Source organism: Syngnathoides biaculeatus, chromosome 19, assembly GCF_019802595.1.
Source record: "Syngnathoides biaculeatus isolate LvHL_M chromosome 19, ASM1980259v1, whole genome shotgun sequence".
Classification (NCBI taxonomy): domain Eukaryota; kingdom Metazoa; phylum Chordata; class Actinopteri; order Syngnathiformes; family Syngnathidae; genus Syngnathoides; species Syngnathoides biaculeatus.
The window spans coordinates 14,773,469-14,910,000 of record NC_084658.1 but is presented as its reverse complement, the minus strand read 5'-3'; the positions used below and the strand labels follow the sequence as shown (position 1 = coordinate 14,910,000).

General features: G+C 44.4%; 5 protein-coding genes and 1 long non-coding RNA gene across 8 annotated transcripts in view; 3 read left to right on the top strand and 3 right to left on the bottom strand.

Moving 5' to 3' along the window:
• The window catches only part of sox17 (SRY-box transcription factor 17), a 3,685-nt gene extending 2,895 nt beyond the window's left edge, over positions 1–790 (top strand). The window contains exon 2 of the mRNA XM_061805870.1: positions 1–790. This exon is cut by the window's left edge and continues 206 nt beyond it. Within this exon, the coding sequence (XP_061661854.1) occupies positions 1–573 (573 nt within the window). The 3' untranslated portion in view covers positions 574–790.
• A 5,970-nt stretch (positions 791–6,760) lies between these two features.
• LOC133493072 (uncharacterized) lies at positions 6,761–23,847 on the bottom strand. The gene is made up of 3 exons (XR_009792837.1): positions 23,727–23,847; positions 15,650–15,682; positions 6,761–7,425 (listed from the first exon to the last, which is right to left on the bottom strand). It is a non-coding gene; the product is annotated as an uncharacterized LOC133493072 (long non-coding RNA).
• On the top strand, positions 15,925–22,292 carry LOC133492768 (oxygen-regulated protein 1-like). The gene is made up of 4 exons (XM_061805414.1): positions 15,925–16,554; positions 16,882–17,038; positions 17,305–17,863; positions 20,141–22,292. Exons 1-4 carry the CDS (start codon positions 15,925–15,927, stop codon positions 22,290–22,292), a joined length of 3,498 nt encoding a protein of 1,165 aa, XP_061661398.1.
• Positions 23,848–23,911: 64 nt separating the features above from the next.
• LOC133493060 (uncharacterized) lies at positions 23,912–35,787 on the bottom strand. 2 transcript variants are annotated; one of them, XM_061805997.1, is made up of 10 exons: positions 28,907–35,787; positions 28,736–28,841; positions 28,586–28,655; positions 28,407–28,515; positions 28,198–28,329; positions 28,009–28,098; positions 26,892–27,035; positions 26,626–26,810; positions 25,489–25,672; positions 23,912–25,376 (listed from the first exon to the last, which is right to left on the bottom strand). In XM_061805997.1, exons 1-9 carry the CDS (start codon positions 35,765–35,767, stop codon positions 25,504–25,506), a joined length of 7,866 nt encoding a protein of 2,621 aa, XP_061661981.1. In that variant the 5' UTR covers positions 35,768–35,787; the 3' UTR covers positions 23,912–25,376; positions 25,489–25,503. The 2 variants fall into 2 exon arrangements, with proteins under 2 accessions (XP_061661981.1, XP_061661980.1); XM_061805996.1 differs by lacking the exon at positions 23,912–25,376 and having other exon boundaries at positions 25,388–25,672.
• Positions 35,788–42,017: 6,230 nt separating this feature from the next.
• Positions 42,018–61,251, bottom strand: vps41 (VPS41 subunit of HOPS complex). 2 transcript variants are annotated; one of them, XM_061806007.1, is made up of 28 exons: positions 60,945–61,251; positions 59,558–59,640; positions 58,745–58,783; positions 55,850–55,957; positions 53,836–53,913; positions 53,100–53,174; positions 52,446–52,508; positions 50,945–51,010; positions 49,508–49,627; positions 49,283–49,429; positions 49,150–49,216; positions 47,949–48,046; positions 47,752–47,881; positions 47,432–47,666; positions 46,922–47,003; positions 46,743–46,835; positions 46,534–46,661; positions 45,178–45,322; positions 45,066–45,107; positions 44,936–44,986; positions 44,360–44,497; positions 43,874–43,928; positions 43,663–43,803; positions 43,446–43,582; positions 42,779–42,878; positions 42,643–42,687; positions 42,319–42,398; positions 42,018–42,233 (listed from the first exon to the last, which is right to left on the bottom strand). In XM_061806007.1, the coding sequence occupies exons 2-28, from the start codon at positions 59,576–59,578 to the stop codon at positions 42,153–42,155; spliced, it is 2,565 nt and encodes an 854-aa protein (XP_061661991.1). In that variant the 5' UTR covers positions 59,579–59,640; positions 60,945–61,251; the 3' UTR covers positions 42,018–42,152. The 2 variants fall into 2 exon arrangements, with proteins under 2 accessions (XP_061661991.1, XP_061661990.1); XM_061806006.1 differs by lacking the exon at positions 60,945–61,251 and having other exon boundaries at positions 59,558–59,761.
• On the top strand, positions 59,915–136,001 carry pou6f2 (POU class 6 homeobox 2). Its single transcript, XM_061806008.1, has 11 exons — positions 59,915–60,188; positions 60,625–60,746; positions 68,170–68,370; positions 85,838–85,938; positions 92,383–92,602; positions 110,039–110,343; positions 122,033–122,179; positions 126,471–126,680; positions 128,105–128,273; positions 129,936–130,104; positions 131,465–136,001. The coding sequence occupies exons 3-11, from the start codon at positions 68,187–68,189 to the stop codon at positions 131,997–131,999; spliced, it is 2,040 nt and encodes a 679-aa protein (XP_061661992.1). The 5' UTR covers positions 59,915–60,188; positions 60,625–60,746; positions 68,170–68,186; the 3' UTR covers positions 132,000–136,001.
• Positions 136,002–136,532: the final 531 nt, after the last annotated feature.

Sequence of the window (136,532 nt, the reverse complement as noted above, 5' to 3'; positions counted from 1 at the left end):
GGGGGGCTGGGCTATCACGAGCACGCCGGCTTCCCTCAGATGCCTCAACAGCAGCAGCAGCAGCAGCAGGCGCTCGGTCACTACCGGTCAGACCCCCTCGGGGGCCCCTCGTACGAGAGCTACAGCCTCCCCACGCCCGACACGTCGCCCCTGGACGCGGTGGATGCCGACTCCATGTTCTTCCCCGCCCAGGAGGACTGCCACATGATGTACGCCTACCACCCGCAGGGCCCCGAGTACCAGCAACCGGAGCCCCTCCACCACCAAGGCTCCTACATGGGGCACCCCAACCCTTTGCCGCTGTACTACGCTCACCCCAAGCGGCACCCGGGGGCGGGGCAGCCGTCACCGCCGCCCGACTGCCACCAGCACGGCGCCGCCGCCGACAACGCCGAGCTGCTGTCCGAGGTGGACCGCAGCGAGTTCGAGCAGTACCTGAGCTCCTCGGCGTCGAACTCGTTGGCGTACGGGGCCCCTCTCGAGGGCGGCGCGCAGGGACCCGACGGCCTCATATCGTCGGTGCTGTCGGACGCCAGCACCGCCGTGTACTACTGCAGCTACAACAACTCGTAAAACCTCCGCCCCGTACCGAATACTTTGTGTATCTACTGAACCGCAAGGGCAGACTACTGAAAGACATTTTTTAAAACATTTTTTTTTTTTTTAATTCTAGTTTCTCTCTTGCAGGGATATTAAGTCATTTTTGTACAGTCACTATTTTAATCTGTATATATACACACAAGGTGGCTTTTTTTTTTATACTTTTGCACTTTTGATTAATAAATTTTGTAAACAAATCAATGCTCATTTGAATTTTTGAAAAAATGAATCAAAAAATCAGCAAAGAAGAAAAATGTTGAATGTGTCAAGGCGAAAACTCCTGAAGAAAAACAGTTTTGATAACCGTTTGGCTAGCAGGGTTGCTGAAATATTTACGCATATTTTTTTGTCGGGAAAACGCGATAAATAGTAGCGAGGGGTCATATGAAAAATCACTGGCAGGGGTGTGAAACTCATTTTTCTCACGGGCGACACTGCGGTTCCGGTTTCCCTCAGAGGGGTGTTACGACTGCGAAACGACACAAATATTTAATCATCCCATCGTGTTTACATCATCGATTTACGATCTATTTTTGGAATTAGAAATCATTTTTCAACGATTCATGTTTGGTCACACAAAAACGCTTGTAATATTTCCACTTGATCATTTATGATGCATGGCAATTTTGAAAGTTGACTCCAGATTTCTACGAGAATAATCAAAATTGACACTCTTCCTGGGGCTTCGCCGCCCACACAAAATTACGCGGCGGGCCGGTCCTGGCCCCCGGGCCGTGAGTTTGACACCCGCGGATAAAGGTACGCGTCGGCGGAATCCGCAAGGCTACGGAAAAAGCGCCGGACGTTTCGTCGCGGTGTGTTGCAAATCGATTGCAAAACTTTTGATAAATATTTTCCACGAGCACTTCCCGCGCCTCATATTTTCCCACATTCTCCGGTTTTACTCTTCTTTGTCCCCCCCCCCCCCCCAATCCCGCTTTCCCGGCATCTCGCGGAGTCAGCCTCTCACCTGGAAGCCCGGGGCAGGGGGTGCGGGGCGGGGGATTCGTGACCCGGCTTCCTGGCCCAGATTTTTTTTTTTTTTTTTCCTCGAGGTAATCTGTGCGAGCGCGAGTCGCACACGGCGACTTGTTTTCACAGTTTACGCGGCGGACATCCTGTCTGTGCGCGATGTAGTCATTCACGCTTGTAGCTCATCAACATCCACGCTGGCGTTGAAACAAATAACGTGCGGAGTCGAACGCGTTAATTCGACGGTGCGGGACTGAGAATGGCAAGATTATATGATATCAGAACGACATTTTTAATTGCGTCTCGGACTTGCTATAATATGATTTTATTTGCTAACCCACGTGCTAGCATATGCTAGCCCTCAATTTTTTTGCTTTGTTTAAGATGACTTCTTTGTTTTTAAATCAACAACCATAATATTAACACTTTTTCAACATTTACATTTCATCTATCCATCCATTTCTTTGCCGCTTATCCTCATGAGGGTGGCAGGGAGTGCTGGAGCCTATCCCAGCCGTCAACGGGCAGGAGGCTGGGTACACCCTGAACTGGTCGCCGGCCAATCGCCGGGCACGTCGAGACAAACAGCCGTGCTCACAATCACACCTTGGGGCAATTTAGAGTGTTAATAATTAATGTTGCACGTTTTTGGGATGTGGGAGGAAAGCGGAGTGCCCACCCGGAGAAAACCCACGCAGGCACGGGGAGATCATGCAAACTCCAGACAGGCGGGTCCGGGATCGGACCTGGGACCTCAGAACTGCTTTCCAGCTCATCCACCGTGCCGTCCATTTACGGTACATTTCATCGTCACTGATGGCGTAGCGGTACGCACGCCTGCCTTTGTTGCAGGCAGCACGGGATCAATTCCCGCTCACCAACGGTGTCGATGTATGCCCTGCGACTGAGTGGCGACCGGTTCAGGGTGTAAATCCGCACTTTCGCGCGAAGCTAGCTGGCATAGGCTCCCTCCAGCAACCCTTGTGAGGATAAGCGGCTTGGATGACATCACTACATTTATTTTTTTAAAGCATTACTGTCGTCATCTTGTTTGTTGTATTTTGTACTGCATCGCGGGTTGTATTGAATACCAGAATTTGGATGAAAAAATGCAAAATTTAGTTTTGTTTTTTTTTACCCCAAAAACTACAATAATGACAATCCAATATTATTATGCAACAATAATTTAAAACATGACGTGATCCTCTGTTAAAAAAAAAAAAATATATATATATATCTTTTTTTTTTCCACCTTTTTACAAGAATACATATTTTTATATATATATATATATATATATTTTTTTTTTTGGGGGTGGGAGAAGCAACTCTTGTACTGGATGCGAGGCAGCAGATAATTTGGTGTATTAATAGCCGGCAAAGTCCCATTTTATTAATAGCTTTTTCTCCTCTTTTGAAAGGAAGGGGGTTCTTCTCCGAGAGGTCCGTCGGCCTGACCCGGCGCACCCATTTTAGCTCTTCAGAGGAAGCGCGCGTCAGCGCTCGGTTGACCGATCTCCGCTTCCTGACCTACTGTTTTCGCCCTCGGGCCAGGCGGGAGAATCCCGTCTAATCGCCCTGAGTGCGTTTCGATTGGGTCCGCGGCTAGCGGCTGCGTAACGAGAGGCTCAAGGCCCTGATCCTGATCCGGGCGGGGGGCGGGGGGGGGTGGGGAGGGGTCACGACAACGTGGGTGGCGGTCACCTGCGTACGGAACCAGAGACGTGATGTCATCTGGCGGCTGAATGGTTGGGGGGCTAATCTCGGAGCTCGTCGTTGAAAATCATTGGCGGGTCAAAATATTAACCAAAAAAAAAAGTTGACTAAAATTCTCTCTAAAATAATTAAAGTTATTTCTATTCTCGACAATGTGAAATTTAATTTGACTTGTAAAGTTAGCCCCCCAAAAATGTGTTTTTTTTTTCTCCGTTTCATCAAGTGATTGTTTTATTTTAAGTTGAATTTGTTTTGAATAATCAAATTCACAGGTGTTAAAGTCAAGGCCCGGGGGACAAGTTCCAGCCCGCCACGTGATTTTATGTGGCCCGTGAAGGGAAATCTTGTGTGTGTTAACTTCCACCATTCCGATGGAAAATCTGTGCCAAACATTTTTGTCATATATTATTATTTGTTTGTATTTGTATATTTTGTCATATCATAAATCACGGGTGTCAAACTCATGGCCCACGGGGGCCAGAACCAGTCCGCCACATGATTTTATGTGGCCCGCGAAGCCCTACCAAGAGTGTCAATTTCAATTATTCTTGTAAAAAGGTGGAAAAAAATTTCAAATTGTCATGCAACATAAACGACAAAGCTGGGATATTACAAGCATTTTTTGTTTCCAAACATGAATAGTGGAAAAATGATTTCGGATTTCAAAAGTAGATCAGAAATTGATGATGTAAATACAATTAAATATTTGTATCATTCCACGGGGAAACCGGAACCACAACGCGGCCCGCGAGAAAAATGAGTTTGACACCCCTGCTCTCATTCAAATGTTTTTTAATTCACTTTTAATCATTTATATTTGAACTTAAAAGAATGCTCTAATAATTGTGAACTATATTTGGACATCTAATGGTGTTTATTTTTATTCTTTTATGCTTCTGCACCCTTAAAAAAAAATCCTTTGATACTTATGAATTCGGATAAACCTTTTAATGAAAAACATATTTCAACATTTTTTTAATTTGAAATTGTTTATATTTTGCTCATAAAATAAAATGATTTTTTTTTTTTACTTTTTTGGGGTGCATGTGGGGAGGAGAAGGGGCGCACCAAGTCAACGTGTTGAAGGAGAAAAGGAGGCGTAATTTACAACTCACGAGACTGACAGGAAGTGAAAATAATGTCATTTAAGTTTAAATTATGTTAATTTTTTTTAAGGGTGTGTGCGGGCGTGAGGAGGTGCGCCAACTCTGTTGGAATACGGAAGGGGTGTGTGATTCTTAAAGTATGCGTCTTACAGAAAGTTAGAACGGTTGAAGATGGAAACGAAATATGAAAATTGGGAGTGGTTCTGACTATTTTTAGGGATCCTGTTGGGGGTGCATTAACAACGTTTGGTTTCTGGAGGGGGGGGGGGTAAAAAAATACCCAAAACAGATTATAGCTGGAATGGGAAAAAAAAAAAAAAAAAAAGCAGTTTGGACTTATTTTTAAGGGTGTTTCAGGGAGAAGGGTTGCGCCGACGCTAAAGTTGGAGAAAGGGGTGCGCGACTTGAAAGGTAAAGGGGGAATTTTTGGGTTTTTTTTTTTTTTTCAAGATGTGCACAAACTAGCCAAGCAAAATATTCTCTATTCTGTGCCGCTTAGTTTGAAAAGGTTCTAACCAATGGGAATTTAAAAACAGAACCATAAAAATGACTTTTTATTCGGGTGCGTGCAGGGGACAAGGGGGTGCGCGGACTTTGTTCAACTCTATTCACCGATGCAAACGTGGGGGGGGGGGGGGGGGGGAAAGAATGCTAATCTGGGATGGAAAATGTTTTAGTGTAAAGGCGAGTGAGTTAAAAGTTGGTCTGGGACGTTGGGGGTGCGCGGGATTTTGCAGCTGATTAAGTCATTGATAGTCGATTGCGCAAGCAGGCTGCGGGACAGCTGCAGCAGAGGGTGCGTCCAAAGGGTCCTGGCTAATCCGCACGCATGCCGCACCAATGATCGCTTTTATGGAGTCGGCCGAGCACCGGCGTACCACTTGTGATGCGCGCTAAATTTAGTCTCACACACACACACACACACACGGGCACTGACTCCATCGTTTATTTTCCTGCCGATTCCATCACGCAAGCACGGGCGTTAAAAATATCGTGCGGCCCATGCGTGCGGTTCTAAATCAAACAGGTAGCGGGCGCTATTTTTATTTTATTCCAGCTACTGGAACTTTCAACGCACACCTGACTTTTGGAATGAAGTTTCTGGTGACCCCGTAAGCGCACCCCCTTTCCAACGTTACCAGCTTGGCGCATCACCTTCGATCCGCCCAAGCGTGCCGGCAAAAAAGTCTTGAACTGGTTATCGGAGCCATACGTCTGCGCACCCGGCGCACCCCATTTAACGAGCAAACACCCTAAAAATAAGTCAAAACAGCTTTTTTTCTCACTTGTGATGTTATTTTTTTTTCATGATTTCACAGTTTTTCTACACCCGTTTCAGCATCCCGACTTGGTCCACCCCGTCGCCCCTTCACAAGTAAATCAGATGATTATGATGATCACTATCATTTGTTCATCTAACAACAACAAAAATGTTCACGTTTTTCTTTCTCACTGCAGAAGACGGTCAGAACAATTTTTGTTCTCCGCGTCGTCGACTCAGGGAGCTTTCCCGGATGGCCCGGCGGGGCGATCGGCTCCCGAATGACTCGGGAGAATTTTTACCCGGCATCGCGCCCCCCCCCCCCCCCCCCCCCCCCCGTCCGCTAAGCGAAGTGAGTAAGTAAGTAAGCGGCCGAGGTGACCGCGTCGTCCGGCTTCCTCTGTATCCCCGGCGCTCTACCTACCGCCCAGCTGCTTGTCGGGACCCCCGGCGCCCCACCTTCCCTTTTGAAGCCGCCGTGACTAAAACAATGGGCGTGACTCAGTCGGGTCCGAAGGAGGAAAAAGGAAAACAATCGCTCGGGAGTGAATCAGGAGTCAAGGACGCCGCGGGCGTGACGTGTTACGCCGACGATGATTACTCAACCCAACGCCGCTAGCCGTTCGGGGGCAAAAGTTCACTCGTTAAAAATGACAGGAAAAGTCGTTATTAACGATTTTGTCGGGTCCGCGAGTATTTCGACGATTCGGTTAGGTCAAAAGGCCTCACGATGACACGGTCGTGTTGTATGAATTGTTTAAAAAAATATGCCAAAAATCTCATAAATGTACCTAAAGTGTTACGGTGGAACATTCCGGTAAATTACATTGAAACAGCAAATGCAGATATTACATAAATTTGATTCCTTATATACACACAGATATATATATATATATATATATATATATATATATATATATATATATATATATATATACACACACACACACACACACACACACACACACACACACATATATACGCATTCAAAAAAAAGTGTATTCAATGTGTAATTAATATGTAATTAACATAACACACATTTGATTTCTAATTAACTTTGTGTAAATTTGGAATTCATATTAATGTGTCGTAAACAATGTGATCCCTTGTGTATTTAATGAAATATGTAACACATAGCTCTGTAAAGTTTAATACGTTTCTTTAAAAAGTATATTTACGCATACATTTTTATATTTACGATGTAATTAAAATTCAATTAATGGAGGGGTGATTGCATTAACATGCATCTGTTTTGTATTTAATGTAATTATTAAAACAAACGTGCATAGTGTGTGGAATTGGCACTATATTTAAGTAACATCAATTGTGTCTGACGTGATGTATAACATAATTAAAATATAGCAGAGTAAAAAAAACATACAATGAAGGTAAAATTGATTTCCTTTTGGAAAAAGACTGCATCTTTTTTTTTTGGGGGGGGGGGGGCTCCATGCAATAAAATAAAACGTGATAAAAGGGTAAACATTTCGCTTTGATTTAAGAGGTATGACTAAAACGTGTGTGTGTGTGTGGGGGGGGGGGGTGTCCCATGCACAGTAAATATAAATATGACGATTTGTGTACTATTGTCAGTGTTTTTCTGAAACCGCCATATGTTGTGTCGCACCTGTCTCCACTTCCACTCCAGGTCCATGAAAGATGGTCTGGGAACATCCTGTCATCGTCTTTGTCCGACAGGAAGTGCTGCTCTGTGAAATTCGCACCCCATTTTTTTTTCCCCGTTTGTGCTTTGATGGCCGGTAGCACGTCCGCCTGAGAGGGAAAAAAAAAAAAAAGGGCTCATAAGATGATGGTCGAAATAAAGTACGATTATTAATATTCGAAACACATGGATTACTTAAAAAGAGAAAAATGTAAAAAGGTCAGAAAAAAAATATAAAAAGTTGTATTCTGCATACTCCGGCAAATGTGCCATGGTTGAAATTTCGAATATACAAAAACTGTACATCTAGTTTAAACAATGCAACTATTTTTTTTTAAATAATAAACTGTGTAAACAATGATCAACGTGCAGCAATGTACAGAAAACATTTAGAGATTTTAAAGTGTTCAGAAAATAAATACAACTAAAATGAATGACAGGGACTAAAAATGTAAAGAAATAGAAAAATAATACAAATGAAGTACTGTACACAAAATATATTTAGATGAAAATAAAATCATAAAATCCAGACAGGTCTAGACACACCCAAGGAAATGTGTTCATGTTTTTGCCTTATAAATTTAGAAAAAAAGAAAAAGACGGCAAACAGTTCCCACCCAGCTGTCAAAAAAGATTTTTGTACGCTCATTTTTGGGCATTTTGTTTTGTTGTTGTAGTGCCAACCGCAGCCGCTAGGGGTCAGCTGAGCTACATCAAGTGTGTGGCGTTCAAGATGAGGTGAAATTCATTTTCATGTACTGCCAAATCATACATTGCAATCGTAATTGCTTTCCAAGTTGCAACAAGAGCTACATTCCATGCTTTTATTATTAGATTTATTTACTTTAAATTAAACTGGTGAACTTATACTTTGCACTTTGTGAGTTCTCGGAGTAAAAAAAAAAAAAAAAAGCACTATATTGTAAACATAAATGACATATTAAAAAAAAAGTAGTACTGCATTATTGAGAATAATCTTTTGGGAAAAAAACAATGCATCACCATTAACATCACACTTCCATGGAAAAACGGGATTTTCCCATATGGGATTCCACTAATCCTGCAAAGAGCGCTGCAGTTGTCACGCACATCCTGCCTTGTTTTTTTTTTTTTTTTTTAAACCCCGACTATAAACACGTGTTAATACACACGTCACTTACGCACGGGCTTCGTATGACAACACGTCCACCTCAAAACGCACGCCGCAAAAATAGTCAAAACAACTCCACATTCATTCCATTTTCACTAAGTGAAGGTTGCATTGTTTTGAAGTTACCTCACACCCTGCTTCAGTATCCTGACTTGGCACCCCCCCCCCCCCCGCCCCCTGCCCCCATCTCCAACACACCAAACAAAAACTCAAAACAACTCATTGTCACTTCCTGCAGGTCCCATACTTGTTTTTTTAAAAAGCCATTTAACCTTTTCAACATCCCAACTTGGAATGCTGATGCATAAAAAAAACAAAACAAGTAAAATTTTTTTATATTTTTGCTACCTGTCGATTCGATCAGTTTCCCGCATTTTCTGTCGAGGCGGCACGGTGGAAAAGTGTTGGCCAATTCTGAGAACCCGGGTTCAACCCCGGCCCCGCCTGTGTGGAGTTTGCATGTTCTCCCCGTGCCTGCGTGGGTTTCCTGCGGGTGGGCACTCCGGTTTCCTTCCACATCCCAAAAACATGCAATATTAATTATTAACACTTTAAATTGCCCCGAGGTGTGATTGTGAGTTCAACTCTTTGTCTCCATGTGCCCTGCGATTGGCCGGCAACCGGTTCAGGGTGTACCCAGTTTCCTGCCCGTTGACAGCCGGGACAGGCTCCGGCACTCCCCGTGACCCTTGTGAGGATAAGCGGCTAAGAACATGGATGGATGGATTGTCTGTCGATCCTACAATTTGAAAGAAACGCACCCTTCTTTTTGCACCCACACACCCTTCAAAAAGTCAAAAGGAGTTCTCTTATATTTGTGCAACTTCTTGGTTCAGTCCACTATTTTCAATTGCGCACCAAGCTGAACATAACCAAGCGCACCCCTGCAATTTCCCTTCTTGTGTCTGCTATACTTGAAAGATAATCCCCCTACTCAAGATCCAAACTTGGCGCACTCCCTCTACCCCAAACACACCCAGCAAAAAAAAAAAAAAAAAAACGGGTCCTACACCCCACAAATGTCTTTAGATTTTGACAACTTTTTGGTTCCGTCCATTTGAAATCACACACCGCCTGTCCACAAATCCAAATGAGCAAAGTCGCGCACCTCCGCGTGTGTGCAAGGACGCTGCTGACTAAGGGGAAGTCGGCACTCCTGTCAGACCTTTTTTTGTTGTGGGGTTGAGGGAATGTCAAGACCGCGGCGATAAGTGCGTGTCAGAGCGCCCGCCAAACACTACGCGATCCGGTGTTGTGTTACGCGTGTATAGGTAGCGCGCTTTAGAGGATGCCGACGCGCAGGACGCCTGTCTCGCCGCAATCAAGAGGAAGGCCGACACGGACGGATAAATCACTCCTCGCCCCGGCGGTCGCTGTCGGCCGTCGGCGGAGCTAACAGACGGAGAGGCTGCCGCATTCTGCGCATGTCGCTGTATTTATCGCAGCCCGGGACGCTTTGATGATGTGTGCACGCCGACGCCGCGCTCGTTTTAACAGACCTTATGGTTCCATAAATCTCCACAACTTTTATGGAATAATGTATTTGTAATAATATACATATGCTAATGACATGCGTTTGAGGAAAAGCACAAAAACAAATATTCAGATGAAGTAATCATTGAATGAATGCCATTTACTGTCATTGTGCGAGTCCACGCATACATAAGATTAATATAAAAATTGCCGTATAAATCAGAGATAAATTACCCCAGATTTTTTTTCAGACATAAAACGTTATACTCCTGTAAAATGACAAAAAAAAGTGTGATTATCGGTGACTCCAGAATGTGTAATTAACATGTAACAAAGCATAACACAGCTAGATCCCCAGTTATGAGGGTGTGCACACTTGCGCAAACTTATGATCTCACTTGTTTATTTTTACTCCCCCATCGTATAACTATGTATGTCACTCACTCACTCTCTTTGTGATTATGTTTTTGTCGGCGTCATAAATTTCAAGAGCGTGGAAATCACTCAAAGGGAGGAAATAAAACGAGGTGCGGACAAGTTTAAAGCGTGTGAAGGGGAAAGGTCGCCGAAATGAATAAAGGAGCTGTCGTCAGGGGAGTGGCGATTGATACAAAAAAAAAAAAACATTTGCCACAGCTGACATCTCAAAATTAAATTTTTAATAATCAAAATTCCGGCTTAGAGGCGAGCAAGAAGGCGGCGGCGACAACGCGACAGATGCTAGCCGGCGTGTTACGGTAGCGCCCGCGTTAATTTAATAGTAGCACCCATGCTAACGGTCGCTGCGACAAGACGGCGGGCGCAGCTATGCGGCGGCAGCTGCACGCCGCCGCGACCGATTTAGCCCCGAGCACATTTTTTTCCCGTTAACGGTCGAGGTTTTGAAGGTCGCGTGGCGCCAATTAGCCGGGGGCGTAAAAATAGCGGGCTAGCGGGGGTCGAGAATCGACACGTGGGCGGACGTGACCGGTTCACGTGCAATCACGTCACGGGGAAAAAAAGATAAAAAATAAAATCGTAAAAATAAGGGCGCTCACGCTCACATCACCAGCTGGCTTATTATAACTTTGAGGTCAAGCTAACTTGGCCTTGTTACCTCCACCAGGGAAAGCAGGGAAGCCCTGTTGTAGCCCGACATACACGATCAAGGAATTATTATTATTATTTTTTTAAAAATTATAAACCAGGGGTTGTGGGTTCGTATCCCACTGGGGCCTCCACTCCCTGAGAAGGGTTGCGTTAGGAAGGGCATCCGGCGTAAAAATTGTGCCAAACATATGTGCGTTCATCTGAGATGACACACGCTGTGGCGACCCCGAAAGGGACAAGCCGAAAGAAACTTACTTATAATATCCTTAATTGTTTGGCAACAGGATTACAGAAAATTAGCTCCATCTTTTTGGGAGATATTTTTCCCTAATTTAATTCTCTAGCAGAACATTTAAATTTAAATTAAGTAAAATTAAATATCTTAGCGATGGAGAGTGGTGGGGAACGTTGGGGGGGGGGGGGGGGGGCACATGTTTGTCAGGATATATCTGTTGCCCGCTGTCTTATCTTTGCACATGTGGAATGAGGGGCATGCAGGCTCGGTCGGGCCTACCTGTTTACTCTGGGGGGGGGGGGGCTTCCTCCATTGTCCGCCCACTCCCCACTACCCCCCTCCCCGCAACTTCCCGTCTTGGAACTTTTGGCATTTTTGCGCGAGCTGTTGTTTTGGGAACGAGGCCACAAGCTCAGCATTCCTCGACTCTTTTCCAGTAGCACCTGGGAGTCGTTGCCTTATCTTTTATGTGTGTTTTCCTGCATCGAAGGTGCTCGATGGGGTGGGGGGCAGTGGACCGTTGTGGGGGGGGGGGTAACTTTTGTGCTCAAGGGCGACATTGAATTTTTTTTTTTTTAAACGGACATATGGACCATGTCATTTGTAGATGCATACACAGTAATATATTTTTAAATGTGTACAACATGGAAAGACATGTCAGATAGTTAATTCTAATAACATAATTCAGGATCAGTTTCATTGTATTATTAATTAATTGAATCAACTTAACCAATTAGTTCAACAACCAGTTCTAAAATATATATATATATATATATACAAATATAGATATATATCTAATCACCCATGCAAACATGGGGAAAAAAAAATGCAAATCTGGTATGGAAAATATTATAGTGTAAAGATGAGTGAGTTAAAAGTTGGTCTGGGGTGTTGGGGGTGCGCGGGATTGGGGGGGGGTTTGTAGCTGATTAAATCATTGATTGTAAATTGATAGTAAATTGCACAAGCATGCATATATTTTTTTTGGGGGGGGGGGGAACCAACCCCAAAAACACTAATTAGTGGTGCATCCCTGCTTTTTCAAACAATTTGGGGGGTTAAAAAAAAAAAGTTTAGGTAAATGAAATATTGAGGAAATTTTAGGAAACAGCAAACACGGCATGCTTCTTGATGTCATTTTCAAAACAAGAGCGGGTCTTATATGGGCGGAGAGGAGCCAGAGTGGGGGTGCCCGCCCCGATCGACTTGGTACGTTCCATTGTTCGTGGCACGAGGCCGCGGCTCTCCCGGCACAAATAGCGCGTCTCATTTTTGGCCCGGCCGGCGTTACGCAACGCGCGATAATTGAGCAACTTAAGCGTACGGCTGAGTGGCGAAAAGCCTCACAGTTGGGAGCCCGTTTTGAATTGTCCTGGGAGATTCCCCCCCCCCATAAAAAAAAAAAAAACAACTCCGGCCAGGTTTATTTGGAGACACGCTAATTTTATCGCTATTATTGCCCGATTGGCACAAAACTAACATGAAGTGAAACAAATTTTAGCGCAAATATTGCTGTTCAAACAGACATTTTTCCAAAGTATTATTTATGCAATCATCAACATACCGACACACTTGTTCCTTTCCTTTATTTCATCCCATCCTTGCCCTTCCTCGCACCTACTGATTCTTCCTACTTCCTCTTTCCATCCATCCGTGACTCCTCCCTTTCACTCGTCCATCCCGACTTCCACTCATCCTTCACTTCATCCTGTTCCTAAATTTTGACTTCCTTCTCTCATCCTTCATTCCAAAGCGCTCCTAAAAAATCGTTCCCCTCTTTTTAGTTTGACACATCCTTCATAGTCATCCTCCTTTCCCTCTTTCTTCCCACGCGTCCTTTCAAACCTCCAAGATGCATCATTAATCCCTTCATTCTTCTTCCTTCCATCTTTCCACCATCTCATCCTTTCTCAATTAAGTCAATTCAAACGAGTGTTTTGGGATGAAAGTTTGGGTTAAAACTATGAATGTTGGTCGCGATTCTAAACATTTTTGAAGGGGGGGGGGGAGTGAATTCCTCACTGATTTTCCTATTGGTGTCGGGGCGTGGCCGAATAGCGAGGCCTCATTTTAGTCGCAGAAGGTCTTGCGAGTGAAGAACTCTTTAATCCTGATCACCGTAAAAGCTTCTCAATGGGATTAAACCCGCCCGGCACCAGTAAAACCACACACACACAAACTCTTGTTAGCAATGTTAGCATCCACAGAACCTGTCGACGCTTTTTTTTTTTTTTTTTTAAATGGTGCTACTGGAAAATTACGAACAAAAAGACTCGCACAACTAAGTTGACCGTCCACACGGGTTAACGGGTGAAATCTACGATCTAAACACACGAAGACGACCGCTCGGCGTGTGTCGCGCTAGCGTCGGGGGATTAGCCCCCGCGCAAAGATTAAGCAAATGAGCTGCGATGGTGTCGTCCGAAATAAACAGTTACCGTGGGAGCGACCGGTGAAGTCGTCGGGATGTAGAGCGCGGGGATTTTTACGGCCTCAAAAAGAAGGAAATAACCGCTTGGGAGTTGCAGCATGAGCACTTAGGTGAGTTTCGGATTGATTTTTACGTTATTCAAAATCCATACAGAATCATTGGCAGAATCTTTTAAATCCTTAAAATATCATCAGAAAAGTCAAAATAATTACAAATAGCTTTGATTGAACAAGATGGTAACCATCAAATACAATTTAGAATACACAATGCACAAGAAAAGCAATCTTTTTTTTTTTGAAATGGTAAAATTATCCATGAATTTTCAGACATGCCGTTTAGGTTAATATACCAGTTTGTACGTTTTTCCCACCGAAATATTTATAAAATGTTGTAATTGATATGAATTGTCCAATATACGTTAGAAAACAAAAATAAAATAAAAATAGTACCAGCTGATGATTTATATTAAATTCAATTTACTTGCATCCTTAAACTCCCCCATTTCTGTTCAAAACGGTAAATTAAGAATGCACATTTAAGCACTTGCCAGGTGGTCTAATTCTTTTGCTAAGCACAGCGTGTATATTTAGCTTCAACGCTAAAGTCAATTAAAGCCGCGAGCGGTGACAAAAGAGCCCTCGCGGCCCATTTTTTAATCATCAGTCCATATCCGATGGCCTTGGGGGAAAAATATTTCACACCAAACTGATCGTGTCTAACTTTCAATGGCCCTTTTTCATGGAATCCAACCTCAAATGTCTGCTTCAAAACAAAATGCGTGATTGGTGTTCAATTCCGTCCTTGAGACGTTTTCGTGAATCGCGTTACGATGGACACGTCGGGCCAACGTCATGCCGACGAGTAAAAATGAGTCGCTAGTGAGTAAGATGAGAGGGGTTGGATTTGGTTGTTTACTTTCACCGGGTGTAAACTTGATTTACAAAATTGAGGAGTTTTAAAGGAATAGTGAGCCCCCACTCCATCCATCCATTATCTTTGCCGCTTATCCTCACGAGGGAGCCGATCCCAGCTGTCAACGGGCAGGAGACGGGGTACACCCTGAACTGGTCGGCAGCCAATCGCAGGGCACGTCGGGACAAACAGCCGCACTCACAAATCACACCTTGGGGCAATTTAGAGTGTCCAATTAATGTTGATTGTGTTTTTGGGATGTGGGAGGAAACCGGCGTACCCGGAGAAAACCCACGCAGGCATGGAGAGAACCTGCAAACTCCACACAGGTGAAGAACTGTGAGGCAAGTACTTTACCAGCTGAGCCACGGTGCTTCTGGGTTTTATTTCCATCCCAGAATCCTGCTGGGTTAGTAACCAGTAAGAAAAAAAAAAAAAAAAAAAAAAAAAATCACATTTGCGTTGGCGTCTTTCCCAGAAGTCCGATCACGTTGTCACTTGACTGCTGTGACTCTAAAGTCAACAACATATGTTGGCTTGATGCAAGCCACGTGCCTGCGCGTCACTAAGTTCTTAAGTTTGTTGACCTATTTGGAGGCGTTGATCAACCGTTAAATATTATTTTGAGGATAAAACTGTGCTGACCCAATATATATTAATATATTCACAGGTATTTAACCCTGTGGAAAGTCCAACGCTCACTCAGTATGGAGGTACAAAATATGGAGTATAGTATAAAGTAAATGGCAAAAATATGGTGTCACATAACTAATAAACTTCACGGTAGACACTTTTGGGAGTAATATCAATTCCTCAGGTCAAAACGACCCAGGAACATTAATAATCTTGACAAATGAACTGAACAAGTAGGGTTGAAATGTTATTTCACATCTTGTGTCACAAAATAAAAAGATGAAAACTCATCCAAAGAACACGTCAAGGCAACTGTTAGCACTTTAACGTCTAAATATTAAGGACATTTTAACCCATGAAGAAAGGAGAAACTATGAAATATAGATCGGGAACATAACATGAACAACTCACCGAAGGTGATCCATCTTCACGCTAATTTTCAACCTGGTTTTATGGAAAAAAACAAAAAGAGGGTGAACAAAATAGTACAGAGCAGAAAACATTTGTAGGAACTACAAATACATTTTTTTTTTTATTACATCCTGGGTCAAACTGACCCATGAATGTTATCGTAGTTCCTGAGAAGCTATAATGTAATACATGGTAGAAACCATTTTGAAAAACTCAAATAATGCCACTACTGAATATCAAACTGTCTTTTCCCCTCTCGCAGCAAATCATCAGCGATGAACGAGTTGGACCTCCGCAGGGTCCCCCCTGACCAGTCATCAGGGAGCCTGCGGACCGTCGGCACCCTCCGCCACGCCAGCGTCACCGACCCAATTCCGTCCAAGCGGGTGTGCTTCTACAAGAGCGGCGATCCTCAGTTCGGCGGCCTGCGCATGGTCGTCAACAACCGCACCTTCAAAACGTTCGATGCCCTCCTGGACAGCCTGTCCAAGAAGGTGCCCCTGGCATTCGGGGTGAGGAACATCACCACCCCCCGCGGGGTTCATGCCATTAACACACTGGATGAGCTCGAGGATGGAAAGTCCTACATCTGCTCCGACAGCAGGAAGGTAAAACCCATCAACCTGGCACTGGCTAGGAAGAAGCTGGCACCCTGGTACCATGCCAGGCCTGCGAGCTCCCGCCGCCGGACCTTGCACCGGCCCGGGGCCTTCTCCGGGCGGCAGGAACCCGTGCTTGTGCACACGCCAAAGAGACTGGCGGTCTTTCGGAATGGAGACCCCTCCGTCAAACACACGGTTGTGCTCCAAAAGAGAAGTGCGACGACTTTTGAGTGGATTCTGGAATATATTTCAGAGATGATGCAGTTCCACGTGGTCAAGCTGCACACGGTTGACGGCAGACGCGTAAGTGCATCCATAACATTTCAACGTTTCCCCTTTGGGCTTGCAGGACGACTGACCCATATAGGATTTATCGCTGCACTGTTAATGGCCGGTCCATGTTGGGAAAGTCTTAAACATCTTTAGCGCCCACAGTAATCCCTCGCACTGCATTCTGGGATAGTGCCATGTAAGGCTACTCGTCCGGGATCTGCTTTCAACTGAGAAGCTCCCAGTGACATGCAGAACAGTGATATTTTCAGTCATGCATCCAGGGGAAACTTGTCAATGAAATCGGTCTTGCTGTTTTATATTTCCTGAAAGTGAGATTTTTGTTTTGTTTTGCCGAAGGTGGAAGGGCTCTCGAGCTTGATCTTGTGCTCTGGCATGGTGGTGGCGGCCGGCAAAGAGCCATTCAGACCAGCAAACTACGCCAACCAGAAGTCATCAGGGTCCACGATGCCATCCGGTAACCAGATGAGCGTCAGGAGACTGAAGACTCTGAACCGTAAGCCCGGTTCACTTCAATCCAGGGGGGGGCCTTGAGTCATGTGACCCATGTAATCCACCTAGTATCTCAGGATAAAGCCTGAGAAAGTGCTGATGTGATGATATCATGTATAAGACTGTAGATGACCTACATCAGATGTCTGCTCGGCTCACTACTCATCTTTCTAATTGGTCTTCTGTCTTCTTCCTTCATATACTCCTCGTCCTCCGCTGCTGCTGCTGCATGAAATATTTGGACCTTATTTCCACCACTTCTTGGCTGAGAAGGCAAAAAGAAGTCACGATCCCATGGGTCCAAGTCAAGAAACTTCTCCACGTCATCAGAGCGCTATATTGTGAACAAGATTCACAACTCCCTCATGGAAAGCTCGTGTGACCTGCCAAGCCAGCCCTCCAACTCCTTGGAGTATGAATCTGGACATGTACTCGCCGAAACGGAGGGCGAAGAGCAGGACTGCATGCTGCCTGACGAGGATGACATTGAAAAGTCCTTTCGGGTGAACCAGGATGGCAGCATGACAGTGGAGATGAGGGTGCGCTTGACCGTCAAGGAGGAGGAGACGCTCCATTGGACGACCACCCTGACCCGCTCCAGCGTGGCCAATCATCTTAACATGGCCTGTTTGCCTGAACCAGAGTCAGACCAGGATGTCTGTGCCACAGCACCAGATTTAGAAGACCCCGTTTCCTTCAGCGACATCATTAACAAGAATGAATCGAAAGACGACCACGACCAGGAGCCGCCATCGCTGGGCAATGGGGTTTTAAGTCAAAGCAGCTACGAAGAGGATGCTGTTAAAATCCAGGCGACGTCTCCTAGGAGGTCACCAACCCCAGTCCATGAACATATCAGAAATAAGCAAGCGTCAATAGAGAGCATTAGATCCATTGGATCTTATTCTTACAGAGAAGAGACGGAAAATAGAGCCGTGATAGAGGACTATTGTGTGGTCAAGCAGAGCAGCACTAGACCGATTCCCAAACCCAGAAGGCTCAACTCTATGGACACTAACAGCATGAGCACCACAAATGGGTCATCGTCTAGATCAGCTGAAATCATGCATAGGGAAGCCAGCGTGGAGGAGATCACTGAAACCATTTTGCATATCTATGAACAGCAAATTTGCCAGGATAATTACAATGCAAATGTGGGTTCGTTTTATATGCCTGCCAGTTCAGACACGGGACATCTATGCACAAATGATGAATTTGAACATGAATCCTGGGGACCCCCGACAGGCTCCGAGTCTGTTAGCATTTGGAAGGCAGCAGACTTCCATTCTCCGAAGCATGGGAGAGTAAAAACGAGGCAACGGAGAGCCAAGCCCAGAATAGGCAAAGAAAATCAACCTCGACCTAAGTCCAGAAGGAACGCCAAAGTAAGCAATAAAGGCATTAGACGTCTGATGTCACCTGGTGAAAGGCAGAGAGAAAATAAACCACCAGACGTGAAGAAACGCAAGAAAGTAACAACATTCTCCAGTGCCGGGTTCATCAGGAGGATTTACGGAAGTAAATTAAAACCTGCAAAAAGTCCAACTAAGCTCAAAAGGAGGATAACCAAGAGAACGGTAGGGAGTGCTACAAATCTACCACATAAAAAACAACAAAGAACATTACAGAATCCAAAAGTAAGTGAGAGACAGGGAGCTCTGAACCGGCATAAGTCAGTGAATAGAGAAAAGCCTCATGTTAGCGAGCACATGTCCCTGCCTGGTTTTGACTCCTCCACCTCTGTCGCTAACGAATATGTCCAGAACTGGCTGAAGAAATCACATATTAACCAACCTGTTGAACGCCAAAGAAAAACTGACAGGATAGAAAATCAGGGACCTATCCTTGCCACTGATGGAGAGAATGTCAGAGAATTAACCATGCAAAAATCACCTGAAGATGTGCGGGGGACTTCTGTGAAATACAGAATCCAGTCCTTGGAGAACAGGATGGCTCCATCATACCAACTGACGAATAGAGACGGAATAAACAATCACCTCCAAACCAACAAAAATACACCACCTGGCAGTGAAATAGAAAAAAACCAAGCAAAACGTCAAGAACTGTTTCATATTCTTTCAAGAGATCTATCCCTATCCCCTCCACCTGAAGATAAAATGCTGGAAGAATGCAATCCTGAATATCGCGTGGCCAATAACCCAAGGTGCGTGCAGCCAACAGGGAACAGTCAAACATCAGATAATCACCTGCCATCTGTCCAGGCCTTGCCGCACGCCCAGTATGTCATGAGAATGACTCAACTGCTGGAGGCTGAGGTTCCAAAGGAGGAAGAAACATTATCAAGATCCAGGTCTATCAAAAGGGCACCTTTGGTCAGTAATGTGTCTCTGGAAAGAAAAATGTCCCTCAGAAAGTCTTGTATGGACAAATTTACCGTATGTAACAAGGAAGAGAAAGAGCAATTATTCTTCGATCCAAAAAGTAACTCTTGTATGTCTGAAAATAGTCTACTCTTAGAAGAGAGGCTGTCCTCAGTCAGTATGTCATCAAGTGAGGGTCCAACATCTTCGAATCCCTCATTGCCAAGCCCAAAGGTGTTATCATCACCAAAACACATCAGGAGTCCAAAATTACAATCCAACAATTTGGCTTCTGCGCTTCCCAAGAGGTCCCAATCTTTACAGCGCCATCCTGGAGAGAAGAAAATGTCTCCAAACGTTACTCCCTTACCAAAAAAAAGGCAGACGATATCCAAGTCTAAGCAAAGCATACAGACCACATATTCCCAATCAATGGACCTGGCATCACCTCCGGTCAGACATAAGTTTGAAGGAAAAATGCTCTCCGGGAACGATTCGTCAGATTCAGGGTCTCCCGATATAAGAAAAACACCACCCCAAAGAAAGCGACTGAACAGTCTCCAGGCCTTGAAAGAGCCAGTAGGTACAGATGAAAATCCTAATCAGACCGATGAGATCCAAAACCAAGAGCAGGAGAAACCTATGACTGACACAAAAATACATGAACAGCCGCTAAACATCGTCAACGAAGCAAACATGCAACTTTTTGAAAATGTTTGCTCCTGCATCAAGTCCATCCGACAAATCAGTAAAGGCAAACGTCAATCGTGCTTGGAAAAGTCCAGAGCGTCAGACTTCTCGTCCCAAGTGGCCTCGACATTTGGCTCCTCGTCCAAAGTCCTCCTGGCGTTCTTGTCTATTGTGGCCTTGAAGGACAGCATCGCGATCCTGAATGTGGATCAGGTGAAGGCGAATGACGTGAGCTGTGATGAGGCTTTGAAAATGATCGAGTCTCTGAGGGAAATTGCGAGCATGGAGGATCCCCACCGGTTGGAAGAAAGTGTGTCGGCGTTACAGGAGTCCACATCAAGCCAGCTCCTAGACAGCTGGAGCAGTTTCCAGGAAATCGGGGGGACATATCAGGTCCTTCATGATATAATTGAAGCATTTGACGTACCCAATACAATTAAAGAAGAACTCATGTCTCTCTTGGCTGCACCTGTCAGTGAGAGTTACAAGAAGCTGATGGCTGATTCTGAGGGAAGCAGTTCTGGGATGGAGGAACAGAATGATGAGTTGGCTCATGATGATGAAGTCGAGCAGAAAATGAACTCTTACCATGTTTTGCATTCTGCTGAGGTTCAAATCTCAGAAGAGGAAAGGGAGGACAAGCCTCAAGGAGAAGACTGCTATGTGGAACTTAATCCCAGTAGGAAGGAGAGTCCAGATAAAGAGCAATCAGGGACTGATGATAAAGTGCAGGGACTGGATAAACCTCAGCCAGTTCAAGAGAAAGGATTGAACCTTGTTGAAGAGGAAAGTCAATGTAGCTCAGACAAAGAGAATGAGGAAGAAATTATCAACGAGATGCTGGACAATTTGGAGGATGATAGACTAATTAGTGACTCCAATCCAGAGAGCAGCCATGCTCAGGATCCAAGCATAAATGACAGTGGCGATGACCAGAGCGGTTGTGACGAGCACACAGAGGCTTCAATGCTTGAATGCGAGCAAACTCGAAGCTCCACTGAGGAAGAGTTGAGCTTCCATGAGAAAGTATCGCACTCAGAGGAGGAACACGGCTATTTTACAGAATGTCAAGTCCCCGTGACAGAAACAAAATGCGACAAAGTGGCAGTTGCCAAAGATCTGTCAGACGAAGAAATGTCACAGCCTGTTGCGGTCAGAGTGAGTCTTCTGGAAAAGCAAGTTGCTGATGCCCAGAAGACAAGGTATAACAAACACGCCAAAAACATCTCGCTTGTATCTGAAGACTCCATGGAAACATTTCAGCAGTGCAGCCGATCCGCCCCACAGTCCTCGCTATCCTTCAGCTATGATTCCAGCGGTGTGGTAACCGTGGAGCCTGAAGGCAACAGGGTCAAGTCTATCCGGGAAATGTTTCTGGCAAAGAGTTCCGCAGATAGTGGAAAGCGGAGCCAGAGCACAGAGTCACAATCTGATAGGTCGGGGAGCGGGGGATACCAATCCCGAATGTCAAGCGAGCAGTCGAGTGGTGAAGAAGATCCGGTGCGGAAGTCCATCAGCAAAGGCTTTGTAAGGAGAACCATTGAAAGGCTTTACGGGAAGAGCAATGTCATCGAGAGGCTTCCTCAGGCACCCAGAAAGAAAAAGAAGCACCCCAACATTTTCTCGCCCTTTCACACAGCCCGATGCAAAGCTGCGTCCGAGTTGTCTTACTTCAACTCAACCAATGCTCTCGACACCCTGACTGAGGCAACCCGCTGCATTGCTTTCAATGCACAAGTTGGGCCTCGTGACAGCGTTCCTATCGACGAGGGACGATGGCTCATCAGAGAGAACACGCTGATCCGGAAATCCATTTCCGACCCGACTGGTATCAACAAAAGCCTGGTCACCTCCGGGCAAGATGAAGACAACTGCGAGGACACACAAGAGGACACGCCTTACTCCCTTTTCAGCACCACATCCGAGCCGGAAGACCATAAAAAGTCCAAAAGATGCACCTATTTCTCTTTGCCCCACACCAGCGACTCAGAGGTGTGTCAGGACGAACAGAGTCTCCCAGAAGCAAACGCGGAGAGCGCCGCTAAAACGAAACCCGAGAAAAACGGCTCTGCTGTCGGGATGCCTGACAACAAGGTGCACCCGTTGGTGGAGATTCCAGTGGACGGTGAGGCGGTGGTGGTGGCGCAGCCCAAGAAAGGACACGGCGTCGTGAGCCAAAGCCTCCAAGAGCCTGACGTGTTAGATCTGTTATACAACTTTTGTGGCGAAAACTGTCCCATCTTGTGAAGAGATTACCCAAGAATATCATATCATCTTTGGTGCCTATGTTTTTCCTTTTTAAAATGTTGCCATAGCCTTGGCATGAAAAATGACTTCACCTTCCAATTTTAAGTTGGTGTACTAAGCGTGTAATGGTACGTGCATTCAGATTTTATCGTGCGATATACAGTTCCCAGAAGGAGCATACCAGGTATGGGATGGGAAGAGTCATTCGCCACGTAAACAAACATGTAACTGAGCCTCTGGCTTGTGGAAATCATGGCTTAGCGATATAATTTTGGCACAAAAAATTTTAACTGTTCAAACTCTCACACTTGTCATTCCTTTCTTAAAAAGCACTACTGATGTTGCACTGTCCATAGAAGAAAATATTTAATAATCTATTTTTTTTTTTTGCCCATCTTGTTTATTGCAAACACTCCATTTTTTTTATATATATAATTTGAAATGACTTCCTGTTTACGCAGACTGTAAACATTTGTTGACTTACTGTACAAAATGTGAACATAATTGTTACACCCCCATTGTCAACATTCAGAGCTTCCAGTGGAACTCGTGTAAATGTGTTTTGCTTCTGTTCACGGTTTTTGCCTGTCGACAGGAAAGAAGCTCGAAGAAGAATTAGCATAATCTGGTTCTAAAGCTCTTAGGAGAGATCAAGTCCCAGCAGATGTCAGGTGAGAAGGTGCAGCTATCATTTGACCCGCGGTTCGGGTCAAAATGTACAGTATGTTTTCGTACGTCATACTTTGTTTAAAAAAAAAAAAAAAAAAAAAAAAAAAAAAAAAGGAGCACACACGTCGATTTTTCACATCTTAAAACATTTTAAAAATGGGAGACTCACCAAGTGTGTACTTAGCGGTTTTATCTGCTGCGTCGTCCTCAGGATAACCGAGACGGCAAATCGCACACAAGAACACGTCCCGCGTGGCTCCTAATTGGCTCAGGGAGTCGGCGTTGACCGCATGCATAAGGACTACCGTAGTAAATAATGAAGATGTTTAACATCTATAAATACCGGCTTTGATGGTTTTCTGCGTTGATCGGGGAGGAAAAATGTATTTTAATCCACCCTAAGGCTACGGATAATCAGTCCAGATAATCGTTCAGACACATCCAAGAGTTGACTTTTGATCACAAGGGAAGGATAATCCTCAAATTTGGCCTGATCATCAGTGTGTGTGTATACCTTGTGTTATTGTTCTTAGACAATCAGATTGTATATTGCTAAAAATTGTGTTCTCAAAGAGCAATTTCAATAGTTGAAAACGTGGCAGCTGTGACAACGTTGTGTCTTTTAACTCTTGTGGAGAAATTAAAACAAAAAAGGGGATTTCCAAATTTCTGCTCGTGTGTCATTTACCACGCGTCAACACCACCGTCACTACTTTTACACGGAAATAATCAAGACGTGCCAGAGTGCTTGTCCTGAAGGGATACCTTGGTTGTTTCTCATCCTGACAAGATCGCTATCGCCTCTCCCGGCTTGAGGAAGCGTTTTTTTTTTTCCGGGGTTGTTGTTCCAAGCTTGTTTTCGCGACCATCAAGCCGGCCTGTGTTGTGACAGGAGCGTCGAAGAATGCACTAAAAGAAGAAAAAAAATAAACATGCCAGTTATGCGGAACACTTAATATACTTAAAATAAATATTTACACCACCGACTGCGAGGTGTCGTTTCTGATCAAGGACTTCTTCTTGGCGTCCCTGCGAAAAGAAAATCAGCAGGCACAAGCAAACAATATTTACTGTTTATTATTCAAATAAATATTTACAACTTTTTGTATAAATCAAATGTATGTGCAGTCATAAGAGGGTGATGGGGGAGAAAAAAAAAAAAAGAGCCTTTCAGACCTTCCACATCATTTATTATAAATGTTATAGTACGCATTTATCTACACGGCCGTTTGATATAGTACAGTGTAAGTTATTAAGGAATACAAAGATGATAACGGTTCACTATGTAACAAAAAAAAAAATTAATTCACACTGTTAATTAAGTTCAGGCACAAAATCAAATAAGAATGGCCAGCCTGGGTGAAATAAACTGGAAAAATAAAAAATGTGGGAGAGGTTACAATGCCCTGCCGCTTGGACAGCAAACAGTACACGGCTCAGCAAAATATGTGAGCCCCAGAAAAGATTTTTTTTAAAAATGCCCACGCTACAGTTCTAAACATTTCTTCTTCAAGATAAATCCTCACGTGGTTAGTTTGAAATGTCGCGACAAAACATGACGGGAGGGGAGTAAAAAATGGTTTCAAAAGTGAGCAGCTATTGAGCGGGGAAAACACCATGAACCTTACCTGCCTGTTAATAAAATACATCAGTCAAAAAAACAGACATGATTCGTGTCTTACGAAGAAGTACGAGGGCCACGTCGGAAGGGAAAAAAAAAAAAAAAAAAGTATTTTACAGATAAAAGTCTTAATATTAGGAGAATAAGATTGCGTGCATTCGACATTGAAATAATTTTAAAACAAAATTGGATGATTTCAAGTCACTTCAAGCAATTTGAATTTAAGATACACTGGTGCATTATTCAGATCTAAATTGTAACATTATGAGAATAAATATTTATACACCAGTTATTTTCTGGATTAAAAATCACATAAGAATTTTTCTAATGTTTTTACATTAATCATCTTGTGACAAAGTTGTATATAGCCTTATTATATTTAATCCCAATATTATGAAGTTGTGTATTCTTAAGAAGTCGTTACATATTTCAACATAAAAAAAAAAAATCTGATTTTTCCCCAATTCAAGTGATGTCAATGAAGTTTTATGTTATTGACAAAAAAAAGTAAATTTGAGTTGTGAAAGTCATACTTATATAAGAATAGCCATGTTTTTCTGAAGTGTAGATTTTTAATATCAAAACAGATCTTTTCTTTGGTTTATCTTAAAAAAAAAAAAAAGATCCCAATGTATTCTCCTAAAATAATAGCTTTAATCCCACAATTCATTTTTTTTTTCCGGGTGGCCCCAATTTTCATTGGTAGTTTCCACTGAATGTCGCTTTAAAAGAAAATCTGTTTTGTGTGCGGGTGAATTTGTTCATCCTGAGATTGGAACCATGGTGTCCCCGTTCTGGAGGGGTGGGGGGGGCGGGGGGGGGGGGGGGGGGGAGAAAAAAAAAAAAAACTGAGGTCTGTCAGATGTCTTTTGGCGAGGGGGTGACCACTCTCGGCGTCACCCTCACCTCTGTGCCCGACCGTCATACCGAGTCAGTTTTGGGCTGTCGGGAGTGCGTCCCACTGACAAAGTTGTACACCAAAAACTGTGAGGTGCCGAAGTAGTGCGTGGCGAAAAGCTTCCCGTCCGGTGTCGGGTCCGAGAAGGCGATCTCGTCTTTGCTCAGGTAGGAACCGTAGATGAAGTTGTTTCTGTGCAGAGGGGGGGGAAAAAAAAAAAAAAAAAAAAAAAAAAAAAAAAAAAAAGATTGACATTCATTGACTTGCTTGAAAAATTTGAATTCCAGAAAAATGCTCTTTAAAATGTCAAAACCCATTTTGATAAATCGAACAAGCTTGAGGACAAATAAGTGAGTGATGCTGTTTTACTTCTCCTTTCCAGTGCGTGCCTCCATCTTTCTAATTGTTCCTCCGCCTGCTCCCTGCTTTCATGCAGATCACAATATCATCTGCAAACATCACAGTCCGAGGGGATTCCAGTCTAACCTCGTCTGTTAGCCCATCCGTTATTACCGCAAACAGGAAGGGGTTCAGCGCGGACCCCTGATGCACTCCCACCTCCACCTTAAATTTTTCTGACACACCTACGCCACATGTCACCGCAGTTCCGCCGCCCTCATACATATCCTGTGCTATTCTGACATATTTCTTCGCCACACCAGACTTGCACATGCAGTACCAAGTTCCTCTCTTGGTACTCTGTCATAGGCTTTCTCCAGGTCTACAAAGATACAATGTAGCTCTTTCTGGCCTTCTCTGTACTTTTCCGCAAACATCCTTGAGACTAATAATCCATCTGTGACTTGATGGATGTTGTGAGGGAGGACATGAGGATAGTGGGTGTTAAGAGAAGAGGATGCACGAGATAGGCTTAGATGGAAAAGGATAACATGCTGTGGTGACCCCGAACGGGACAAGCCGAAAGAAAAAGACGACTGTAGTCGAACCACTGTATATTGAGTGAATATACTTGAGTCACAGTGACCCGTGCAGTTTTTGGAAACTATTTTTAAACTTGAACATTTTTGGGAAAGAAACAAATGATTGAATGATTCTCATTGATGCACAAAATACTGATGGCAAAGTTAAAACGGCTCAATTTGAATGGCGACTTTAGTGTTAGGCGGTGACGAGGTGGCACTGACCTGAGGCACTCGAGCAAACGTGAGGCGATAGCTTGCCGTCTCATCACGCTCACCACCCATATGCGGCTGATCCCGCACAGCGCCGGCTCGGCCGTGGTGGAGCAGCACCACGCCCTCTGACGCTCAAACATCACCTTCTCCCCTTCCGAGCCCTCGGGTTCAGGCTCCTCGATGACTCGGTAGCCCTGCGGAAAGCGTCAAAGTCATCCGGTTGGTGTCGGCGTGCTGAGCGTAGAACCTTCTCCAAATTCCCCCGGTGGGCTTACCTCATTGATGTGTTCTGCGATGAGGCATCCCGCCACTTTCTTGTCGTTGGTGATGAAGAGAAAGGTTTTTGTAAGGGAGGGACACTTTGTCCCCACCTGCTGGAAGCCAAGGTCACTGTCCACCATCTCCCGTATTTCTTCAACCTGAGTCGCAACAAACTCCAGTCATTAGTACTTTTTAAAAATAAAAAAATATATATTTATTTTCTTTGCACTGTGTAAGTGACAGAAAACAGTACTGTACTGCCGCACCCTCAAGACACATCTTGACTCGGTAAACAAATACAGCGCAGCTCTGCCTCTGGTCATTGAACAATTTAGATAGCAAAACAGGGCTCAAAATGTTTTTTTTTTTAAACAGATATTTCTACAGCGCTGTTAATACTATTAAAAAAACTAATAAAGTTGATTTGACTCCTGAAATAAATGAACTTTCCTACCATATTCTAATTGATTAAGTTGTACCAGTACAAAATACTGCAAAATACTGTGCCAAATTTAAGACCCTACCACCGACTTCTCCCACATAGTTACGTTAAAATCAAATATCTGTATGCATTATGCAAGTATTTCATGTCATCTAATTACACCCACTTCACTTGCCCTTCTGCAATGGCTGCGATGCGGCCATTTTGTAGGATCTCTATTTGAAAGCAGCTACCGTAATTTCCGGCCTATAAACTGCGTCTAATTTGTGCATTTTTTTCCTAACGGCCGCAAAGGGCCACCCGAGCAGAAAAGGTAGGAGTGAGACCGGTGGAATATATGTGCCGAGGAAGTGACTTTTACCGGTCCGGCCCTTTTAGCGCTGTTACTCCTGTGTCTCAGTGATTTTTACCAGTATGTTTTTTTTTTTAACCAGCCCTGTTAGCGCGGCGGTGCTAGCGTTCACGTTAGTGCGGCGGCGCTAGCGTTAAACTCTCTGTGTACCGTCTTTTTTTGTAAATATTTCATTTTTCAATATCGATTTCAACGTGGGCACTTGCAGCTTTGTCACGGCTGCGGCCTTTGTATGTACCAAATGGTATTTCCTTTACAAATGTACTGGGTGAGGCTTATAACCAGGTGCGCTCTGTAGGCCGGGAATTACGGTAATCAAAAAAATTGTTTTCTGTACCTTCTTGAGAGCGTATTTGGGATCATCAGGCAGGACTAGGATGATTTTACCATCAGGAAATTCTCCGAGTATCCTCTCCTTTTTCCAGCCCTGGTAATAACAACATAGTAAATGATAACATAAAACATGAAAAGTTTCTCAACATATTATGAGACAGCCCACGTTATGCTAGAAGCTGATTCCTCTCACCACATATTTTACGGCACTGATAAACTGGTTGTGGAAGAGCAAATGCTGCGATTCGTCCTCGGGGTTGGCGGCAGAGTACAGCATCCCGCACACGCTGCAGGCCACGGCTCCAAAGTGCTTCTGTCCTGCATCCTGCGGTACAAAGATAACGGAAAGGTAAGACCCCAGTAAACTGAATCGAGAAGACCGTTTCCCATCAATCTACTAACAATGACAGTTTGGCTGTCATCTTTGTCGGCCTCCTTTAGTTTCTTGACTTCTCTTTGAAGACATGCATCAGAGAGAGGACACTGTAATGCTTGCTGCTTCACTGCAGTGCTGCAAAAAGAAAAAAAAAATACATAATGAACATAATTACACTCGTTATAAAGAAAGCAGGAGGACTTACTCTTGAGAGGATGTATCTGATGTATCCTGCGCTGTCCTGGTGGTGTCGCTCTTTTGGCACTGATCAGCACCTGGAAGCAAAGCAAATCATTATTGTAAACCGCAAACGTTTTCAAAAAGCAACACAGAAGAAAAAATAAATAAATCTGACTGGCAGGCTTTTCTTCGCGTTGTGGTGAATCAGACAGATTAGAGCTCTCTTTTGATGGAGGCGGACTTTTTGGGGGTGGACTTGATGAACTTGAAGCAGCAGTATCCTAGAAATAGAACCACAGGTTAAATAAGGTAGCATCTAAAATGTTTGACATCTCCAAATTGTTACCTTGCTTTCCGTGGATGTTGTTGCCTGAAGTTGGTGGGCTTTGACAGGACTTGGATCTCCCTCTGCCTGAGACGTGTTTGAAGTCGCTGGCTGCGTGGTCTGAGCTGGGGTAACGTCAGCAGTTTTTAGTAGGGGCGAAACAGATGGTGCCTGCTGCGATTGAGTTGCAGTCAAAGCAGGTTTTGATTGAGGAACTGCAGCGGGAGGAGATGACTTGGCGGGAGTAGGTGTGACGGAGGCTTTTGAGAGAGGGGTTGTGGCGGTGGCATGTTGTTGACTGGGAGAACAAGCGGGTTTGGACTTAGCGCCGGTTGACATGGCAAGTTTTGACTGAGCTGGGATATGTCCAGCAGAAGTGGTTAAGGGTTTGGGTTTTGCCTGGCTGGCGGGCTGAGGCGTGGTTTTCAATTGGACTTGGGAACTAGATTGACTTTGGGACTGGTTCGGCCTGGGCAGAGGACCAGACCTTTTTGGAGGTGCTGGTAACGGATCATCGTCAAGTTCAAAATCATCTGGTGAATACCTGGGCCTTGGTTTGTATGGCTTGTACTCGACAGGCTGAGGTTTTGATGCCTTAAGTCCATTGGGCATGGGCGGGGGTACAGCCGGCAGAGATCTCTTGGTGGACGATCTGGTGACTTTTGGGGTGGAGGCCGTAGGAGGGGTCACCTTTGGGGCCTGAGACTTACTACTTTGCCTTGTTATTCTTGTGTTTTCGACTTTTGTGGGTTCAGTCGGGAGTATTTCTGTTTTAGCAGGTTCAGTGTTGACTTGTGGTTCAGTCTTGGAGCTGTCCACTTTAAGTGGTTCTGTTTTAGTAGCTTCAATATTGAGAGTCTCAACCACAGGAGCTTCTGGCTTCGGTGATGTTGGTTTGACACTAAAGGCAGGACTTGGAGGCAGGGATGAACTGGCTTTTGGTGCAGGGTCAGTTGTCGTGACATTAGTGGAAAAAAGAGCAGGCGTAAACATTGACGCTTGCCAGTCCATATCGGAGAACATTTGATTTGCCTGGTCAGACTTCATTTTCTTCATGCGGGCCCATGACATTTTCTCCCTTTGGAGTTCGACCTGTCTTAGCTTTTGATATCGAGTTAGTTTCTTCTTCTCGTGGGCCTTCAGAGGTACGGAAACTTGTGAGACAAAGAAACGCCTCTTTGGCGGGTCATCTGCCTGCTTCGATTCAGCACTGAGAGGCTGCACCACAGGGGGTTCCTCAGCAAGGGGCACCGGCGCTAAGGAGCTTTCGCTTTCATCGGGAGGTTTGACGTCAATGGTGGCTACTTCTTGCACTCTCACAGGTGGATTTTCTTTCTTGGCGGCCTCACTTTTAGCCGCCGCTTGTTTTTCCTCCTCAATCCTCTTTAACAGCATGCTGTCTGTGGCAATGTCCTCAGCAATTTCCTGACACAAGGCTAAAAGGTTGAGCTGGTGCTTGTTGGCTGTTCTTTTCATGGCGGCAGCTTTCTGCTCTGCCAGAGCAGCCAGACGCGCTTTAGTTCTCGCTTGGGTGTTCATTTCTTGCTTCTTGGGCTTCTCAAGGTTTATATTGCTGTTAATGTCTGGCTTTAAAGATGCGTTGTTCGTCTTTAAAATAGGTTCATTTTCAGTCTTTTCCAAAGCCTTTTGAAAAGAAGGTCCTTGTGGTGGAGGTTTCGCTACGATCATAATGTCGCTGTCTTCTTCGTTGCTGACCTCCACAACAACAATCTCATGACCGATCTCCATGTCTTCCAGAATATGCAACTCTTGTAGAGCCAAGTCACCCCCAGCGTCCTCTGTTGCCTCAAATTTCACACTGGGAGTTTGAGAATCAGCTGTTTCTACTGTGATGGATGATGGTTCAAGGGAACAGTCTGGAGTTAGCGCAATAGGTTCTTCTGAAGGTGATGCATTTATACCTTCTGCCTCTTCACCTAAAGGAGTCACAGCATTATCTTTGACCTTGTCAGGCTGCTCTTCAGTCTTCAAAAGGGAGGTCTGTTGGGGTCCGTTTGTAGCTGTAAAAATGCAGTTTGGATCCACCTGGTTCACTAAACAGGGGTTGGACAAACCTGATGCGGCAGCGGCTTGAGAGACAATATCTAAGTGAATTTCGCCCTCTGTGACCGGCTCTAGAATAACATATTCATCAGATCTACCTTCTGGTAGCTCTCCAGCAGGGACGGCTGCAGGTGCCGTTGCGAGGGGGTCCAACTCCAGCTGTTCAGAAGCCTCTGCTACAACCACAGAATCCGTAGGCACAACTTTTTCTTCACAAGCAAAATCAGTTGGTTCATTGATGACTGGAGATGACGTGAAACTCTTTGGAACTGTGGTGGTCTGTTGCAGCTCCATCACTTCAACTACTGCTTCTCCATCTGTCTTTTCAAAGTTGGAAGGTTCCTCACCTTCAAGTTGCAAGTCTTCCTTTGTGTCTTGGGCATGTGGCAAATCCTCTAAAGACAACAACGATTGCAGCTCTAAAGCCAAAGCAGCATCTCCAGCTTTGCTACTCTCTGGGCTAGTCTCTGGAAGTGTGGTTGTCTGTTCTACCTCCATTTCAACTACTGCTTGGACGTCTGTACATTCTTTAGCAGTTTTTCCATTTTCCAGGTCCAAACAACTAGCCCCCACACTTTCATTAATAGATAAGCCCTCCTTCTTTTCCCGAGTACTTGATACAACCTCCATTTCAACTGCAGCTTGGCCAGTTGTCGATTCTTCTTTGCCACTTTCATCATTTTCCAGTTGCAAATGACTAGCCTCCACACTTTCATTAATAGACATGTCCTCTTTTCTGTTGTTAGCACTTGGTAACTTTTCTAAAGACACCAAGTCTTGCTTCTCCAAATAAGTAGCTGTTTCACGATGGCTCTCTGGAACTGTTGTGGTCTGTTGTAATTTCTCCAGTTCAACAGCTGATTGGTTGTGTGTCAATTCTTGTTTAGCTGATTTGTTATTTTGAAGGAGCAAATGACTAGCGTCCACACATTCATTAGTTGACAAGTTCACAATTTCTTGTATACTGGGTACACCCTCTAAAGAAACCAAATCTTTCTCCTCGGAACCTACACCGGCATCTGCATCTCCATCTCTGTTCCTCTCTGGAGGATTCTCTGGAACTGTTGTGGTCTGTTGTAATTTCTCCAGTTCAACAGCTGATTGGTTGTGTGTCAATTCTTGTTTAGCTGATTTGTTATTTTCCAGGAGCAAATGACTAGCGTCCACACATTCATTAGTTGACAAGTTCACAATTTCTTGTGTACTGGGTACACCCTCTAAAGAAACCAAATCTTTCTCCTCGGAACCTACACCGGCATCTGCATCTCCATCTCTGTTCCTCTCTGGAGGATTCTCTGGAACTGTTGTGGTCTGTTGTAATTTCTCCAGTTCAACAGCTGATTGGTTGTGTGTCAATTCTTGTTTAGCTGATTTGTTATTTTCCAGGAGCAAATGACTAGCGTCCACACATTCATTAGTTGACAAGTTCACAATTTCTTGTATACTGGGTACACCCTCTAAAGAAACCAAATCTTTCTCCTCGGAACCTACACCGGCATCTGCATCTCCATCTCTGTTCCTCTCTGGAGGATTCTCTGGAACTGTTGTGGTCTGTTGTAATTTCTCCAGTTCAACAGCTGATTGGTTGTGTGTCAATTCTTGTTTAGCTGATTTGTTATTTTCCAGGAGCAAATGACTAGCGTCCACACATTCATTAGTTGACAAGTTCACAATTTCTTGTGTACTGGGTACACCCTCTAAAGAAACCAAATCTTTCTCCTCGGAACCTACACCGGCATCTGCATCTCCATCTCTGTTCCTCTCTGGAGGATTCTCTGGAACTGTGGTGGTCTGTTGTAATTTCTCCAGTTCAACAGCTGATTGGTTGTGTGTCAATTCTTGTTTAGCTGATTTGTTATTTTCCAGGAGCAAATGACTAGCGTCCACACATTCATTAGTTGACAAGTCCGCAATTTCTCGTGTACTTGGTACATCGTCGAAAGAAACCAAATCTTTCTCATTGGAAGCCACATCAGCATCTGGATCTCCATCTCTGTTCCTCTCTGGAACTGTAGTGGTCTGTTGTACCTCCATTTGAACTACTGCTTGGCCAGCTGTCAGTTCTTCTTCGGGCCTTTCATCGGCTTCCAGCTGCAAGTCATCCTTTGTGTTTTGGAGATTTGGTAAATCTTCTAAAGACATATCTTGGCTCTCTAAAACCACAGGGACATCGCCAGCTCTGCTACTCTCTGGAACTATAGTTGTCTGTTCTACCTCCATTTCAACTACTGCTCGGACGTCTGGACATTCTTCAGTCATTTTCACATTTTCCACTTGCAAACAACTAGCGCCCACACTTTCATTAATACACAAGTTCTCTTTTTCCCGAGTACTTGGTACATCCTCCATTTCAAGTGCTGCTTTGTCATTTATCAGTTCTTCTTTGGCACTATCAGCATTTTCCAGTTGCAAATGACTAGCCTCCAGACTTTCATTCGTCGGCATGTCCTCTTTTATATTGTCAGCACTTGGTATTTTTTCCAAAGACCCCAAATCTTTATTCCCCAAATAAGTAGCTGCATCTCCATTACTCTCTGGAACTGTGGTGGTCTGTTGTGATTCCTCCCATTCAATGGCCGCTTGGTTGTGTGTCAGCTCTTGTTTGGAAGTGTTTTTTTCCAGGTGCAAATTATTACCTTCCATACTTTCATTAGTAGACAAGTCCTCAAGTTGTTGTGTACTTGATAGGTCCTCTAAAGAAACCAAATCTATCTTTTCCAAAATCACACCAGCATCTGCATCTCCATCTCTGTTCCCCTCTGGACTACTCTCTGGAAGTGTGGTGGTCCGTTGTACTGCCATTTCAATGACTGCTTGGCCATCTGTCTGTTCTTTGTTGGCACTTTCATTACTTTCCTGCTGCAAATTACTTGCCCACGTGCTTGCATGAGCAGACCTGTTGTCCTCTGTTCCTTGAGCACTTTGCACTCTCTCTAAAGACGCTGAATCTCGCTTCTCAAAAAGAGTAGCAGCATCTCTATGTTCATTACACTCTGGAATAGTGGTGGTCTGTTTTAATTCCTCCATTACAATTGATGCTTGGTCGTTTGTCAGCTCTTGTTTATCAGTTTGATTACACTCTACATGCAAATGAACAGCTTCCAAAATAGTACTAGTACAAAAGTCACTCTTCATTTCTCGTGTGTTGGGTAAATCCTCCAAAGAAACAAAATCTTTCTTCTCCAAAGCCACAATAGCATGCCCATCTCTGGTTCTCTCTGAAAGAGTGGTGGTCTGTTGTACCTCCATGTTAACTGCTGTAGGGCCATGTGTCTGTTCCTCTTTGGTTCTTTCATCATTTTCCAGTTGCAAATGACTAACCTCTGCACTTTCATTAAAAGGGCAGTCCTCCTTTGTATCTTGAGTACTTGGAAGTTTCTCCAAAGACACCAAATCTTTCTTCTCCAAATTAGTAGTGGCATCTCTATTATCCTCTGGAACTGTGGTGGTCTGTTGTAATTCCTCCATTTCAACTGATGTTTGGTCATCTGCGTTTTTATTAACAGTTTTGTTATTTTCTAGGTGGAAATGACAAGGCTCCTTGCTTTCATTAGTAGACAAGTCCTCCTTTATGTTTTGAGAGTGCAATACATCCACTGTAGACACCAAATATTGATTCACCAAACCCACAAGAGCATCTCCACCTATGTTATTCTCTGGACTACACTCTGGAACAGTGGTAGTCTGCTGTACCTCCATTTCAACTGCGATCTGGCCATCTGTCTGTTCTTTTTTTCTCCCGTCATCATTTTCCAATTGCAAATTACTTTCCTTTGCACGTTCATGACCAAGCAGGTTCTTCATTGTGTCTTGAGTACTTGTTACTTCCACGGAAGACACCAACGCTTGCTTCTCCAAAACAGCAGCGTCATCTCCATTACTCTCTGAAAGTGTGGTGGTCTCCCAAACCGCCTTCATTTCAACTGCTGCTTGGTCCTCTATAAGTTGTTCTTTAGTACTTTTTTTATTTTCTAGTTTGAAACGATGAGCCTCCATGCTTTCATCAGTCGACAAGTCCTCCATGTCTTCAGTACTTGGTATGTACTCTGAAGACAAACCTTGCTTCTTCGTGGGAGTTGTAGCTTTTCCATCTGCATTAGTCTCAGAAAAAGTGGTGGTTGGTTGTAGCGTCATTATTTCAACTACTGCTTGTCCACCTGCCTGTTCTTCTTTAGTAGGTTCCTCATTTACCAGTTGCAAAATACTATCCTCCGTGCATTCATTTCTAGACAAGGTCTCCACTGTGTCTTGAATACTTGGTATGTACTTTAAAGCCATCAAACCTTGATTCTCCAAATCCATAGCAGCATCTGGATCTCCACTACTCTCTGGACTACTAATGGGCTCATACACAATCTGGTTTTCAATTTGTGACTGGCTGACTGCCCCACTCTGCTCTTCTGAAGACTGGGGTACAGTGGCAGTGTCTGCCGGTTGGGCCAAAACAAGAACTTGGACATCACACTCAGAATCTCTTATTACAGCGTCACAATTACGGAACATCTTCACAGTAGCGTCTTCATGTTTCCAACTAGTCTCCTGTTCTAATGTTGAATGAACAGATTCTCTCAAAACATCCATATGATCAAGACTATCAAATCCAGAATCAACAAGAGCCAAAGTACCAGTAACTTTCTCCACCTCTTCGACTTGCAGAAATGAAGTAGTTCCCGTATTACAAGGGACCTCTGTTTCCACAAAAGTGTTATTGAGATGAACCTCTGGAATAGCACATGGATTGTCTTCATTCTGCATTTGTATTACTTCAGTAGAAGCTGAAATCTTTGAGACGGACTCCAGTGCTAATGGGATGTCCATCTCTGCTTTGTCCACAGCATCCTTCGAACTCCTGTTGATGACGTCCTCATTTTCCAAGATTGAAACAAGTGCACATTCGCTGGCCTCCTTGCGCATTTCCTCTCCTTCTACTATTGTCCTTAAGTCCATTTCTACTTCTGTGACATACTGTGCGGTACCCTTGTTTTCCTTTGCAATAAGGTCTGGAGCTGTTTGAACATCACATATGCCCGCTGAACAATATCTGACTTCGAGCTTTTCATTTCTTCCCGCTAGGTCAGAGTCCCCTGGTGGTGATTTTGCTTGCGGAATTTGGATCAAAGGCGCATGGTTAAGGTTTATTGCATCATCTTTACTTAAAGAATGGTCTGTCATGACATCTTCGCAAACCTCACGAAGCAGCTCACTTTCATGATGCATTTCCAAGTGAGAGGTTGCCCAAGTTTGACCTTCTAGGTTTTGCGTGTTGTAAGAAATCTCAGATGCTGACGTAGTAAGATTCTCCTGAGCGACGGAATCTTGATGCACCATGGACATTTCTGCCTGACTATCAGGATCATCAGGAAATGTTGCCTCTTCCTGGCTTTTTTCTATTAGTGCTTCAGAAGTTGGATGCCGGTCCATTTCTGCTTGGCTTATTTGATTTTTGGATTCCTCCACAAGGTTCACAAAGCCTTCACTGCTCTGCATTTGGAGGTCAGCTGGGCTCACAGGTCTTTCCACAGGGATGGAATTCATATTCTTTTCATATTCACAGACGTTGTGGCTGTTTTGACTTATCTCCATCTCTTCGCCATCTTGAGTTTTTTCCTCTTTCTCCAAAATAGCAACATGTTCTTCACTTCCGCTGCTTTTGACATTTGTAGGTGCTAAATCTTTCTGTATAACAGCAGATACATTCGTGACGTGATTGCTAATTTCTGGGCTGTTCTGGAATTCAACATCTTGTATTTTCTCTGAATTAGAACTTATTGACTGTTCAGGAATGTATTCCAATTTCACTTTGTCTTCATTTTCAGAAGATTCTGTAAGTCCAAGATTAACCTCTCTGTGACTGCTTGGTTCATTGTTATTGCAAGGTTCTATTTCCAGTGAATAGGGAGGATGCTCCACATTCTTGGTGGCAGCCGAAGTGCTGATGCTCATTTTATTCACGAGTGCTGTTGAGTCTTCAAAATGCAGGTTTTTCTTTTCCAAAATTGAGAAATTTCCACTCATCTTAGGCGTGTTACCAATATCATCAAAATTTTGCTCGGGGTGAACACTGACTTCCTCCTGAAGTAAGACAGTGGTAAATCTCCCCTCCGATGGCATTTCCACATCTGTCTGATGCTGCGAGACAGCGACATGTTCATGTGGCATCTCCATTGTGCTGTTTTGGTTGCCGGCCGCCTCACTGTCTGGTGTCAACACTTTGGCTGTTTTAGTGAGGCTGTGAAGTGAGCCTACTGCTTGCTCCTGCTTTTCTTCGGAGAAATTCTCATCGATGCCACTCTCAGACCTCATATGCTTCTCCTCAACCAGGCTTTCTGTATTAAAGCAGTCTTTAAGAGCCTCTTGTGACGTGACTTCCATTTGCGTTGTCATATTTTCTTCGGTCTTTCTAATTGAGTTCTTTATTGGTACATTTTCTTCAACTTGACTCTGTGAGTTTTTATCAAACGCCCCTGGATTTTCCTCGACTTGACTCCCAGCAATGGGACGTCCTACAAGGACCTCTTGTGCGATGTGTTCAGTTCCCTTTAAAAGTAAAGGATCCACTGATTCCATTGATGTTAGATTTTCTTCAAATTGACAGTCAATGTGTTGGTCAGACTCCAGTTCACACTCTGAATTGTGGCTTCCTAAAAGGATCTCCTGTGCCATGGGTTCAGTTTCTTGTGCAAGATCTTGATGGCTCTCTGGGCTTTTAACAGACTCCATTGCGGTTTCATTTTCTGCCTTGTTATTTGACTCCATTTGATATTCCACTTCATTCAAACTGTCCACATGGATCTCTTGTGATGTGGGTTCTCCTTCTTCTGAAAATGAAAGACCAACTTGACTTGCTACGTTTTTACCAGCATCTACTTCCTTTTGATTCTCTGAGTCACGAGAAGGCACCATTTGATGTTCTTTAACTTGACTCCCTCCATTAAAACTGTCGCCAAGCACCACTTGTGGTGAGTGATTTTCAGTTACTTGTGAAAGTGAAAGACTTGCTAATTCATTTTCTTCATCAGGGGTTACTGGATTTCCATCAGACTCCACTGATATTGGTTTTATTTCTTCTGTTTGATGTAGTAGCCTTTCTGAAACGTCTTCAAGTTGACTCTCTGCCGTAAAATGGTTTACCAGGACATCTTGTGGTGTTGGTTCCATTGAAAATGACAGATTTTCAGGTACATTTTCTGACTGACTATAGCACTCCACAGTTGGATTTTCTTGAGGAGGATTCTCTATGTGAGGTTTTTCACTTAATGCATTAAGACTTCCAATGAGGTTCTCTTGAGACGTGGCGACCATTTTCTCCAAAATGGACAAATCTTCTTTTGATGATGTTTGAGTCGGTCGTATTTCTGTAAGATTTTCATCAGTTGGACTTTGACTTGACTCGGTTTGACCATCTGCATTATAACTTTCAACGAGGACCTGTTCCGATGAAGGAACAGTTTTCTTAAAAATCAAGAAATCTTTGGCCGAACTGTCTTGGTATTCAGCGGACTCTGCCGCAGTTACGTTTGTATCAAGTTGACTCGCTGGATTTACAGAAGATTCCATTGCTTCTTCAGTTTCTTTAGGTGGATCCATATGAATTTCCTGCCCTGGACTCTCGGCATTGTGAATTCCAACGAGGACTAACTCATCTGCACTCTCTGGGGTTCCATCGGTCTCTAATTCAATTTGGCATGCTGTTTTTCTATCAGGATCCACTGATATCACATTTTCTTTGATTTCACTTCCTTGATCCCTCTCTAGGTTTCTCTCTGAAGCAATTATTAAATTATCTTCAAGCTTACTTGCAGAATTTCTACTGAACTGGTTTGTTATTTCAATTTTACTATCCCGGTTGCTAACAGTGTCCGCAATAGTTGGGTTTTCTTCAGTCCGATTCTCAAAGGCTGACGTTAATTTTTCAAACTGACTCTCTCGGTTTTGGTCAGATTTGATTTCTGGTGCCTGAGTATCTGGGCTTCTATTCAACTCAGGTGTATGATTTCCTTCACTGCTAGACTCAGGGTTAAAACTTTCTACAACAATTTCCTCAGATGTGGCAGTGGGGGGAGTCTGATCTTCTCTGGATATATCATACAGACTCATCATGACATTATCTGCCTTCAATTCATGCCTCCGCTGCTCTTTATTTGGTGTCAAATCCCACTTTTTAACACTTGAAACATTCTCTGTACATTCACTGCTACAATTGGTTTCATGGATTAACCTTTTGAGATTTACATCCCCGTTTCTGGAACAAAAGGCTCCGACCGACTGGCCTCTGATGGTGGCATCACCCTCTGAATTTGATTCCATCACAGATGACTGTAGGGGATTATTAGCTTTGAGACAATGGCCCTCTGAAATTTTTCTGTCCGTGTTTTCAGCAGAAAATTCGATATTCGCTGCCGTACCTTCAAATCTGGAACTTTCCCCTGTGGTGTTTTCCATCGCGTCGGCTGTACTGGAAAGACTGGAGTCAGATGTTCTACCATAGCTGTGCTCATTTTGTAAAAATTCTGTCGCCGCCGGTGCTAATGCGTCACTCGCTTCCACTAGGTCACAACCAGAGTGGGTTCGTACTCGGTTTGAGTATTTCTTGACACAATTTGACTTGTCGCTTTCGGAGAAAAGCCCATGGTTCCGACTGTCACCGGGTGTGGTGTCGCCACCGGACTGTGCTTTAACACTGTCTGATGGAGCTTCTAGACACGTGGCACTTATGTGTTTTACGATGGATGGACCTAAAATACATCGGATGGGGGAACTCTGTCGGCATGACTTGGCTGGGTTCCCTCCCACTTCCTCTTCTTCATTATCTGACAGCTTCCTCTTAGTCTGAGGTGTAACAGAATCTATTTGTTCTTGCATATGGATTTCTTTGAGGGACCTGACGTTGGTTGCTGGTGTGGTTTCGATCCGGAGCCCTTCGCTGTCATTATCCAACCGCCTCGTTTTGGCTTGAGGATCAAGGGGCTCCTCGGTTCCCCGCTTTGAGGCTGGCATTCTGTCAAAAATAAAAAACAATCGTGGGGTATCTGGTTTAAGCGGGATATACATACAATGATGGTAAACATACAGTGGTAATAAGGCCAAATCTGGGCATGTAAGCATTCTGTATTTCTCTGAAGATTATTCTGTGTTGCAGGATATCATTTTTTAAATCTCCTTGATCTGCTTGGAAAACAGTTGGGACCTGACAATCATCAACTGTCAAAATCACACAAACAGACAATAGGGAAAAATTTGGTAGTTTCACAGTTGTCGTTTAAGTAAAAGGCGCAATTATTGAATGTCTCGAAAATATATCATTACTGATTATCCCATGGTATGGGCTGTATTAAGAATAAGGCCGCAGCTATCATTTTATTTTAGACTTGATGACTGTATAGAGACTATTCCATTGATTAATAAAATATTAAAAAAAATAATTTTAAAGTACACAGCAAATGTTTCCTATATTAACATTTTAATATTAAGTGCTTGTTAAATATTTTTAAACTCAAATAAGATATCAGTGAGAGGAATGTACCCACCAATTTTTTTTTTTTAAACTGAAAGCTACTTCCTGGGTATTGATTAATGCAACGGGATATGAGTTTGATACATCTGAGACTGCTTTAGGTTCAATGACATCTCAGTTAATAACTTATCCATAGTATAGCTCCAAAGAACGACTATTTCCATAATATTTATTTAAAAAAAAAAAAAAAAAAAAATCGGTAATGATTCTGAAGCAAAAGCAGACATTTTCAAGACCAATTCCGATTCAAACACAAAGATAATTAGGCTGTTTGATGGACTACAGAAGCCAGGCACTATTTACTGCTGAGAGAATGAAATCAAAGGACGTGGAAAATTTTAAGTTAAACAATGCCTCTCCATGATTAATCAGAATTGTTGTCAAGTCCATACTCTGGTTGTCCATTTTCAACACACCTGTTATTTTGAGTGAATTTTCCAACCCGGTCAACTGTCCAAAACATGTGAGTGCTGACAACCACAATCATTACACTTGTTCAATATTTATGATGGGAAATCCTTATCTGTAACTGGAATGTGAAACACGACAATAGCCCATTAGAAAATTATTTATTCTTCTAGTTCTTCTGTGAAAGTCAGTCTTGGTGCAGTGCGTGTGCTGGTGTACTGTGTTGGGGTACACCACACACCCTAAGAAGCTTTTTTTTTGTTTTCAAACCTCATATGTGGGGTGTCACATTTTGTAACTCAGCTAAGAAGTTGAAGATCTGTTTTTTTGCCCCATTCTTTGGCCATTTAACTGCAGTTACACGTTGGATGCACCCATGCATTTAAGAACTGTAGAACACACGAGAATGTGTCCAAAATGTTGAATACAAACATGCAACATGGTTTGTGGGTGACGTACACCCGAACGTAAACACTTGCCAAATGGATACATAACAACACGGGTATCCATCGCGTCATCAGCATCACGAATTACGCTCGCACGCAAATCGGCCTCTCGATATAACATTTTCATGTTCCATCGAGGCAACAGTGCAGCAGTACTAACAGCAGACAAGACAGCTAATTAGCAAATCTTGGCTACATGTTAGCTAAAAGTGGAAAGCGGTGGTGGAGGCTAAAGCTAGCAACTCGGCAACAAATCGCCGCTCGCGTCTAAAATAAACAAAGCAGCAGCTCCGCACGTCAAGCTGAGGTTTGACCAAACGTCACCCGTGATAATGATGTCAGGAAAAGAGGGAGGAATCGACGTGGAAACTCACTTTGATGGTTTCTTTTTTTTTTTTCGTACACCAGCTGTTTTTTTTCCTTGGGAATAAAAATTGACTGTACTTCCGGAGACGATCGTCGGATGTGACGTTTCGCTCAACGTCACCTTGCTTGATTTTAAAACGATTTACGGAATAAACTAATCTCCGGTTAAAACGTCCTAAAAAAAAAGTGTTAAAACAAATATCCAAAAGCAGGCAGAAAAACTACATGGAGTTATTTCTAATCTATCAATGTCCATCCATTTGACCCTATCACACTCGCAAATGGTGACAAAAGTGCATGATTATTAGCACACACAAAACCAAATTCCCCAAACTATTTTATCAGATTTTATTTGATTATTTTAAGGCCGTAAAATCACAGCCAAGCAGAACGGGTACAGTAGTCTGAGTATGTTTACATAGATTTAAATAACATTTATTTTTTTTCGTGCGTTAGTATAAAGAAATTATTATTTTTTCATCTCCAAGATGCCACTTCCTGGCCCACGCCTCTTGGCGCTGCAGATGTTGCAAAACTGCACAGCAGGAATCTGACGAGGGAAGGAAAACAAAAAAAAAAAAGAATGCCAGGTAAATTTGAATATTCATGTTAAATTGTTCGAATGTTTTTCTTACCGTTCCCATGGAGGGTAAACATTCCTTGTGAAACATGTGTCTGCAGTGGAACACCACTACGCTAAAAGCTTTAGCCATGTCTGAAACACACAAGTATGCAGTGGATATGATAAGTCTACACACCCCTTTTCAAATGGCGGGTGTTTGTGATAAAGGGAGGGGGGGGGGGTAAGAGCAAGATAAATCATTTCTAAACTGCTCACCGGAACTGTATTTAACCCTAACTTGTCCCCAGTTATAAGAGGGTGTGTACACTTGTGCAACCACATTATCTCAGTTGTTAATCTTTACTTGGGTTCTCGGAGAGATTTCCGTGTGATGTACCTGATGGTAATATCGTCACGTGACATGATTCACAAATGTTCTCCTCTGCAAAATAAGATAAAGCCCACATTAGTGTTAGTGTGAGTTTTAATGGAAAAAAAAAAAAAAAAAAAAAAGCCCAAAACGGTGTACCAACCGTCCACCATGATGCCTCTGCTCTGCGTGCGATGCATTTTCTGAAGCAGGGACAGCGAATCTGCCACCAGAATCTTCTTACATCCTTCCCGTAGCATAATCTGTTGATTCGGAAGAAACATGTTGAAACAAGTTTTTAATGTAAATTTTATACCAAATTTAAAACAATCTCAAATATTTCAGATTTTTAGTGCTATTAACCACATGAGAAGTTGTGTAGGAATCAAAAACACACTGCATATACTGTACATTGTATAACTTTGATGTTTAAATATTTAAAAATCTGTATTTATAGCTGCGATTGGGTGGCAACCAGTTCAGGGTGGACTCCGCCTCCTGCCCGATGACAGCTATCCGTGTGAGGATAAGCGGGTCAGAAAATGGATGGATGGATATAAATATAGGTATTAATAAATGATATATTTTTTAACGGCATTTCATTGTTTTGTCTTTCTTTATTTTAGCCCAAAATTGTTCAGGAATCACATACTATTTCGGCAGACTAAAAATATTAACACATCATTTCATACATTTTTAAATACTATTTTGTTTCATAAAAATTTTAAAAATTGCAATATTACACCCCCAATCTGACAGTTTTACTCATCCATAAGGGGCCAAAAAAGAAAAGCAAAACAAGACTGACACATGCAAAAATGAGCACGAACCTGCAGGTTATAGTCATGGAGAATCTTGACCAGGGAATCGCGGAGGTCGGGGATCTCCATGCCCTCCTTGATGCGATGGATCAGCAGGATGGGATCCACGTGCGTGCCGATGTTGTTCAGGAGGCCTGTGATGAACGCTGCAGAAAAAAAGAAAAGCCAAGAAAACGGTGAAATTTGTCAGGGCCGTCGCGGGGAGGAGGACGGTGGGACTTCTCACGCGGCTTGTCGATGGAGTAGGTGATGAGGTCTTCCCACAGTTCGGCGTCATCCTGCTCTTTGGCAAACTCGATGGCCTTGTCCACGTCCTCCAGCTCCTTCATGATCATCTGCAGCGCTCGCCTGCAGTTCCCCATCCGGCCTGTGGAGGCCCTCGCATTAATACGATTGCCACAAGGACAGCGGAAATGAATTATCTAATTCGTTCTCACTGAGCAGGAAGACCGTCTCTTCCACAAAGTGTCTCTGCTGGCAAACCTCGAGAGCCTGCAAACAATTGTGGGCACCTGGTTATAAGCCTCGCCCAGTAAATTTATAGAGGAAATACCATTTGGTACATACAAAGGCCGTAGATATTTACAAACTAAGACAGTACACAGAGTTTAACGCGAGCGCCGTGCTAATGCTAGCACCACCGCACTCACGGAAATGCTAACGCCAGCGGCGGTAAAAAAAAAAAAAAAAAAAGATACTGGTAAAAATTACTGAGAGACAGCAGTAACAGGCTAGCGCAGCGCTAACAGAGCCGGACCGGTAAAAGTCACTTCCTCGGCACATATGTTCCACCGGTCTCCCCTTGAGTGCCCCCTAGCGCCCGTTAGAAAATATGCACAAATTAGCTGCATCGCCGCATAAACCGCAGGGTTGAAAGCGTGTGGAAAAAAAGTCGCAGCTTGATAGGCCGGAAATTAGGGTACCTTCTCCAGCGGGCAGTGGGTGCTGTCCCTCAGGAAGGGCAGGAGATTGGGCCGGTCGAACTCGGCATACAGGCCGATCTGCTTCTCGTGGTACTTCTGGCCTTTGTGGTGGTCCCGCTTGAACAGTTTGTGGAGGTACTGCGCGGTGACGACGGCAGAGATGCACACGGTGGAATCAGGAGAAACGTTAAAGGACATTTGGAGTCAGCAGCAGAAGAAAAAGAACACAGGAAGTAATGTGAAGAAAAGCAGTAATAAACTCCTGGTGCTGTCCCAATAATTCTGTCTGCGTCGTCACAGTTTGTGCTTAACTTCATTTTTAAGTGTCCAAAAAAAAAAGTAACAAAACAATGTCAGACTCCATTTTGAACATTGCGGCAAGTGTAAAAAGAAGATCACCACCAGCAAAACAACAGCAGACTCAACCTTCAACAATAACACGCCAGAACATTCCATTCCATGTGTTTGGATGAATTTGGAGAAGTAATATTTTCATTGCCCTTGTTTCCTATGGAGTTGATCCTTTTTTTTTTAAAAAAAAAAAAAAAAAAAATGCATTCTGGGATATCAACTCACCACGTGGAGAAGCTCAGGTCTGTCCGACAGCTCCTCCACCACCCTGTCAATCTTGAGGAAAAAGGGAGAGGAAAAAAAAAAACTAGGGATTGTAATCATCGTTAAATAAAAATGATGATGTCGGACTCACTGATATTTTGTCTTCGTTGTCCAGAAGCATGTCCACAGCTTTCTGCAAACACGCACACGTCGATGAAAATGGATGCGGCGGTCGCCGTGGCGACGCAGGATGCGAGCCAAACCTCTTTGTCAAAGTCCATGAGGAGCACGATCTTGTCCTCGATGGAGGAGAAGAGGTTGTGCTTGTGGATCAGCTGGTAAACATCCCGGTGGCGCAGACGCAGGTAGATCTCCAGCGCTCGGTCGTAACGTTGGTCGTATGTGTAGCTGTCCAAATAAATACATAAATATTATATTTCGTCGTCATAATTTGGCGAACAGGAAAAAGATAACACTTCAGTCGCATTAATTCCTCTGAATTAAAATTGGATCCTTGTTTATGCAAGATCTTTTACCACATTTTCCATCCCTAGGTCTCATAATAATAATAATAATAATAATAATAATAATAATACACATGCAGGTAAACTAAATTTAATTTGCCTGGTAAATGTGAAACAAAATGTTTAAAACCTTCCATCATATTCCCATGAATTGCTGTAGAGTCCCATAATTTTGGAGGGGAAAAAAAATAGGTAACAAAAGAAAAGCAAATAAATGAAAATAGAACAAAAAGAAAGAAGGGATGCAGCAAAGAAAAACAAAGAAAAAGGAAAAGAATCTAGCAATATATTTTATTCTACTATCATAAACAGGTGAACTATGTTTTGGTTGTTTTCACCAAAATAACACCAATATTTCAACATATTTAGAATGTAGTTAATTCTCATACATTTTGACACATACCGTTGAAGCCATAAATTTACAAACATTTCATTTTTTGCCTCCCTGTCTGAAGTCACATCAGATGACCGTAATTTTTTGAAAATAATGCGCAAATTTTTCCAAAACTATTTTCAAAAAGTTAATCGAGCGCATTATATTTAGGTATGGATTAAAAATAAAAAATACAAATCAAATTGTATAGTTGTATACAGGTACATAGAGTGAGGTATACATACTGTGTACATTTCAATATGATATTCGATGTCTTATGTTACACATTTAAATTTATCACTGTATTGTGCGCCCCCAATTTTAACTCTATGACCTCCTCGGGGAGTTTGCATTTTATGATCGTTAGCATGTTTGTTGCTACCGCACCAAATTTCAGAAACGATTGCCCGTGAGTTTGTTTGAACTTAAACCAAAACAAGAAAATTCCCAATATTTTGAGCATATGGGTGGCAGAAAATTGGTGGTGCGCGTTGTACATTGGTAGAAGGGGTTTCCTGATTTTTTTGGGGGGTCAACTTTGGGCGTGCGCGTTATACTCCAGGACGCTTTATACTCGGGAAATTACGGTAAACCTCTCATGTTTCGGGTCAGTCAGGATCACCAATGGTATTTAATTAACGGGGAGAGAAATTCTTTGAGAATTTGATATCCAAACTGTATGTAAACTTCTGGCTTCGCATTTCTAGAAGACGCCGACTCACAGCTCAGCCAGCGTGGTCAGCAGGGTGCCGTTCATGGGGTTCTTGGTCAGGTGGTCGGTGACGGCCTGCACAATGGCCATGTTGTTGTACAGCTCTCCCGGCCACTCTCGGATCAGCGTGGCGAAACCCTGATCGAGGGGGAGAAAATTCAGTTTTGAGGTCTTAATCTGATTAAATGACAAAACATTTACTGACTGAACCCAAATGACCTCGTAGTCGGTTTGGAGAAACTCGTGCAGGATCATTTCGTAGATGGCGGGGCGAAGACGCAGGTCCCCCCTGGGTAAATACTGACTGATGGCCTACAATTGATAAGTTAAAAAGAAAAAAGTTCATTTTGAAAATAATTTAATGACAGCAACAATACATTCATCTGATTGAGCCCTACCTTTAGCTGTCCGATGGTCTTGAACCGGTACACCTCGTTTTCCCACAGTTCCATATTTTTCCCGAGAATCTTTTGACACTTCCTGCACGACAAGTCTTCATATAATATGCAAATATACACGACGCACGCAATGAATGCTTAACAAATATTACAGAAATTACATGACAATGACAACTTCTTCAATTTTTAAGGTGAGACTCTCAATTGTCAAATTCCTGACAAAAAAAAAAGTGAAAAATAGGAAAACTGAAAAGGAAAAAAATAGTCCAAGCACTTAATATAAAGATAAAATATTGCTATGGTACGCAATGGTGAAAAGACACTCCATTAGGTACATCTGAAAAATGTAATCTTGTACACCAGCCCTCGTCATGCCTTCCTTCCGTTGTTGTGCGTCAATAAAGTTAGATTCAAAATGCCAAACGAAGGCCGATTTGATCTTATTTGAGTGTTCAGGTGTACCTAACGGTTTGTCCAGGTATTAAAGGCATAGTATTATAATAAAGCAACCTAGCGGCGCTGTCGTAGTCACCCTTCTCCACCAGGTGGTTGATGTAGGCCATGCCGATCTTCTGGACGTCGTGTCTCTTGATGGTTTTGAAGCTGATCTCGGCGGCCATCAGGGCCTCCTCGTACTTCTTCTTCTCCAGCAGCCAGTCGATGTGGTCGTCCTGGTCCCGCTCCTTGGCCACCACGATGTCTTTCGGGCTGATGATGTAGAACAGCGACTCGCCCTCAGAATGCTCTGTTCGCGCCGACAGGTGTGATTAAGAGCTCATCGAAAACATGACCAAAAAAAAAAGCGAGATATGTTGCGATTGCAGCGTCACCGAGACGGTAGTCGCGACACTCGTTCTCCTGGTAGTTCCGCACGGTCAGCGCGTCCGAGGAGATCTCTTCGCAGGTCTCGGGGAGAGGCTGGATGATGTCCAGACGAGGCCGGGCCAGGAACTCCTCATCCTGTCCCCAAATAAATGTCAGAACTATCAAATGTTCTTTTCATTGCCATGTCACCTGGTTTCTCTACCATGTTCTCAGGGTTCTCCTTCACAAAGAACAAGGTGACCAGCTGATCTGCTAGCGGTGCCAGTCCACTGATGAAGAACTCTGTCTCGAAGGCTGAAACTGCAAAGCACAAATAGAATTTCATTTAAAAAAAGCAATAAAAATAAAAGCTAACAAGTTGTTGTTGTTGTAGCCAGGCAGTCGCATTGCTCAGTCGACTTCTAGTTCCAGGAAGGCAGCCACTTCCTTCGGGCGTTTCCGCAGGCTCATTACGGTCAGCGTAGTGGGAGGCGCTGCGCAGTTAAAGATGTGCTGCGTGTCGTGAGGGCCCTCTCCGCATTTTGGGCAGAGGCTGACGACAGTTTAGCCGACACGAGCCATATAGTCATTGAGCACGCGTCTTCGTCTGGAACGGATTTGCGATAGTTTGGATCGTGTGACGCGCGGAAGATCTATTTTGGTTTTGTCCACCTCAGGAGTAGGGTAGCCACCAAGGATGACTACCGGTTTGAAGCCGGCCACTGTGTCTTCAACCGCCATTCGACGGAGCCTACGTAGCTCGGTTCGTCAAGCATCATGTCGGTGGAGATGTCTTCGTCGATGTCTTGATGGTATTTACAGATGCCGTGAGGAAGTAAGCGCGGTTGAGGTGGCTCGTTTGAAAGAACAAGATCCGGGCGGCCGAAATGAGTTTCCTCCGCAGGGTGTCCGGGTTCTCCCTTAGAGATAGTGTGAGAAGCTCGGTCATCCGGGAGGGGCTCAGTGTCGAGCCGCTACTCCTCCGCATTGAGAGGAGCCAGATGAGGTGGCTGGGGCATCTGATTCGGATGCCTCCTTGGACGTCTCCCTGGTGAGGTGTTCAGGGCATGTCCCACCGGGAAGGGGACCCCGAGGACGAACCAGGGCACGCTGGAGAGACCATGTCTCTCGGCTGGCTTGGGAACACCTCGGGATCCCTCCGGAGGAGCTAGAAGAAGTGGCTGGGGAAAGGGAAGTCTGGGTATCCCTGCCGAAGCTACTTCCCCCGCGACCCGACCTGGAAAAGCGGTAGATAATGGATGGATGGGCTCATCGTGCCAGAACCGTCCTGTGCCAACCTGGCCCAGCCAAAGATCGTCGAACCCTTCAAGCGATCGCTACTAGTCAGCCAAGCTGACAAGTCTTTTAAGGTTGCATTTTATAAAAACGAAAAGAATCCCTTTCATATTGCACGCTTTTCATACCTATTTCCACGTAACGACTGGGCAGGTCTCTCATTTCCGTGGGGTTTCGCTCTTTCACCACACAAATCTAGGGAGAAAGATGTCAAATGACCAAGAATTCATCTAATAAAGATGACATGACATCAAGACAAACCTTGATGGAGGTCCCCCAGCCCACGATCAGGGTAGTATTGTCTTTCCAACACAGGCTGCATGGGTACATGTCGGGCCTCAGGCTGACATTGTCCCGCAATACATTTGTGATACGTTGCTTTGTGCTAATGTCGTAGATTTTGACACCCTGCCGGAAACAAATCCCATTGAGTCCCAATCAGACGTGCCGTAATCATCAAAGTTGTACTCCAGGAGGGGCGCGTACCACATTGTTGGCCCAAGCAATGAGGTTGGCTTTCCACTGGACGTTTGTGATGGTGCCCTCGCCCTCGTGCAGGAGGGACATCTTCCAGCGATTCATCCAGTTGCGCTCGTACAAGAGAAGCTTCAAGAAAAAAAAAAAAACGTGAAAGGAAAACATCAGTGCCGCCGTGCAATCAATAGAGGGCAGTGTATGAACGGTAGATTGGCAGAGAGTCCTTGCTATCTGCGGCAACGGACATGTCTGCTTTATGAATATTTGATCAAAAGCCTCGTGAACAACAAACACTTTAAGGGCGAACATGGTCAAGTAAAAGTGGATTTTAACTTAGTTTTCTCATTTTGTAACATTTTTAAAAATCAAAAAATCATTTTACTGATGTTCAATTAAAATGTCATTTTGTTCATTTTTATTTTTGTAACCCCCCCCTTCCCATCATAACTTTCAGTGCCTTCAAATAGAAACACCTAAATGTGAGTTTATTTTAAACACATTAAAAATGCGAATATATTTACTTGGACGAGATATAGTGATTGAGAGATTAAAGCTAATAAACGGCCTTTTTTCAGGTTGCCGTTTCCCTTATTTTAACGTAGCAATTGTTGGGATGTTATAATTATTTTAGCAGTTGTCATGAGAAATGGCACCTGAAAGTCATCAGTCGGCCACAGCCCTTGTATTGTATTGTATTAGCAGTCAGTAATCTATCATTTCTCATTTTTACCGGCTTCCGACACCCCACGCTGTAACTTATACTAACTAACGTGTATTTTTTATCCACATACGGCAATCCACAAGCTACAAAATATCAGCCAGGCGTCCGGGAACTGGCCGGTAATAAAATCTCCGCCCCACAAAGACACAACGCGACAAAAGAACGGCGGAGGCGAACATTGAATTTTTCCTTCATACGGCAGCGGTCCCCCGTCGAGGCGCATTGATTTCCAGGGAAGGCGCCTCGCCGAGGCCTTCAGCCAGAGGAAATGGCGGCAATTCAAAGGAAATGGCAAAGCGCCGTCCTAACAATGACGGCGAAAGAAATGTTCCTTGTTGTATAAATGTCAGTGTGCTTGATCTAAAAATACTCAACGGCATTATCAAATGTATACTCAACGGCCGCGACATTCGGTACGCTGACCGGCAAAGATTTTAAAACTTCAAAATTCATAAATTGGGGCACTCGTAAGTCAGGGTACTTGTGTCACATCTCAATAATGATCCGTCCTCTTGAGCGGCAATGTCTTGTATTGCTGGCCAGCACTTTGTGAAAATGGGCCGCTCTTTAAAGAGGAAGAAAGACTTTTTGGTTCACGGTGGGCAGACAAAGAAAGACTTGTTTTTTAACCTCGAGCAAGCAATGACCATAAATGATAGATTTGGGAATACAGCGGGGGGGAGTGAAAGGGTGAATAATGTGTTAAAAATCCTATTCAAACCTACCTTGTTCCCACCAGTGACAAACTGCTTGTAGTTGGATCTGGAGAATTGGGGGTGTAATGCCACCACCTAGCAGGACAGATGACACTATTAGGATTTGGGAAAGTGGAATGGGATTGATGTTTTGCAATATTCCAGTTAGGGAAATACATCCTATGAATAAAAAGTATTGGGATGCTTGCACATGACACACACGCACACAAAGAGAGTGAAAATAGAAGACGATATGAAGTTGATAGTCAATTTTGAAGATTCTTGAAATAATGATTTCCATTCCATTCAGCAATTCGCGCAGAACCTAGTGAAGGCGTTATGTGTGCGATTTTTCCGCACAGCCGCCACGGACGGAATCCCGCAATCAGACAGTTCGATGAGTGATGGCGGCTTTGACAGGCAGCGTGAAAGGGGTGTCAAACGGCTAAAAACTGCACACCTGTTCCAGATATCTACTGTTCCCTTTCAAAACTAATTTTGCATGATCAAACATTCTACTGTAGTATCAGTGCCTTTAACTGCTCATGGATTTAGAAGACAGGTCCTGGCCTGGTGAATGCCACGGGTGTGATTCAATGAGTGAGGGACGACCAGTTGTTACATCCAATGGCACAATTCACATGTGTACTAGAAAAAAATGAAAAGAAGAAGCCACTGGTTTCTTTTAGGCACCACACGGAAAAGACATACACTCATAATTACAAATGTTACAGTACTTATGCAGTCCATCAGTGTGTTTTACAATGACAGCGTCCACCACCGCTGCTTTAGTTAGCAACACAGTCTGGGCAACGTAGAGCAAAGACGAGCTAGACATGCTGCTTATGTTTACTTTCGATATCAATGGAGAAAGTTAAAAAAGAAATGGTGCTGTTCTAAGATGCAATGACTGTCGTAGTATGCGAATAATCGAAGAAAAAGTGGTTGAACTGGATGAGATTTCCTCTTTTCTGAGTGGGAAAGGTCTGGTCTGAAGCCAAAGTAGAAAGTGCAGGATGAGATGGTGTGTCATTTTAAAATTCCACCTTGGCACAGACAATACAATGCACAAAAAGCTAATTCAGTATTTAAAATATAGGAGGCAACATAACATTAACCTTAAAACGGTTTAGGAGCATCATCACCCCCTGTCGTCGGTAGCTCACGAGAGGCTGGCTGCTTGAAAAGTAGATCTTGGGGTAAAGTAGTCCGGGCACCCCTGATGTGCAGTATTACCTTGCGTTGGTGATAGCAACCCAGCAATTTCTCGGCTTCGGAGGGAACAAATCTAGGAAGTCTTAGCACCTGTCTGACACCCCTTTCACATGGCCCGTCAACACTATCTTTTATCCTCTGTGGTTTTCCTGTGACCGGAACCAACGCAGAATGGACCCGGCGATTTCGCCATCTTGGGAGTTAGCATGAGCGGCGTTACAGAGACCAGATAGCATTTGGATAAAAGGGAAATTTGGCTGCAAAGTGAAAGAGAAGGGGCTTACAACTTTTGTCTGCGAGCGCATCTGTTACTCACTTTTACAGGGCAATCAAAATTCTCGTGGAAGCCTTCTCTGGTGTAGAGGCCAAACACTTGCACCTGGAGAAAGAGCGGGGGGAAAGGTGAATAACAACACTTTTGCTTTAATTGCCCTCTCTGCAAAAATCCCAGACTTTTGAGGGGGGGAAAAAAAAACGACAGATTTGTTCCACGGGGTCACCAATTAGTGGACATCTTGATTCCATGGGGGAGGGAAAAAACCCTTCAGGCTTTGGAAGTTTGCTAATCTCTGACTCTGCGGCCACCTCTCGTGTGCTGTAAGAGGGCCGCTGAGTTGCCATTAGTGCATCATACCCAACTGGGGGGGGTAAATAACACCATATCCTGATGGTATTTATATTTCGTCGGCAATTAAGGATTAAGTTAGATTTGTAGGGATTATAAGAGCCCCCTTAAATCAAGTGTGAGAGCATCTTGACTGGCAAGCCCTTGGAGGATGCCGCTAATGATGATAACCATCCATAGAAGATCATTTTCAGAGATTAAACAGCAGGTTAACACCGGCGGCGTTAAACCTGCTGTATATTTCAATCGGGTGTTATTTGCGTTAAGTTTCGCCGCAGATAAGGGATGCCGATGGAAAATGGCGATGTGCTCCTTCTCCGCTCATTACGATGGGCGATCTCACACCTTGCCATCCTCAGAGCAGATGCCAACGTGCTCGCCGCTCTCATCCAAGCTGATCTGGTTGATCTTCACCGAACTCTACGGGGACAGAAAAAGCAGGGATATTTTTCAATTGTGCATACTGGGGTGTATATATACTTTTTTTTTTTTATGTTAAAAAATACAAATGTGACTGACATTTAAACGGAGCGTGGTAAAATCCTAAAATTCTTTAAAATTCAGCAATATGAAGCATTTAGTTAGAACTTAGCATGGTCTATACTTGATTCATTGAGAATTAGCTAGCAAGCTAGCTAATGTACTACATATATAAGTCACGTGTTTTATTTACAATAAAAAAAAAAGATTAAACCAGACTTATTACTTTTATGTACTATTCAATTACAATTTAGGTATCTACAGTGATTAGAAATGAGGAAAAACGAGAAATTGATGACACTCCCACCTATTTTTTTAAATACAATTACCAAAATTAATCGTACAAACTGGAAATATACCCCAAACGATGACCCGCACTGCTATTACTTCAAACTGATCTTAAAACGTTACCCATAAAGATGGCTAACATATGATTTCATCTTGGAAAGATGAAGGTCAAGTGAGCCATGTGGCAAAAAAATCAAAAAGAAACTTCCACTAACAACACAGGCTAAACTTAGTCATTTATTTACAGAAAGGTAAACAAAAAAAATAATCAAAATCTATATCATTTATTCAGCAAAACTGTACTCATACTTACAATTTCAAACTTCTGGGTGACGTTTCCTTGAATGTCCAACAGGAAGACTTTTCCAAAATGTGTCCCCAGGGCAAGAAACTGTAACAAACAAATAAAAGCAATAATAAAGTAGCATGAATTCAGCCATAGAAATGTAAGATTTTTGACTTATAAAATGAAAACTGTGTGTGTGTGTGTAGGTGAAAGGGATTAAAAAAAAAAAAGAGAGAGAGAGAAAGGGTGCAGATTGGGAGTGCTTGGGAGCAAAAGTGTGAAATTGCCACTGGTCTTTATTAAGTCAGGCAGTGTGAAATGGCATTTCTTCTTCTTAAATTAAAATGCTTCAGCATAATAAATGCACCGTACATGTGACTTGTCTTCACCCTCTCGCCGCTAAACTAAACTAAGCACAGGGCTATTATTTTATTTCAAGGCTCTTTTTTTTTTTTTCTGGGGTGGTTTTTGCTTTGGCGGGGCGTGGGTGTCCACGAAGAAAAAAAAAAAGTCTAAAAAAAAATTAAAAAAAGAAGAGAAAGTGTGGCTTTAAGTGTGTGTTCTTGCAGCCCAGCCTAATCCCCCACCCGCCCCTGCGTACCCCCACCCCGCCCCCTCTCCGGCGGCATGTGGCCCAGCACCATGCTTGAGTGCAGCCTATAATGAAATGCTTATATTTACAGGCACAGCTGAGCGTGTCACACGGCGCCCGCTGCAATCTTCCCAAATAAAATAAGCAGGAAATACAAAATAAAAAATAAAAAAAGAAAAAATAAATAAAAGGGTTGCGAGGATGCGTGGTGCAGCGACTTTTATAAGGGATTTATCAGGATGGGGGATTGTTCAAACGGAAATCCCCATTCAGACGCTTAAAATATGAGGCCGCATGCGCACGTTCATGGTGGTAAGCAGTATGAGGGGGAATTTTGGGGGAGGGGGGGGGGCGCGGGGGGAGACGCAGGCGAGTGTGACCGCACTGGCCTTAAAAAAAAAAAAAAATGTACAATGGGACTCTTTTGACTCTGTGAATTAGTGAAAAAAAAGTTGGGGACTCAAGTTGTCAAAGTAAAGAAATGTGGAAAAAAAATATATATATGTAAGGAATAATAATTAAAAAATAAAAATAAAATGTACAAAATACAAAAATTGTAAGAAATTTAAAAACAAAAGAAAATAAGCGGATAAAAAAAAATATAATATCAATATGATAACATCCACCCATTTTCTTTTCCGCTCATCCTCACAAGGGTCACAGGGAGTGATGGAGCCTACCCCAGCTGTCAACGGGCAAGAGGGGCGGGGTACACCCTGAACTGGTCGCCAGCCAATCGCAGGGCACACGGAGACAAACAATAGCCGCACTCACAATCACACCTACGGGCAATTTGGACTGTCCGATTCATGTTGCATGTTTATGGGATGTGGGAGGAAACCGGAGTGCACACCCGGAGAAAACCCACGCAGGCACGGGGAGAACACGCAAACTCCACACAGGTGGGGCCGGGATCGAGCCCCCTAATATGACAACATAATTAATGTAAAGATATTTGAAATAAACAACAAAAGCAAAGCTATCAAGAAGGACAACAAAAAATTTAATAACAGAAACAATTATACAAATGTACGGGAACATAAAAAAATATTTTTAATCAAATACATTTAAATGGAATATATAAATGAACAGTATAAAAAATAAAATGGTCAAAAAGTAACAAAATAACCCTCCCTCGTGCAGGTAATCAGGGTCTGATTTGTTTGTTTGCTGTCATGATGATTCGTCAGCTTGCTTCTAAAAATAAAAAAAAAAATAAAAAAATACCCTCATGGCAGGTGAGCCTTGGCAACTTGTCATGAGCGGGAAAAAAAAGGGGAAACGACGATGGCGTCCGGCGCGTGTCGCAGGGCGGAAAGCCCAACCGTGCAGGAATTGGGGGGAGGGGGGGGGGGGCAACGGCCCCACCGGACCGACTTTTGAGGAGGACACGGCAACAACGTGCGAGCCAAAGCACGTCGTGTGTGTGTGTTCTGGTCCCTTCTCTACCTTGTCATGGACGGTCATACAGCTGGCCGCGTCGCCCTGGAGGATTTCTGTCACGCTGTTGGACAGCCGTTCGTATTTCAGCTTGGGCTCCTCCTCGCTGTCCTCCTCCTGGGTATCAAAGTAGACCGCTGAGATTATCGGTTAGGGTAAACATTCCTGAAAACCATTAAAAGTTGCCAGCAATGTTCTGAACATTAAAAAAAAGAAATCCATCATGGACAAGCTACAGCTCTCATCTGCTATTTGCTGAAAAACTCCCGTCTTCGTAAGGGGTTGAATTGATTAGTCGACGATACTACGCCACGTTGACGTTTCACACTTAAAGTTGATGAATACCGTTTTGAAATCTCGTCTTCGAACTGGCCAATTGACAAAAGGACTTTCCCTCGTCTGCTGCCGTCAACGGACTACGAAGCTCGAAATATCTGGGCAACAAGGCGGCAGTCTTTTTTTTCAGCTGGCACAGGTTCAAGAGTACTAAATTATTTGCTTGTGGATGGGAACAGCAGCTAGGCCGTCTAGGTTTTATCCATTTTCTTAGCCGCTCATCCTCACGACGCTGAACTGGGCGCACGCCAATCGCAGGGCACACCTACGAGCAATTTAGAGTGTCCAATTAATGCTGCATGTTTTTGGGAAGTGGGAGGAAGCTGAAGTGCCCAGAGAAAACCCACGCAGGCACAGGGAGAACGTGCAAACTCCGCACAGGCGGGTCCGGGATCGAACCCGGGTCCTCTGAACTGCGAGGCCAACGGTTTCCAGCTGAGCCACCGTGGCGCTGTATAGGTAAAATAAAATAAAAATAAAACCTACATTTTCATAGCAGCGGCACCATGGAACTGGCGGCAATGATTGAGAGATTCTACTGATATGTACGGAGCTCTTAAAGGGACATTGGTTTCTCATTGTAATGAGAAACTCTCTCATTGTAATAGGTTTCTCATTGTGATGAGTAACTAGCCCATTGCATGTGTGCATGTATAAAAGACTCTTATTCCTTATTCAGGAAGCTAGCTCTGGCAGGTAAATAAGCTACGACTAGCTGAACACAGGAAGCTACCGCTAGCAGGTAAATAAGATACGACTACCTGAACGCAGTAAGCTACCGCTAGCAGGTAAATAAACTATGACCCATAGGTAGCCGTTTTTCAACACTCTCATTGTAATGAGTAAGTTACTCATGAGTAACTTACTCATTACAATGAGAAAGTTACTCATTACAATGAGAAACCAGTTAGTTGTTTCTTTTCAATGTCCCTTTAGGGGCGCCGTAGGTATGTGCTAAAAGGAAAAAAAAAAATCTCAATCTCATCAATTGTAGTTGATTACAAAAAAAAAAAATGTCATTCGACGCAAACTATTTGTTTTTGTGCTCAGGCCACAGCCGTGTCTAATGTTAACTTTGTTTTGGCTCCATCTTGTGGGCATCTCCACGCCAAGTAATTTGGCTAATTGGATCACATAGCAAGCTCACGCAGCAATACTGTAGATGGCAAAAAGTTTGAAAGTGGGTACGGAGTTTTTCCTACAAGGGGGAAACAGTTTGGCTTTTTTCTTGTTTGATACGGCTGCGGAGCCCGTGACAAATGCCCTCGCATCAAAGCGCTCACCGCCATAATACACGGGAAATAGCCTAGATATGGCATTGTTGAGTGGGATAGGATTGTTTTTGAAAATAACACTTTTTCCACGGTCCACGTCAGCCCCCCCCCCGTCGACTTAACGGGACAAACCGGCGCACAAAGTGTTTTGAGTTGAAGCGCGCCACCAATTGTGAGTAATATTCAGCCCGTGACCCGCCGGCTCTGCGAGGGTTGCTACGTTCTGGCAGAAGACTTTAAGTTTGTTTTGTGAAAAGACCAATTGTGTGGATTTTAGCTGGGGATGAAGTTTCCTCGTGAGAAAATGAAAATGACAGCGGCACATTTCACGCAAGATGATGGAAATGTGCTCTTGTGCTGCTCTCCTGCGCATTTTCCAAATAAGAGGACCCCGGGACACGTGCAAGCTCGCTCATTAATATCACGAGTTTACATTTCCAAATACTCGTAAACAGTCGTTCTTTTTATTTTGTGCTTAAAACACAGTTGCTATACAAAACAGCAACAAGTACAGAGCCAAGTAAATAATCTGTTGGATGGATTAAGGTTTCGCTGCCACAAATGAATAATTTTAGAATTATTTGGAACAAAATTGCAAAATTATTTTTTTGCCTTGTATTATTGTTTTCAATGACAGTTGTTTTGAAGATGCATAACAGCCCATTTTAATATTTCCAATCTTTATTAACAACTGAATTAAATGTCTTAAATTAGCGAGCTAGCGAAGAGAAGTGGTGATATAATCACCTTATGCCCAAACTCACAATTTATCCTTATTAACATTTTATTTTACAGATTAGGTAATGTTAGTCAATTTAGTCGTATATCCAAAATGTGGCTAGCTTGATTGTGAGGCTAACTGGCTGCCTTTTTACATTTGATTTTGCTCTTTGCACTCAAATTATCGCAAATACCGTTAAAAAAAAAAGTAAAACTATTTTGTTTATCTTCCGGATCCAGCCCTTCCTGCCAGCTTGATGCGTGAACCTATAATTTATTTAGTCTTCCCGTGACTCTCAGGGAAAGAGCAAAGCGCTGAAAGTCACTCATAATATTGACAAATTTGGTAAAAACATTTGCGCTGCGTGAAGACGCGTTTTGACAACGCTGACAAAGACCCAATCGAGACTGGATGTGCATTGTGGAGTTTTATTGGACTTGAAGCATCACCGGCGCTTGACTGATCTGTGCACAAACTCGACTTTGCTGTTGACAGTACAAGAAATAACAGTGCGATGGACAAAAACTACTCATTCATAACAGAGGGAGCAGTGGTCATATATATTGATCTCACCTCAGATTCATCTGTAAATTCCTCACTTGATTTTCTGCTCTGTTTTGGAACACACATATTAGATTATATTCAACAATAATCTCATAACATGTCACAAGTACAAGGCACCAAAATGCAGATAGCAATCAAGCAGAAGTGCAGAATGTTAGCCTTATAGCAGAATTGCCTTTTTCATTTTTTTAACATTTTCAGAACATAAGAAGCGAGTAATGTCTATTTCCCTTGATTCAAGCTTTGCATATTTTTTATGCACTTTCATACACCCGGAAAATGACAACCAAATGCGCCATCTCAATTTTTTTTTTATTTTTAAGGGTACTGTAGAAAATGTCTTTGAAATGATATTTAACTGTTTTAGTATCATATTTTGGGGTAATTAAAAAAAACTACCGATTGTCAAGCAATGCATTAATTTGTATATTATTATTTTCATTGATTGAATGAAAAATGTTTTTAATTTCAATCCCTGTATTCTACCCAGGGCTTTATTTCAAATTGTTTTTTTTCCATAGTGAAAGTATACACTTGGGAATTGTTTATTTTGATAAGATACAAAAGGATAATACAGCCTGCTTCCATGGAGGACTGTTTTAGTGATTATTCGTTCTCATTACAGGTGAATAATGTTGACATTTTGCATTTATGGCTTTGTCCTGACTTTAGGGATACCGTGTAGTACGTGACATTAGAGTGGATCCATGTACACATATATACAGGAGAAAATACAAGAAATACGTTTGACGAATAATTTGATAGCATACAAATGACAGTAGCATCACAATTAGCAGGACAACGTTAGCATGCTAGTCTTACCTCTTCCAGCACTTCCGCCATCGTTTCGCCGCAACCCGTCCCGCAGTACACCTCATCCGCGTTTGAAACCCACTTAGAGGTCCCTAAAATCACGGTTATGGTCCCAACATGACACAAAATATATATTCACCACATAGCAAGATTGATGCTTGTTGGCCACAGACTACACCCCTGCCTCCAACTCGAGTGATCACATGATAGAAACACTCTCGCGGGGGATTGTGGGTATCGAAGTTCTTTTGGGTTGGAGCTTTGCAGCGGGAAACCGGCCATATCAATCGTGACGATTAATGACGAGAAACTATCAATACAGGTGAGGAACGGGATGTTTTTGTCTTTGTAAAAAACGTTTTTTTTTTTTTTTTTTTTACATCGTTTGAGTTTATTTTCGCTGAAATGAAGTAGTTCAGCCGGAAAAGAAATGTTAAACAGTGAAAACAGTCATCAATCAATCAAGGCCGTCGATTGAAAACCGCAAACAGTAGCTTTCGTTTTTTTTTTTGTTTTTTTTTTTTAAAAAAACGCAATTTAATACCTCAGTTAACAGATAGATATTCGTGTGCTGTTATTTAATACAGTTTTAAATATTGTAGGTATCATCTGGAAGAGTGATTGAAATCAAACAAAATGAGTAAGTGTTTATTATGTGTAGCTTATGTATGTAGCTTGCTAACGTACTGGAAAAGTACAACCTACTGTACAACATGTGGAAAATTTGTATTATCTGCGTTTAAACGTTGTATATATTAGTGGTGGGGACCTATTTTAACATCATTTTTTAGGACGTTTGTCGCTCTGTGAAGTCCTTCAATGGCCAAACTGAATGTTTGGCTTTTTAAGGGTAATGTAAAATGAGTTTGAAAATATGAGAAAACGACCTGGTGTGATTTAAATTTGTAACTATTATCTGTTTTTTTTTTAAATTTTATTTATATGGTGATGAAATTCCTTAATTGACAAAAATGACTCCACTAGAAAAAAAAAAACATTGTCACAAACTTAAACGAATCAGTAAAATGATCAATTGCTCAGCTTTACGTCATAACTTTTTCTGTGCATTTTTTTAGAATTCCGGCCACCGTTCGTGCGGGCGCCAGGACTCGAAAGGGTGCACGAATCCATTCCGCAGCCTTGCCCCTTCTTTTGAGAAGCTTCTTCGCTGTTGCCAACATCCACTTGAATACCAACGGTATGATTTACTTCGTCTTTATTGAGATTGTCTCACGCTACCATTTTCCTCGGGAGAATCTTAATGCAGCGATACCAAGAGGGGGATTTTCCCCCACATCCCCTCTTTACAATCTACTTAGCAATGATTTATTGATTGAGGTTTCCACCCTCCAAGAGAATTACCAATCCCTTTTTGGGGGAAATCAGATTTTCACACCTTTTGGTGAGCACGCCGGAGGTCCCCGGAGACGGCGCCGCGAGCTTTGAGTGGCAGCGAGTCCTCTGTAGTGTCACTCCGGCGCAGTGCCCGCTGTACAGCGTGCCATTCTCTGTAGGCTATTACATTATTTATGGCTTGCGAAATGCAATGTCCAAGCTCCACTTCATAGGGTATTTTTCATAGGGAAAAATAAAAGCACAAAAACAACCCCTTGGCCCTCGTAGAAGGAGTCAGATTAGCCCGCCGAAAAGCTTTGATGCTCCAGAATGTCAGCGCAGTCGATCGATCTTGGCGATGGGGTGGGGGGTGGAGGGTGGGGGGGTTGTTTGATAGTATGTTTAAAAAAAAAAAACAAAAAAAACACAGATACACCTGACCAATGGGAGACTGGCGGCTGTTCGGGACCTGCCGGTGCTTTATAAGCTTCAAAGAGCTCCTTTTAATACGCCGCTTTGATAACACTCAGCCGGCACTCACACTCCAATCATCCACCAGGGAGCGTTTTAGTAGAGCCCAGTTGAGCGAGAAAGAGAGAGGGCGGGGGGGGGGGGGTGTTGGTGGGGGCTAACTGTTGATCCTTTGTAATGAGTGTGACGGAAAAACAATATAGCAACTGCATTCTTCACCAGATCAGCTGCTGCTTGTAGAGAAATGGAGTTCACTTTAGTTGCCGTAATCTCAGATTCCCACCCCCACCCCTCCACAAAAATCTAATTTCTAATGCTTATAGAGCTCGTGCAGGTGACGTCACCATTTTCACGGCGCCATATTGCAGGTCAAAAAGAGCAGCGTGGGAGACATTGAACCGGAGGAGAATATTTACAATACCCGAGACTTGTTGTGCTGTTGGTTGTCACAACAGACGAGACAGATATTCAAAGAGGTCATTCTATAGAAAACCATCTGTAAAGACGAAAAAATATTGATGGATTTTGGCAATTAAACGTGATGGATGGTGCCCAACCAGATACACACGACTGTGTAGCGATCGCTTCATTTCAGGTAGGAATTATTCTTCTCAATCTCAAATTACCAAGAAGTATTTATAATGCCAAGTTGGGTCATTTGAGAACAATGCGTGTTAAAAAAAAAAAAACCCGACAGGGAGTCATCTCCAACATACATGGAAGCGTGTTGCAGCCACACAGTAAACCTCTCCCCGACAGACCCTTGCCGACTTGCTTGTCCTCTTTGTTTTTTTCCATTCATAGTTAATGAATGCGAGTTTATTTAAATATTGATATTTGTATTGAATACTAGCTGAAAAGATCGATGGATTTCAGCAAAGGTTGACGTGTCGCCGAACACGCTTCCGCGTTCACGAGCCGTGTCCCCGTTGAGAACAGATCCAGCAACAAAGTATTTGTATGCGTCCAGACTTTTCTACGCTTTCAAACTCTTCCGTGTAAATCTCGACGATTTACTCACCAGATCCATGTGTAGATCCAGTTGTCCAAGACAAGCAGAAGCGGGTTAATAGTCCAATTTCTTCATGGACTTCGTTTATTTTCACCTTCTAAATGTTAACGGTATTTGACAAACCTCTGGGCGTCGTGCTATAAGACATATTTTCGCGCCATTATGATTGTGAAACCAATAAGATGTTAAAAAGCCTCATCATATTTACACATGAAATTTATGAACCAGTTTTGGAATCAAAAATCAAGGGTTATGGGTTTTTCAACTATTGTTCATATTTGGTAAGAAAAAATGCTTGCAATATCTCAACGTTATCATTTAGGATATGACTTTGAAATTTTGGTACAGATTTAAAAAAAAAAACATGGAAGTTGATACACACGATTTGCTTTCGCGGGGCACATAAAATCATGCGGCGGGCCAGATCTGGCCCCCGGGCTTTGAGTTTGACACCTGTGCAGTTGTACGATGCATTGCAGTATTTTTATCGGGGAGTCGTATGCCGATACTTTATCTTTCATTAGAGATAACTAAAAGTACCTGTGTAGCAAAAATGTATTGCATGCAATATTGATATTTGACTGGTGGGTATCGATAATGTATCCTCAAAAATAACAATATGATACACCGCAAAATAAAAATGGAATGCTTGTCAGAGATAAAAATATAATACATTTCGACATTATTGTTTGTAGCACGTTTCGAGATAATGACACCACAGGTAGCCGTATTGATAGTTTGTCCCTCCGCTAATCAACACCATCCCACTTGTGCCCCCTTTTTAACGTGCTCGTGACCGTGCGCGCCCCCCCCCCCTTCACCCGTTGATGTGACACATGATAATCTATGAAAATGTTGATCAATAGAAAGAGTTGAAGCTGTCCTCGCTGCTCAATATTTGCGCGTCCGCTAACAATTTCACTAGTCATCACGCTTTCTGTTGTATTTGATTTTTGGAGTGCACTTAAATCAAATGTGGGCCATCAAAACACATTTTCCCGTCTGCGCCCACCCCCACCCCCCGCTCTTCCCCTGCCCACCTCCCTCGCCTTGATAGGTCCACTGGAGGGCAAAATTAATACCTAATTGAATCTTGCAGTCATCAAAATAATCAATAGCTTTTTATTATTTATCCTTCACAGTCTGTTGGCTGCTTGAAGGCTGCGAGGGACAGCGGGGAGCTGCCCTGAAATTTCACAATGTAATTTTCACTGGGGCATGAGAGTTTGCAACACCTATAAAAATGAGAGCAGTGTTTCTTTTTTTTCCTTGTTGGGGGGGGCGGGGGTGGATGTGCAGGTGTGTGTTGGAGGGGGGGGGGCAACAAAAAAAAAAGAAGAAGAAAAAGAAAATGGGAATCTTTGCCCCGGCAGCTGTGATGAAAAATAGAATAAACAAGCCGGTGACACTTTGGAAGAAGAGAGGCGTCCTCTCCGTCCATCCTTCTGTCTTTTTTTTTTCCCCTCTTCTTTTTCTGTAGCTCTTTCCTCCGTATTTCATCATATCGCGAGTGTGTGGCGCTACCTCGCTAATGCCGGCATTCCTCTTCCTGACAGACTCCAAACAAGTGCCGGGAATGAGATCGGGGCTCTAATCTTCCTCCGGCCTCGAGGCTCCGGAATGGTGATGATGATGATGATGATGATGGTGTTTAGGGGTAACAGAGGGGGTTAGCGGCGGTCCATACGATTCAACATCTGCGTTCGGTTAATGAATGAAGTAGTTGTTAATTAATTTACCGCATTTTTCGGATCGAAGGGATGATCCTGTTTTATAAATCTGTCATAAAAGTGCTATAAATGTCGTAATCAAGAATGGACGTCCTTGTCGCTACTTTGTTTTTGCAAACCGAGCATTTTACACGTTTCTTTTTTTCCAGTTACGTTGATATTGACGGATATCGTAGATGCTCCACCACTCGTGCGTCGATTATCGCCGATAATATCGTAGCTCAGGGGTGTCAAACTCATTTTTGTCACGGGCCACATTGTACTCAGGGTTTCCCTCAGAGGGCCGTTATGACTGAAACCATAAAAATGTTTAACTGCCTCATCATATTTACACATGAAATATATAAACTAGTTTTTGTATCAGAAATCAAGGGTTATGGGTTTTCCAACTATTGTTGTTTGGTAACACAAAAACCCTTGTAATAGCTCAACGTTATCATTTATGACATGACTTTTTGAAATTCTGGGACAGATTTGAACAAAAATCACAGAAGTCGATACACATGATATCCCTCGGCGGGCCACATAAAACCGTGCGGTGGGCCAGATTTGGCCCCTGGGCCTTGAGTTTGACATCCGTGTCATAGCTCATCGAATCTTTTTTTTTTTTTTTTTTTTAAATCAACTAAGTGTACGTGATCCACAAGGCTTCTCTTTTTTTTCAATTACTTATCACATTGATCGTACAGTAGATGCCCCCCATATCAATTATAACTGTATAACGGCACTGTCGTCAGCGAAATATGACGAGAGAGCTGATAATGGATGTCCTCGATTAGTTACAGCATCCTCAAAAATGGAGCCGATCGTCCTTTCTTTTCTTACATATGAACAACACTTTTTCATTTACAATGATAACTCCACCCCTCCCCAATATATTAATAATTGCTGCATTGTGACGCTATCGTGTGGCAAATTTATGTCGTCACCTTGTTTTAATACACCAAGTGTTTCTACAGTTTTTCATTTCTTCAGTTATGATGGTGGTGGTGTTGGGGGGGGGGGGGGGCTCCACGTGTCTCCAAGCATCTCATCACTGCGGTGATTAAACTCAACGAACTAGGTGTTTATTAATTTACCCCCTTGGAGTAATGTCATTAAGGACGACGGGATAATCTCGCGGTGCAAATCGGTCATAAAAGTGATATTACCACAAGAAACGGTGTTCAGGATGCTAAGTATGAGAAATGAGCTTCATTTTATTTTTTTACTCTCTCACCCTATAGATGGGCTAAGGAACAAGAAAAAGCACTCCTCGCCAAAAGAGTTGGCGTTTAACGGCATCAGATACCCGACGCTAATAGCGTGCGGTCCAACCGGGGCTCGTCCCAGTGTGGGTGAGAGTAGGCAAGGGAAGGGGGCGCGTTGGGGTGACAATTGAGCCTTTAAAAGAGCTTGTGGGGACAGATGATGGATCGAGTGTACTTGAGAAATGTTTTGGAAAGCGCAATTCTAAACATAATATGATGAGCATTAATGGGTAATTAGGATTCGGGTTATGAGATAAATGATATAGATTGCACTGCAACATTATCGGATGCTGATGGAGCGTGGGTTTTCCCCGGGCACTCCGGTTTCCTCCCACATCACACAAAAAAACATACAATATTAATCGGACACTCTAAATTGCCCCGAGGTGTGATTGTGAGTGCGGCTGTTTGTCTCGATGTGCCCTGCGGTTGGCTGGGAACCAGTTTGGGGTGTACCCCGCCTCCTGACCTTTGACACCTGGGATAGGCTCCGGCACTCCCCGCGGCCCTCGTGAGGATAAGCGGCAAAGAAAATGGATGGATGGATCGGTATGAAGCACTGGGATCCAGAAATGGGAGGCTGTTTGACTGTAGTTACGAATACAGCGATACTTCCAAGATTTTTGATACCGATCCCTATCGTACTGATGCAAAAAGTGTTGTAAAATGTATTTAATGCCTCACATTCTGTTTTATTATATCATTGCTGTATGTTTTTCACAGGGTACAATACTACAGAGTGGTATTTTTTTGATTATTTAACGGAGCCTAGAACAGATTAATGACATTTCTATTCATTTCAATAGGGAAGGATGATTTGCCGTACAACCGCTTTGAGGTACGCACGTGATCATGCGAACAAATAAGACTCGTATCTCAAGGCACCGCTGTATCTAAAATACAACAGTCTGATATTGTGATTATATTGTACGACGCTTTATTCTGAAAATTCCGAAGGCGATATTTGGTCATTATGCGAGGTATCAGGAGTTTATTTTGAGGGGGGGGGGGGGGACGTGGATTTTTTTTTTTTTTTTTTTTCCCCCCTTTCTTTCTTTTTTTGCTTGCTCGCTTTGCGCGCTTGCACACACACCGGTCACCTGCCCTTTGCTCAGACATATTTAGGTTGATTCCTAAATAAGGAAGCCGAGCGTGGCCCCCCGCTCCTCCTCGTCTACGTCTCGGAGCCCGAGGTGGGGTGAACGCTGTCGGGGGAGCTCTCCGGTGGTCAGACGCAAGGCGGAAGCGACAGATGGAGTGAGGGTGGGCAGCGTGCCATGGAGGGAGGGAGAAAGATGAGGGAGGGAAAGGAGGAGGCAACAACCCCGCCGCGCGTCTTTGGGAAGCCGCCTCGACGCCATTCACACGCTCGCCGTTTCCGGGTTCAGTAGCCGGCAGGTCGTCGCGGGTCGCTCTGCTGCCGAGGGGGGGCATGTTTGAGTCCGTCCCTCACATTTGACAGACTCTGGAAAGGCTTCATTTTTCATAATTACTGATTTCTGCGGGGCTTCATTTAGGTAAGGATGGACTTTATTGGATGTTCTCTAAAGTTTGATTAATCATCATTTATCAATACTCTTGCAGTATGTGCAGTTGCATGACTGCTTTGATCCAATTGTTAATATTCTCCATCCACTGGTGACAGTGAAACTGGAGATTGTCATGATATTGTTTTAATAAACCAAGCATTCCCTTTTTGTCTTATATTCAGTTTGCCACGCATCATCGATGACGTTCTTCCGATACATCGATTAGCGTTGCCCACTCGATATCTTCTTCTTTTCCTTTCGGCTTGTCCCGTTCTGGCAGTAATAACGTCTCATGAGTTAGTTCTTGACAATTTGAAATTGAAGTCAATTGTCGTTACTTTGCTTTCGTGAGTAAGTTGTCCTACAAGTTTTCTCATTTTCAGTTGTATTGCATCGTAGATTCTTATTGCATTGATGATCGCTATTTTTTTTTTTTTTTTTTGCTATTTATTGTATTACAATACCATCGTTGGCAAAATTTGGTGATAATATGTCAAGTAGCGTACAGGATGGCGCGAATCATTGTTACTTTGAGTATACCAAGTGTTCCTGTTGTGATTTATATCGAAAGCAGCACCAATCGCCGGCGATCGACCCCACATATCGATTATCGCGATGCTGTCGTCGGCAAAACATGCAGATCATATCAAAGCAGATCAGCGTTACTTTGTTTTAATGAACCAATTTCTTTTTGTATTTTTCAGTTGCATTGTTATCATGTTTCGAGGTGATTTGGTCACTCTATGTCGATCTTGTCGCCGAAATATTGCAATAACATTGCATCATGCGTTATTTTATCTATCGATGTTTGTTACGTTGTCTTTGTATTTTTGTCTCAGTTACGTGCCTATAGTTTTATCTTTTTGTCGTACGGTGTAATCTTCAACCGGCTTGACGTCTTTGGCGAGGAGTTTGTTTTCATTTTCGGGGAAGGAAACGGACGCCGTCGCCGGTGTGCATCCGCCCTCGGAGTTGGACGTGTTTATCGGCGCATTGTTGTCTTAGAACGAAGCGCGTGTCAGGTTGTAACGAGAAGACTTCGCAGCATCACTTTGGGATGAAAGGGAGTCGGGGAGGGAGGGATGAAGAGAGAGGGGGGAGAGAGAGAGGAAATAGAAAGAAGCGATGTGGGTAGCGAGATAGTGAGCGAGAGGTAGCCAAGGAGAGCGGCTGAGCACATTCTAACCACGGCTGCATTTTTCTTTTTTTTTTTTTTCTTCCCTCCTTCTTCCTCCTCCTCCTCCTCCTTCCTCCTCTCTCCGCCTCTTCCGCATCCCACCTGGACCCCCTCCAGCTCCTCCCGGGGATCCGATGCTAACGGGGCAGCTGAGCAAGCCGCCGCTCTCCTTCATGCGCGGCGACATGAGCGCGCTGGAACTCGGCGGGCGGGCCGACGACAAAGTGGCCGGCAGCCCCGACAGCGAGCTCATCGACGAGACGCTGGTCCTGCCGGGCGAGGGCCCCGACCGGGAGGGCACCCCCGGCAAGTTGTACGGTGAGTGGGGCTCCCCGGCCGCGTCTCCCCCCCCCCCTTCTCTCTCTCGCACGCGCTCTGCTCCGGAGGTAGCAAGTCTTGTGCTACAAAACTTTCAAGTGCTTGCAACTCGTTCATATTTGGCTCCATTAACGTTTTTATACACAATAGAAAAACAATTGCATTTGCTTTGGAATGGCTCTTTGCACACATTGCGCGTCATTTTTCAATGTTAAACAAAAAAATTACACTTACTATACTTTATCCGGCCTATAAGCTTCACTTGTATTTACCGTTTTGCAACAGTGGCAAAATGCAGAAAAGATCTATTAATCGATTCACAATTCTTATAATCAAATAATTATTACTGGTGGTTGCCTGTTTATTAAGTGATTTTATTTTTGTCCCGCTTCATTACATTATTCATACGCTGTTGTTTTGCGAATGGTTACTACTATCATTAGATTTATAATATTCTCATTTTTATGGGTATAATGATTCAATTCTGTTTGCTTTGTGTGATTTAGGGGTATATAAATGTCAGAGGAGCAATTTTAGTCTCTTATCATTGATGCCATTTTGTTATTTGACCATCAAACTGTCTCCGTATATTTAGGATAACTTTCTATTCTCGTTTTCAAAACGGAGCACATGTCATATCATATGCAAAATGTGAAATTTAACACGACTCGTGTCAGCAGACGAATTTGCCAGAGCGTGGTCACTTCTCGTTGTTTCTTTATTTGGGCAGTAAGTGCCAATTGGATGCTTGAGCTGGTCCTTCAGAACTGTTACAATGTGGACTCATTTGCATTCAATTGCCTGATTATTTAGTAAGACCCCCCCTCGGCCCCCCCCGGTTGAGATTTTTCTCTTGAATTCTATTTATCGTGACAAATGACGACACATTTTGTCGTCACAGAAGGTTTTGCTGCTGGTCAGATTCATTCGAGTGTGAATTTTGGGGGTTGTCGGTGGTGGTGTATGTGGGGGGGAGGGGGGGTTCGTTTTTTTTTTTTTTTTTTTTTTTTGACCAGTGGCACAGCTCTCGGCTGGCGGACCACCTTTCCTTTCTCATCCGACCCGTGAGCCGGAAAGACGGGGACGGATGAGCACCCGCGCAGCTGTAATATTTATATTTTTCAGTCGAGCTCAAATGTGGACGGCTGCTGCTTTTGTTTCAATTTTCCCAGTTGATTCGGTCGTAATGTTTGCCGTTCAAAAAAAAGACAATTAATCGCAAATTAACCGTTATGTTGTCGTAGCCGTTCTTTCTTTCTCACATCCATTAAAAAAACTGTTTAGATTGCAATATTTTGTGTAGGATCTAATTTATGACTTGACAACCTGCACTCGACAGCAGCAGATGTTCAAGTAGTTACAAGGAAATTGCAAATCACACACACGAGTGTGTACTATACTATATACTGTACTGTACCAGTATCTAGTTTGAAGATAGGAAAAAGGCAGCGCCACACGACGACATTCCGAGTAGGAAATAATGGGGACGTTCACAGCATATTTTTCCAACTTCAGCATTCCCAACTCCTGTTAATCACTTTTGAATGAAAACTGACATGAAGAGGGAATGGGGACGTGTTCACGTCCCAATTTATCGGTAGCGCTGTAATTCATAAACGGATTTGCAAAAGGAGGGCGTATGCTGACAGATGACGTTGGCCACAATATGGATTAAAAAAATAAATAAAAATAAAGTAACACTACTCAGAAGTTGACATACACCTAGGGAATAAGCAAATATTTGCATGGCTGTATTGCTGTTTTAAAATGAGCGCATTTGTCTGGTAAAATTGAAATTTGTGTAACTTTTGGAGGTTCTGCTGTAGTTTCTTACAGTTTCACAAAGGCCTTGTCTCATAAAGAATGAGGTACTGTGCAGCAATAAAAGCGTCAGATGACAAGTCTCCAAAAATTCCTTTCTACAAAAATGGCCCCACTGAAAAATTTACCGTATCTCCAAGGTTGGAATTATGGACCAAAATAATTACTCTACTTTTGAAGTAGCTATTAAATACGATAGAGTCCAAGCAATTCTAAAAATGGCCGTCATGGAGCACTAAAAAGGCCGTACCTAACCACAACAACAAATATATTTGCTGTCTATGGGTTGGGGTTCTGTCCCAGTTATCTTCTTTTCAAATTATGAAACACTTTTCAAGGTAACTAAAACTTTCTGCATGTCGGTTCATGACTAATGACACACATATTTTGTCACTAAAACCGCCACATATTTCCTAGCAGTTTGGGCTCAGGAGTTGAATTAAGGCTCATTCTTACTCTTTTTTTTTTTTTTTTTTTTCTAATGTCATATTCTCAATCGTAATCTCAATCTGAAAACACAACAAACACTGCATTTCACCCAGATTTCAAATATGTTTCCCTGGCCCGGGGTTTTTACAATAACAAAGTAATAAGCACACTTTTTTTTTTTTTTTTTTTAAGTTAAAAGTTAGTATCAGTTTTACCCCACTTGTCAAGTCGGTCTCTTTCTAAAATGAGCTATTGTCGGGTAATAAAAGTACGAGGTGACATATCTGCAAGTGGCATCATTAAAAAGTTTCCCGATCGTCGCCGACATTTGTTCCGAATGGCTGATTCCATTCCAAACTGGCCTTGTTCTGACTTTAGTTTTTAGGCGCCCGCGATGGCGGCTCCCGTCAGTATAACAAGTAAGACGTCAGTGATGACAGTGAGAGGCCACGTTTGCCCAGAACCAAATTGTCTATCTCGTGAACCCGGGGCCACGCAGCCCCGAAGCGTGCGCTCCACCTCCTCCTAAAAGCCGGCCCGCGCAAATAGTCTTCCACTCGAGCTAACAGGCGCTATGAAGCAGCGCAAACACGGCGCCGCCTTGTATTTTTATTCCCGAGCAGAAGTGCTGGACATTAGGTGTGGAAAGCTGTTGTTCGTAAGAGGGCAGACATTTGTTGTGGGTTTTTTTTTTTTTGTGTGTGTGTTTGTGTGATGTGTGGTGCAGCCTCTGTCTTCAGCCCTCAAGTCAAATCTCCCTCTTTCAGACATCAGCCGACAAGATAATAAGACACTCAGAGCACAATTCCACATTATATTCCGCAAGCGGAGGCTCATCTCTTGTCAGTTTGCATTTAGTCTGCCGAGGACGTGACGCTTCTATCATCACGCTGTCAGAGCGGAGCCGGGCCGGGGACGACAGCACCGCTCATTTCGCACACTTACTGTCGGCGCCAAATAGGGCCGCACTTATTCGGATTCCGACAAAATGGCGAGGCGCTTTCGCGAAAAGGTCGCCCACAGGAGACCGGCGACTGCTTTTTATTTGAATTATCGGTTATGGGAGGTCGCACGGATCAAAACACGCGTTACTGGTAATACCAAACGCAGCTTTTAAGGCTTCATTTACGGACCGATTGTTCGCTGTTTTTTAGGCGTTCGAGTGTTTTGACAAACGTCAAAAGTGCCGAAAGTAGAATTGACGTGTTAAGGCAGGACCAAGGAAAGGGCCGAACCGCAGTTTATTTCAAAACCTACGTAGCTGACATCGTATCAAAACTACATATTACAGAATGTAATTTTGTATAAATAGACATCATGTCAAGAACTTCTTGTTAGAGTTTAGAACTCCTGCAATAACATCCATCCACTTCCGGAGCCGCTTATCCTCAGAAGGGTCACGGCAGTGCCAAAGCCAATCCCAGCCGTCGGGGCACACCCTCAACTGTTTGACAGGCAATTGCTGGGCACCTGGAGACAGACAACAATCACACCTTTGGGCAATTTAGAGTCTCCAATTAATGTTGCAAGTTTTTTTGGGATGTGGAAGGAAACCGGGGTGCCCGGAGAAAATCCACAAAGGCAAGGGGGGAGGACATGCAAACTCCACACAGGCGTGGTCAGGATTTGAACACCGGTCCTCAAAACTGTGAGGCCAATGGTCTAAGCCACGGGTGTCAAACCCAAGGCCCGGGGGCCAGATCCGGCCCGCCATATGGCTTTATGTGGCCCGCAAAGGCAAATCATGCGTGTCAGCTTGTTCAAATCTGTACCAAAATTTCAAATTGCCATATCATGAATGATAACTTTGACATATCGCAAGCATTTTTGTGTTACCAAACATGAACAATAGCTGAAAAAGCCATTAACCTTTGATTTCTGATTCCAAAATAAGTTCAGAAATTGCATGTGTCAATATAACGGGGCCGATTAAAGATTTTTGTTTTAGTCATAACCGCCATCTGAGGGAAACCGGAACCGCGACAAAAATGAGTTTGACACCCCTGCTCTAACCAGCCGCTCCACCGTCCCTGCTGCAGAATTCTTTGCGATCTAAAAGGTAAATTACACTGGTCAAATTTCCATTTCAGTTCCCCACTAATTACACGTGCCACAAACACGGACGGCATGCAAAGTTTCGCATATTTTTAAACACGTATGTCGGGGTTCAGCCATATTAATTACACGTTTCTCGCAACTAAAAATGTCAGTTTCCTATGCTACTCTTGATGTTTTGCCACAAAGACATTTTTCCGCGTTTGGAAGCACTTGGCATTTAGGGCTGGGAGTTTAGGCACATTTTTAACTTCAAATGTCAATTTTCTAATGACAAAAATGACATCATTTGTCACATTTCTTCATATTTCAAAGAAGCTGGCATTTCCTTGTTACAGTTCAGACACATGAACTACATTTTTTCAAGTAATTAAAGCATGTTAGTCATTACAAAGGAAATATTTTTTCATGCTACATGCCTTCGTACTTCATACAGGTACTAACTACAGTTTTCAAGATCATTGAAAAAAAAGCTCAGTTTTGTGAAAATCCCACAAAACAAATCCGGAACAAACCTTGTGGCCATCTTGAGGAATACAAACATATTTCAACGCGCACGCACGCGCACACACACACACGGAGCCGCAGGCAGGCAGTTGTTATTATTTTTGTGTAATCAGCTTAGTAGGCAAAGAGCCTCGTAACGTTAAGTAATAAAGTGGCGCAAAGCAGCGCCGACCGGGTAAATAAAAGCGGATCGAGGGAGGGAGGGAGGGGTTCAAGTCTCTTCGCCGGGAGATGGATCTCATTACGGGGATTCCGGCGAGTCCGCGCATGTAAAGCAGGTGTAATGCGCGCGTTCCCGGCGCATCGCGTTCCCTCGCGCGAAGGTCGTCCCGCTCCGTGTCGACTTTGCGCGCAAACTTGTTACTTTTGTGCCTCGTCAGGGAAGCGGGGGGGAGGGGAACAAATTGAATTTCAATGTTAATTCGTAGCACGCTTTTTGGAGAACGCGCTCGCTCCCTAATCCAATCCCGGCGGGCCTTTAATGTGCCGCTAACAAAGAGGCGCCGCCGGTGACAGCGAGACGCAATCCGACCGGTAAGGGTCACATTTTTTTTTTTTTTTTTTATTGTTATTATTTTATTTTGAGGCGTGTGCGCGTGTGTTTGACACGTCTGGTATTTGACTCGTGTGGCGTGAACCAGAGACGCATCCCAGCGGCCCGTGTCCTTCACCAGCCTTTTATTATTTATAACGCTCGCTCTTTGAGCAATGACCAGTACTAATGCGTAACCTTCTGTCCCTGCCGGCTGATTCGCTTCCTTTGAAACCAAAGATTGAGGCGGGAGAGAAGTGGGCGGATGGTGGATGAGGCGGGGTGCAAATAGCGGGGAGATGGGGAGTGGGGGAATGGGGGGGGGGGGCATGCATGTGTGTGTGTGTGTGTGTGTGTGTGTGTGCGTGCGTGAGGGGAGGGGGATCCAGGGAAGTTATTATGTTTTCCCTCTTTTATATCTGAGGATACGGAATAACGCTGTGATGCTGCTTTTCTCCAGAATAGAGTTATGGGCATCAAAGCAATACTATTTCCTCGCACACACATATACTGTGCACACATATTAGATCCCCCCCCTCCCCCCACCAGAATAATGTGCTGGGATGATTGGGAAAGTACGCTTCTGGTTTTTGTTTTTTTTCTCCTAAAAAGAGTTTGTTTGCCAATAGTTCAAACCACACCGCGCTCGCACACGGGCAAATAATAAACTGCAGTATATCTAAAATAAATGTTGGAAAATTGCAAAAAATGTTGTAATGGATGAAAAACAACTCTAATATTTTGCTCAGTATGAACGTTTAATATAGGGATTCTTGTGCTCACCACTAGAGGGAGGCCGCGTACCACTTTGGTTACGATTACCACGCTGAGAATCGCCGACTTAGATATCGTAGCATTCTTTGCGCTTATATGACAGATAAGGATGTGAAAATGTTGACTTAATTTTTGTCACGGGCCACATTGTAGTTACGATTTCCCTCAGAGTGAAACCATAGAAATCCTCAATCGCCTCATATTTACATATGAAATTTATGAAGTAGTTATGGAATCAGATAATCAAGCGTAATGGGTTTTTCAACCATTGCTCACGTCTGGTAACACAAAAATGCTTATATCTTAACATTATCATTTATGATACGTGACGATTTGAAATGTTGGGACATCTTTTCACAAGAATCACGGCTTTTGACAGCGGATGATTTGCCTTTGCGGGCCACATAAAATCATGTGGCGGGCCAAATCTGGCCCCGGCCTTTGAGTTTGACACCTGTGACTTAAAATATTGCCTTTTCAGTTTAAAAGTGTTAAGACGACAATAAGGTTTCAGCCTCTTTGTTGCCATGTCACAGGGCCTTCCGAATCATTGGTGAATAAAATTTCAACTAGATCAATTATGGGATTTTTTCCGGAACCAATCAGATTCCAAATTTGTCCTCACAGGGCCAGAATGTCGCCCCACGATGATGTCGGCATTCTTTGGTCCTCCGATTGGTTGCCCAGAGTGAAACTGTTTGACTAGCCGAATGTTCCTCTAGGGTTCTGCACGCGTTAATATATTTAATAATCAGCATCTCTCGTGATAATGATGCATTTTATTTGATTTTTAACGTTTTTTTTCCTACATTACTAGCTTAAAATTGATTGGTAAACTTCTCCAGATGATGCACGTGACAGAATTGTGTGCTGTTACGTTGCAATTTTGTCTATTATTGATGCTTTCTGTAATTGCAACATGCCGATGGTTATATTAAGAGGGGGTCGCGGTACCGCCTTTACATGACGTGTAATAGAAAACCCATTTGACTTTGGAGGTTCCGCCGTCCAAGATTACGCCGTGGAGCAGTTTGTATCACCTGACGTTATCGCGCCGCGCCGCAGTGATCCATTGCCATTATAGCCTCGCGACAGAAGGATGGACGGAGGGAGGGAGGGCTTTGAGGGACAAGGGCTTGAAAGTGGGACATAGGCAGCATTAGGGCTGGATCGCCTGGAGGGGGCCCAGGCTGATGTGTCAGCCATGACATGTGGGTGTCTAGCCCACCACACACACACAGCAGACACACACGCTCACTTGACGGCGGACGATCCCTCACCACCCCGCTGGCTACTTCTAAATGTCCTGCTGGATGGACAAAGAAGCCCCCCAAAATGTGCGGTCTTACCACCACGACGGTAAATAAAGAGCTCATTCCGAGTGATGGAATATGAGCCACTCGCCGGGCCACTTCATTAGGGACCCTGGCTGCAACTCGCCTGCATTTTGCTGTATGAAATCGATGTGATAAACGATGACATCACTGTATTATTATTATTATTATTATTGAAAAAGTATTTTACTGTGAGGAGCCGCTCATGTAGTGCGCATGCAACCATTTCCTGATTAAAGGCAAGTACAGTTCACATCATAATGACAATCGGTTAGTTTAATACTTTGATGAATATTACAGCCAAATTTTGTCTGAATTCAAATTGTATTTTTTTTTTTTTTTTTTAGTCATTGAGGTTTTTTTTCTGTTTGAATTACTTTTGGTGTGAAAAAGTGGCACATTTTTTAGGAGGCTAAAATTAGAATCAGGTATCAATGGAAAAAAAAATATATAAAACATTTAAACAATTACAATAATATATATAAACGTATGTAATGGTTTCTCAATAATATTCTTATACTTAAAGCAACACCATTACAATTATTCCAAATGTAGAATATCAAATGAATATTTTATATACAGTATTTTATACCCAGTGTGGATTTTTTGGAAATTATAATTATTCTGATGATTGTTGTTATTGTTATAAAATGCATATTTTTAATTTTTTTCCTCTATGAATTAGTTATTTTGTATTTATTTTTTGGTCACATTGAAAGAATATTATTTTTGTATTATATTGAGAATTGTATTGTAGTTTATCAGGGTCATAAGGCCATAGTTTGTTCGGGCCTACAATTGCAATTAGGTAGATATCCGGAAAATTATTAATAAAAGTACATGAATTACATAAACATCTATATGTCTCAAACACAAAGCCCCAAATTTATTTTTTTGGTTATAATTTTTAAAAATACTATTGGTCCTGTGAAAACCAATTTTATAGAAAATAAAATGAAATAAAAAAAAACCAACCGTAAAAAAGCCCTTTTCTAAGCCTAAATAGTCACATCCTTGTCTTATTTTGAAATTTTTTAAAACTGAAAATAAGTATCCTTGCAGTTGATACCAACCCGATTGTTGTACAGGTGTGCTTTTTTTTTTTTTGGTGGGAGGGGATTCTATCCAGACAATATAGTCCCGAACTATCTCTGCCATCTTTTTAGGCTCGGGGCCGCAGAATCCTATTTACAGCAAATAGCATTTAAGTAATGCGGGGAGGGAGGAGCGATGGCGGAGCAGGCATCTCCTAAAAGGCTTACGGCGCTCTTCATCTCGCCGCTGATGGCCATAAAAGGATGAAGCATCATTTGGATTGTTATTTGCCTCATTCAACCCTGAGCTAATCAGGTTGACATTGCTTGGGGAATGAGGAGGACGCTCCGTAACAGATGCGCTCGTGTACAGAGTGTCCCGAGTACTCCCCCACACCCCCCGCCAACACCACCACCACCACCACCCCGCCACACTACTCTCCGTTGATGTGACACAACCAAAACCCTCGTCCTCCTCCCCCTCCACTCGCCATCACACCATCTCTCCTTCTTGACCTTTGAGATGGGCTCCGGTGCCTCTTGTTCCCCGTCTCTGCTTGCATCTCCACTCCGGCGTCAAGGGGGAGGACAGGTAAGAGCGTCGGGCCGGAGCACTCTCACGCCCGAGAGCCTTTTGCCCAAGGCTGGCGAGCGAGAGCGTTAAGTGTTTTTTTTTTTTTTCCCCTCCCCCTCCCGCTCCGAGCGCCGTTTACATGCAGATGCCCGCTCTGCCCCTCATCAACAGGCGGCTTTTCCTCTCGGAAGGTACCGTTGTCTGTTGTTTACGTTTCAACAAGACAGCGATTACCCCATCGTGTCTTTCCCACCTCTGCCCTTGTCCTCTAAGAGTGCATTATTTACATGACAACCACCTCATTTGTGTCAGAACATGTTATATGCATGCCAGGCCTGGAGTTGATGTCTTTTTTTTTAAAGGAGCAAACCTTTTAGCACTGTAGCCCAGAGGTGCAAACTCATTTTTGTTGCGCGACACATTGTAGTTATGGTTTCCCTCACAGCGCTCTTTTGACTGAACCAATATACAGTATTTTCCGCACTATAAGACGCACCTAAAACCCTTACATTTTCTCAAAAGCCGACAGTGCGCCTTTTAATCCGGTGCGCCTTATATATGTAAAAAAAAAGTTTTAAAATATGACATTCATTGGAGGTGCGCCTTATAATGCGGTGCACCTTATAGTGCGGAAAATACGGTACATGTATTATCACCTAATCTTATTACATATACACAAAATAATGGAGTCCTACTTTTGACATCAGATCCCAGTAAAAAATAAAAATAAAAAAAATTAACTGTTAATCAGTTTATTTGGAAAGTGAAATTGTAACAAAAAATGCTTGCAATATCTAATTGTGCTTGGAAGTGAAGAAAATTTTCCGTTATGGTATTTTACCAAGACGTCGATGTAATATTTGCTTTTAAAGGCCACATAAAAAGATTTTGCCGGCCAGAACTGGCCCCAGGGCCTCGGGTTGGACACCAATGCCGTAATCCTTACGTCTAACGCTGAATCTCGAAAGAACCCACATATAACACGAGCACTTAACCCGAAACCCTCACCTGCATTTCCAAAAATTTATATTTTCAGTGGCAACAACACCGTTGTCGCGTCAAGAAGCAACTAATTAGCAATAAACGTTTTTAGTTCAGGTTGCCCCGAAAGCTCACATTCTCCACTTGTATCTTCACAAACTGTCCCAGAAAAATGATGTCACCCGGCGGCTGAGGTGTCAAATCCTCTAACATTCACGTCTCCATTTCTAAACTCCATTAATGTCCCCCATTTGCCAGCGTAGTTAATCAGTCAGTTTGCGCTCACTCCTGGCACAGTTCGCACGGCGAGTAACGCTCCGATGGCGGGGGGTCCCGTGGCGACGGCCGTGGCCTATTGTCGCTTCTTGCCCCCGCCACAGCTCTTAATTAAGGTAATGACAGCTCCTCCGCCAGCACCGGGGCTAGCCGTAATGTGGCTAATGGCGTTACGTGACGCTCCCCCGGTGAATCTCTGTCCCCGGAAACGCTATTGACTTCTCCCAGCCGGGCCTCTAAACAGTATTATCCCCCCCGGAGGTCCGGCGGGAGCCGTCTGGCTGAGAGCACCTGCAGTTATTGGCAGCAGATTATGCCGTGTGTTATTGTTGAGGGCTTTGGCGGGAGCTCAGTCCCGTTCTTCGTGTAGTTAAGTAAATAGTTATTACACTCATGCTGTGTAAAGTCCTTTATGCCGTTTCATGTTTGTAAACAATAGGCGGCGGCGTATTGACTGTCACTGACTTAAACGGAAAACAATATCAAAAATTGTGGTCGTATGCAATACACCGCAAAAGATTTAGGATTTCCTCTATTCTTCTTCGGGCTTGTGCCGTTAGGGGTCGCCACAGCATGTCGTCATCTTAGATGACCGCATATTTGTTTGGCACAGTTTTACTGTGCCGGATTCCCTTCCGCATGCAACCCCTCTGCATTTAGCGCGGGAGAGAATCTTACAAGCACTTTGTATTCCCAGGCGGTCTCCCATCCAAGTACTAACCAGGGCCAAACCCGCTTAGCTTCCGAGATCTGACGTTCTCAGGCTAGCGTGGCCGTAAGCAGGATTTCCTTCATTAACTTCATAAAAGTTGATGTTTCAGAGATGATTGCAAGACTGACTAGTGATGACATGCCCTCTAAAAAGGATGGACTGGGAACCAGACCTCCATCTTTGGGTATTTAGAAGACATTTTCTCACAGGTACGTATAAAATGTTTGCTTGGATAGCCTGCTTGCTAGCATCAATTTAGAATCATTTCCGCCACCATACGAGCATGTCTGTGCTGTTATTCCAAGCCACAGAAAAGTAATTTAATTAGCAGGCCCTTAATGATGATCGTCTCTCATTACCCAACACCGTCCTTCCGATTGCTACACCACACCTTCAGACGATGACGGTTGAGAAGTAGGTTAAAATCGTCATTGAAGCCGTTTACTCTGTTTTCTCAAGCGCTCTACCATGGTGGAATAAAATGTAAGGTTTTGTGTGCTCGTGGTGCCATCAGTTTTTGCCACCTGGGAGTACGTTGAACAATCGATAGGCAGCACGCGCTACCAAAGGCACACTCCTGTCATTTGCGTTAAACGCTACCCGTCTTCCGCTGTGCTTTATGGCGAATTCTATGCCTTCCCATGTCCTTTGATGGCGCATCAACTTTTTCAAGTGCTGTTGACCAAAATCGATGGGCAAACAATCTGAGGCATTTGGCTGGAGTATTGATGGAATGTTTATCCTTTATGCATCAACAGAGCACGCTAACACCGAGCAACACAAAAGGCCTGCAATCAACAGCGCGATCACGTTAATAGATTTATTTTCCTTTTTATTTATCCATCTGCACTGCACATAAACCAAGGGGGGAGAGATTGTGCATTGATTTTCACTTACTGTATCGGGCCTTTTACCAAAATGTCCAACATGTACCGTGTCACTTTTTAGCACAAGTTCTTTGGGGTACTGTTAGCAGCCTAGAGTGGCGCTAAACCCGCGAGATTACGCATCCACTACTGTTTCTGTGTTTGTACAGTTGTGTTAAAACTATGTGACTAGATTTTTGATTGGCTTCCAACCGAACTTAGTGGATGTCTGGCATAAATGCAAACATCAGGACCCACAGAGCCGAATCTATCGTGAGTAGAAACCAGGAACCGCTTATTATAACTGGCAGACGATGCGACCAAAATTTGCGGATGGTTCCAGATTTACGGATTTAAACTGAAATCTGAGAATTTTTGTTACCTCCTACAAGCACAACCGTTTTTTTTTTTTTTTTTTTACCTCCAGGTTGCATAGAAATGAACCGATTCTGTAAAAAGAATGTGACCGATTATTACGACTACCGATTTTTGTGTGACAGTTAGAGTCCGCCCCGGAATCGAAATAGCGCAGTCCAGCTGTGATGGCCCAAAGCCAAACTTGACACTCCTAAAATTTATCAGTTCATTGTTTTATTTTCACAAAAATGAAGAGCAGTGGTGCTCAATTAAATATTTGCGACAGATGATTTACTCACTGCACGTTTGCCTCTGGTTGTCTCGCGCTTTTGTTTTTCTAGTTATTCCTCCCACCGTCAATCCGTTCATTTTAGCGTTTAGGCGTGTAATTGACGGGCACTTTTGGTGTCTTTGCGTGCGCGCAAATTCATTTGGCGTCGTTTGTGTTTCTGCCAAAGGTAAAAAAATGATTGACAAGTTCTTAATAGCAAACATATGTGCTCAGCCGGGCACTTTGAAAGGGGCCATTAGAAAAATGGGGCTCGGCGACTCGGCATGAACAGCCCGCAAATCGTTACCGGGTCTCTCTCTCTCTCTCTCTGTTTGTCTCTCTCTGTTTCTCTCTCTCTTCTCTGTCTCTCTCTCTCTCTCTATCTCTCTCTCTCTCTCTCTCTCTCTCTCTCTGGTACATTTGACAACTTACACAATGCATTTCCACTAAAATAGCTTAAGTGTTACAGCTTCCTTTATGGGCAGAAATTGATTCATAAATGCACCGAGGCGACAGCTAACCTGGACACAAAGCTTTCAATAACGCCCTTTTTTTTATGTGTGTGTGTGTGTGTGTGTGTGTGTGTGTGTGTGTCAGAGCGTCAATGTACCAAGCGACTGCATGACACAAGGTGGCATGCTGATTGCTTTATGAAATCCAGGCTAATTGTTTAGCGCCGGAGTCCTTGGGGCACCCTGCGTTAAGACACACATCTAAATGCACAGGCATTGAAAGTACCTCTCCAGTGGCCACTTTGCTGATCAATGCGAGAGAATTTATACGGCGGTCGGAAAAGCCGGCGCAGTAAATGTCACCCCTCGTGCTTTGCGACACGTCGCGTTATATCATGTCGCATTTAAATACATTTTCTCCCAAAGTGTCTCCGTGTTACTGTCACGGCCCGGAGATTACGTGCTGATGCAGTCGGAACATTGGGAGTGACAGTGTGATTTAGGGTCGCTTGTACTGTCGCCGCAAACATGAAAACGCAAACGGCTTGCCGTAGATTAAATGTTTCATCTTTTCAGGCCTGTAACATATCCATTTATTCCATTTTCTCCCTCCCCCCCATCGCCGTTGAGGGATTTCTTTTGAGTTTTGATTCTTGTATTTATCTCCGTTGAGAATCTCATATTTGATCTTTTTTTTTTCAAAGCAAAAACATGTATCGAGGTTTTGATCATAAAAAGATAATTGAAGATGGACTCCCTGGCTATCTCGCTAAAGGAATTACGCCAATCCTTCTGGGCTACATGTATTTATTTATTATTGATCTCTTCCCAGGCGATAAATATGTTAACCTTACTGATATTGCAAAAAAGCTTTGAGGAATCCTTGGATCAGATACGATGCATTGTTCACTTCTGCAATAATCAGCCCGTTGATGCCTTCATTTTTATAAATTGAATGTCTTGATTTCGATAATTGGCTTCTGTGGCCGCGCTTTGATGGTAATTTGATAATTAGATGGCGTGAGAAGTCGTCGGCAGCGCTGCGAGATTTCATTTTATGTCTGCTTTATTTGGTGGTGTGGAAATCATTTCGGGGGAAAAAAAAGCACTTCAGGAAATCACCGCGTTCTTACTTTTATTAATTTTCAAAGGACATCAAATTAATCTGTTTATCATTTATCGTCGTTTATCATCCAGCCATCGTGTCCATTTTCAATTGGCAATCAAATAATGAGATAGTGACTATTTTGTTATGGTTTGATATAATGAAAACAAATTCCCAATTTTTCATTTCTAGATTAAAAAAAACTGAATGGAAAAAACAGGGTTTAAGGGTGAATTTGATTAAACTGATTTAGTTCAAATGACAGATTTTCGGCAACTAGTATTAGGTATTAGCTTAAGTTAGCTTGGATATGTTAGCTTGTTAGGATCCATCAAAGCGTTAGCCTAATTGCATGGCCAAAGTCATTAATTGAACATTTTCGGAAAACGGGGAAAAAAAATCAACTTTTAGCAAGCACATTGAATGCTTATTGATTTTGTAACAAACAGTAAATAAAAATAACATAGGGAGTTATGCTATTAAGCTAACAAAATAATACTTCATCCAAATTACCGGTATATCTCACATTTGAACCCGACGGTGAATGTTTTCCTCAAATTGAATAATAAAAAAATCACACGTCAGATTTCGATGTCAAAGCAAGAAACAAATATCAACAATTTTTTTTTTTGATTGGCTTCTCTAATTGACAAAGGAAACAACAAATGAGGCAGACACCCAACTGGAATAACTGAGTCATTTTCCACGCCACGGGATCGATCTTAGGCGCAGACGCCCGGCACGCGGGGCGGGGCTGCCGTAAAGGCGGAAATAATTGGCCAAAAGAGAGGCGCTTGTCAAAAAACGTCCTCGACGCAGACCTTCACCGAGAGCCAGAGGTAGAAAACCAGCAAGGAGAAGCAGGCCTCTCGCCGTGGGCTTGCGCATCAAGCGCTTGAGGTTCATGTGTTGGGTCACGCCATTCACCAATTATTTGGATTTTATGGAGGAAGATGAAGTGATTTTACTTGGCGTAGGTTGAGTTTAAAATGCCTTGCATAAATACACTTGACAGGCAATGAGATCTCGGCGGCGAAGCTATTCAGTCGTACATTTTATCAGGCGCGGCGTTGGCCTGTAGGTTAAAAATGGAAAAGAAAAAAAAAAAAACACAATTCATCTGTGAATAATAAAAAAAAAAAAAAAAGTCGCAGTTCGCTCCTTTTAAAAGCCATCATAGTCCATTTCGAAAAATCAATCTTAACACTGAAAGGTAAATGCATTATATCGTTGTTCAAATTCATTGCCGCTGTTTAACAAGGGTGTGTGGCTTTCAGTCGCATTTGCGCACGGTTGACTGGACAACAGAATTCACTTTATTCCCCGGGAAAAAAAAAACCCAAAATAACAAGAGCTGTTATGCGAAATGATAAGACAGAGAGCTCTTGTTGGACATTTTGCAAATTGCAAACGCACATTTAAAGCTAGACTTTGGAAGGAAAAGATCAGAGTGCATCGTAGGTACGACGACGTCGAGTTCTGTTTAATCACTGTGCAACGGTGCATTGGTTATTCATGGCAGCAAAGCTTCAAGCTCAATTTTCATAAAAACAAAAGAAGTTGTTGCTTTGTTTCGCATGTCAAAAATAGAAACTTGGAATCGGAACATTTCCTTTCATGGCTGCCGTCATTATCGGGATGAAAAAGCTGTCGTCCGGTGACAATTACGAAAAAAACAATGCAAAAAAAAAAAAAAATGTTCTCCAAACAGACCTTAAACTACACTATTGATCAACGACAAGAACCTTTTATTTTTTTGGGTTGCGAAATTACAAAAATCGGCTATCCCTTAAAATTGTTTTGAAAACATTTTCAGCTAGTATATTTGTAGAATGTCTTCCGGACATTTTCGGGGAGGGAAATGTCGCTATTAATTACAAATGGAGTGGAAAATGTTTGTTATAAATTTGAGTATGAAGATATTTGTACGATTTTCTCCGGAATTCACCATCGGCTGGTGTATAATATCTAGTTGCCACTTACGTACATTCGAGCTCTGATCTCAAAATGTTTCCAGCGTCAAGTGTAAAAAAAATACATGGAAAACTACTGTACTAGGCTCATGTTTACGGTCAAGCTGTACAGTACAACCTCGGTTCTCGACCACAATCCGTTCCAGAAGGCAGTTTGAGAACCGATTTGTTCAAAAACCGAATCGATATTTCCCACATCTCCGTACAGAGGCTGCGTTATACACAATAACAACGGCCGTCGTGGGTCAGCTGGTCGGGCATCATGTTATTTCCAGGTCATGTTGCAGGTCTTCGAGTACCGATTTTCGTTCGAAAACAGAAGCAAAAAAATCTCAAAATTTTCATTCGAAAACCGACTTGTTGGAGAACGAAGACGTTCAAGAACCGATTATTCACTGTACATCGATTTGCTCCAAGTTCGTGGGTAGCAGACTTTGCACATTTGGTCAAATGTTTTTTTTTTTTCTCCAGACAGTTTTCTCTATTAACAAACAAATGATATTTTGCAACACAATTTGGTGGGAAACTGTACAAAACAAACTTTCCACTATTAATTGTCCTAAATCCCCTGTTTTGTGTGATCACAGTCATAATTGGAATAAAACAAGAACCCAACAGCATCAACTAGACAATCTCGGTGATGTCAGATTCCCGCAATGCTGCTACATCGATTTAGTTTTCTGGAACTTTTCTTTCCCCAAATCTAGATTGACATGGATTTGCCTGTGGTTCACAAGTAGTCTTTTGAGTGAAGTTCACTTTGCCAGCTTTCAATAATTCTTTAAATGTTTTACAGCAAGAGTTAGCAAGCGTAGCGGCAATTGGTGAAAGCGTTCGGGTCAGAGTGGCCTTGAACGCGTGCCACATTGTATACCCTGCCGAGGCCAGGACTCGCAATGATACTCCCCTCTTCGCCCCGCAGCTATCATCGCCCGGCATGTGTGTGTGTGTGTGTGTGTGTGTGTGTGTGTGCACGTACCCCCCATCCCTCTTCATCTCCTCCCTGGTTGCAAACAGGTCTAATTGTGTCTTCCTTGCTGCAGGCCACGAGTGCGGCGAGGGGAGGGGGAAGCGGGATCACACGAGTGCCTACTCACTGATGTAAATGGCTGAATAATATGGCCCCGCCGCTCGCGCCGGAGCTCTATCTCTCGGCACTAATCTGGGCCATCGGGGACCCGCCGGCACGCGCGGCCCGCCGTCAATGAGCCCTCGCCGACCGACTCTGCGTAATTTATTCAGCGCTACGGCAATTATTGATGAAACGCTTAAATACAAATTCCAGCCTCCCCGCCCCTCGTCACCCTTTCCCCGGCTTCCCCCCCCATCTGTCCGCACCTGACCGTACACACGCTCATGTTTTCTTCTCACTTTTTCTTTCTTTTTTTTTTTAACTCTACATGGGACACGGCAGGCGCCCGCGACAGTTCAGTCCAGTCCGAGCTCAGCAGCAGTCCCTCCGAGCAGAGTCAAGTAGGCCAGTCTCACCCGGGGTACCCCACTCTGGGTCCACAGGTGAGTTATCGTTTTCTTTCAAAATGTTTTTTTTTTGTCATAGCTTAAGTTGACCTGCTGTTGGACTATCAAAATTGACATCTTTTTCAACTAACCGACAAAATATGATTGCTGTCGAAGAAAAATATGTACTGTGCCTCAAAATATTGTTGGTTGTTGTTGTTGTTGCACTTTTTGTTTTTCCTGTTACTGATAGAAACCAAAAGTAACCACATTAGGATTGGATGTTTTTCAAATAACCCTCCAAAATGTTTCACCCAGTCGTAGAAAAAGGTGCATCTGTATTTTTTTTAAATAGTATATATTTATTATTATAAAAGCTATATATATATAACGTATTATAAAAAATATTGTAAATATTTGTGCAAAAATGAAAGCTGTATCTTCAGATTTTGTGATTTATTTATTTACTTATTTTTCATTTTATTTTCTGTTTGACACAATTTTTTGGTTTGTTTTTGGATTATTTTAAAATCATAAAGTGGCATTTTTTTGTTTTGTTTTTTTTCCCAAGAACCCACAGAATTGTGTTGCAGACTTCCAGGCCACCGTACTAATTGGGTACTGGGATATATACTTTTTTCCTTTTAAGCCACAATATTTTAGTGATTTTCTTTGTTGGGGCTGTACTTCTCCATTATGTGTATTCTAGGAAATATACTACAGTACTTTTTGGACAAAACTCCCATTGGCAGCGTGTTCTTTATACAGTAGCTTATACTGTAGTTAATGAATTATTACCACCGGACGTCCTCCGTCGTGAATAATTGATGGCCACAGCGTGACGGAATTAAGCTTCTTGTCATTCGTTAGGGTGTAATAGAGCCGTGTTGCTAACGAGGAGACAATGCGGGGAAGCCGGGATGCCCGCGGCCTGCAATGAGCAATAAATCAACGACTGTCTTATCTGATTGGATTTATTTACCCGGTGGCTCAGCAGTGTTTAATTATGTCTGCCTTATTAGTGTCCACACAAACACATAAGGCTGTTCTCCCTCTCGGTGACAAAAAAATTAAATAAATGACACAATGTCAATATTTTCGCTCTCAAGAGGAACAATTTGGATGTGCGTCATGGCGGCATAAATACAAGTAAAGGTGTAGAATCAGATGTCTTGGGGTTAGTATGAGGCCTTCTGCAAATGGAGATAAAAGTGTGATTGTATCCAACTTGGGGGGGATCTGGGGGGATCGGGATCCCAGACAGTTAGTCAAGGAACTGTTGCTTGGCCAAATGTTGACTTGAGTTGGAAACAAAAGTGGCAAACTTCACAGCAAGAGCAGTTCTTCGAAAAGAGGCCAAGATCTTGCGTCAACGTTGCCGATTACTGACAAGTAAACATAAAGCAGAAAGAATTACATGTATATTATTAGGCAGCCATTTACCGTTTTCAAGGGAGGCCCCAGATTTAAAGCTCCAGTTTCAAAACTCCAAAAATTTATTTTTCCCTCCCCACCCTGCTCCCACCCCCACGGCCCATTATTTGGGCGAGCAGTCAATGAGCTGTATGAAGTTTCATCCTTTTGAAAAGCGTAACGTGCTTTTGAAGCGTGGGAGCCAGAGGAAATAAAAGTACCGATACGATATCATATTTAGAAGGGCACCACACATCGCTATTAATTGACGACTTCAAGGTAATGTTAATATAGTAGTAGTGCAATTTAAAGTACATTTAATCGTTGTTGTCATGTATGTCGTACTAGAGCGACTCCAACCACTGGAGACAAATTCTGACATACTTGGCGAATAAAGATGATTCTGATTAATATAATGCTTTTTTTAATCAAATGAACGTTTGCAACAAACTCTAAGAGTTACGTGTCTACAATTTGTGAAATAAATTGAGTCGTTACCATGACATTTTCCGCTCTGGAGGAGACGGGCAGAAAAGTACTCTTAAGAGGCATTCTACTGGTTTTCTGAGAAGTACTTTGACTGTCGGGTTATATTTTAAGAAAAATTCAATTGTTAATGGACCAGATATTGTATACGTTGTTTAAAAAAATATATATTAGATTGCATTCAGTGGAAAAGAAAAGTTATTTTCCCAAACCTTTCAAAATACAATAATGCATTTTAGAGCTCTAATTGTGACAGCATGTTGACCGTGAATCCAGCGATATTTTTGCTCGAGGTCGTCATACTGTCGGAATCGGATTCCGGCCCATGCCTGTTGTGTATTTAACCATGCAACATAATTTCCCCTAGCTAACACATAATGCAAAACACAATAGAGGGGCTAACAAAATTAGCATTGATATCACAGCAGCAACCCATGAAGACAGAGCCTCGAGCATTACTAACAGGTACATTATACTGTATATTTGAGGTTATATACATTTAATTTGGGTTTCTGTGCATTTTGGATCTTTCACATCATGTCTCCGAAACATAAACATAATCATATTGGGTATGTGCCGTATGGAACTAGTCCCAAAAATGGGCTACTGGCAGTAAATCGCAATTGGGTTCTCGGAACCGCTGCGTAAATCTCGTTTGAATGTTGACCGAACAAACAATGTCCATTAAAAGCGCTTGTCTGCGCACACACATCCTCACGCTGCCTCTGTGTTGGCAGTCAGATGAGAAGTCAAGAGAAGAAATGCGAGCAGTCGCGAGCGCGAGCCTCGGCGGATACCTCTCGACAGTCGGCGCCTAATATATTAATGCTGTCAGTCTGGCCCGTGTGAAGCAAACACTTTTGAGAAACAAAGGCGCCCCCGCACGCCGTACCCAATTCTCCTCTCGTCAGATCAATGCCTTTGATAGATTCCCTGTTCCGGAGCCGGATATTGTTGGAACAACCATTATCCGCCGCTAGTTTACCCAACATGAATCCACCTTGCCTTCTTTGCTCTCCTCACCGCCGCTCGCAGTTAGGGTGACAAAAGTCTGCTATCTGGACCATTATGGGCAATTTCTCTGTGCCAGAGCTGCCAAGCAGACAGAGGAGCCTCCTCAACCCCTGATGGGCGAGAGAGGACGACCGCCCTGTCCCACGCGGAGTGTGTGTGTGTGTGTGTCTGTCCTTGCGCCCCCCCCCTCCCCCCCTCCCCAGGAGACCACTTGTCATCACTCAGCTGTCAGCCCTGCCAAATTCGACTGTACGGCTGCTTTGTGGAGGCCCAGGCTGTGGAAATCTATTGCAAAACATGTCAGCCAGTTACATTTTTACCTCTGCGAAGTAGGTCTTCTTCAAATGCGATGCAAAACACGTTTCAGGCAAGGGTCCATGAAATTTAAATTGCAGTACATTACGTTTATCGTCGGGTTAGGGTCCGGACCGCCCCCCGCAGTAGATGAAATCCACAAAGTAGCAACCACATCTTCTTTCATTATTCAAACATATGAAGTTTTATGGACCTCTGCGAACTACTCGCAATCTCACAATAAAAACAAAAGCTGCAACGCACTGAAGGTGCACACGCGGTCGCCATGTTCACGTCTTACTGTAGTATCTGTGACTTGTGTGTATGGCTTTAAGTGACGTGGGTGTCAGCAAATGAGAAGGTTAGCCAGTCTGCGTGATTAATGACTCAGTGTGAGTTGTGACTATCTTAACGTGGTAGGAGGAGGTGGCTTTCCTCATTTTCCTAAATTTCTGACAAAAGTGAGTCACGATCCAAATCAGGATAGGTTGGCGTTGGCGCGGGTTTATATTCAAAGATCAGGTGTTGCACTGCACATGTAGCGCTTAAGAAGCTCCTCGTGAAGATGGTAAAACGAGGTGGCTCCACGCAACGCGCCTGTGATGATAAATAAATCAGGGCGGCGTGTGATAATTGCGGCGCCGCTTTTAATGTTATTCCCCGTCTTTTGCTGTCAGAGCGCCGGCAATGTCATTTTGTTTGACTCTCAGTGGAAAAAAGTTCAAAGGGCGTCTTTGATTTTGCGCGCGCGTTCGGCTCTCCCGTCGCCGCATTACATTTACTTGAAAAGCACCAGATTAAAGCGCGTCACGTGGCGGCTAACAAACAGGTTGTCTTTTTTGTTGGAATAATAAGTCGTTTGCTTTTGTTTTGTTTTTTAATGATAATGGCACACGTCATTTGGAATGCTCTCTGAAGTGTCAGTTATCAAAGCGAAGAACAAACAATCGTGACGTGTACGTGCGTTAACTCTTTGCAATAATTTGTCCTTCGCTGTCGATATTGTTGTTTTTAAACCCGCGTGACCTGGCGCCACGATTTCCCCACCCCCACCCTTATCGCAGTGACACTCCTGTCAGCCGCGAGCAGCGAGGCCGGCCGGGCTCCTCGCACCAGTCGGTCCGCTCTGCCCTGTGCGCCGGTCGCAGAAAACGTAGGCAGATAGCTGACAATGGGAGTTAAAAGCTGGCGGGGTGAGGTTAACGCAGAGCAGCCGGGGCTTACCTAACAGCCTTGTAACTGCGAGGTCGTATAAATGGAAGAAAAATCTGAAGGGGATCTCACTCGGTGGAGTGCTGACTTCTGCCCAAGATGAACAAATAGACAGCGGCGGGGTCTCCAAAATGCCTCGTCCATCCATCCATTATCTACCGCTTTTCCGGGTCCAGTCGCGGGGGAAGTAGCTTCAGGAGGGATACCCAGACTTCCCTTTCCCCAGCAACTTCTTCCAGCTCTTCCGGAGGGATCCCGACATAGTCTCTACAGCGTGTCCTGGGTCGTCCTCGGGGTCACTTTCCGGTGGGACGTCATCACCAGGGAGGCGTCCTGGAGGCATCTCATCGGGCTCCTCTCAATGCAGAGGAGCAGTGGCCTGACACTGAGCACCTCCCGGATGACCGAGCTTCTCACCCGTTCTCTAAGGGAGTGCCTGGACACCCTACGGAGGAAACTCATTTTGACCACTTGTATCCGGGATCTTGTTCTCATGCCCATAAGTGAGAGGAGGAATGTAGCTCGACTGGTAGAGAGCTTCACCTTTCCACTTGGCTCCCTCTTTACCACAACAGACTAAAAATACACGTCATTCTAGTAATTATAGTAAGTAATTATGCTTTATATTGCCGTTATCTACTGTTACGCGGATACACCACCCCAAAATCATGTTCGGTCGCTCATTTAATACGCTTTAAAACGGCTGCTTTAGAAAGCTGTCATTGAATAAAATAGTAAGACATGTCGCCAGATTCCAGACATAAAGCCTTTCGTACGACATAAAAAGCAAGCAACTGCGTTCATGTCATCTTCCTGACTTCTTAAAAATGTAAAAAAATCAACTTTGTGGCTGACCACTTTCTTCTGCACATCCATTTCAAACAAAATATGTAACCAACCTATCGTCAAAAATCTTGACACGACAACTATTCACAGTTCAAGAGAGTTGAGAGTGGTTTTCAAGGTATTTCCAACACTTGGTTAATGTCATGTCATTATCCAAGCTGCTCATCCTCACAAGGGTTGCGGGACAGCCAGAGCCTATCCAAGCTTGCTTTGGGCGAAAGCCAGACTATACCCTAAACTGGTCGCCAGTCAGTCGCAGGGCAGATAACATCATCATCACTGAGCGGGAGTCGATCCCATGCTGCCCGCACCAAAGGCAGGCGTGTGTACCACTACACCATCAGTAACCGGTTAATAATGTGTGAAAATAGGAGACAACACGGGGACAGAACAATAGTATCGATCTGGGATAAAATATGAAACTGACAATCTTTGGACCTGCAAGGTTTGAGGCTGACAGCACCGATTCCAGATCCCAACTAGAATTAAAGGTGGCCTCAAACTTTGTCTGCCAACCTACTTGCCCCACTTCATCTCCATTTTGTCGCAATCTCCCGTCTCCCACATTTAATTGCACGTTTGCGTGATCGGAATGAAATAAATCCAACATCCCGCGCGTATTTCCCCAGCCGTCGCGCAAACCTTCTCCCTCAAAGCTGCCGTTGTATTTCCGAGACATCTTCCCTTCTCACAGCTTTTTGCCTTCTGATAACACATCCTTTCCTCTACGACTCTGACTGTTCCACTTTAGCTAATATGAATGAATGGCGGCGGGATCGAGACGCGAATGATGTTTCCATACGCGCCGTCACAAGAGTCAAGTCGAGCAACTTTTTTTTTTTTCTCGCATTTTTCCGCTAAGCACCCCGTGTTTCAGGCGCTTTTCGCTCCGCGACGGAGAGATTTGTTCAATGGGACGGAGCATAAATCACAGCCAGCGAGAGAAATTCTGAGATTTGATCTCAGCGAGGAGCAAGCGCTTGACTGCCGGCGTGTGACAGCAAAGCGAGCGAGTCGCGCCGGTAACAAAACGCCGTGATTAGCGCCTTCGCTACGGGTTTATTAACTTCGCCGGTTTCACCTGATGATATTTAATAGTGCATATACTCGTCAATTATGTGTGACAAAGTTCAAACGCGTCATAGCGTAAAGCAGTTTCTTCATTGTAGATTACGGTCACATGAATGGGATGATGGAACGATAAAACATTTTCAATTTTTCTGTCCCCCCCTCCAGTCCTTGCTGGTGGCCCAGCAGCTGGCCAACGCAGTGGGCGGCGTGATGTCCGGGGCTGCAGCGGGCATGAACCAGCCCATCCTCATCCCCTTCAACGCCGGCGGGCACCTGGGCGGGCAGCAGGGCCTGGTCCTCTCGCTGCCCGCCACCAACCTCCAGAGCCTGGTGGCCGCGGCCGCTGCCGGGGGCATCATGACTCTGCCCCTCCAGAACCTGCAAGGTAAGGCTGTGAAGCAGCATGTGGTTATTCTTGTATGGATGTATTTCTTGGAAGAATAAGATGATTGAACTGGTCTTTCCCCTTATTGTCCTTATGTCCTCCCTCACAACATCCATCAACCTTTTCTTTGGTCTTCCCTTTTGCCTGGCAGCTCCATCCTCAGCACCCTTCGACAATTATACTCACTCTCTCACCTCTGAACATGTCCAAACCATCGAAGTCTGCTCTCTGGAACCTTGTCTCCAAAACATCCAACTTTGGCTGTTCCTCTAATGAGCTCATTGCTAATCCTATCCAACCTGTTCACTCCAAGCGAGAACCTCAACATTTTCATTTCTGCCACCTCCAGTTCTGCTCAGCTCAGGGCCACCGTCTCTCACCCGGACATCATGGCCGGCCTCGCCACTGTTTTATAAACTTTGCCCTTCATCCTAGTGGAGACTTTTCTGTCACATAGAACACCAGACACCTTGCGCCAATTGTTCCTCTCCGATTGGACCCGTTTCTTCACTTCCTCACCACAGTCTCCGTTGCGCTGTATTGTTGACCCCAAGTATTTGAAGTCGTCCACCCTCGCTATCTCTTCTCCCAGGAGCTTCTCTCTTCCTACTCCGCCCCTCACATTCATGCACATATATTCTGTTTTACTCCGACTAATTTTCATTCTTCTCCTTTCCAGTGCGTGCCTCCATCTTTCTAATTTTTCCTCTGCCTGCTCCCTGCTTTCACTGCAGATCACAGTATCTGCGAACATCATAGTCCAAAGGGATTCTAGTCGAACTTCATCTGTCAGCCTATCCCATGACTACTGCAAACAGGAAGGGGATCAGCACGGATCCCTGATTTAGTCCCACCTCCACCTTAAACTCTAATAGGCAATAAGGCCTTTGAAATAGAATGTTTTTTTTTTCCCCACAAAAGTTCAATTTCCAATTTTGTTCCCAATCAAATCAGGATAGTTTTTATGGACCTGACTCTTGATAAACACGTAGAATTTGGTGCCTAGGCAAAGGTCGTTCCCCTCCTCAGAGCCATTCTTCTGTTTTGACTTTTGCGCTTTACGTAATTATTTATGGGATGTGATCCTGCAAGGAGCGATTTATCCTTTTCCAGATCTCGTGACGGAGACGCAACATTTTCTTGTCCCTTTTTATGTTCATCAAAGTAGTTACAAGGCTTCCCGAGCAGGTTAAGAACCCTTCGGGGGTTTGCCAGCGTCTCCTCAACTCGCCTTCAGGAACAAACCGTATTAATTACAGGTCACCGTTTTGCAGCGCGGCGCACAGGCACTCTCTGCCTCTTTTCTCTGAAATTTCCTTTTTTATCTCCTCATCCTTCCATCCAGCGGCTGTACTTATGTGTGCCTTTTAAACTTTAATGTCCAAATGTTCCCTTTTGATCATACTTGTAAATGGTTTTCATTTTAATGTTTAAAACATTGTCTCTTTTATACCATTAGATTGAGGGATGGATGGGACCGTAGTGGGGGGGTGGGGGGTCGGACGGACGGACGTCTGTCATGAATCTTGGATGAGCGCAGCGCACTAATGTCAAAAGACGTCCAGGCCGCATGTAAAGCAGTGTGTGTGTGTGTGTCTTTTATTTTATTTTGGGGAGGGGCTATTACAATAATGCCAGTGCAGCACAAAGTGCAGGGGAGGAGAAAATGGACGAATGCGTGCCTGGAGTGTGGAAAACGCGGCAGCCTAATGGACACAAACATGCATAAATAACAACAAGCGTGGCTGGCGGGCAGAGCTTTTAATAAATCCCCCCACGTGGATGATAATGGCTCTGCCTCACATTTCAGCTCGCCAGGACCACCCTCCGGGGGCCAGGAGGTGATTGACAAACACATTGTCAGGGGCGTCGCACCACCGTGACTAATGCCACTCGCGTTTATCATCCCACGACTTTAGCGATTAATTTGAGATTTTTTATTCCCCACTCTAAAACTTGAAAGCATGTCTTCACTGATGTGCAGTGCTTATACTAACAACATTGCTGCGAACAAAGAGGAGCTAGTTTACAAAAATAGAATCGGTGTTGACAACTTGCGGATATTTCTGACCCCGATAGTGACTAGTTGACGACATTCATCCGAAAGCCTCAGGAAATTCTTCGGATTTCCAGAACGTCTCCGGTGGGTGTCGTCGCAATCTGGTCGTTCTTTTTCCTCTCGTTTGTGGACGGTTAACGGCGATAGCGATGGCGCCGCAAACATTATCCGTCTGCCAGCGGCTTCTGCAGTTCAACATAGATTGATTCTTTCGCATCTCTTTCACACCAGCAGGCTTCCCCGCCCAGAATTTGGACAGGTCTTTTTTTTTTTTTTTTTTTTTTTTTGAGATGCAAATGAACTGCTGACTGTGTACCCGAAGATCTGCTTGTCTATGTTGTTCCAGGCGTCTGTGTCAGAGTTGTTTGGTCTCTCCAGTGTCGAGGTAATTGCCTGCCTCACTAATACAGCGCAGCGTTTTTTTTTTTTTTGAGTCATTTTATGATCACAATCACTTAGCTTTAGATTTACATAGCACCTTTTTTTCTGGATCCATGGACAAATAACACAAACTGATTGGTGAAATTGTTCAACTTTTAAAATGTTAATTTTGTAAGGATCGCGTTTTCAAGCATATCTTGACAAAAGGGACAGCCTTTATGTTCACATTATCTCTAAAGAAAGAAATGTGTTTGTAGTGTTTCCGAGGAAGTTGATGCAAGTTATTGCAGATTGAAGGGTGGTTTAGCGTCAGGGGAAATAAAGCAAATCCCATCAGTTGCAAAACATACAAAAAGCAAACTTGTTTTGAATAATGTTATTGCCATTTGCTTTTCTATAAGCGAAGTAGGAGTATTTTGGGAGAAACTCGATCAAATATTTAATTTTCAGGCCATGCCACGGCATCCCCATAAAAAGGACAGGGAAGATGTTTTTTTAAGCCCCGGTTCACACATCCTCCTGTCTGAAGGCGATGCGTTGAAGGGACCCCCGCCAAGAGAAAGTGACACAAGTCACGAGTGAAGCTAAATGTCTTGACTATGTCCGGGCCCCCGCGGCCACGCGGCGCTCGGCCGCTCGCCGCTGTCCGACCCGATCACGGGCGGGCCTGAATGAGGCCTGCTGGCACAGCACCTCTGTCAGACGACTGCGACTCTGCCCTCCCTCCCGCCCTCCCTCTCTCCGGGTTTGATTAATCGCACGCAGCGGTGGGCCAACGTGCTTTATACGCGCTCATGCTGAGTCCTAATTAGCATCAGATCGGACAAGCGCGAGGCTCTGTAATGAGACGGCGGGAGGGGCCGAGCCATTGGCTGCATTCAGGCCTAATGACGCGGCTAATGAGCCTCTAATAAGGTTGCCTTTCTTGGATAGATACCGGAAGGTTCAAAACCATCTGACTTCCACCCTTGTTAGATTTCTGGGAATGAGTTCTGGCTAGAAATGGCAAACTAACGTGTGATGGCTGTCAATAACGATGATACAAGGTCATCTTTAAAATCAGTTCCCCAACACCAGTTTCACCCACTGACTTAAAATTGGGTGGGCATATCTGTCATAACAGAATGCTAATACATTTTTAAAAAATGGTCTCACGGAGCACAATCTGAAATTAAACAGGAAGTTGCCCATTTTGGTTTTGAAGCAGCCGTTTCTGGCAAATCCAAGTCGCAGTCTCAAAACATTCACGCCTGTTTCACCCACGGACACTCAATTTTGTTGACGTGTCTATCTTAAGGGCGGCACGGTGGATCAGCTGGAAAGCGTTAACCTCACAGTTCCGAGGTCCCGGGTTCAATCGCGGACCCACCTGTGTGGAGTTTGCATGTTCTCGCCATGCCTGCATGGGTTTTCTCCGGGCACTACAGTTCCCTCCCACATCCCGAAAACATACATCAATTGGACACTCTAAATTGCTCCTTGGTGTGGTTGTTAGTGCAGCTGTTTGTCTCGATGTCCCCTGCTATTGGCTGGCAACCAGTTCAGGGTGTACCCCGCCTCCTGCCTGTCGACAGTTGGGATAGGCTCCAGCACTCCCTGTGACCCTTGAAAATGGATGGATAGATGAAGAACATATCCAAAGTGGAGTCTTGTAAGTGTCGAGCACACCATGAGAAACTCATCCGTACTTTTATTTCAAATAAGCTTGACTGTTGTAATGGTCTTCTGACCGGACTTTCCAAAAAGAGCATTAAACAGCTGCGGCTCGTTCAGATCACCGCAGCTCAGGTTCTGACCATATCAAAGCGGTCAGCGCATAGAACTCCAATCCTAAAGTCCTTGCATATTTGGTAACATAAAGCACAAAAATCCTTTAAGGACCCATGTCTTAAATTAAACAGGAAGTCGGGCCTTTTTCCTAGAAGCAGGCAAATGAGCCTTGACCACAAGCGGGTATGTTAGACAGATGGGACATAGTGAATCGCCGAGCTCCTTTGCCAACGCCCCAACTAATGTGCGTGGAGAATTGCTTGAAAATTCGACGATCAGGTGGTGCCAGTACCCGTTCGCCGCCGCTTGCAGCTTTCACTTGAGAAGACAAGTAAACACTTGCAGAGAAAACTGGATGTTTGTCAGAATGATTCATACGAGTGTGTGGGGGGGGGGGGACAAACTCCCAGTGAAACAAAACAAGGGAGAAAGTTATCCTTAGTGACGAGCGCACACAAATCCATCTGACTTCACAGCAGTTAAAAAAGTAGGTTGCGTCACACCGAAGCGAAAGTAAACATTGACGGCTATTACCACTTTAAAACATACACGAGTGCTAGACATTTTTTTTATGACGGCAACTTTCCTCATGATTTTATAACAAGCAAATGGTGATTAACACACTTGTAAAACGAGCCGCATCAAAGCAAATCTCAACAAAGCTACATCCGCCGACTTCCCTTCTCCGCACTCGCAGCTAATGCGAAGGCGCCGCTTGACTTGGAAGTTCTTAATAAGCACACGGCGCCTTATTTGCGGCGCATCACATCAGAGAGCCGCGCGAGTTCTAATGGCGGAGGTGAGAGCGCCGCCGCCGCCGCGCCTCTGTACTCGGGCTTCCCGCTTTTAAAGGTCGGCATCCCACTCACCTGCCGTAATGAGAGCCGGCGCGGCTGCCAATCAAAGCCCCGCCGCCCCGTCTGGCGTTTTGATGCCGATGCTCAGCGGTGTCGCTCGGAGGTTGCGGCTTGCCGGCTCGCTGCAAATTAGGGGAATCACGCCGCTCATTACGCCACCTGAGGGCGAGCCCCCAGGAGGGAAGAGTCGGATGTTTTTCGCTATAGTTACACGTGTCGGCGTGCGTTGCCGCCGACTTAGCTGCTTATTGCTTTATGTATCCTTATCGCTTACGACATTGGTACCTGCCGCCACAGTGCTCTTTGCTCACAGGTGGTGGCGCTCACCCGCATGAGATATGGAAGCATTTTATTTACGCAGCCAAGCTGACGGTGGCTTCACAGTTCTGAGGACCCGGGTTCAATCCCGGACACGCCTGTGTGGAGTTTGCATGATCTGCCCGTGCCTGTGTGGCTTTTTCTCCGGGTGGCCACTCCAGTTTCCTCCCACATCCCAAAAACTTGCAACATTAATTGACCCTAGGTGTGACTGTGAGTGCGGCTGTTTGTCACGATGTTCCCTGCGATTGGCTGGCAACCAATTCAGGGCGTACCCCGCCTCCTGCCCGTTGACAGGTGGGATAGGCTCCGGCACTCCCCGCGACCCTCGTGAGGATAAGCGGCAAAGAAAATGGATGGGACGAAAGTTCAATTTCCAATGTCGTTTTTATGGACCTGGCTCTCGATAAACGTAAACTCTGAATGGATCGATACTCAGAATCAAGTGACTGGAGTTGGGTGAAGAAAAATTGTGATTGCAACATCGTCGTCATGACTGTACGTATTGAAATATCCGTTTGTTGGGTATGTGCCTTTAAGTGAGTAGTGACTAACGACAGGAGCTGCAGTCAGATTGGCTGCATGGTTTGCATGTGAGTGTCTCTGTGTGAGTTGTGGACGACAGCAGATTCTTACGAGGGTCATTATTTTCTATTAGGCGTTGGACTGTCCCGTACAATAAATGGCTGCGACTGTTTCAAGGTTCCATTCTACCTGCTCCAAGGACGTTTGATCTCGCTTTGTGCCTTGTTAAGTGCAAAATGTCTGCAGTCATATTTTTCATTCATTTATATGGCCCCATCCTGGAAAGATTTAGTTGGTGGTGCTCGTAACCTCAACCACGGAACCACCAAAACTTCCTAATTCCTGGTTGAATCTCCTCCGAGAACTTTACAATGACTAAAATGGGAGGAAAGCGTCTCCTCAGCCCTCATCTCGAGCCGTAGCCATTCGCTCATTGATTTTCCACTTGGAAAGGAAAAATGGTCGGAATTGGTGTTGTTGCGGTCATTTTTTTTTTTCAGTTTGTTACCGCCGTAACGAAAGAGAATGAAAGTCCATATTTCCTCCACATCATCACGCAGTGAGGGCCCGAGCCGTCCATTCTCCGCACGCGGCTGTTTAATTTGCAGCGTTCTCCGGCGCGTCGCCCCTTTTAATGATTTACCTCTGCCGCGCTCGAACCGCGACTCGCTAAAGCGCAAGAGAGAGAGAGAGATGGAGCGCTCTGCATTAAATAAATAATAGTGATAAAATGTAGAGCTCATACATTTCAAAGCTAATGCGACTAGCGGCGCGATAGGAGCAGCTGCACACAGTCCTCCGAGCGGTAATTTGATTGATTTGTTGTGACAGCAGCCAAATAATTGAGAGTGAGAGGTGCTGCGAGCGCCGTACGCGCCGCACGCCCTATCCCTACCTCCCTCCCTGCCTCCCCGCCGCCCGATATCTGCCACTAGTTTATTGTTTGCCTTCGACGACAAGCTGCCTTTGTGCCGCTTCCCAATCAAAGTGAACAGAGGAGACGCGAGGGGGTTGCAATCAAACAAGCACATTTACACTCTGGCTCATGCACGGCATAATGCAAACACACATCCCTCCCATCCCCCCCCCCCACCCGTCTGAAACTGAAGAATTACTCCAGCGCATCTGTTTGAAGCGGTTGCCGCCACCGGCGCATCACTTGTTGCAGGCGTGCTAATGATTTGTCGTACATATGTGGCGTAATTGCGCGCTTGATTGTGCCGCATTATGTTTAACAGCGCGCATCCCCAGATATTTGTGTGCAGGAGAGCGCGCAGGCGGCGTTCGCGTCATCGCTTGCCTTTGCCGGCTGAGGGTGGCGCCACGAGTGCTGAAATTGGGTTAAAATCCAACATTTTCCAAGATTTAAAAAAAGAAAGGAAAGACGCAATTTAAAATAGAATTGAAAATATTTTGTACTCGAGTTTTGAAAGCTTTCAAAATAATACTTTCACAAGCACCAAAGAGAAACTCATTTCCGGCCTACAGACAGCGACTTTTTTCACACGCTTTCAACCCCTGCGGTTTATGCGGTGATGCGGCTAATTTGTGCATTTTTTCCTAACACTCGTAAGGGTGCACTCGAGCGGAAAAGGTAAGAGTGAGACCGGTGGAGTATATGTGCCGAGGAAGTGAATTTTACCGGTCCGGCCCTGTTAGCGCTGCGCTAGCTTGTTACTGCCGTGTCTCAGTGATTTTTACCGGTATGTTTTTTTTTTTTTTTTTTTTTTTTAACCTGCCCTTTAGCGTGCTGCTAGCATTAGTGCGGCGTTGCAGTTAGCACGGCGGCACTAGCATTAGCATTAGCTCTGTAGGCCAGCAATTACGGTAGATAAGTTGAATTATTTTGTAGATCTCCATACAGACAATGTTGTGATAAAATAAGCTGTTATTATGATATAATGCCTATCACTGGTTCGGCTATGCTACAAGACCTCGCTGCCCGAGTGCCAAATATTAACGACAAAAGTGGCGAAAGACTTTTTGGAGATGTTGCTGCAGACATTCATGTTATATATATTAAGGAATGCATCTTTTATTAATATATAGCACCGAGCGTGATCGTGCCATGCTGCCCGAGCGCTGACCAGAAACATAAAGAGAAGGAAAAAGGCTGATATTCATGTTCATACAAGTACTGTATCATGCATCATTCCATCATGCAAAAAAACATTTTTTTTAAATACAGGACAATAGTAATATGTCTGGATAGTACTTTTTTGAAGCTTAAAAAAATAATAATACTGTGATGTGAAACTTTTAGGGAGCAGAAACTATTGTTTTACACCGTTGTCCAGCCTGGAGAATAGTTGAGTGACTCGTGCGGTACCAAGATCCACTTACTTCAGCTTTTTGTACAATTTCTTACCAAATTCTCATGAGCATTGACGATTTTACAGCAATCCACTTATTGCTCTTGTCCGTGGATTCCGTCCACTTGTTTTGCAGAGAATGTGTCGCTGCCGTCGAGTTGGCCTGCGATTTCCCCGCCGCCGTTCAAGTGCCCCTGGAGATGTTTTGTCGAAATTGCATCTCGCTCGTTGCCGCCAAAGTCTGCCGGTCGGCCCCGTTAAAGGTCTGGCCCGTGCGAGCGTTCGGCCGCGGCCGCCCATACGTAGTCGAGCGTCGCAAATGAGAATTGATTTGTGATTTACGTGGTCAGCGAGGGGAAAATGAACTTATGAAATGTTGTAAATGAAATATTAGACAAGGCGCAGCGGTGGGGAGCGGGGGGCGGGAGATGCTAATCCCGCGAAAGCGGAATTGCCGCCCGGCTGACATTTGGCATTCATTCCAGTTCTGCATGACTTGTAATGTTAATGGTAATGTTACGGCACCGGGGCTGCCGCCATGCAAAAACATTCTTATCGCCTATGGTTCCAAATCAAGTATAAGCTTTTTTTTTTTTTTCTTCCATCCATCTATTTTCCATACCGCTCGTCGGCGCTCAGCTGAGTTTGAGCGAGTACAACCTGGATTTGATGCAACCATTCATACTTATGGACCATTCAGAAGGAGGAATATGGAGTACCCCAAAAAATGTTTTAGTATTAAATTGGGCTTTTTTTGGTACCTCAAAAGTACATTTGTCAAATTTTTATAAATCATGTTTTTAATACAATTCATATTCTACAAATACTAAATACTGACCACTCAGAATTTGTATTTTTTCAATTGTAAACCAGTCACTCACACTTGAAAAATGTACAGGTGTGGTCAGTCATGCCCGCAAGTTGTGTGTGTGAGGTGTGTTCCGTTTGTAATTATGAGTGTACCCCTTTTAAGAGCAGAGGGGGGCGGTGTCAGGTAAACTAGGAAGTAGAAGTAGGCTAAGCAGGAGAGATCGTGTGCTTCCGTGTTAAAAAAGACATCATACTGTGGTTCACTGCGCTGGATCGGTTTTTGTGTGCCCTGTGTGCAACAAATGACGCAGCTTCGAGGGAACATTGGTCAAAACTACACAAAATAAGCGACGTCTTTCAATATCTGTATTTCTACTCGTAACAAATCTTACACGGGATTTTTCGTGCTCGACTGTGCAGTTTTGCGATGAAGCTCATGCGCGTACGCGCCTGTCAAATCGCAGTGACTGGTAAACGATAGTAAAAACGTTAATTTAGCTCTTCATTATTTTCAGAATATAACATTTCATGGCAACGTGTACGGAGTAGTTCAGTAAATATTGTAATACGAGCATTCTCATTTGGACACGCAGATGTCTTCATTTTGTTGTTGGCATTTACAAAACTACAATTAACGCTCCATGCAAATGATGCAAACGCACTGGACCCTAGCGCGATCTTTGGCTCCATCTTAATAAAACAAGCCAATCGATGTCATATTATGTGCCGGTCAATACTACTTACGCTCAACACAGATGTTTGTAATTTGGATCAATTGCTTCTGGCATTGAACACTTCCTATACGTTGGCCGCGTATGGATTTTTGGTGGAAAAAAACTTCAATGAGTGTCTCTGCAGAGGTCATTTTGGATGCACCTTCTCCAGTTTCATGAAGAGTCCGCGGCCGCATCTGTCACCAGATGGCATCGGAACCAAAACCCGTCGCTAAAAGCCGTCTGCGGTTGCTAATTGCCGACCAGGGCGTCATTACCTTAATTAATGGGGCGGGATTGGTCGGAGGGAGGCAGGGGAGGCGGGGGAAGCTTTTATCGGTATCAGTACAGCTTAAAAGGTCCCGTAAGACATGGGTCGGTCCCGCGGGCGCTATTTCTGCATCCGAGATGGCGTCGCCACAAAGACTACTAAGTAATCTCCTGAGTTTTTCTTGGGCTTTTTTTCCAGGCTTCGATTCTCAGTCAACTTTAGCTCAGTACATATTTACCAGGGACACGTTCGGGCATTTTCTCTCCCCTTGCGATCAAAGGCAGAAAAGATCTGATTATCGAATAAATACCTTTGAAAGATTATCCTGATGTGTTGGGTGTGTTAACAGAGATTTTTGCACTCCAATCTGCATGTAAAAAACCTATTGGATATGTGACGCGGGGAACGGACATTCCGATAATCGGCATCAAAATCAGCAAAACCCACAATGTTGGATGTCTTTGAAAGGTTATCCTGAATGATTTTCCAGTCTTGTGGGAAGTGTTGAGAGATTTTGCTGTTAAACGTGTTCAATATTTACAGCAGTGTTCTCGCACAACAACAATTTGGTCGAAGGGTTTGGATTTAGGGTTGGGGTTAGGACTCAGACTTCCGATAATTGAGCCTTGGATGTCTTGGATCGCAAGAGTTGAAATGCTCATGTGTACTTCTCTTGAAATATTGAACAGGTGAAAGATTTACAGTCGTCAACACGGTTTCCAGGGAGATTGTGGATGGGGGGAATCATTTTAACACACTCCAAACCACAGGACCTCTGAATAATCTTTTAGAGGTAATCTAACAATCCGACCTTTGTTGACTTTGATGGCAAAAAGCGCCACTTCAGCCCGATTGTCGCCGTGCGCGTGTGTAAAGGACTTTTTAGCGTTGTACGTGTTCGGCGGGCTCCCGCTGTGAAATTAGCCCTCGCACTTGTGGTTAAAAGACGGAGATCATCCAGTGTGGAAATAAAATAGGTCTGATTCATACATCCCCTACCCCGTGAGTTCCGACATAGCTCCCCTCTCCGATGATGTATTGTCCCGGACGCGGAATTTCATTTACCGCCGCTGCCCTTTGCTGAACCTGTTGCTAGTCAGCGAGCACGATAAAGCGCATAAGTAGCGCGCCGCTTCATTCATCATACTTCGCTGTGGGGCTCATACGGCGTACAGCAAGGAGGCGACGGAAGCATCCTTATCGGGATCCGCAGGGAATTCATTGAAGTGCATTTTGGCGCGTCGGCGTCGACAAAACATTACCCGGGCATCTCTTGGCATAAGGCCTGTTTATGTGCACAGATGCAGACTCATCAACATCTTGGCAACTTTGTTTACTCTTTTTCTCACTCGGCTTTTTTGGAGGTCCTCCGAATGAAATTTGGTGACTATATCCATCATAAATTGACACCAGAAAGCCTCACGGACCCACAGTCAATATTAAACAGGAAGTCCGCCATTTGGGGCGAATTCCAGGACTCGTACTTTGACAGATTCCTCGGCAAGTTATGAAAAAAAGACGAGCCTCCGACTCCACTTTGACCAATCGACAAGAAATTATGTGGACACCGACATTGAACGGGAAGTCGACCATTTTGGTTCACCAGTCAACAATCGAACAGGAAATCTACGATTCGGTGCTAATCTTACGGCTCGGCCATCAAAAAACGCAGGCGCGGGGCCGTCGGTCGCCGCTCCCCGCTTTAATTCCGTCGCATTTGGAAACGCGTCCCCTCCGCCGCGCGAGCGGCTCCGCGTCATATTAAAGAGCATTAATAATCACAAGAGGCTGCTTGTGTGTGTCACTCACGAGGCTCCACATCAGTGTACGGCGCTGCCGGGCATGCGGCGCCGCTGTGAAAGTGCTTACACGCGCCCTCAGATGCCGAGCAAAGGGAATAATTAAGGGGGCGAGATTGGAGGCAGAAGAATGGAAAGCAAATCCCATTGTTTGGGCTCATTTCATCCTTTTCTCTGCTTCTTCCCCCAAATGTACTGTGTGGGCATGCGCCGCCGCGGATGCTATCAAACGCGTATGGAAGCTCGCAGCAGAACAAAAGCCTTATGATGTCCTCCTCATCTGCCACATTGCCTTTTGATTATTCTCGCGATGTATCTTTCCGTAAGAATACACTGCTTATCTCGTGTCGACCGACAGCAAATTTATTGAATCGCTTTTTAATTTCTTTCATCGGCAGCGTGAAGTGCCCCCCCCCCCCATGCCTTCTTCCTTCTATTTTTTTTTTTTTTTTTTTTTTCTGTATGCGGCCCTCGGCGGAGAAAGTTTTGGGCATTCCTTCTCAACATAATCCGCGATAGAATTCCAGTTTGAGGTGAAGTACATTGCCAGGGCGACTGCTTTTTCCAACGCAGCCCCTCAATCTCTCCCGCCTTTTACTGTCAGTCCAGAGAGCACTCAGTCATCTCTGTGCATCGCAACCCCCGCCAACACCCCCGGCCCCACCCACCACCCAATATTGATTTTTTTTTTTTTATTTTTTTTATTTTTTTTTTTTTTTCCCCCAGCCACTGAAACAGCCGCATGAACATAAATTTTGCATGAGGCTTTTACTCAGGGCCTGCGTGCTTTCGGTCCAACGACACATGATGGGCCCGCGAACGCACGGTTCCCTGCCCTGTCCTGCTTTAAGACACTGCAAGGTGTGCAGGGGTGGGGGGGTCCAAGGCCAAAAGCTTGCAACCCCTCACCGGGCAGCATTGTATTACATTTTGTCAACATATTCCTTGAAATAAATCCCCGGAACGTCCCTGCTTCCAGGAGCCAAGGAGCGAACTATCCAAAAATGCAATCTTCCTCTTGTCTTGTAATAATTGTTCCATTCATCTTCCCATAAATTGTGGTTTATCTCACATTCTGACATTTTGCCAAATGAGATATAACAACAGTTATCCACAACTGAAGTTGTCACCATTTTCAGAATTATAAGTTGGATGCTGCTCATTATCATGTTGCATAAATTACCCTTTTTTTTTTTTTTTAGCTAAACGGGGATTAAAAATAGATCATTTATGGTATAGTGTTCTAAATCCACAAATCTACACCTGAGAGATCAATTGAAATTCAACTGTGATTCTGATTGTGGGTCGTCACAATCATAAAAACGAATTGAAGAAAAAATATGAGCGGGCGCAATGGCAAAAAGCAACCTAAATGATATAAAAAAAAATCCATCTCCATTTTGAAACCATCCTTGATGAAGACATTGGTTGTATTAAAAGAAAAATCTAATGTTTACAACCACTTTCTGTGTTTGTTAAGGGCCTCAAAGCTCCTTCTCATATGAAATTTCATGTCATTGGTGGTTAATAAGATTTTTAGCTTTTAACCTCCTCCTCCTCCCACCTTTCATCTCTTCTCTCCAAAGAAGAAAATCAGGCTGGAATGAAAGTAGATCTTATTTTCATTGGGAAGACGTCTACCCCCCGCCCCCCAACTCTTCCTCAAACCACACCACCCACAGAGGTCCTTGAGTCAGCCGGCATTATGAAAAAAAAAATGGAAAAAAAACCATGGCATTATCGAGTCCTGTTTGTGTAACATCTCCTTGGAGAGGATGAGATTCTTTGACACGCTTTACCTCCCCAACAATAAAATGATTATTAATACAAGCCACAGGAGTTACTCGCTAAACATCCTGAATTATCCTTAAATAATAACACAATTGCACTTCTGCCTGCGAAAGATTCATATTTAATACTTTGTGGAATTTTGTCAGAATTGGAATTGTGGAGTGCAGAAGACAAATGCACAACTGCAGCTTGAAACTGAAATTGTAGTTGTCAGATAAACAATTATTTACACTTTCTTGGGGCAGGGCATTCTAATTAGCTACACGCTGCTTCACCAAGATCTGATCACACGTAGCGCAGTGACTAGCGCTGTGGGAAGGGCCAGCGGAGAACGTTAAAAGACATCAGTGCGCAAGAACTGTGACGTGATCCACTTGAGCGACCTGCTCCCCGCTAATCCTCAGAGGAAAAATGACCTTCCTTTTGACCAGCGCCGTAATGATCCCGAACCGGCGCAGTCTAAATCGCCTTATCTCCGCCGGAGTCATTAGCGGCAAGGTGGCAGCGGTAGCTTTACCTTGAGGGATCGACTCTTCATTTGCAGAAACCTTAATTCAACAGAGTTATTGACGCGCTGTAGCCATAGACAGCAGACCAATAGAAGACGCTAAAAACTCTTTCTCTCTCTGTCTTTAAGTGAAGTCCATTAGGTTTATCGATCACGCACAATACGAGAACGCTCGCATTCAGTCACATCGCTTCCCGTTCCAAGGTTTACTGGACTGATGTGAGTTTCCTTGAGATGATATCTAATAATTGTCTCATGAAAAGCTTCTCATTATCAATTTTGTCGCGCAAGTCGGCCTTGGATTGTGGGAAAGTACATCAATGTGTGGTTTCTTTGAACACTATTAAACAAATGAATTGAAAACAGTGTGAAAGTAGCCCTTAATGTTACTCTTCTGCGCTGTTGTCGGCTAAAAACCGAGGTAAGATTTTTCTCTAAATGAAATATCAAACAATGAGTCTGGAGTTTGGTAAGATTCTGCCGTCGCTGTCCTCGGTATATTAACCTGGATGACAATACATGCTCCAAAGTAGTACTTTAATAGGAGGGAAGTCACCTGAAGAGGATCTTTTAAACTTTAACTAGGGTTTTACTCGGATTGGCCCCAAGGATAGAGGAAATATTTATAATCTGAATATCCATCCATCCATTATCTACCGCTTCTCCGGGTCGGGTCGCGGGGGAAGTAGCTTCAGCAGGGATACCCAGACTTCCCTTTCCCCGGCCACTTCTCCTCCGGAGGGATCCCGAGGCGTTCCCAGGCCAGCCGAAAGATATAGTCTCTCCAGCCTGTCCTGGTTCGCCCCCGGGGTCTCTTTCCGGTGGGACGTCTCCGGAACACCTCACCAGGAAGGCGTCCAGGAGGCATCTGAATCAGATGCCCCAACTACCTCATCTGGCTCCTCTGAATGCGGAGGAGCAACGGCTCGACACTGAGCCCCTCCCAGATCACCGAGCTTCTCACCCTATCTCTAAGGTAGAGCCCGGACACCCAAACTCATTTCGGCCACTTGCATCCGGGGTTTTGTTGTTTTGGTCACGACCCACGGCTCATCCCCATAGGTGAGGTAGATTGATTGGTAAATTGAGAGCTTCTGAATGTAGGGTGTCTAATTGTTGGAATATTTTTTTTAACCGAGTCGGGGCATCATCGCTAATCCACCACATAGTGAGGGTTCACTGAATTTTCTTTGGATTCTACTACCAATTGCATTGGTGGTTCTAGAGTGAGCCGTTGACTTGCAAGAGTTAGTTAACTTGGTGTCCTTTCCGTGAAGCTGCGAGATGACTCCACACGTTCCGCTGCCCTCGTTACAAACATTAACATAGCGTCGCTGAATTGTGTCAACAGTGAAACGGGGACCCTCAGTCAGAAAAGGAAGCCGAGAGTACGAAAGGCACACTTGGCCGATATAATGAGCTCGCCGGCGTCTCTTTGGCCCTCACTCCATCATTCGAGCAAAGCGGCGGCCCAAACAATTAGCCCAGAGAAGCCCGTTTGTGGATTACGTGCCGCGGCCACGCAATCAAAATGGGGAACACCGACGTGCTGCCGCCCACTGAGAGAGGAACGGCGGCGGGTCAGTGGTCCTGACAGTCTTAACAAGATGACAGCGTTTATAAAGCACTGCTGTTAAAGAATATAGTTACCTGCAGTGCGGCTCTGATAATAAGGCCACATGGGGCTTCTTCCATATTCCCTCTGTATTTGTTTGCTTTTGCCTCATCTTCTGTTGTTGCGCCGCTTGTTTCTCGCCATAATGGTCCACGCCAGAGGACATTCTCCAGTCGCCTTTGATCTTGCCTGCGCTTTCGATAATTTTCTGACAGACGCGGCGTAGAACCGCGCTTTTGTGTTCTGCTTTTGTATTCCGTCTTGTAAGTAGAGCTCAACATTTTGTCACTGTGGCGGGAAGGAGTCTGTCCTGCATCTGCGGGGGGGTGGGGGGGGGGTTAAGGTTTGAAGTTTTCAAGTCTAGAGTCGTGGCTTTCTTAGGGTATTTTTAGGGCACTTTTTTAAAACCCTCCATTTTCAGAGTTTGCTCGTAATGTTGCAGGCGTGTTTATTCTGGTAAAAATTTAGTTGGGATAATGGCCTCAGTAGCGTCTTCTGGACTTTTTTGGGGGACCCTTGAAGCCAGTTTCACTGGGCCACATGAAATGTGGTAGGCATCTGTCTCGACAGTAGACCCACTAAACTAGCATTTTGGTTTAAAGTGACCATTTTAGACTCACAAGTTCAAGCAAGCAAATTTTCATATTGTAGGAATGACAGGAGTGAGTTAGCGCCGCGGAACATTTATGAAAATCCCCCCAAAACGAGGTTCACTAAGGGACATCGATGAATGAATACAGCCACAGAAAACTCCCATAACCCTTCAACTGAAAGGACACAAAAAGTCAGTCTTTTGGTTTGAAGCTGCATTTTCTGACTTGTTTTGGTCATTTGCAGGAATTTTTTTCAAAAATAAAAAACCTGCTCTCGAAACTAGTGTCACTTAGCAACATGAAATTTGGTCGAACTCTCACAAAAAAAGACTCAGACCATGCTAGAACAGACATAGGAAGTCTGGCATTTTGATAAGGATTCCACATCTTTCTGGTAACTTACACAGATCTTTCAAATTGGGAATTTTTCTTGATATTTTGTGAAATTGTTGCCAGATGTGAACCATGTATACGAGACAGATGGCTGAAGACAAATTAGGAGTAATTTGAGTTTTCATCATTGCGTATGACTGGAAAATGCCAGCGTACTTGACGACTCGCAGTAAAACACGAAACTAATAACTTCACAAGGTCAGAACTTGACCAGACTTCTTCTGTATGATGACGGGTCCCACCTTGAAGTAATCATGCTGCCACTACTGGCAGATTTTAGATCTAATAACTCCATTCCTTGATATAGATTCATCATGTCCCGTGTTTTTTTTTTAACAGCATTTAAATGGGGTTGAAGCAGGGCGCTATTATTGGATCCAATTAGTTAATGTTCCTGAAGTCTTTGCGAGGAGATTGATGCCTCTTTTTTTTTTCCGCCGGTGTGATTTGAGCCATTAAACGGGAATATCGTGGCCATCCTCCGAGTGACAATGAAGACTTTTGACTTGGCAGAGAGCATTTATGTCATCTTTGTCCTTCCAAACTAAATTGAGCCACTCAAAACCCTGGAGGACTCTTGTTGTGGCTTCACGCAATTTACATGTGCCTCTGGTCGTTTCCTTGGCGCTCGTGCGTCAATCACAGGTGTGGACTTGTTGTGCAAATAAAGACGGCGTCTGAAATTGTCAGGTGTTGATTCAACTTGATGTTTTATCAACAGCTACCTCAACCCTCAATTCCCAACTCCAACACCTGCAGCAGCTCCAACAGATGCACCACCACCACCATCACCACCACCAGCAACAGCAGCAACAACACCATCACCACCAACACGTGCAGAACCAAGTCTCGTCCCAGCACCATCACATGACCCCGCCCGGCCACCAGCAGTCGGAGCCGTCGCCGGGTTCCGCCTGCTCCTCGACGTCCGGGCCGCCGCCGCCGCAGTCGCCGCCGTCGCACCGGCCGAACCAGTCGCCCGCCCGCAGCCTACCCTCGCCCGCCACCCCTCCTATGCCTCTGCCGGTGAGTCAAATCCTTACGATTCGACAGAAAGAACAATATCATAACTATTTTCAAGAAACTTAAGATCCCAGATCTTTTGATTTGCCCAAAACTAAGGTAAGGTGGAGTAAATCGATTGTTACGCTTGTTTTTTGAGAGCCGTTTTTTTAATGACAAGCGACTGCCCATGGACGCCTGGTGATCCCCAGACCCCAGTTCAAGAATCTCCGGTCTCAGGATTTCGATGACATGTTCACCCGCAGCTCAGGAAGGCTTCTGAGGTCATCTCCCCTCCTGTTTTATCAGCCTCTTAATCTTTGGTTCCTACTCAAGCTCCTTTTGCAGTCACTTTGTCCGTCCATCCATCTGGGCCGTGCCGTTTGTCTGGCCGTCATCGTCGCGATGATAATGGCCTATTTTATATCCCCACGGTTTCATTTCAAGCGCACGCCGGCCAGGGTCGCCTGGCCGTCCCCGGTCACATTCATCAGCGTCAGGCCCCTTATTGGGTGGTGGCATGAGCTTCTTTATGGGCGAAGATGCGTTGGACTATTTGTTCCCTCATCCCCTCCATTCAACTGCCTTTTTTTTTTTTTTAACCCCGTCACGGCCTGGTGAGACTCAGCAGGGGAAAAAAAAAATGGTCTCACGATTTGATAAGCCTCCAAACATTATCGAAACCCAACACAATGTCCAGTCTCACTCGTCAAAGAACAGGGACAACACATTAAATTGAATGCAATGCTAGCGCTAAAATTAAAAATAAGCATTCTTATATTATGATTAAACCCACATAAAGGTCTCAAGAACAGAACAAATCTGTCAAAGAAAATTAAACCCCCAAACCATTTGTCACGTAGCAACATGATAATCATTTTGTAAATACATATAAAAGTAATAAAGACAAGTCTCCCATCTTGGATTGAAGCATACATTTTTTCCAAGAGTCATTCTGGGAAAAATTCTGCCTCTAAAGCCGGTGACACTTAGTGACATCATTTTGTGGTAGGTTTCTCTATCCTGAGTAGACCCACAAAAAAGTCTTGAGAACCCATGCACGAAAAAAAGCACTGGTCTTCCATTTTGGTTTGAGGTGGCCATTTTACAGCCAAGGCAATAGAGCCTAAAGTCCTGCCTGCTCCTCTGTTTCCGATAGAAAATGTCTCGAAAGGAAATAGTGAGCGTGATTACGCTGACCGAGGACAGACCTCCCTTGAAAGGATGCCACATGATCTGTCATTAAGATATTGCTTCAATCAAATAGGATTACCGTGTGTCCGCGTTTGTGTGCGGTGGAAGCGAGAGCGCCCGTAAAGGGTTTACTTCTTTTTCGGGTCAGCGCTGGCCCCGGCACGGACCGGCCGCGGCCTATGGCGACCGCCAATAGGATTTGAAGGCTCGCTTCGACAGTCCCGCAGACCACGGTGGCTGATTGAATGGCATTAAGATCATTGGTTTATTCACATAAGACTTCTGGTACACACGCTCATGAATTGCCACAATATCGTCTCTGTTCTTGCTCGGTGTGTCGAATGATAAGATAATCTTCATTTAGTGAAAACTACTTGTCAGAAATGTTTGTTTGCATAGACTGTGTTTAGCCATGTTAGCTAGCCAGTTCAGCTACTAGCTGGTGTGGCGTAGCATTTATTGTAATGACCTGCGTATCCCCATCTTATAATCATTAAACGATTGAAAGTGTTTAAGAGGTGGTGGAGGTCTGGACTCTCCAAATGTTCTTGTTCTGAGCTTGTGTTAGCCACCCAGAAACCGTAAAACATGTACAGTCATGTATTTGTTCGTTGTGATCCAAATCCCACCTTAATCCTGAGTATTCATGACAAGCCCCAAGTGTTTATTAACTTGTGAGGAAAAACACAAGAATTACTCCCCATTCGACTCCAACTCCCACCGCATCCTGTCTGTCTTTGACTTCCTACTTCCCGACGATTCTTTCAATTCTGCAGCTAATTTGTTTCATCTTGAACCAACCACAGCGGTGACAAATAGACTCTGCGAGATTTGGAAATTTGCCTAAGTGTGTTAATGTGCCGATTGCGAGAGGTGGCCCCAGGATTTATTTATTTATTTTATTTTTTGTTACCCCAGGGGGGTTGATTGATTGGAGCCGCGGGTTTTCTCCACGCCCGGAGAGCTCGGGGATTTGGCGGCGGGCAAACGTGCGGGCTACGCGGCGAAATTGATCTTAATTAGATCTGAAAGAGCCGCCACAGCAGAACGGGCACGGCGATTAAAATGAAAAACAGGAGAAATTACCGATCAAATTAATCATAATGTCGGGCTACAGCTGTAAGGTCTGGTGTAATTTGCCACTCCAGTGGCTTACATCGGGCCGGTGCCGGCAGAGGGAGAGGCGCGACACGCTGATCCGGGGAAGCGGGAGGCTTAGGTCGGCCCGATCAACGCTCCCATTACGCTTGTACGCTTGTACTGTTCCAGGACTCTGCTGACCCCCCCCCCCCCCCACCCCTGCTCCGGCCACACGTCTCCTGCAATGATGCCAAACCTTTGCCTTTTTCTACTATTATTATCTTAGATGTGAAGAAATAAATGTATATAAATGATACAAAAAACGTGCAATGATATTTAATGAAAAGCACATTATAAAAGAGTAGACATTTGGGGGAAAATTAGACTAATATAAATCAAATAAATGTGTGAAGAAATACAACTATTGGAGGGAAGATAGAAAAGAACTGTGAGAAAAATGAGAAATGACAAAAAACAACAAAAGATAAATAATAAAAATAAAATAAATAAATAATATTAGACTGCAAATACGAAATACATCAGGCAAAAAATGCCCAAATTTTAGAAGAAAAACATTGCGCAAAAATCTAAATGGCGTGAAAAACGGTAATAAAGATAACCTGTCTAAAATGTTACCGCGGTAGCGCGAGAAACCTTTTGGCCTCTAGTTCCGAACGAAGTACAAGACAGCGCATCGCCAGTCTGGAGAAGAAGGCCAACGCTTCAGCTCATATTCTGCAGGGAGCACAAATGGGCCTTTGACTTGGCCTGCAAGGAGGGCATAATGCAATAACGTTACATTAAAAGCTTGTTTTTATTTATTTATTTATTTTCACGGGGAGGCCGGCCTGCTCTGCGGGCTCGCGTCGCTCGTGCGAGCCCGCTCGGTGCTCTGTCTGCGGTCACTAATGGGCACCAGAAATTACCAGCAGTGGAATGGTACCCCGCGGGGGGACTGGCCTCTTCGACAGAACGGAGCACTTAGACGGTATCTGCGAGGGGAGGGGCTGGAAGGAGGGGGGGGGTGCCTCAAAGTCATAACCCCGACTGATAATTAAAGAAACCCTATTCCTCAGCCGCCGTTAGCCGAGCCCCCGTCTTGAGGGCGTCTGACCACTGCCTGTATGACCCTTCAACCTGAGCCGAACATCAACACAGCGAAAGCCAAAAAAGTAAGCGGAAAAATGTAATTTAAAAAAGGATGTCTGGCATCAAAGCACTTAGAGAGCAAAGAGCGCACAAGTCCGAAGCGTTCGAAATTTCTCTGCCCGCGCAAAGTTGCATGAAAATTTGCCCCCGGGCAGCAGTTTCCAGTTTCAGCTATCGACCTGTCAATCATAAGAGGACGCGAGAAACATTCTCATGGACCCGTGCCTGAAGTTGAATAGGAAGTCGGCCATTTTGCTTGCAAAAAGCTATTTCGGGCAAATTCCGTGGCGGGGCCTCAACTGATCAACGTGAGGTTCAATGCGCATGTCGATCACAATCCCACGCAATCGGAATTGAACAGCTAGTCGGGCATTTTGGGTTGGGTCGACGCAGCCATTTTGGGTGTTTGTAGAAACTTTTCGCTAATATTTTGGTTTCACGTCTTTTTCGCAGTTCAGTTCACGTTTCTAAGAGAGATGATCAAAGCCTGAATTCTCATTTTCGGAGGTTGATTAGATCAATCTGACACTTTGGAGGGTGAGAAGAATTTTTAAGACTCTGGCGACATCATGACATGGTAAAGACGAAGATTATCGCTAAAACTGAGTGGGGATACTGGGAAAAAAAATTGAACTTTGCACGCCAATAAACAGAAAAATCACCGTGGTAATAAGATGGATTTGAATATCTGAATTCCAGACTCACCTCCTGCTCCCTCCATGCCTAATCCCTCATTGCAAGTAAATAAAAGTAGTAGAGCTGTCATGGTCAGCTTGCTTTTTCCTCCCTCATCTTTATAATTATTCATATGAAATGTGCTGGCTGTTGATGGGCCGCCACAGTCTTATTTTCTGCTTCAGTCAACAGCGCACATTTGTGTGGCTAAATTGCACGCGCCGGCTTGTTATGTAAGGCAATTTTCTGCCTTCTTAAGACCCCTCCTGCATTAACAGCAGGCGGCCTGCCGAGCTGATGGGCCGCTCGTGCTCAGCGGCGACCGTCTGACCCGGCCACAGGTGCGCCTTATTGGACTCTTTGTTCAAAGTCACATTTCGCCTTGAATTTGGAAGCTATCACTTGGGCCGACTCCGTTAGAAGCGTCCGGTTTTATTGACGGGTGCTACAGCGCTGAGGAATTGCGTCTTGGATGGGAGCGTGTCGTCTTCATTTTGATTTAATATCCCGCAAAGATGCAGGGCCGATCCGGAAAATCAATTCATTCGATTGGCGAGGCTCGCTTAATACACGTGTTAGCATAATAGGCGAGTTGCGGCTTCATAAAGGCGGATAACATGATTAAAAGTGACACGAGATTGTTTTCCGTGCCAACGAAATGGATTTCAGTGATTTAGGTGTTTATGTATAAAGCACAAAAACTGGGAGATACTTGGTTTTCATTAGACTGCAAACATAAATGTCTGTTAGCTGTTATCTGTTAAACTGCGTTTTTGACTAGAAACACGCAAGTCAATTTTGGTATGACGATTTCCATGTGAATTTTTACCAAATGAAATCTTGAGCTCATCAAAACATTATTTCTAGCTCAAGAAGCGAAAGGACAATGGGTCACCGTCCTTTAGAGTCGAACGAGTCTCTCTGGAGGGAGCTCAGCTGGAGACAAAAGGAGCCGAGATGGACTGGAAAGGAGGAGCCGGGAGGGGGCGGGGGTTGAGGACGGCAAAGAGGCGAGGCAAGATGAAGATCGTCAGGCGGCGAGGCTCGCAAAGGCCGTCGCGCTCGGCAGCCGCCGACCTTGGCTACAACCGCGCTCCTCACCGGAGGCTTCTAATGAAGGCTGATTGCCGGAGAGCGGGAGAGAAAAGGATGGAGAGGAGAGGCGCAGATAATTGCGGCAGTTGCGGGCCGGGGGTGGTGGTGTGGTGGGGGAGGTCCTCGGGGCGGGCCTGCGATGTCGGGGTGCAGTCGTAGGGGAAGAGAGATGTTGCTCTGCCGGTAAATTGTGGAGATCGGTGGTAGGGGGCAGACCCCCGGGCTGTGATTACCCCTGATGGGTGAGCCCGTTGAGAGCGGACAGGCCCAGTGCGACGGCGATCTCGGGTGACTTTCAGCCTGATGCGGAGGTTGGCGGGTTGTGAGGGGGGTGTTTGTTGCCCAGCGAATTCTACCTTAGCACGCTACCTTTATTGAACAGTAGGTCAAATAAGCTTTTAACCACAGACGAGTTGGTGAATCCACTCCTGTTCAAAATTGAAAAAGTTTTCATTAAAGCACTTCATGATGCCGATAGAAATTGCATCGCGATGGCTTTTCAGCACTCCAAAAAAATGTCGGTGCCGTTGAATTTTCTCGCCAGCGCGATCTCGACATCTGCGAGAATGACATTCGGTGGGTGTGTCTAGTGATTTCTAAGGGGTCGCCGGTGTTTGGTATTCGCATAATACGTGAAAGACTGTTTTGTATCCAAAAGATCCCCATATCCCAAATCGAAATTCATATTTGGCCAGGGTATGAATCACTTTGGCCATCATTGTTTGTGATTCCATTTGAAGGCCGTGCTGTCAATTTTGACAACCCAAATAATGTTTCAGGTCAACGTGGGCTGCTCCTAACAAAAAAAGGCTCGAAACCGCAGCGATCGATCCAAATACAGATGTTAATGTCATCAATTCATCTGAGGGCCCTCTGACGACTTTACGGTTCGTATTTTGGGCGAAATTATCGATCAAGGGCGCTGGCCGCCGCCGTGATTCATCTTTTTGGCCGGCAGAGTCGGCCGGTGACACATGACAACTCCTCCATTTCTCTTCATTACCGCCCGTGTTTTTGGAGTGCGCGGCGGCGGAGAGTCATCACTTACCTTTATTGTGTTTATCAAAGCGCGCCGCGGCTGACCCCTCCATGTATTGAATTGAGAACATCAAAAGATCACTGGACATTGATTAGCCAGATATTAAAGTCATTCGAATGCTGTGTTTATATGTCAGAGCGCACACGAGGCTGGAAAGACGTTTCCCGGACAGCGCCCGTCGATGGGTGGGGGGGGGGTTCTTAAAATGAAATAAAAGAAATGTTTTATTACATTTTGAATATCGGGGGTCGTCGTTTAGATATGCTCGATGCCTACGAGCAAGTCCTGCAATAATAGCACGGAGGACTCTTAATAATGTGAAAATTCTGCCATATTGTGCTTTTATTCACAATTTAAAAGAGTTCCCATAACTTGTTGGTGACACGCCTTTGTCAAAATGAGAGTTATGACAAAAATCTCAGAAAACAGTACAAAATATTTGACGGTCCGCTTAAAAGTGGCTGTGGATCTTCACCCAGCCTTTCTGCCAATCGTGGGGGGAGCATTTATTATGGAAAGTAGTCCATTTTTTTTTAACTACAGATATGTCATTTTCAAAACCAGCCAGATAACTAAAGTTTGACTCGGTTGTTTAATTTCACACGTTGTTAGTCATCAGGTACTCCGGAGACAAAATTATTTGTGGACAAGCCATTGAAAAGTAAATTTTCCATAATGTGTCCTCTTTAAATTCTCCAACCGTGCGTGTGGAGATTTATGGGTGGCGGCCCACCAGCGAGTGGCTCTCCAGATGTAACCGCGCCAAGTATGTCACATGGTCAGCACATCCCCGCCAGATGCTTAATCACCGACTACTCTCGGCCGTTTAAGATGCGGCGAGCTGACTAAATATCATCGATCATCCCTCTGGGCCATCAAAGAAACCCGAGCGGAACGTAGCGTAAAAGGAGGGAATATACGGCCGAAAAGACTCACAATTATCAACAAATGGGCCAGCCAGGATTTTATGGCACGATTAAAGCCGCTCTTAATTCGGCCGGAAGGTAACGAGCGGCGAGATTGACGGCCGGCGCCCGGCACTCCATCAGCGCTTTATCGTCGGCGGCAACGTTTTCACGACTCTCCCTCCGCCTTCATTTGCATTGCGCCTCATTAGACGGCCGCCGTTTCCCCGCGCCTTAATGCTTTTTATTTGATCGGGCGCTAACTAGCTGTCGCTCAAACGGCTCTGATGACATCACGCCGTCCGCGGAAGAACCGGACGTCCGTTTTCGACGGCTGGTGGCTCGCCCGGCTGGCTTCAGGGCCACCGAAGCCGGGTAGGACCCGACCTGTTTGCCAAGTCAGTCGCGGGCCACGTGTATATGGAAGTAAATAAGTGCTAGCGGGATTTGAATTTGAAAGGCCACAGAAAACAGGATTTGAATTTTCCATATAGTTGCTACAATTCACTGTCGAAAATTCACCGTCTGTGCCACCAGGCAGGGTTACTTCAGGTCAGAACTGAACACCCAGCCCATCGCAGCTACGCTGTCCTGAGCAAGGCTTTGCCACTGCCAAGAGAGGCGTGGCCAGGCCACCGCTCTGGGCGGTGTCACATCTGACCCCTGTCACCTGTCAAGATGTTTTGCAATAGGCACTGTAATTAGACCAAGTATTTACTCGTGAGTTTTTGTTACTGGCATTTGCCAGTTCTTTGCCTTGTGTTTTTGAGTTGCATTCACTGCCTGTGGGACTCTCCGCTTCCTTGCGTAAGTTAGAGTAACCCCGAGGCACAGCGATTCTGTGCCCTTTTTTTTTGATCATGTCCAGTTAAGCCTGTTACTTTCCCCCATAGTCATCGGACCTTGCCGCATGTCTTTTTGGATCCTGCCTTGCCAAACATTTTGTTGCCTCTGCCTTGTTTTGGACTGCTTTTTGGTATCGAGCAGTTTCCTGAATAAAACCATATTGAACATTTTGCCTCTGCCCGAAAGTCTTGGATTTGGGTCCGCCCCCCGCACCGTTGGTCCGTGACGTTACGCTTTCTTAGTCACGTGACGTCACATACGAGGAAAGCGTAACTGTTCGGTTCGGTTCTGACCTGAAGTAACCCTGCCCGGTGGCACAGACGGTGAATTTCAGACAGTGAATTGTAGCAGCTATTGAAAATATGATCACTTTACATTTCAAATTCAAATCCTGGTGACACTTATTTACTTCCATACGTGTCCAGTTGATAATACGCATTCACACAATTTACAGTTTTATGCGGTAGCAAACACAGGAAGATGCAAATTGAAACCCCAGATCCTCTCAACTTGTAACCACCCTCGCAAGGCCCATTCTTGTCTTTTTTAGTCCCCGGTTCAATATTCGCCTTCCGTCCGGAGGAGTGCGGTGGGCTTTATTTTTCACAAGGTGCGCAGCAGAGGCCCAGCAGTGGGCAACAGACGGCCCCACGACGGAGGTGTTTGCGAGGGCCTAATGGCATTTTGATGTTTAAGCACAGAAGGGCGCGAGGGAAGAGTCAGCAGAGGCCCGTCGGCGGCCCCGGTGACAGATATGGAGCGTGCGCTCTCGTGTCACACTTGATTACATCAAGCGTGGGGTGTAGAGGTGGGGGGAGGGGGAACAAACTTCCAGGTTCGGGAGGGCCAACTTTGGCGTATTGTAGCAATATTGTTGTTATTACTGTTGTATACACCGGGGGGCAACACCATGCACTCGACAAGCTCTTCTCACTAACGAGGGAAGCTGCGGTCACACTAATCTGCTGGAATATGCTGGAAAAGTTCCTTCATATATTTCAGGAGTTTGAATCAAAAAATGTGAAACTCATGCACGGTGGAACCTTGACTTAAGAGTGCCCCAACTTCCAAAGTTTTTTCCAAATAATAGCATGCGTTTTTTTTTGTTGTTGTTTGTTTGTTTATTTTTTCTCTAATAATCGGTTCAAAGTGCATCGGGGACTGCGGTCGTCCTTGACGACATGCGAGGACGTTACAGCATTTGAAGCTCCTTCCATCTTTTTTCCCCCACTTCACTCAAGCGGCGGCATATCTCAAGTATGGCCGCATCGATGGAATATTCTTAAGATCGAGTATTCCGACGATTAATCAGTCATCCGATCAAAATTCATTTGGGATTATTCGACACAACTAGGGCTGCGGGTAATGATTATTTTTGTCATTGATGAATCCTTCGATTATTTGGGGGGATTAATCAGTGAGATGGATTTTTTTTTTTTTTTTTTTAAATCACCCCTTTATTAAAAAAACAGCACAGATTTGGTAACATGTCAGAAAACAGCCAATAGTGTCGAGCGTTGTTTTCCAAAGCGGAAGCAAATATTTTACTTTGATTCAGCACGAAGATAAGAAGTTTGCTTTCACGGAGGACTGCACAAACGGAAGATCCGATGAGACGCTGAAATTCTAGGGACAATTTCAATCGATTATCAAAATAGTTGTAGACTAAATTGATAATCCATTGCCGGAGAAAAAGCTCAACTCACGGTGGTGTCAGCATGGCTAACCATTTAGCTCTTCTCGGCTCAACTGCGGTTCCTTTGTGTCAAAACCATTTTGGATTTCCGGTGGGGGGTCTCCGAGTCCGGCCACGGTGCGCAGCCGTGCCGCTTCCCCCCACCCCCTGATTCCGAGATTACGCGCGCCAGGCGACCCTCCGTCTGAAAACAAAGCGCAGCCGCGCCGCACTTTACACCATTTGCGGCCGAACGTATCTTTCCGACACGAAAATGGAGGCTTTAGCCCGAGATCGAAACGTGTCAACGGCAGCGTAAAGAAGCAAAAGCGCAACGGCGGGCCCGTCTGCACGCTGGAAGAATCATTGTTTATCTCCTCCAACACATGCAATCAGCGCAAACGCTCGCCGGGGCCCTGTCATTTGCTCCCCACCCGCCGAGGAGGCGCCGTGGCGGAAAATCACCTGTTTAGGTCTGGAAAACGCACACGACCGTAAACGCACGCTGGTCTCGCCGAATAAAGCCAGGCGTGTCTTTTCATCTCCGTTTGACACAATGGGAAAGGACTGTTATCCGAGACGCTGCCAGTAAAGCCGGCTCGCTGTTTAATTGGCTGTTAACAAAAAGAAATCACATTTCAACTTCGAGCGTCCTGATTTCTTCACTTTTAGATTTGTTGTTTTTGTATCTCAATGTGTGCGAGGAATCTGAATCATATATTTGAACAGTCGAATGCAGGAATAGAAGAATTGCAAGAAAAGACGTGAGGCTTAGTTGGCCACACCCCTTAAAGGCACACAGCAAACATGAATACGATAGTACAGTTTTTTTCTTTGTATTCTCTATTATGTTTTCATAGAATACATCAGTACAGTATTTTCTTTATTTAAAGTGTGTAACAAAGATTGATTGATTTCCCAACATAACATTAAAATCACAACTCCCTTTGAAATGTGCTAAATATGTCTTTTAAGTTTTTCCGTTGCCACAAGCCGACCATCGCCTTTTCTAAAAATGTAGTCCTGTGCAAAGAAGACATAAAAAGACAATAAAGGGAGGGGGGAAAAAAAGTGGATGACTTTCCAGGATATATCCATCACAGCCAATTTGAGGGCAGCCACCGACATGAAATATGATTTCATAAGACAAATGCGGTGTCATTCTTAATGTGCTTAACCTTTACTGTCAATGAAAAAGTATTGATTTTTTTTTTTTTTTTTTTTTTTCCCTGCCGGTCATTTGATTTGAGAAAGCGTAATAATATACGGCGGCAGGCCTGAGCTAACCCAATGAGCTCACGTGGGTCAGGTTTGAAGTTTGGCTCTGGATCCGAAGCGTCGAGCCGGAGGAAGAACTTAAGAGTGCTCAAATAATCACTTATTCGCTTCGAGGCGCGAGGCCCTTGTCGTGCCCGATGATTTTTTGGTGCTCGCTAAAAGTGAAGGTGAAAGAAAGGCAGCAAGGACGTTCAGCCGTGTACGTGTTTATGCTCCAAGAAAACATAAACATTGACTGTCAGAAAATTCCAGTTTTATTCTCAGAAAATTATCACACTCAAGAAAATCACAAATGATCTCTTATATCAAATCCCTTGTTCTTATTTTCCAATACAATTCCAGTTTAATTCTCATTCAAATTCCCATTTTATATGAACAAAATTACAAATTATTTCCTGCACTATTTGGGCGTTTATCATCTATTGTTTTGCAATCAAATTTTCATTTCAAAATTGAGAAACTATTTCTCACCATATAAAGTCCTTTATTACATATTATTTTCCATGAAAATGATACTTCTGTTCTAATAAAATTAAAATTTTATCTTATTGTATTAAGATAAAATTTTAATTAAAATTACAAATATTTTCTTGCAAAATTTGGTTCTTTATTAGCTATTATTTTCCATTCATAAATCATTCATGATAGACTAATTTCCAATAAATTTCCAGGTTTTTTACAAATATTTTTCCCTAAAATGTAATCCTTTCTTGGAATGTTTTTTTTTTTTTTTTAATGCACATAATGTATAACGCAATCCCGGTCTTGTCCTCCCAGCCGTTGAATCCTCTGGCCAGCCAGGCGGCGGTGGCGGCGGCGGCGGCCGCCATGGGCTCTCTGGCCGCCGGCTCCCAGGTGTTCGGCAACGCCCTGTCCAACCTGCAGGGAGGCGGCGGGCAGCTGGTGACCAACGCGCAAGGACAGGTGAGCGTCCCGTCCCGGCCAGCCCCCACCCCCCGTCGACAAAAGCCCTTCTTCCTTCTGCTCCTTATCTGCGCGAAAAACGCTGAGCTGGTCACAGTCAACGGCGGCTGCAGAATTGCTCCATCAGTAGCCAGAGGCTTGAATGATGACGCTTGTCAGTGGCGGCCTCGGTCTAATGAATCATCTCATTGCAGGTAGCGCGCGTCGCACATATTAAAGGGAAACGGCGGGCGGCGGGCGCACGAGGCTGACTGTCCTCAGTGCGTTCACTTGATGGGCGAACGCGGCTAAAATATCATTTCAACACTGGGGTGACACGCCTCCAATTCAGTGCAAGCCGCCTTTCCCCACCTTTGTTGAACTCAAAACCTCCATCCATCCATTATCTCTGCTGCTTATCCTCACGAGGGTCGCAGGGAGTGCTGAAGCCTATCCCAGCTGTCAACGGGCAGGAGGCGGGGTACCCCCTGAACTGGTTGCCGGCTAATCGCAGGGCACAAGGAGACAAACAGCCGCATTCACAATCACACCTAGGCGCAATTTAGAGTGTCCAATTGCAATATTTTTGGGATGTGGGAGGAAACCGGAGTGGCCGGAGAAAACCCACAGGCAGAACACTCCACTCCACACAGGCGGGTCCAAGATTGAACCCGGGACCTCAGAACTGTGAGGCCAACGCTTTCCAGCTGATCCACCGTGCCGCCCCAAACTCAAAACATTTTTATCTTTAATCATCTTTCTCCATTCAAATGAATAGAAATGACATTCATCCATTTCAGACCCCCCGCCCCCCCAAAAAAAATCACTTACAAAATATGTTTCTCAGAATAATCGTGCATCATGATTTAAAACTTTAATTCAATGGTGTGAGGACAGAGGCCACCAGGGGGCAGTCTAATACATTCTGTACTGTAGTAATATAATGTATTTATTGCCAAATATAAGGAATGTTAGCGTAATAGAATACTTGCTCTCAATCTATTTTCCTCATTTCTCTTAGCATTCACTTTCTTCACGTCATCTTTTAACTTTATTCTCATAAATTTGTGACAACTTTTTACTGTAAATTCAAAAGAAAGTGCCAGCAAAATTCAAAATTGTTTCTTGTAATGAAATCTTTATTCTCAAAAAAACATTATTTAAGTCTCGTAACATTATGACTTTCTTGTAATGTTACATATTTATTCTCGAGTTTGATGACAATTTTGTTCTAAAATGTCTTTTTGTTATAATATCGCCGTTAGTGTGTTGTTTTTTCCCATAACAGAAGAGCGTTTCCTTATAATATTGCGAGATTATTCTTCCCGCTGCCAAACGCGTTTGGTGGGAGCAATTACTCGCCAAAATCTCGTTTAACTCTCCGTCCTACCGCCACGAAGGGGTGGCGGCGGTACGGGCTCGTCGGCGCTCTTGACGCTAAACGCGGCTAATGAGACAGTATGGACTTTGGTGGCTTCCCAAAGGCGCCCGCGGCTCTGGATCCGCGCCGATGCCGACTTGACGCACCGCGCGCTTTGGTAGCGTCTTGGCCGGGGCTGACAGCGGCTGACATAATCAGGTCACCGAGACGGTCAAAGCCCCGGGCTACGGCCTTTGCTCCCCGACTCATTATTCCCCGGCATTATTCAGACGTGGGGGGGGCCGCTGAAACGTGTCCCACCCGAAAAAGATATCACCCGTGTGTACTTGAAAGCAGGTTGGACGTCGAACAAACAAGGGCTTGCAACAGAAAATAAACCCGACTGCAGGCCAAAGCATCCTCATTTGGATGAAATATATATTTTACTTTTATTATTTATAACATGGAGTTAGTCCAACTTTATACGTGAATGTTTTTTTTTTTTTTTTCTCTCCTCCTTATGAACAAGATATGATGAAAGCCTTGGCGGAGGTAACATCAGTCGAATACTTGCGGCGCGTTTGCCATTCACGCCTCCATTACTAATGTATTAAGCGACGTTACTTAAATATAAGCTTTATAAACGAGGCCCCCGGAGTGTCATCATAACAATATTCAAAAGCAAGCTGTCACCCTCTCGCTTTTTTTTTTTTTTATTACGCTTACGGAACAAGCACTTAGCGGCGCGACGACCATGAATAATTGAGCGGAACAAGTTACCCCCGCCGCGCCGACATGCAAAGCGAGGGGGCTCGCTGGAGGGGTGATGGGGGGGGGGCAATAAAATATGCTAAGTGGCAGGAAAAGAACACGAGCCAGAGAGAGAGAGAGAGAGAAATTATCTTCCCACTAATGCGAACCAACGTAAGCAAATGAGGCGTAGCGGGGATGAATTACACATCGCCGGCCCACCTTGCTCCCGACGAGCCCCCCGATTATGTCAAGCGGGGGCCGGGGGGGTGGGGGGCAGCACTGAGAGAAGCCATTGAATCTACAAGTCATTTTGTGTTCACGGACAAAGTTATTGGAGTCTATTAAAATACATTTTATTTCATAATAAAGACTTTTAGAAAGGCAATAAAATCATGCGGTCGACCAGTTGTTGAGGCGGAAAGCTTTACTGTCAAATAAAATATGAAGCAAAAAGAACTGCACGTTGTATTTAAAACAATATAATAGAGCTGGGGGGGGGGGAATAACCTGTACAATACTGGGGTCCCCCCCAAAAAAAAAACATTGTTTGCGCTGTTTCACACGGGCATTTATTGTTGTGGGATGCAGTGCTGGACCAGTGATAAACTTTGCCCAAAACCACAGAAGAACATATATAAGGAAGTGTGAAGGCACTAATAGATGTGATGTATGGTAAATGGTAGAATGGTAAAATGTTTCTTTTTACCTAAAATGGGAGTTAATAGCACGCTAAAGCTAATCGCGGTTGCTAACCCTTTAGCAAAGGTTGATTTTGTTGCCTCAAATTCTGGACAGTTTACACGATACACTCAGTAGCAACATATGCAGTTTGAGGATAGAAGTACAGCCCACGTAAATCCAAATAAAATGTACAATATAATTGTGTGTTATTTTTCTTATTAAACGTCACATTGTAAAGATTTTTGTTGGGTTTTTACAGGAGGCTGGCGACATCACGTTGGCTCCACTGCGTCGTAGTGAGGCGTTCCAAATACACTGCAGCTCCATTTGACATCCCTAAATGCAGACTTACACCGAATGTCCAAAAAAAAAAAAAAATGGACAGCAGTCAGGGGAACCTTCCCCCCACCCTTTCGCATCCAAATAGCAAACACGCTCGCGTCGTCGTCGCAGTTGAGTGCCGCCAGTTTCCAAAGTCGGCTCCCCAGGCGTGCGAGCTGCTCTCCTGCGTAATGACGTCCTCCGCACTTGGCCACACGTCGCACTGTGACACTCACATACGCCCTTCCTGATTACAAGTACACGGGAGGGAGAAGGGGAGTGGTGGAGGGGGGGGGTGACCTGCTGTGGTCCGGACTGAACCCCCACCACCCACCCCCCACCTCCCCGAGACCCCCTCTTATTGTTTCTTTTCCTCTCAGCAGACACACAAAGACACTTAAACACACTCAGACGCTCTCGGTCACGCATGCACACGTTCGGGCTAACACGGTCGGTCACTGGTGTGCACCATCTCACACACTCGCACACACTCGCTGACTTCCACACAGGTATTCAGCGTTGACCTTTGCGTTGCGCTCCCAGCAGCTCGCTCTGGCCTCGCTTGCTCATGTCTGTACGACTGCTTCAGCAACATTCTTAAGCCTTGGAAGACACAATTTGTTAACGTCTGTGTTTCCATCAAGTATGAAACCCTAAACCCAGATGTACCGTAATTCCCGGCCTACAGAGCGCATTTGTACATTTGTAATGGAAATACCATTTGGTACATTCATAAGCCGCAGCTGTGTCAAAGCCGCAAGCGCCCACATTGAAACACGAGATATTTACAAAGAAGGTACACAGAGTTTTGGACGCTAACGCCATGGTAACGCTAGCGCCACGCTAACAGGGCCTCGTAAAAAAAAAAAAAAAAAAAACATACCGGTAAAAATCACTGAGACATGGTCGTAACACGCTAGCGCAGTGCTAACAGGGCCGGACCGGTAAAAGTCACTTCCTCGGCACATATAGTCCACCGGTCTCACTCTTACCTTTTCCGCTCGAGCGCCCCCTCGTGGCCGTAAGAAAAAAATTCACAAATTAGCCACATCGCCGCAGGGTTGAAAGCGTGTGGGGAAAAAAATCGCGGCTTATCGGCCGGAAATGACGGTGTATTTTTTTTTTGGTTCTCGTCCCCAACAAAACAAAAGCTGACTCCTTTGTCTCTCTCTGCTCCATTTTATTTATTTTTGGTAGATAATTGGAACGATCCCCCTGATGCCAAACCCGGCAGGACCCTCCAGCCAATCAGGGGCCGGCAACCCGGCGCTGCAGGTGCCGCCCATCACGCCGCAGCTCTTGACCAACGCCCAAGGCCAGATCATCGCCACGGTGATCGGCAATCAGATCCTGCCCGTCATCAACACCCAGGGCATCACGCTGTCGCCAATCAAGCCCGGACAGCAGGTGAGCTGGCGACGGCGCTAACGTCCGTCAACGCTAACGTTCGTTAGCTCTTTTTACGCGGTTGAGGTCAAAGTAAGTTATTGATTGGCTATCATGTGAACAAACACTGCAGCTTAGCTTCTGGCTGCTTTTTGGCAGTAGAGTCAGTCAAAATTTTTCATCCTGACTTGAAATCCTCATCGCCGTCACGCTAACCTCCAAAAGTTTCCTCCTACTTTTTTTTTTTTTTTTGGAGGATCCATACCAGTCACACCCTCTTGACAATGTAAACGCTATTGACGGAATTGCCAGCGCAGAATTACACGGTAAAAGTTCGCTAAAGTGCGCAGACGTGACGTTTAATTGTGGCCGCCCGCCACTCGGCCATGAATTATTGCCTCGGTAAACGATGTTTACCGCCCGGCTCTCCACTTCAAAGCTCCGGCGTACGCGGGGGAATCATTTACGCCTGTCAGGACTCTGCAGTCTGGAATATTTCCAGTGAAGCTAGATAATTCTCCCGGCCTGTCAGCAGTCCTGACAGTGCGCGCTAGACTGTTGACACCCCCCCGCCGTCACTACCGCGTACACCCCCCCGTACTCGCAGGCATCCCAAACAAACACATGCCACGGAGAAAATAATTAACAGCAAAGGAGGAGAGGCCGGCCCGACTTTTTAAAAAGTGACGACGCGCCTGTCTTGGTGTTGTTAAAGCGCGTAGGGAAGGTGCATAAAACATAAAACTACATTGTTATCGTGCCGTCGCCCCGCACACACATCACGAATTATGTTTGATTCCAGGACTGCTGGATGTACGCTTCTAAACTTCTAAATGTCAATGAATTTTTCTCTCTCTTGTCCTCCCCCCATTCCAATTGAACCCGTCAGAAAACAGGAAGTCATAAAAAGCAGAAAGAGTTTCGAATCTGCCTTTGTATGAAACTAAAACGCTGAGTGAGCGCTAGTCACTGTTAGCATGGAGTTAAGCACCAACAATTCGCCACCACGCTCGCGTTTGTTTACACGTAGCGTCCGTTTAACGCTAGCTCAACTTGGCGAATGTCAATGAGAGGCCACTACTCGCTCCTGATCAGTCGGATGAATTTCGGGCGTAAGTTAAGTTTATCTAGAGTTGTTGGTAGCTTCAGAGCAAAGTGATGCATAAGCCTTTTGGTCTGAAAACATGCAACATTCATTGGACACTCTAAATTGCCCCAAGGTGTGATTGCGAGTGCGGCTGTTTGTCTCGATGTGCCCTGCGATTGGCTGGCGACCAGTTCAGGCTGCGCCCCGCCTCCTGCCGGTTGACAGCAGGCATAGGCTCCGGCGCTCCCCGCGACCCTCGTGAGGATAAGTGGCAAAGAAAATGGATGTGGACGTGACGCGTTCAAAAGCAGTTAACTTGAGTGTTTTTCCGCTTTGGTTCGGATTTGTGTCGCCTCAGGCCCAGCAAGGTGCGAACGGGCCGACCTCCTCCTCCTCGCCGTCCTCGTCCTCCCAGCCCGGCCTCCTCCACGTGCCCCAGCGGCAGAGCCCCCTCCACCAGCCCTCCTCCTCCTCGTCCACCTCCTCCTCCTCCTCCTCGGCGCTCAGCGTGGGCCAGCTGGTCAGCAGTAAGTCAGCGCGCAACCCAAATCCCGCAAAATTAGCAGCGGTGGGGGGAAAGGGTACGAACCTCGGAATACCGGATTATTTGTTCATGAGTAATTGGATCGGAAAAAGTGACCAGCAAGTTCTAGCTCAATAAAACAGCTTCTTTAAAAAAAAAAAAAAATTAAAACGCTGCATTGTATGTGTGTATGTCCATATGCATGTGTATATACCGTATATCTACCTATATGTGTGTGTATGTGTATGTATATATATATATATATATATATATATATAAAATCACTGACTTGATGGTGTGGTGGTACACGTGGAGGTCTGCCTTTTGCCCGAAGCTAGCTGGGATAGGCTCCAGCTTTCCCGCAACCCTTGTGAGGATAAGCAGCTTGGATAATGACATGACATATATGAACCACGATAGGTGCACAAAAGAAACGTAGCAGGAGGCCCACGCCGTTTCGATGCGTGACGCAATGTTGATTTTCGCACTGGAGTCCCGTTATTATTTATCATTTCCTTCACGTATCCGTCAACGCGATTTGGCATGCGCGCGTTGCAAATGAGCCCGCGTGGCATCCTCCAAGGCCATTTTGTCACAGGCTTATAAATCACCCGCAGCCCGTCGCCACGCGGCCGCCGGCTTTTGAAAAAATAAATACAAATCTGCCGTATTATTCGGGTAAATTGCATTTGTCACCCGCCGACGCCGCCGGATTTAATAACGGCCAAGAGCACGTCGGCATTGATCAACTTGTTGTTGGGCTGTAGCAAAATGGCCTCCCCTCTGTTGTACACTCTCAAATATACTTGAACATTTGAAAGTCTACGACAGTGCTACTCTGAGTAATAATAATAATAATAATAATAATAATAGACGCACTTGTGTGGTGTCAACATGCTTGTAAAAACAAATCAAACAAAGTCATCAATGTTTCAAACATAGAAAGGTAAAGACATTGAAGACTAAATAAGTCCAATATATGAAATATTGATATTTGAGGCTTTTGTTGATTGCGTCGCTTCCTTCCAAATGTTCTCCGTTCGCCTTTGCGAGTCAACAAGTTTCCCACGAGGAACGTCGGCCTCGTCCCTCCGCACTTTCCGAGGACGTCGCTCGGCGCGCACGCGCGGGACAAGATGGCAGCCCCATAGATTTTTGCCTTTACGCACGCTTGGGAGGATTCCTTTTAATAATTGATTGATAATGACCGAGATGAATAATTCACAGGCGCAAACTTTTGCTTTGCTAAGCAGGATGCCACAGGGCAGCCGTCATCCGCAGACGCATTTGGATTTGCGACGCAACTTTGGGCTTTTTCCCCGTCGGTGCCGTCTGACGTCGTAAGCGGACATATTTAGGACAACTTGGTTTTTACGAACGGATTGTCTGGCAACCAATTCAGGCTCCTGCCCGTTGACAGCTGGGATAGGCTCCAGCACTCCCCGCGACCCTCGTGAGGATAAGCGGCAAAGGACGGATGGGTTTACAAATGTGCTATTTTTCGTCGTTTTGATTTAGAAAATAGAAATCTCATCTTGACACAGCCACTCAACCAATTGTATAGTCATTTTTGAAGATTAAGAAGAATATGTTAAACAATGTGTTTATGTGCAGTGTTTTATAAATGATGAATATGCTCGTAACGAACGCCGGTCGTCCCGCGCAGACCCTCAGACGGCCCCCAGCGAGGTGGACGGCGTCAACCTGGAGGAGATCCGCGAGTTCGCCAAAGCCTTCAAGATCCGCCGGCTGTCCCTGGGCCTGACGCAGACCCAAGTGGGGCAGGCCCTCAGCGCCGCCGAGGGCCCCGCGTACAGCCAGTCCGCCATCTGCAGGTGAGGAGGCCAGAGCGCGCCGTCCCACCGACGCGTTAGCCTCGCGATCCTCCGCCGGGACCTGCGGAATACGCGCGGCGCGATTACGCCGAGCACTTAGGAGCACTTAATAATTACTAAGGGGAGGAAGGCCCATCATCGCGTAATAAGATGAGGGAGCGTCAGCCTAAATGCTGCAGGCGGGGGGAAGCCTTTCAAGCCTAAAGGCTCGTCTTCGCTTATTCGTGAGGCCGAGAGTTCTCATTGGGAAAAGTCCGTGTGTTGGAGACAGCCGCCTCCATGTGGGTGTGCGAAGGGAATCTGGGTGTTGAAATCTTTCACACTGGGGGAAAAGTGTGGCTGTAATGTGGGGCGTGTTCAGTTTTCAGTTGTTTTTTTTTTTTTTAAACAAAATGTGGGCGATGCCTCAGCTGGAAAGCGTTGGCCTCGGGGTTCTGAGGTCCCGGGTTTGCTCCCGGCCCCACCTGTGTGGAGTTTGCATGTTCGCCCCGTGGCTGCGTGGGTTTTCACCGGGTGGGCACTCGGGTTTCCGCCCATGTCCCAAAAACATGCGACATTAATTGGACACTCTAAATGGCCCCTAGGTGGGATTGTGAGTGCGATTGTTTGTCCGTTTCTATGTGCCCTGCGATTGGCCGGCGACCGGTTCAGGACGTGACCGCGCCTCATGCCCGTCGACAGCTGGGATAGGCTCCAGCACTCCCGCGACCCTCACGAGGATAAGCGGCGAAGGAAAAGGATGCATGGAAAATGTGGGCATTGTTCCCTTTCGTTGGGAACATTTATAGGTCAAAGGTGACAAGCCGGTCTTTGAAGTCCGGCGCTTTTTGTGATCACCCGCGCTTTATTTACGCGGCGCCGCAGGGGGGAACCTTTAAAAATTTCATCGCATCAACATCAAACGTCCGATAAAATGTGAAACGCTACCCTCGCACCCGCACTTCCCCCTCCCGCCTAATGTCAAACAGTCCCGCCATGAAATATTAACGCGCCGGCATAATTGAAATATTTATAATATACATTAAAATCCATTAGCTTGAAAAATAAACACGTGTGTGTGTGTGTGTGTGACATGCTGATGTTTTCAGTAGTTATGTTAACTCGCGTTTGGCTAACGGGAGGGGGGGCAAACTGACAGATGCCCCGCCTCTCACACTTGCTACATTATTCATATTTTGAGAATGCAAGTCGCACAGAAGTATTGACTATGCATCGCGACTCCGCTTAAAAGTCATCCGTAGAGACGAGCTTGCGTATTTGGATCGGACGGGTTTTTTTGTAGTCGGCCTTTAATTTTTTTAGGGGGGCGGGGCGTCGGGCACCTTTTGAGTAAGCTTGTTTTTTTCTCGACTCTCCCCAGACACACCATCCTGAGAAGCCACTTTTTCCTACCGCAGGAAGCCCAAGAGAACACGATAGCTAGCAGTCTGACAGGCAAACTGAACCCTGGCCTTTTATATCCTGCCAGGTTTGAGAAGTTGGACATCACCCCTAAAAGCGCCCAGAAGATTAAGCCGGTTCTGGAGCGCTGGATGGCGGAGGCTGAGGCCCGCCACCGGTCCGGCATGCAGAACCTGACCGAGTTTATCGGCAGCGAGCCGTCCAAAAAGCGCAAGCGGCGCACCTCGTTCACGCCGCAGGCCCTGGAGATCCTCAACGGCCACTTTGAGAAGAACACGCACCCGTCGGGACAGGAAATGACCGAGATCGCCGAGAAGCTCAACTACGACCGGGAGGTGGTGCGCGTTTGGTTCTGCAACAAGCGGCAGGCGCTCAAGAACACCATCAAGCGCCTCAAGCAGCCCGACGTGGTGGGCGGGGGAGGCGGGGGGGCCGTCCTGCCGCCGCCGCCCTCCCTGGACCTCGGGGACCCGCTCCACGACGTCCCCCAATGAGCCCCGGCCCCGGAAATCCCCACCCCCTGGACTCTTGAAAAGACTTTGTGTCGTCGTCGTGATTTTCACTTTACCAAAACAAAACAACAAAACAAACAAACAAAAAAAAGACTGAGAGATTAAAATGTGAGGAAGGCACGTGAGGTACGTACAGTGGTACCTCGGCTTACAAGGTACGAGTCGTCGCTCGGGCAATTTTTCTCGTTTATGTACAGTTTTCCGCCAGAAATTTGGGATTGGCTACTCACGGTTTTACCAGTTCAGAGATTTTTTGGGGGGAGGGGGACGTCCCGTCTGTTATTGGTTGAAAAATTCTCACTAGCCCCCCTCGAATACAAAGATACGTACATGTGCCGTCTTGCCGCCAAGGAACTATGTTGGAGTGAAGTGAGTACTACCGTAATTTCCGGCCTCCAAGACTTTTTTCACACGCTTCCAACCCTGCGGTTTAGGCGATGATGCGGATAATTTGTGCATTTTTTCTAACGGCCGCAAGGTGGCACTCGAGCGGAAACGGTAAGAGTGAGACCGGTGGAATATATGTGCCGAGGAAGTGACTTTTACCGGCCCTGTTAGCGCTGTGCTAGCTTGTTGCCGGTGTGTTACTGCCGTGTGTCAGTGATATTTACCGATAGGTTTTATTTTAACGGGCCCTGATAGTGTTAGTGCGGCATTAGCACTAGCATAAGCACCGTGCTAACGCTACGCTAGTGTTAAACTCTTTGTGTGTACCATCATTTTTTTGTAAATATCTTGTGTTTGAATGTGGGATTCAATGGCAGCCTACCTATATACCAAATAGTATTTCCTTTACAAGTGTACTCGGTGCGGCTTGTAACCAGGTGCGCTCTGCAGGCCGGGAATTACGGTAGCTTCATTTGGACCAGAACCGTCTAATGGGAAAGAAAGCGCGTTGCCGCCATCCTGTGGCGTCTTAAGGCAATTCGGGAGGGCATCAACAAGACTGCGGCAAATTGATCGAAATGAAGCTCCTCAACTCACTTCAAATTGTTTTCCTTGTTACAATGATCCTGAAGAAAAACTGAAAATCTGTGGTTTTTCAGCAAATCACACAGGGCATAGGTTGTTCGATAAATGTGCAAATTCCTGGATGCTGTCATGCCCTCGCAAGGAGACCCGTAAACCCCCCACCCCACCCACGGCCTTTCATTTCTCGAACGGGATAAACACGCAAAATGACGACACTCTCAAGGAGCTGCTGCGGGTCCCTGCTCACGCCCAGTCGCTCACACGCAGACTAACCGGGCAATCCTGATGTCACTCCACTAGGCCACGCCCCTAAAAGGCACACCTCCTACGCAGCGATCCGTCAGTACGGACAGGAATTAAACCTTACGAAATAATTTTTTTCATTGCGTGATATATTTTTATACAATAGATTTTTTGCAGGGTGGAGGGGTGGGGCCGAAACCGATTAGTGGCATTGTAATTCATTTCAGTGGCCAAAACGGATTTGCGTTACGGAACGGGTTCAAGCGGTAAATCAAGGTACCACTGTACCAAAAGCAAATGTGGGCGGCGAAAGGAGATACCAAATGAAAAACACAATTTACCAAAGTATGTGGCATCGAAGAATACTTTTCTAACGTCAAGGTGCGCGCGCCATTTTTACATTTGTACCCGCAGACGGGAGCTTTAAAAGCGCCACTTTTTCCTCCTTCCTTCCTGCTTTGTGTGTACATATTCACGCGCCAAATCACACGGGAAAAATGACGACCCAAAATTGTCTTTCACGTTGACTTTGTACAGTTTTTACAGCGATCGATAAAACCACACGACGGCGACGACGGTGGTGGTGTGTTGCCAAAGCCCGAGATAGCCAAAGAACTCGACCGACTTCAGCTCAAGGACTTTTTCAAACTTACAACCGGATCGGCTCACTTTTAACGCACCAAAAACAAAAACAAACAAAAATGACCTGAAAAGAACTAAAAATGAAGCCTCGTAAAACTTGGCATTATTTGCATGTCACGCTTCTCTGCATGCGGCGGCACCAGAACCCCCAAAATGGACCCGATGAACAAAACCCTTTAATGTGACAATAATGCTGATTTTTTTTTTTTTTTATTCATTTTTACACTCATGCAGCATTTAAATTTTTTTTTTTTCATCTTGTCCAACATGATCATGTGAACTTTAACCCTGCTGTGATGTTGTTTGATGCATTTCAAAATTTAAAAAAAACGTAATTATTTTGCTAAAATAAGTTTTGCGATGGCAATATCAACATTTCTCCCCATATTTGAGACTTTTCCATCATTTCATATTCTTCAGGGTAAATTGACCCATTTTTAAGTGAAGCTTAATAAGTGTCATCAACTCAAATTCTGTGATGCTTTTGAGTGATTACACAAAATGACCCGTTTTAAAGAAAGTCCATTTTTAATTGAAGACAAATTATGAGTCATGGTCAGTCAATCGGTATTGATTAATTTTGGTGATTAAGAATGTCCCGGGTCAAATTGACCCTGGGATGTTGTTTCTGTTCCCGAGAAAACAGATCTAGATATTCCCTTTCAAATAATAATAATAATGATAATGTAATGAGTTTCTTTAATGGCTTTTTCCCCCTTTTCGACAGTTCTGGGTATTGTAAAGTGTTTGGGTCAAACTGACCCGGGAAAATTTTAGCTGTTGCTGCGAAAAAAATAGATTTACTCTTGATTGACAGAATTTGCTGGTCTTACTTTTTTCTTTACATTTATGAAACATGTTCTGTGATTTTTTTTTTTTTTCTTCCTGACACTTGTACGGGTCAAATTGACCCATTTAGAAATAATGTAGTGGGTTTATTATTGTAATCAAGCATAAATGATTAATAATTGAGTTTAACATTTTTGTTGATTATGATACGGAGTTTAACGTGTCCCGGGTCAGTTTGACCCAGGGACATTATTGCTATTCCTGCAATTTTTTAAAAAATAATTAGCATTCCATTTCTATTCCTGGTATTTTTTTAACCATTTAAGAAATTTAATTTGGATTGTTTAATAATTTTTGATCAATTAAAATAAACGCGGGTCACTTTGACCCATAAAAATCGGACCGACGAAAACCAACGTCACAGGAAGTTTAAACTGCCCGTCTTGCAATATTTTGTCTCCAAAAGATCCCAATAATTCATGCAAGGTGCCAAGACTATTAGGACACGCCTCCTAATAAATCAACAAATCCATCATTTGATTAGAATCTTAATCACTACGTTTCCCTTCCCAATAATTTCGTCCATGTCGGGTGCACAATGTGGCTTCTTTTATTTATTTTTTTTTTTTTTCAATTTCAAACATCATTTAAATGCATTTTGTCTTATTTTTATTCAGGCAATTGTGAGCGAAACCTAAACAAAAAAAAAAAAAAAATGGCGGTTGACACACACACACACACATAGATGGGAATGTTTTTTGTTTTTTTGTTTTCATATTTTGCGTCAGTGGCCCGGACCAAAGCTCTCGACTTGATATGCACATTGTACAGAGACCTTTTTTTCACCACGTTGACAATCTTGTTCCAAAAATAATAATAATAATGTCCAGAAGAGATGAAAAAAAGATGTACAGACGACGATGACGGCGCTGACTTTACCTCACTATGATTGCGTTATTTATTAATATTTTTGCTCTCTCTTCATGCACTCCATCACTCACGTGTTTGCTAACAATTATTACCAAATATTTTTTTTTTCCAGTCGACCACCTTGAAACCAAAGCTAAAAATATTCTGCTGTTTTTTTGTTTTCTTTTCTAAACAATAATAATGCTAATAAAACTGTATTTAATCTATGGTGGAGCAATATCTGTTTTGGTCCATATTTTTGTTGGTTTATTACTAAGAAAGGCGAAAAACGGAAACGCTTCAAACTGTCTACACTGATTTGTACCATAATGTTAGGAATAAACAATTGTTTGACATCAATCTGCTCAAATTGTAATTTATTCATATTTTTATACGGTGTTTGCCCTTTTTATTTATTAAAAAATTGAAATGAAACGGTTCTACTTAAACATCAGAATGACTTTAAGCGGCGATGTCATATTACAATAGAATAAAGTATTTCTTTTTTTTCTCAACTTGTAAATCCATTATACATGATAATTTTTTTTAAATATTCTGTATGTATTTCTAAAAAGATTAAAATGTGATTGAGCCGAGTAGAAAGGCCCGAGTCTTGTTTTTATTTTGACGTTAATTGAGGACAAAATGCATAATTAAAAGGATTTGAAGATGAAGAAATAAAATATTTAAAACAATGAGAAAAAAAATTAATTACAATTAAAAAACTGTACAGTGCAAGTAATATTAAAATTGGAAATCATGAGGAAAAAAATGAAAACTTTATCTTATTCTTTTTTTTTTTTGCAGCATGACAATGTTAGCTAAGTGCCGCATCACCGCATTTGCTTTGGACTCTGCGCTCCGCAATTTGACCCGAGTCCGTCCACCTCAGAACTCTACTGGGTTTTGTATTCCGTCGGCGTTTCCTTCATTTATTCCCGACCGAAACCGTTTAGTGAC

What these genes read in the sequence shown, in the direction of transcription:
- LOC133492768 (XM_061805414.1), top strand. Translation starts at nt 15,925, where the DNA reads ATGAACGAGTTGGACCTCCGCAGGGTCCCCCCTGACCAGTCATCAGGG. An exon ending in GAGACTGAAGACTCTGAACC is followed by an intron (nt 17,039 to 17,304) that starts GTAAGCCCGGTT and finishes TTCTTGGCTGAG; the next exon opens with AAGGCAAAAAGAAGTCACGA. An exon ending in CAGGCGACGTCTCCTAGGAG is followed by an intron (nt 17,864 to 20,140) that starts GTCACCAACCCC and finishes GGAAAAGTCCAG; the next exon opens with AGCGTCAGACTTCTCGTCCC.
- LOC133493060 (XM_061805997.1), bottom strand. Translation starts at nt 35,767, where the DNA reads ATGGACATCCCATTAGCACTGGAGTCCGTCTCAAAGATTTCAGCTTCT. An exon ending in TCAGTGCCGTAAAATATGTG is followed by an intron (nt 28,099 to 28,197) that starts GTGAGAGGAATC and finishes TGTTATTACCAG; the next exon opens with GGCTGGAAAAAGGAGAGGAT. An exon ending in TCGCAGAACACATCAATGAG is followed by an intron (nt 26,811 to 26,891) that starts GTAAGCCCACCG and finishes CGCTTTCCGCAG; the next exon opens with GGCTACCGAGTCATCGAGGA.
- vps41 (XM_061806007.1), bottom strand. Translation starts at nt 59,578, where the DNA reads ATGGCGGAAGTGCTGGAAGAG. An exon ending in TCACCCAGAAGTTTGAAATT is followed by an intron (nt 53,175 to 53,835) that starts GTAAGTATGAGT and finishes CTGTCCCCGTAG; the next exon opens with AGTTCGGTGAAGATCAACCA. An exon ending in CCCACTGCCCGCTGGAGAAG is followed by an intron (nt 43,929 to 44,359) that starts GTACCCTAATTT and finishes AATTGTTTGCAG; the next exon opens with GCTCTCGAGGTTTGCCAGCA.
- pou6f2 (XM_061806008.1), top strand. Translation starts at nt 68,187, where the DNA reads ATGCTAACGGGGCAGCTGAGCAAGCCGCCGCTCTCCTTCATGCGCGGC. An exon ending in TGACCAACGCGCAAGGACAG is followed by an intron (nt 122,180 to 126,470) that starts GTGAGCGTCCCG and finishes TATTTTTGGTAG; the next exon opens with ATAATTGGAACGATCCCCCT. An exon ending in CAATCAAGCCCGGACAGCAG is followed by an intron (nt 126,681 to 128,104) that starts GTGAGCTGGCGA and finishes GTGTCGCCTCAG; the next exon opens with GCCCAGCAAGGTGCGAACGG.